The 121,896-nt window shown below is 40.8% G+C and overlaps 2 protein-coding genes across 2 annotated transcripts; both read right to left on the bottom strand.

Moving 5' to 3' along the window:
• Nucleotides 1-14,416: 14,416 nt before the first annotated feature.
• Nucleotides 14,417-70,685, bottom strand: PDCD1LG2 (programmed cell death 1 ligand 2). Its single transcript, XM_012737993.3, has 7 exons — nucleotides 70,336-70,685; nucleotides 59,594-59,662; nucleotides 50,422-50,727; nucleotides 36,608-36,880; nucleotides 29,270-29,404; nucleotides 23,696-23,745; nucleotides 14,417-14,480 (listed from the first exon to the last, which is right to left on the bottom strand). The coding sequence occupies exons 2-7, from the start codon at nucleotides 59,646-59,648 to the stop codon at nucleotides 14,475-14,477; spliced, it is 825 nt and encodes a 274-aa protein (XP_012593447.1). The 5' UTR covers nucleotides 59,649-59,662; nucleotides 70,336-70,685; the 3' UTR covers nucleotides 14,417-14,474.
• Nucleotides 70,686-95,734: 25,049 nt separating this feature from the next.
• Nucleotides 95,735-117,880, bottom strand: CD274 (CD274 molecule). Its single transcript, XM_012737934.3, has 7 exons — nucleotides 117,666-117,880; nucleotides 111,936-112,001; nucleotides 110,734-111,075; nucleotides 103,486-103,770; nucleotides 101,307-101,414; nucleotides 99,845-99,904; nucleotides 95,735-98,739 (listed from the first exon to the last, which is right to left on the bottom strand). Exons 2-7 carry the CDS (start codon nucleotides 111,985-111,987, stop codon nucleotides 98,717-98,719), a joined length of 870 nt encoding a protein of 289 aa, XP_012593388.1. The 5' UTR covers nucleotides 111,988-112,001; nucleotides 117,666-117,880; the 3' UTR covers nucleotides 95,735-98,716.
• Between the last annotated feature and the right edge of the window lie 4,016 nt (nucleotides 117,881-121,896).

Raw genomic sequence — 121,896 nt, 5'->3', positions numbered from 1 at the left:
AGGATTATAGGTGTGAGCCACCACGCCCGGATAAGATTTATTATTTTATATATGAGAACATACGATTTCAGCCCCTTCTTGCCTCCTTGGCCAGGGGCCCTTGTGTAGGGCATAACCTGAGCACTCAGAGAGAGTCACTTTTCTATGGTCATGTAGCTGGTTGGCAGTAGATTAGAATTCAACTCACTCCTGAAACCATTGTTCTCAAGCCAGATGAGAAAGGGTCATATTAGACTCAACCAAGAAGCTTTATGAAACTGCTCCCCTCTTCACACTTTCCCACAATATTCTAATATGTACCCCTAATGGCTGTGAATCTTTGCAGAATTCAGCCGTTGTTACTGATTAGGAGAGTGTGGAATTGCCCTCTAGTGTTTTGGGGTTGTAAGGAGTCTGAGAACCACCCCAGTGTATTACTACTTCTTCTATCTGCCTTTCTCTGTCCGAGACTCCAAAAGAAAGCTCTGAGAAATTCTAGCCTCATACCCTTACCAGTATTGCCCAGGGTGACTCCTACTTAATTCTGTAAATTACCTACAAAAAGCATAGAACCTTATAGCAAAAATGTATGGCACTTGGCTGAGGTGTTCTGTTTGACTTCCCTCCAGTCCTCATAGGATCACTTTTTCCTCCCTGGGTTTGGTGCCCCCATTGACCAAACCAGCAGGTGCTTGTGACTCTCCTCAGTGACTAAAAGAGTCAGCACCATCACCAGGATAAAGGCTCTGCAATAGGCTACCCCAGCCACACTCATACCCCAGCTGCTTTGACCATTTTAGTCATCCTGTGACATCTTTTTCTATAGGCTATCACCTATGTAAAAGGTTAAAGAGAGAGGGCTTCTGTGATCTGCATGCCCTTTGAGGACAGGGATGATGTTTTTCTATCTCTGTGCCCCTGGTGCCTAGTGCAGTGTTGAGCACTGACTGAATGGCAAAATAAATGAAAAAGAACAATAGGTTGGTTTTCCCATGATGGCACTTTTCCAGGATAGCCTTGAACCCTACCTCCATAGAAATGGCCCTTTCCCCCAAGTCCTGGTATGCTGTCCTGGTTGAGCTAATAAACAGCAACTAAAGAACTTTTTAAAGTCTAAAAAGCCTTTGAGGTCTAAAGAGATTATCTCCAAAAGTAAGTGTGGGAACAGAACGATGAAGACATGGAGGAAGTGCGTGTGTAGGGGAAGGACAGGGACTTACCAGCACACCTCCTAGCACACGCAGATGCAGTCACTTATTTGCCTACAGTGACTGCTCCTGTCTGGAGGCAATGTTTGAAGACAATAGTACACCTAGTTACTGCCCTAAAACCAAGCCCAGAATTTCACATGAGTCTTTCTCTAATCCTGACATTATCCACCAGGTAAAAGGCAGGTAAATGACCCAATTTGCTATGCTTTACAAATTTCTCATCTATGTCGTCAGCCTCATTCTGTCTTTAGACAAAGAGGGTTGACAACAGGATGTTTGGGTAAAAAAAAAAAAAAAAGAGTTAAAAAGAGAATAATATTCAGAGAGGAAATATGGCAAGTTAACATAGTTACCAACATACTTTTAACATAGTTACAAGTTACCAATCTTATACAAATAAGATTTGAAAACTTTGCTTATTTGATGATTCATTGACCAAAGATTTTAAGGACTTGTTTCAGTTCATAGAGAAAGTTCCCTTGAGGATCCAATATTAAAAGTCAAGTAGAAGATCAAAGATTCCTGCCTTTGGTATCTCTGTGAAGTTACCCTTTAGGACCAGGTACTTCATAGAAGGATAGAACTAGAAGAGAATTTATGAGCCATTTCATTTCAACCCTCTCAGAAATCTGAGGCTTAGAGAAATAAACTGACTAGATTGAAGAATTGTAAGATCTTAGGGTAAGAAGAGGACCTTATATGTTTACCACCTAAGGGAAGAACACCTTCTAGATAAATCTAGATTATCCTGAAAAATGGCAATTTCAGGCTCTATGGATATTTCTAGGAACCAGGAAATTAATTTTCTTTTCTTTTTTTTTTTTTCTTTTTTTCTTTTTTTGAGACAGAGTCTCACTCTGTTGCCTGGCTAGAGTGCCGTGGCATCAGCCTAGCTCACAGCAACCTCAAACTCCTGGGCTCAAGCAATCCTCCTGCCTCAGCCTCCCGAGTAGCTGGGACTACAGGCACGGGCCAACATGCCCGGCTAATTTTTTTCTATTTTTAGTTGTTTGGCTAATTTCCTTCTATTTATAGTAGAGACGGGTTCTCACTCTGCTCAGGCTGGTCTCAAACTCTTGAGCTCAAGCAATCCTCCTGCCTCGGCCTCTCAGAGTGCTAGGATTATAGGTGTGAACCACCACACCCAGCCCGGGACATTAATCTTTGATGAACAGCTCTAGGTGTTAGTGAGTTCTTTCCAGTTCTGGGCCAAATTCAGCTTCAGTGTAACTTGCACCCACTGGCCTTGTCTCATGTCTTCCCTTGATAATTCTTCTCCAAGAGAAATAACAACCACTTCTTCAGGTATTCCTAGTAGATCTAGGAACATTTCCAGCCCCATTGCCATTTTGAGTGCCTCTCTCCAGATCTACTCTCATTTATTAATGTCCTAATGAACAAGTGGGTCTCAGAATAGAACAAAACAGAAGTAGTTGCTAATCTAGACATAGAAGTTACTACAGGACTATTTGTTCCCAGTTCTGAACCAGTGTCCTACTATCAATGCTGCTGAAGTCCTGCTTAGTTTATTTGGCAATTGGATTTCTATTCAACCTGTATTTGTAGTTATGGCACATTTGTAGTTTATGACACTATATTATTTTATATTAAGTCTCTAGAGCTTTTTTATATTAACTGTTAACAAACCAAACTTCTTCCATCTGAAATGTGTGGATCAAAAGCAGGACTGACTTTACATTCTACCTGTTTGGTTTTGACCTAGAGATTTAAAACCTGGAATTTTAAATTAGAAATTCTTCTATCTAGCTTACTATACCTCCCTGCTTTATTAATTATCAGATGTTATAAGCTTATTTTCTATGTCCTCATCCTACTTGCTGATGAGAGGTAAACAAAGAGAAGACAATTTTTTAAATAGTTGTTTTGTCAGCCTATCCTCTTCTTTCAACCATATTAACTTATTCACAAACATACAAATGCAACACTTTCTTATAAGCTGTGATAAAAATCAAGATAGTCTGTATCTATGGCATCTAACTGAGCTACCAAACTGGTAACTACTTAAAAAGAAATGATAAGCGTCTGGATTCGGTTAGCTAAGATTTTGTTGAAAAATTTTGCATCTGTATTCATTAGGGATATTGGTCTGTAGTTTTCTTTTTTTGTTGCATCCTTTCATGATATGAACACTTAATAAAATAGGCATAGAAGGGACATACCTAAAAATGATACAAGCCATATATGACAGACCCATAGCCAACATCATACTGAATGGGGAAAAATTGAAAGCTTTCCCACTTAGAACTGGAACCAGACAAGGCTGCCCACTATCTCCACTTCTGTTCAACATAGTGCTGGAAATCCTGGCTACAGCAATCAGACATGAAAGTGGAATTAAAGGTATCCAAATAGGGGCAGAAGAGATCAAAATATCACTGTTTGCTGATGATATGATATTGTATCTAGAAAACCCCAAAGATTCAACCAAGAAACTCCTGGAACTGATAAATAAATTTAGTAAAGTCTCAGGATACAAAATCAATACACAGAAAGCAGAGGCATTCATATACACCAACAACAATCTAATTGAGAACCAAATCAAAGACTCAATTCCCTTCACAATAGCAACAAAGAAATTAAAGTACCTAGGAATATACTTAACCAAGGAGGTAAAAGACCTCTACAGGGAGAACTATGAAACACTGAGGAAGGAAATAGCAGAGGATGTAAACAGATGGAAATCCATACCATGCTCGTGGATCGGCAGACTCAACATCATTAAAATGTCTATACTACTCAAACTAATCTACAGATTCAATGCAATACCTACTAAAATCCCATCAGCATTCTTCACAGATATAGAAAAAATAATTTTACGCTTCGTATGGAACCAAAGAAGACCCCAAATATCAAAAGCAATTCTAGGGAACAAAAACAAAATGGGAGGTATTAATATGCCAGATATCAAATTATACTACAAAGCTGTAGTAATTAAATCAATATGGTATTGGCACAAAAATAGGAATATTGACCAGTGGAACAGATGTGAGAATCCTGATATAAAACCATCCTCATATAGCCATCTAATCTTTGACAAAGCAGACAAAAACATACGCTGGGGAAAAGAATCCCTTTTCAATAAATGGTGCTAGGAAAACTGGATAACCACTTGTAAAAGGCTAAAGCAGGACCCACACCTTTCACCTCTCACAAAAATCAACTCACGCTGGATAACAGACTTAAACCTAAGGTATGAAACTATTAGAACTCTAGAGGAAAATTCTAGAGGAAACACTCTCCTAGACATTGGCCTAGGCAAAGAGTTTATGAATAAGTCCCCAAAGGCAATCACAGCAGCAACAAAAATAAATAAATGGGACATGATCAAACTAAAAAGCTTCTGCACAGCCAAAGAAACAGTCATGAAAATAAACAGACAACCTACAGAATGGGAGAAAATTTTTGCATCCTACCCATCTGATAAGGGGCTGATAACTAGAATCTACTTAGAACTCACGAAAATCAGCAAGAAAAAATCAAATAACCCTATTAAAAAGTGGGCAAAGGACTTGAACAGAAACTTTTCTAAAGAAGACAGAAGAATGGCCAACAAACATATGAAAAAATGCTCAACATCTCTAATCATCAGGGAAATGCAAATCAAAACCACAATGAGATATCACTTAACTCCAGTGAGAATGGCCTTTATCAAAAAGTCTCCAAACAATAGATGCTGGCATGGATGCGAAGAGAGGGGAACACTCCTACACTGCTGGTGGGACTGCAAACTAGTTCAACCTCTGTGGAAAGCAATATGGAGATATCTTAAAGCGATACAAGTGAATCTACTCTTTGATCCAGCAATCCCATTGCTGAGCATCTACCCAAAAGATCCAATGACACTCTACAAAAAAGACACCAGCACTCGAATGTTTATAGCAGCACAATTCATAATTGCAAGGCTGTGGAAACAGCCCAAGTGCCCATCAATCCAAGAATGGATTAATAAAATGTGGTATATGTATACCATGGAGTACTATTCAGCTCTAAGAAACAATGGTGAATATAGCACATCTTATATTTTCCTGGTTAGAGCTGGAACCCATACTACTAAGTGAAGTATCCCAAGAATGGAAAAACAAGCACCACATATACTCATCAGCAAACTGGTATTAACTGAGCAGCACCTAAGTGGACACATAGGTGCTACAGTAATAGGGTATTGGGCAGGTGGGAGTGAGGAGGGGGGTGGGTATATACATACATAATGAGTGAGATGTGCACCATCTGGGGGATGGTCATGCTGGAGACTCAGACTTGTGGGGAGAGTGGGGGAAGGGCATTTATTGAAACTTTAAAATCTGTACCCCCATAATATGCCAAAATAAAAAAATGTAAAAAAATAAAATTATAAAAATTAACAAAAAGAAATAAGTTGAGCAAGTTACTTAAGTTCTCTACTAGTATAACAAGACATTTGAAAATGCTTTGCAAAATTTAACATATCACAGACATCTAAATTTTATTGTTGTGATTTCTTATTAATGTTGAATGAGATTACATTAGAGTTTACTTGCTTCCTTCTTACTCCTGTTTGTAATGCTTGAGAGCCCATCAGTTCCTGACTCAACCTTGTGACTGGGTTTCTGATCTGCCTTGACCTTCTTGTTGGACCTGCCTCCTCCAAAGCCTGACATGGAGTTACACCCAGATTATGATCCTGTTGTTTCCTCCTATTTCCATTTGCAGTTTCTAACCTGGCCACATATCAGGACTTGTAATGAGGCTCAATTCCCATGTGACAATTCTACCTCTCAACTTGAAGCCTTCAAAGGTGCCCAGCTGAGTGTCCAGCACTCAGGGTACCGAGTTTCTTAGAAGAATGACTGACTGAATGAAAGAAAGACAAAATCCACCTTCAGTCCCTCTTCTGTGCCTTTGCCTATGTTTTCTCTTGTAGGTAGACGAAAAGACAGACGGACAGAGAGACAGATAGATGGATAGTTAGGCAGGTCGATAGATAGATGGGTAGATCAAATGAAATACTATATGTAAAAACAAGTTTTAAATTTTTTTGCTATACCATTTACCCTCATTCAGGGCTGATTTTCAGCAGGTACTCATTGGCATGGCTGCATCATTATAGCAGTTAGAACTGGATGGACAATACTCATCGTCCCAAGCCCCCTTAATGCCCTACCACCACCCTGGCCATCCCCTGGGACCTGCCTCTTCTTCAGGACCCTCAGATGTCCCCACACTCTGACAACCAAAGGAGTAACCCCTGTCTCAACAAGGAGCTTCCAGGATACTTCTCTAGCATTTGGGCCAGTATCCATTCTGACTGGCCAGTGCTCCTGGGCAGGTTGGTAAATTTGTTTGAGTATCAGCCCTCCCCTCACTGCTTACCTAATCCCCACCCATCACAGGAGATCTTCCAGGCTCAGCGCATTTTTCATTCCTTCCCTGCTGTCTCGAGTTACTGCCTCCCAAAGGGAGTTCCCACTCACTGTGTGTGTGATGTATTTCTCCATCTCACTATGAAGTCCTCAACGTAGAGCACATCTAATACATATTCTGCATCCCTCACAGTGCACAGCACTGGCTGGGGGTTCAAGTCCCAAGACAAAATTTGCTAGACCCTGGGGACTAGATGAGCTGCCTTTCCTCGACATGGCCCTGAAAGGGAGGGGCTGCTGTCGGGGTAGCCTAGTGAATCACCCTGTCTCACTGATGAACAATCAGAAAATCGAGGCTCTGGCTAACCTGGGTTTGAACTTTTCATTTTACTTCTCAGGGGATACAGCTGGAGCCCGTCAGCCTGGCATTTTCCCTGATAGCTTTCAAATGTCACATGCCACCACTACACACTCACAGAAGCTGTTAGTTATTCCGTTCCCTTCATTTTGAGAACACTCCGAAAAGTTTCTGTGTTTTGGAAAGACCCCTCTTACTCACCACCCTTGAGTTTTCTACCTTCAAGTTAGAAGTTGTCAGAGACAACTCCCCAGAGCATTAGCCGGAAAAGACTCTCAGCAGCTCGCTCTGTCACATGTCCTTCACATGCTCTGCCGCAGCCCGGTCATGCGTTGCCTGCAGGCCCGCACGACGTTTTGTGAGGCAGACAGGATGCTGGCAACCAAAAACTTTCACTTAGTGCGCTTTTCTTTTAGTTTCTCTTTAGATTCTCGTAAAAACGCAGGTGAAAGTTTGTAACTGACATAAAGGAAAAAACACAAGTTGTGCGTATACAAAATTCTGCCAAAAACCCCATCATGTCTAGCATCGGTGTGACCATTTGATTTGCGATAGGCAGACACTAAAATTGTACAGTATATCAAAAAAAACCTGATGTTTGAATATTATTTTTCAAACTAAAAAATGTTAAATGTTTTTTTTAAACCTTTCAAATATAGGAAAGATATGAAGAAAATGAAAATTGCTCATAGCCTCATGACACTGACAAAGACGATCACTGTTATTACTATTCTAGTTTTACAGTTGGGAAAGCAAAGAAGAGGAAGGAAGGAAAAAAAAGGAAGGAAAATGAGCTTTTAGATTTTAGTCTCAAACTTTAAAAAAAAAAGTTCTGTGGAGGAATTTCCCCAAATTTTGGAAAGAAAGGACAGGTATTCAGATTCCTAATAACACACATTGCCAGAAGTGTCATTGCTGTTTCTGGACAGTGTTTCAAAGGTTAGTAAGTTACAGAGCTTTGGTCTCCACAGAGGAAAAATATTTAAAATAGTATTTTGCTAAAGTACTATAAAACATTACAAACAAATCTTATAAAATAGAGAAAAGAGGGACATCACATACAACACCACCACTTTAACAAAAATCTATTCATATTTTGGTACACTTCTTTCCAGCCTTTGTCCCATTCTCAGTTTTTTCTTATTTATTTGGTATCTTTCATTTATTTTGACTCAACATTGTAATTGAAAGGATATTAATGCAATTGTAACACCCACCTTATTGCTCCACTAATATTTTCTCTCTCTTTCTACACACACACACACACACACACACACACACCGTTTGTTTATTATCTTCTGGGGGATAGGGCTTTTATTGAATCTTGGATAAGGGGAAATGGCTTTTATATTAGTTAATTTGGATTTGAATCCTGACTCTACTACTGTGTGAATTTGGGAAAATTACTAAGCAACTTTGTCTCCATTTTCTCATCTGTACAATGAGGATAACATGCTCCTTGCCCATAGGGTTCTGTGAGGAGGAAAACACATAATGTATGTAAATTATGTTCCAAGCCCGTATGTAGAAACTATTTTTTCATTTAAAAATGATATCATAAAAGTTTTCTATCTCATCTTTATAACTGCCACTTTATGGCCATATAGTAGTCTAGAAAGCAAATACAAAGTACTATTACTGACTCACTTCCATTTTATTTGACAGGTTATTCTCAGTTTTGAACCAACCATACATCAAAAAAATTTTTTTATTTCAGCATATTATGGGAGCATAAATGTTTAGGTTACATATATTGCCTTTGCCACCCAAGTCAGAGCCTCAAGAGTGCCCATCCCCAAGATGGTGCACACCGCACCCATTAGGTGTGAATATACCCATCCCTCTTACCCCCTCCGACCTGCCCGACACCTGATGAATGTTGCTTCCCTATGTGCACATAAGTGTCGATCAGTTAATACCAATTTGATGGTGAGTACATGTGGTGTTTATTTTTCCATTCTTGGGATACTTCACTTAGTAGAATGGGCTCCATTTCCATCCAGGAATGGAATGTACAAGAGGTACATACTGCAAAATTTAACATGCCACAGAAATCTAAATTTTATTGTTATGATTTTTCTAGGTCATCTATAATAGTATTTTGTGAGATAAGTTTCAACATAAACTTGAAAGAAAATTGACACAATTTTTGTCACAAAATTGACATGATTTATTGATTGAACTCAACACATTTATTAAGGAGAAAGGAATTCATGTTTCTTGGGTGATTCTTATGTGCTCAGTGTTTATTTTCATTTACTTCTCCCAATAATCCTGTGAGAAAAGTATTATTATTATATACAGATGAAGACATTGAAGCTCTAAAAAGTTAAATAATCTGTTTAAAAGATTAAATTACTAAGTAAATAGATCACATAACTAGAGAGTAAGTGGGGAGGGAGGAGAAATTTAAACACAGACAAAATCCAAAGAATGGGCACAGGAAGCACTATGATTTAGAAGCAAAACTTGAGAGTAAGCTAAGCCATGAAAACTTAAATTACCATAAAGTACCATTTCTTTCTTTCTTTTTTTTTTTTTTCCCGAGACAGAGTCTCACTTTGTTGCCCAGGCTAGAGTGAGTGCCATGGCATCAGCCTAGCTCACAGCAACCTCAAACTCCTGGGCTCAAGCAATCCTCCTGCCTCAGCCTCCCAGGTAGCTGGGACTACAGTCATGCACCTCCATGCCCGGATAATTTTTTCTATATATATTAGTTGGCCAATTAACTTCTTTCTATTTCTAGTAGAGACACGGTCTTTCTCTTGCTCAGGCTGGTTTCGAACTCCTGACCTCGAGCAATCCGCCCACCTTGGCCTCCCAGACTGCTAGGATTACAGGCGTGAGCCACTGTGCCCGGCCTATAAAGTACCATTTCTAAAAAAAAATGTTGAATTAGTACAATTGCATTTAAAAAATATCCAATGCTGGAAGGATGTGCTGGTAGCAAATAGATCCTTTTCAAAAGCAAGTTGACAATGTGATTCAAGAGCCTGAAAAGTGTCCCTACTCTTTGATTCCATAATAACTCCCTTTTCAGGTATCCATCCTAGCAAAATTAGGCGTAAAAAGACATGCTTTATCTGAAGTAGTATGATATGTCACTTAGGGCATGGGACTAGATAATCTGAAGGGTATTAAAGGGACTCTTTGTGGGCTGAGTGCAGGGAATGCTAAGGAATAGTGCAGTACCCCAGGACTGACAGGAACAGGGTGTGTTTGTGTATGTGTACGTGTGTGTATGTGTGTGTGTAGGGGGGAGCACTTAGGCACCCAGGCCTGAAAAAAGGAGGGAAGGGAGCAATTACTGGACCCAGAGGCAGAGGGAGCCATGCTGCGGAAAGGGTCATTGGACAGTGACCCTGCAGAGGGAGAGCCTGGGAAATAAAGGCCTCAACATGACCCTTCTCCTATCCTCTGATCTCCTGCCAGTGTCCCCTTGGCTGATGCCCATCAGAAGCCAGAGGGCAAGGGAAAGCATTGAGACGGTCCACACGAGTCAGCCTGTGGGGCACAGAGCAGTCTGGAGAGCAGATCTGGAGGATACCCAGCACAAAAGTTTTAGCTAAAATGGCAAAAAATCAGTAGTACCTTCCATCAATGGGGGGAATGGTTAATTAAACTTTGTCCCAGCTGCCCAGTGAATATTATACAGCCATTAAAATGGTAACTAGGAAGACTAGTCAGCAACATACGAGTGAGCTAACTGTGGATGAAAAATTTTAATAGGATAGAAAAATTACATGTTACAACTATATCCAAATTTATTCACACAAATGGACCTATAGCAAAAACAAACAGCAAAAACGCAAGTATTTGTGCTCAGAGGATGAGATCATAGGTGATTTTTGTTTGTTTGGCCTTTTTCAATTCCTCAAGCTCTCCCAAATACTATTTTTGCTCCCTTTGTAAAAGGTACTTTTTTTTTTTTTTAAAGACTTAGAACTCATCTAGCTGTTTTATTTTAAGGATTGCCATTTTATACTTTTTTTTTTTTTTGAGACAGAGTCTCACTCTGTTGCCCAGGCTAGAGTGCCATGGCATCAGCCTAGCTCACAGCAACCTCAGACTCCTGGGCCCAAGCGATCCTCCTGCCTCAGCTCCCGAGTAGCTGGGTCTACAGACATGCGCCACCATGCCTGGCTAATTTTTTCTATATATTTTTAGTTGTCCAGCTAATTTCTTTCTATTTTTTTAGTAGAGACTAAGGTCTCACTCTTGGTCAGGCTGGTCTCGCACTCCTGAGCTCAAACAGTCCGCCCACCTCAGCGTCCCAGAGTGCTAGGATTACAGGTGTGTGCCACCGCGCCCGGCCTGCCATGATATACTTTTTAGCAAATGATATCAGGGTCATAAAAAGTAAGAGTGTTAATTGTAGCCATTCTCCTCAATATATGATGAGTCTCGGAGCCGACAGTTCATGAGGCACCTGTCACAGACGAGGAGGTGCTGTGGGAATGACAAAACGCCACTCTCTCCCTGCCCTCTAGGAGTACAAAGGGAAGATAAAAAAACATGTGCTCAAATCTTCGTGATTCCAAACTGAGAAAGATGACTGCTTTCAGAGAGGGACAAAGAAAGCATTGCTGTGCCCAAAGGAAAGAGAGCTCATACTCAGTTGGAGAAAATAAAAAAAACATTCACTGGCAGATCTGGTGTCTGAAGGATGGACAGGATTTTGCCAGGGAGAATTGGGGTCCCAGACAGGGAGGTATTCTGGGTGGAGGGGTCAGTATAAAACATATTTGAGGACTGGTGAGCATTTTGACTTTGCAGGAGCATGTGGCATGTATAGGAGAGCCATGGGCCATAAAACCCATCTGATATAATTAGGCTAGAAATTTCTCGGAGAGCACACTTCACGGCTCCCCTAGGAGAAATCTTTCTCCAGATAGATCGGCATGATAATGTCCTGGGCACTCCCTGTTTGGCAAGAGATAGTGGCTGGTACACAGGGGGATGAACAGTGACACTTGATATTTATCAGGCATTTACCATGTGCCACACATGCTAGGGGCTTGATAAAGGAAAGTGCTAAGTATTATTAATAATACCTTTCTTATATCATTCATTTTTTAGGTAAAGAAACTGCTGCTCAGAGAGGTCAACTGATATATCCAAAGTTGTGTAACCCACACATGGTTGAGCTGGGGTTTGAATCTCTGATGCCAGAACCCATGCTCCACATACCCTCCGAAAGCACTTTCTCTAGAAATAGTGAGAATAAAATTAATCCTTGAGCAGAAAGAGACCACAGGGTGTATGTAACCCATTGAATCTTACCTTAAAGTCCTATCTGGTAGGAAAGCAGGGCACATTATGGGGTGTGATGAATATGGGTTTGTTGCCCTAACTTTACCGCTTTCAAACTGAACAGGCAACCTTAACCAAATTACTTAACTTCTCTGTGCCTCAGTTTTCTTATCTGTACAATGGAGACATTAGTAGTGTCTTTTTCAGAGGATTCATTACAAATTTCAATAGCATGTATAAAAAGGTTAACAATACTGGGCATATAGTAAGTACTTGATAAATGTTAAGTGTTAAGAGTGCATGCTGTAGTATAGAACATTTCTCAAGCTACGATATAATGCCTTATTGTCTCCCCCCCCCACCCCCAACAAAACCCAGATTTCAGGATACTGGAGCTGAGTAGCCCTCTCCCTGTTTGGTAGTCTAGAATATAGCCTCAATCTAGGAACAAAGATGGAAATATTTTGATAGAGGCCATTATGCCACTGGGTTCCTAATAGAGTTAAGCACAACCGTCCAAGGATTCAGCCTGCCAGTCACCCATCTGGGCCCAGGCTGGGGGCAGCATTGGTGGGCTTGCTTCCCAGGGCAGGAGGCCTTGCCTGTCTGCCCGGCTCTCTGTGGCATTAGGAAGCGCTGCTCCTCCAGCGGGGAGCCTGGATCGAGACACGGGACCTGGTAAGCATCCCTGGGCTCCCCATCCCCCGGTTGAAAACGGCATCCAAGTTTGCCTCAAAGGCTCTCAAACCTTTGGGAGCCAAATGGAATGATAGAATATGAAACTTACTGACTTGAAAGAGCCCTCAGGAAACCACTTCGCCAAAAGTAGAACACCTGAAGAATTTTGAAGAATAAACAATTGAGTTTTAAATTTCAAAATAATTTTCTGATTTATATAGACAGAGAATTGAGAAACTGAGGTGTTGTGTGATTTATCCATTACTCAGTTTCACATTCCTCCATTCCCATTAACCCCAAATTCTACTCAGTCGGAATACTAAAGAGCTTGCTTTTGGCCCACCAACCTGAGTCTGTTTGTTATACTAGCTAATGTACTCAGTAGATCAAGGGTCGAGCTTTATTGCCCCAGTATAAACAGCAAATTTAATACAACCTGTTGCTGTAACCCAGTTACCCTTCTCCCTTGACACACCGGCAGTGGGATCTTGCAGGATTTCCATACTGCCAGTCAGCAAAAGCCTTGGCTAGTCAGCATCACCATATCACAAATGTGGAAACTGAGGCATGGAAAGGTTAAGTTTAAAGTTATTTAGAGAACCAGAAAATGAGCCTTAATTTGGGACTTTGACCCTTGTAGCTACTCATCCGAAATCTCTGCAGGCACAACATACTAGCATGCCAAATATTTTTGACTATATATCATTGATTAGATAAGGTTAAAAAATAAGAATATTTTTAAAGGAAAGATGTAGTTAAAAAAGAAAAATATCATTAAACATGGTGTTGATCCAGGCTAAAAGAAATGCTTTTTAGCCGGGCGCGGTGGCTCACGCCTGTAATCCTAGCTCTCTGGGAGGCTGAGGCGGGCGGATTGCTTGAGGTCGGGAGTTCGAAACCAGCCTGAGCAAGAGCAAGACCCCGTCTCTATCAAATAAAAAAAAAAAAAAAAAAAAAGAAATGCTTTTTGATGTATACCTCAACAACAACGACAAAATACGCAATGTCTTTACTCCACAATTTGTGCACTTAGTGTATAAACACTTTTTGTTCATTAGAACAATTTCAGATGCTATCAAGATTTCCAGCAAGCCATAAAACATGTCAGTTATGGCTTGAGTTTGTACAAAGCCTTGTCTGTGGGCTCATAGTCTCCGTAGGCTCTTCCAGTATACAGAGGAAATTCTAGATTAAAAATAACTATTGACGACTTGCTTGTTTCTGTAACTGGAAATTTCCACATATTTCTGCTTCTGGAAATCACTTTAGAAATTTAGGGGGAAAGAATTCCCTTTGGTTTTAGTCTGGCAGCAAGAAGGAGCCTCCAGACACTTGCTGGCATCCAGGATCCAGTGGGGTAATTTTCTAAAGTGCAATAGTGCTTGCTCAGGGCCACAAGCTGCAGGGGTGACAGCCGGCATCAATGAAGGGGCAGGCTGCTTGACTTCTTCTCAGCACACCATGGGCCAGGTGCTGCCCAGTCTTATTGTAGGCTCCAGATTAAAGTGCTGTCTCATCCAGAGGCACTTGGAAAGTGAAAATGGCAAGCTCTGCAGGCCAGCGGATCCTTGTTCAGAGTCCAGAAGCCTCTTGACGATGTCCCATCAGGTCACCCCAACTCCCAATACCACAGGTTCAGATCTGGGAAGAAAAGTCCACAAATAAGAAAAATCATTTTTTTCTGGTTAGAAAATATATAACCTCCCCAATATAGAATGGAATGAGAAACTACTTTTTTTAAAAAGTTCATCTATCTGGAGGCAGCATGGTTTAAAACCTTTCTTTCCCTGCTTTCTACCATTGTCCTAGTCCAAATCTTCAACCCTTCTCCTCCCCCCTTCTTTCTGTGGGCTGCAGCTAGCTCACTAATACTGGAGCACATTTAATGGGGCTTGTCCACTCAAACCCTTTCATAGTTCCTTATTGTGTTGGATATTTCTACCAGTTCATTCTCCACCCTGCTGCATCCTGTTCATGTCCCGGGAAGATTGTGGGTTGCATCACTGGGTTCTTCCCTGTGGCTTTGACTGAGCTCAGTCTAGGGGACAAAGAAGGCTGCAGGGAATAGAGAGTGAGGCTGGGGTATTGTTTCCTCGACAACCTCCCACACAGGTTGTAGGTTGACTTTGTCTGTTAAAGGCTGTGGCCCCCAAAAGTCTTTCCACCTTATCTCACACCTGGATTTCTTTCCAAACAGGATCACATGGCCTTCTCTGCAGATGCTCCACGCTTTCTTGCCTCTCTGCCTTTTCTTTGGGTATTCCCTCTAGAAGAATCTGTTATTTCCTCTTCTGTCTGGGCCAAATGTCACCTCTTCCATGAAATCTTTCCTCTCCCCTGATTATCCCCAGCCTAAAGTGATACTTTCCCCTATCTCTGAACTTTCGTGTATTATTTGTATCTCTTGAATAAGACATAGACAGCCATCAAAAATATGCAGAGTTCTCACACCATTACAAATTCATGAGCCCAGGTGAGTGATGCTATTAACGACCCCCCCCCCCCACGCAGCACCCTGCTCCCCCTCTGAGACAGCGCGCTCTGTGCAGAAAGAAAGCTCGAAGTCACCTGACATGGGGTGGGCATTTCTGGGGACTCTGAGGACAGATGGGTATGGTAGGCTTTGGAATAAAGGGATAATTTGAGAATTACATGCTTTTCTAAATATGTTTCAAGAAGTACAAGGTACCTTAGAGATCTTTGCAGGGAGCTATGGCAGGGTTTTTACATCCTCCCCTCTAATTCCACCACTGTTTTAGTCTGCTTTATATACAAGAGTTCTGTCTGATATTTCCTTTGTAAAAGGAAAAGAAAAGGTAAAAGAAAAACATTGGAAACCACTGGAATAGGAAAGGGGAAAGGAAACACACCCATGGTGGAACACTGAGGCTGTGGTCAGGGCTCAGGTGGAAGTTCTTAGGAGGAAGACTAACGAAAACAAATGAAACAAAACAGAGAGGACCCATTTCTAGAGGCTATATAGAAAGTTGGCCTTTTATTTTGATTTTAACCCAAATTATGCTAATGAGGACAGTTTCTTGAGTACCTTATCTCTAATACTTCATTGTTAAGACTCTTGGATGACTGTTATTTTGTTTAATTCATCCTCATAATTCCCACATGGCCTAACTGACACAGAGTCTTGCAAATAGCAGACACTTATTACACATTTGTGAGTGGATATATGAATAAATGAGTAGCACTGTACTAGGAATCACAAGACTTTTTGTGTGTGTCTTTTTGGGCCTGCCACGTTTCACTCATGAAAGACACTTAATATCTCTTAGCCCCAATATTACCATCCCTAAAATGAGGAAGCTAGGCTACATGCTCTGTGAGCCCTAACAAACCATGGCTTGACTAACTAGAATAACTTTTTTTTTAAAGGAAAGCTGATACATATTTATGGTATCAGAATCTACTCCTAAAGCTTTACTGGCTGACTGCTTGATTGTCTGCATAAAAGCAAAAAGGCACGGGGGCCCAAAGAGCAGCACAAGTTAGGTTAGACACAAGGACGATTTCCTCAAATAGAAAGGGCAGTGTGCCACAGACAAGGACTGTCAGTGGGCCTGAGTTCTAGCTCCAATTCTACCACTAAGTTATGAGATGACTTTATGTAAGTCACCTCATCTCTTCAATCCTTGGAGTGTAGTCATCTTTTATAGTTTGGCTGGACTAGGAATCTTTGAAGAACAACTAAGACTTTGGTATGTGATCTTTAAAGAAGGTATAGCATTGCCCTCCCTAAAGAGCAATGAAAAGTCCCGTATGATGCATTGGCTACTGGGATCTAGAGAGGGGAGTAGGGTGGTTAAAAGAGCTTCAGCAACCATCGCTCTTCATCTAACAGACAGCCCAGGGTACCTAAAAATAATACATTGGGGCACTTAAAGATGTAATAAAGTACACAAAAAATTCAGGAAACAAAAGCAGAAAACATAAGTTTCTATTACCCAAATACAGTGATTCTGAGCATTTTTATGTTTTTACTTCTATTTCTCTGAAGAAGGTGGGTGTGGTGGGTATATAAAAAACATTTTTTGTTGCTGTTGCTTTTTGTTTTTTTTTTGAGATAGAGTCTCACTCTGTTGCCTGGGCTAGAGTGCCTTGACGTCATCCTAGCTCACAGCAACCTCCAACTCCTAGACTCAAGGGATCCTCCTCTCTCAGCCTTTAGAGTATGAGGCCTCTCATACACAAGGGATCCTCCTGCCTCAGCCTCTCAAGGAGTGAGCCCCAATAAACCATGGCTTGATGACTAGAATAACTCTTTTTCTAAAGGAAGCCTGATACAGATTTATGGTATCAGAATCTGCTCCTAAAGTTTTACTGGCTGACTGCTTGATTGTCTGCATTTTGATTTTAACCCAAATTATGCTAATGAGAACAGTTTTTTAGATTAGAGAACCTTATCTCTAATACTTGATTGTTAAGACTCTTGGATGACTGTTATTTTGTTTAATAAAACAAGTAGCTGGGACTATAGGCATGCACCACCTTGCCCAGCTAATTTTTTGTACTTTAGTAGAGACGGAGTCTCACTCTTGCTCAGGCTGGTCTCGAACTCCTACCCTCAAGGGATCCTCCTGCCTCAGCCTCCCAGAGTGCTAGGATTACAGGTGTGAGCCACCACGCCCGGCCATAAAATACACATTTTTAATAGAAGATGAATGATATGGTCAGTATATTTTTATATCTTATCATTTTTTCCTATTTTTTATCATATAGAAAACATTTCCCTACATCATTATTCTTCAGAAATGGAATTTTCAGTGGCAACAAATAGTCTATTGAGTATAGGTTCTAATTTTTCCCCTGTTGTATCAGCCAGAGTAGACTAGGCTGCAATAACAAATCAATATAATAAGCAAAGGTTTACTTTTGGTCACATTCCATGTATGTTGAGGGTTAGCAGGGGGCTCTGTTAATTTTAGTTACTCGGAGACCAAGGCTGATGTAGAAATCACTACCTAGAATGTTGCTGGTCACCATGCCAGATGGAAAAAGAAGACATGGCAAAGCACATGCTAGCTCTTACAACTTCCACCCAGAACTAACACACATCACTTATTCTTGCATTTAATTGACCAAAGCAAATTATATGACAACACCTAACTACAAATAAATTGCAGAGAATTGCAATCCTAACGTGCACCAAGGCAAGAGATCCCAGAAATGGTGAAACAACACTAATGACCACCACATCCACCCTGCAGAAGGATGGGAATGAGCTATCTCTTTGGCCACATTTAGTTTTATCTGAGTGTTTTTATTTTGCAATATTAAAGTTAAGGCTTTGATGGCCCATCTGGGGAGATAGGAATATAGATTTACTAAGAATAAGAACTGTCTAGGGGGAGAGACATGGATTGGAAAACCCAGCTCGGAGCAGCTGTTGCTTAAGATGCTGAGCCCTTCCAGGTACTTTCACAATAATCAGATCTTGCTTCAGTTGTTGGTTAGTGAAGCAAAACTAGCAAACCCTCCCCTTCTTATGTGGGAAGGGAGAATATTCATCTGAATAAAAGTCTGTCAGAAGTACGTGCAATGGCATGCCCAGGCCAAGTCCCAAGACGCCATCTCTCAAGGTGATGCTGAGTCAGAATAGGAGGGTGCAGGATGGCTCCTGGGCAGCCCAGAACAGAACACTTTCCTTAGAATGGGTGGTTTCAGGGTGAGGTCGAGCTAGGATGGCAGAGAATGGGCATGGAAGAATGAGAGCCCTGAGCTGGCTAGGCCTGAGCAATATTAACCATGGGCCAGGCATGGTGGCTCTCATACCTGTAATCCCAGCACTTTGGGAGGCTGAGGTGGGAGATTGCTTGAGGCCAGGAGTTTGAGACCAACCTGAGTAACATAGTAAGACCCCTTTTCTACAAAAAATAAAAAAATTAGCCATGTGTGATGGTGCATGCCTATAGTCCTAGCTACTCAGGAGGCTAAGCCCAGGAGTTAGAGGTTGCAGTAAGCTGTGATCACACCACTGCACTCCAGCCTGGGTGACTAGAGACAGAATGAGGCTCTGTTTCTTACAAAAGAAAAATTAACAATGGTAATTACTTGGAAATGAATTATAAATTATTTTTCCTTTTTTATACTTTTTCTTTTTATACCCAGAAAAAAATAAGTAACTTAAAAAATGTTCTCAAAATTATTATAAGTTATTGCTTTTTGAGCTGGTAGACTTAACTAAAATAAACAAAATTTTATGTTGATATTTCTTTCTTAGTAGTGAGCCAAGTTTAGTCAAAATCAGTCATATTCTTTTAAATTTATCACAAAATAAACTACAAGAAGCCTAGACAAATGGACATGACGAACATCAAATACTGAATAGTTACATTAACTCTATTATCTCATTTTATTACATTGACTAGGTAGACCTAAAATATAGAGACAGAAGCATCCAGAAAATAATGCTATAATCATGTGCTTGAGAGTGATATATCTTTTATCCACTTGGGGCATAAACAAATAAAAAAAGTGGTATAGACAGTGTGTATAATGCAGAGGAAAAATGAAGAGGCATGAGTCATGGGAGGGATTCCTACAGGTTAAGCAAAGGACATATAGTGTATAGGTGTGGACTCTGGACTTGGATACCTGGATCAATTTACCGGCTCTTGTATTTATTAATATTAGCCATATGACCGTGGGCAAGTTTTTTAACCTTCTCATATTTAGTTTCTTCATCTATAAAATGGGGGCGACGTATATATCTCATTTGTGAATAGTTCGGCAATAAATGTGAGTGCAAGTATCTCTTTGATAGAGTGATTTCTTTTCCTTTGGATAAATATCCAGTACTGGGATTACTGCATGTGGTAGTTCTGTTTTTAGCTTTTTGAGAAATCTCCATACTATTTTCCATAGTAGCTGTACTAATTTACATTCCCACCAACAGTGTATGATACTTCTGTTTTCTCTGCATCCTCACCAGCATCTGTTACTTATTGTCTTGTTAATAATAGCCATTCTAACTGGGGTAAGATGATATCTCATTGTGGTTTTGATTTGCATTTCCCTGATGATTAGTGGGATGTTGAGCATTTTTTCTATATATACGTTAGCCATCTGTATGTCTTCTTTTGAGAAATGTCTATTCTTGTGTTTTGTCCATTTTACAATGAGATTATTATTGTTTTTCTATTGTTTAGTTTGAGTTCTGTGTATATTCTGGATGTTAGTCCTAGGTTGGATGAATAGTTTGCAAATATTTTTTCCCATTCAAGAGGTTGTCTCTTCAGTCTGTTGACAGTTTCCTTTGCTGTGAAGAGCTTTTTAGTTTAATATAGTCCCGTGTGTCTATTTTTGGTTTTGTTGCCTGTGCTTTTGAGGACTTAGCCATAAAGTCTTTGCCTTGACCAATGTCCTGAAGTGTTTTCCCTAAGTTTTCTTTTTGTAGTTTTGGATCTGACCTTTAAGTCTTTAATCCATTTTGAATTGATTTTTGTATATGGTGAGAGATAGGGGTCTAATCTTATTCTTTTGTACACGGATATCCAATTTTTCCATTACCATTTATTGAAGAGGGTGTCCTTTCCCCAATGTATATTCTTGGTGACTATGCCAAAAATCAGTTGGCTATAAATACATGAATTTATTTCTGGGTTCTCTATTCTGGTCCATTGGTCTATGTGTCTGTTTTTATGCAAATACTATGCTGTTTTGGTTTCTATAGTCTTGTAATATATTAATATTTTAAAGTTAGATAGTATGATGCCTTTAGGTTTGTTCTCTTTGCTCAGGATTGTGTTGAGTGTTCAGGCTCTTTTTTGGTTCCATACAAATTTCAGGATTGGTTTCTCTATTAATATATCTGTGAAAAATGACAATGGTATTTTGATAGGGATTGCATGGAATCTGCAGATTGCTTTGAGTGGTATGGTTATTTTAACAATATTCTCCCAATCTGTGAGTATGGGATGTCTTTCTATTTGTTTGTATTCTCTTCAATTTCTCTCATCAGTGGCTTGTGGTTTTCCTTGTACCTTGTAGAGATCTTTCACCTCCTTGGTTCAATTTATTCCTAGTATTTTTTTAGTAGCTATTATAAATGAGATTGAATCATTGATTATGTCTGTCTGTCTCTTTCTCTTCCTGCCCCTTCACCACCATTGGCTCTGTTTCTCTGGAGAAGCCTGACTGATACAGTACCTCTTACCCCCAGCAACAGAAACTAGTTTTCCTGGGTGTCCAAAGACTGGGGCCCAGACTGATCCTCTCTCCATTCTAAAAAATCAATATCTTCATGTCCTACTCCCCATCCTTCCTAGAAGATATTAACCAAAATGTTAAATTAGTTCTTGCTAAAGAATTAATAACTGCTGAGTAACTTAATAAGGAGGAACTTAAAATGCATCTAGTAAAATCTAATGCATTGGTATTTGTCTTGACAAAACCATAAAACATTATGCTGAATATATATGGGCCATTTTTTTCCATTACTCTTGATCATTAGTGAATTGCTACATTTCATGCAGCTCTAAACATGATTAAAAAGATTTAGATCAATCAGGAAAGAATTTTGATTGCAGCTGAAACATATAGGGCACAAAATAATATATCACCATTATAAGTATTAAAATATATATGTACATGACAAAGAAATAGAAATACTGATAAATAAAATAATTATTTTTTAAAAAGAGCACCTACTCCACATTTGATAAATATATGGACAGGCCTATGGATTATCCCATATCAAAGGCAACATCATTCATCAATCACCACACTCCTCCCCCAGAAATGGTCTCCCAAGACATCCTTATCTTTGCCCCAGACATCCCTGGGCATGAAATGAGACCTATTTGCTCTTCTGGATTTGGTCTAAACTTATCAATTTACAGATGACAAAACTGAAACCTAGAGAGGTGACAGATCTTACCTATGATTATGTAGCTATCTCACAAAAAAATCTTGAATCTAAATCTCCTGAATTTGAGTCATGACCTCTTTTTTATAAAAAATAAATTTTTCAAGAATAAAACAAAATATAGAGAATAATATAGTGGACATTTATATACCTACCACCCAATTTAAAAGGTTTAGTTTGGTATTTATGATTTCCATGCTGGTTTTGTACTTTTAGTTCATATGAATGTTTCCATAAACACTACTAAGGGATTGTTTGCACATTTTTAAACTCTCTATAGTTGGTATTATAACATCTGTATCTTTCTGCAAAGGACATTTAACAAGGCTTTGAGTGTTCCTCTATTTCTCAAATAGATGTTTCTTCCCTAATTACTCAGATCCTAAGCTTTTTCTGATAGTATTTTCTCTCTAGGACAGAGGCTGCAAACCTCTGAGTGTATTTAATTTGGCTTGTTCAGTATTTAAAATCTTTTCAGCCAGCATTTAAAAACTAGGAGATTTTATATAAACATCTGGATCTCCATCTTTTCTGGCAATGATAGGCCAGTGCTGAGCTGACAGGGCCATGTGCTGTCTGGTATGTTGCAGTCTCACCACTCCCTATCTGGTTATACCCTGGGTACCTGAGAACCTCTGTTCTCAGGCCTTTCAACATTTCTACTCTATACTGAGAAGTTGAAGGGGTCACAAAGACTCTAAGGTCATGAAACTTAGAAAAACACTGGTCCCTCTTCTGGAAACTCATCTCTAAGCCAAGTAGACCATTTTATGGGAATACAGGATTTTTGTTTCTCAAGAAATGAAAGTTTTAATCAGGCCTGCCAGTGTTGACATGAAATTTTTCTGAGTCAAGAAAATATCATTGCTGATTCAGAGAATCTCAGTGTGACTGGACTTAAGTATGGGCCCTGCCCTAAGCTGCATTTGTTCCCTGGTTCTGTGCCTAGGATGTGAGCATACCATGACAAGATGTATTTTCAAGAATAGCTTTCAGGCCAGGAGTGGGAGATGAAAAGGGTCCAGAGACTAATTTCATTCCTTTCAGTCATATTTTGTGCTTATGACTGCAATGTCTATGAGCGGGACACAGACCCTAGAATTTAAGGAAGGTTCTAGGGTTGTTCATAGGGTTGTTTTGTAGGGTTGTTTTCAAAATTGATTCCTCTGGAATTCTGGTGCTCTATTCAGCAGAATTCCAACATGAGTAGTTCTGAATATTCTGAGTGACTGATGCAACCTTATTTAGAAACTTCTATGATTTGCCATTGATCATTGTGGTACACTTACAAACTCACATGTCACGTCATATGATTTCTAGATTACAAAAGGAAAGGCAGCTTTTCTCAAGAAAGCTAGAAATACCCATTTTCTGGCATGACCCAGGCCTGTCTGATCCCCAAAACACTGTGCTTCCACAGGGTCTAAGCTTTCCATCTAACCAGCCTGACTGATTTCAGCAACCCTTTGCTTTTGACCTCCCCAGCACATCGTTCCTTTTCCACAAATTCCAGTTCCAAGCCTGTTCATCTCATGAGGAGTTTTCTGTTCGCCCATACTCCTTGCCTCACAGCCCCTAATAATATACTTCTCAATCATTGTTTGTTGCAAAAACATTTCAGCTGTTGATTGCATTACAGTTGAATACCTCCTCCTTGCTGTTAAATTTTAACCATCTTTCTAACCATGTGTGCCCAGAGGCAGTATTGCCTGTGCAGTATTGCCTAGGGGTGCTCAGGAACATAGACTGAGCAAAAGACAGCACGATTGCAGACACCATCTTTGCTCCCCAAGAAAGGTCTGGAAAAACACAGGATTGAAGAACAAGCCTTAGCTGGAATGCCACTGAATAGGAAGATTCTGTGTAAGGTGGAACTATTCGGTTGCCTTTTGTGAATTAATAGGGCAGTGGCTATTTCTTAATTCAAGGTAGGAGAATAAAGGAGGTGAAAAAGAAAAGTAAAATCCTGCTTACTCACAGCTCTATTTACTTCCCTCTTTATTGTGGTGACAGATCTTATTGTTGTGTCTGAAAAAGAAAAATCCCAGAATTAGAATAAAATTAATGAGAAAATTGTTCTGTTTACAGACTAAAATATGGAAGAACAAAAAGCAAATCCAGACAAATCCACATATAGGCTGGGTGTGGTGGCTCATGCCTGCAATGCCAGCACTTTGGGAAGCTGAGGCAGCAAGACTGCTTGAGCCCAGGAGTTCAAGGTTACAGGGAGCTATGATCATGCCATTGCACTCTAGCCTGGGCAATAGAAAGAATTTTTTTTTTCTCAAAAAAAAAAAAAAAAAAGAAAAATCCATCTATTGAAGTTTAAATGTTTACTGTGGCTTGAGACCTCAGGCTGGGTAATGTTGAATGTAAAATCCGGTCCCTAGGCAAAAATTATGAATAAAGAAGGCCCCTACTTTCCATTCCTTTGTCTGTCCATGGCCCCCAGTCACTCAAAGGCTGAGGGGTAGAATTTGGGTATTCAACCCAGGAGATGTCTCCAAAATGCTCTCTTTTCTGCTTTAACCTTAATGGCTACTTCCTGTCTTCCTGCCCTGGTACAGAGCAGAAGATCTGGTCAATTAATCTGCACTAAAGTGAAAATGACAATGACATTCCACAAGTCTCCGGGCAGAAGCAAAGTTCATATAATGGGATACTGCTCACCACTAAGTTTTCTTGGTTTCATTTCTTTCTGATTTCACATGTTCCCTCCCACTCTCATTTCACATGTTCCCTGATTTCGCATGTTCCCTGATTTCACATGTTCACCCCTGATTTCACATGTTCCCTCCCACTCTGATTCCCTTTCAGTACTTGATGTCCAGCCCCTGCCATTGCCTGGGTTCCTGAACTCAGTCTATCCTTAATTCTGCTTTTGCTCTATACACCAGGTTTTCAGTAATTCTCCTCATGACCAGCCTGACCTTGGCCTGGAATTTCACCAGTGTAGTCTCCTCCAAGAGGGTTTGCATTTGAAAGGAACCCAGTGGTTAACCCACAGGGATTGCTCCCAAATGTTGACATTTCAGTAGAGGCTACTATAATACTTGACCTCAGTCCTTCCATTCTCTGTGGGCCTTAGGCAATCGTAAACCAGTATATTTGACCTTTAGTTTAAATTTCTGTAAAGTTCTGGCTCAGTCTTCTAGAGCAGTGCCACTCAAAGTCTGGTCCATGGTCTGGTGCTGGTATATTTGTTACCAGTTTTTGATGAGATAAGTATAGAAATTGAGTGTAAATGTTTAGAAACTTTAGTAATTCTTTTACTATGTTATGATTTTTCTGACTATATTTATTGAAATGTAAAATAATATTCATTGAGTCTAATAAATATTGGGCCTATTGTTTTATGCCTTTGTACTTTCCATTACATTTTTTAGTGATTCATTATAGTGTATAAAATATATTGATCCCAACATATTGGAAATTTAAAAAACAAACAAATGAACAAACTGGCCCTTCACCAGAGAGTTTGAGAAATGCTATTCTCAAGATCTGGAGACCTGTCTAGAGATCTAGATACTATAGCTGGTGATTCCTACTAGACTCCAACTAGGCTTTGCCGTTGGCCCAGCAAGTCAATGAAACAAGTCACTCAAGTCTTCTGGATTGAGATTTGCTTTCTCCATCCATCGCTCAAAGATAATACTATTTAGATCAGGCCAATTTTTATTAAGCACTTTTCCAATAAAAAAGTTTTGGAGTCAGACAGACCTGTATTCAAATCCCAACTGTATGACTTTAGAGAGTTCATATAGATTTTCTGAGCCTCAGTTTTTCATCTGCAAAATAAAGATACTACTCCCTGCCTCAAACAATTTTGTGAAATTATATGAAAAGAAGTTTGTAAAGAGTCTAGCACAGTGATATTCAATAGACCTTTCTACAATCATGGAAATGTTGCATAATATATGTGCACTGTCCAACATGGTAGCTACTGGCTGCATGTGGCTTTGGAGCACTTACAGAGTGTGAGCCCCTAAAATGTGACTGATAATTGAATTTTTATTTAACTTAAATTTAAATAGCCACAGATAGCTATTATATTGAACAGAACAGGTCTAGCATACTCACTTACATATAGTAGGTTCAATGCTTAAAAGTTTATTGAACATCTATTATATGCCAGACACTGGGCATACATTGGTGAATGAGAGAAACACATTCCTTGTACTCATGAAACTTAAAGACTCACAGATAAAGCAGAATTTGACATTATTTTTATAACAAAAGTTGCAAACTTCTCTGGAAATCAGCAGGTCACCCCAGAGCCCTGAACTATAGAATGGTTCTTCTTAGGGGAAAATGGTAAACAGATGGTAAACAGGACCTTTTGTGGACCAACAATGGCTCCCCTCTCATTATATCTTAGTATGTAGAGCTAGTCACTGAGCATAGGTGGGCAAATCTGTTTAGGAGCCAAGGAGCCTTCTGGAATGAAAGGGACCTAGATTGCTACCTCTTTACTTGACTCTCCAATGGCCTAAGACGTTGAGGACAACAGAGACCCTAAGAGGAACTCTAGAGAAGGAAGTGAGGACTGTGTCCCAGGCTCAACATAAGGGCCTAGAGTAGGAGAGGCTGGCTGTGCGCAGCTGTGGCCAAGGAAGGAATCCTTCCTTGTCTCATCAGCCCATGGAGGCCCTGCTTAAGGACCAATGCAGCATGTTGGGGGGAGCCATAAAGATTGTAACATTATCTTGCAATATTATCTGTGGCCATTGGGGGGATGGATCTGGACTAGCAAGGGTACCTTTGCACAGTGGATGGAGACACCTGGAAGGAACAGAGATTTTTGCATGGCAGGAACAGAAACAGCAATATCAAAACCAGGGCCTCCTGTAAGCTCGCTCCCCAGTAGCCTCCTGACAGTCTGTGGGAGGTGAGGAAGTACAGGTTGTAAGAGGGAGATATTGGACTTCTTGCTAAGATGGGCAAGTAGGTGCTTGAGGAATTAGCTGGAAAATTAAAAGTGATGCAATTGCATTGTAGCCCAGACCATTAAAACAGGCCCTGGGCATTTAATTGTGTGCTGGGTGTATTGACAAGAGAAGTAGGTGCTATGGAAGAATATAACAAGGGGATTTTATGTAATGGGTGTGGTGAGGGGGGCCAGAGTCAGGGGACGCTTAATGAGGTGACAGCTTAGCTGAGATCTAAAGTTGACTCCAACTCATGTGGACAAGAAGAAGAAAGCATTTTAAGAAGAGAGAATACTATATGAGAAAACTCAGAATTGAGAGAGTCAGTTGCTTCTGAAGACTGGAAAACCCTGTATAGCTAGAGCTTGGACGATGAAGGTGATGGTGATGCAATGAGGGGTAGAGACATGAATCAAAACTCTTGGGGCTTGTTGGAACTTCATCTAACGAGCAATGGGAAACCATGACAGAGTTCTGGACAAAGGAGACATGGTAGATTCTTGATTTCAAAAGCCTGTTTAGCTAATATGGTGAGAATAGACCATATTGGAGGTGGCAGGAGTGGGTGTAGGGAGACCAATTAGGAGAATTCAGCTGCAGTACAGGTTGGACTGCAGTAGTGGCAGTGAAGTTGGATCCATAAGCTTGTAAAATATTAATTCTATTGCTGCTTCCCATTTTTCAGATAGAAAGACCATCTCAGAGCAGTTAAGTGATTCATACAAGGAATGGCAACACCAGGTCCTAATCTAGCCCTCTGACCCTGGTTTAAAGCTCTAGCCGCAGTACCAGTAGTTCTCAACCCTTTTCCACGGCACATAAATTTCTGTGCATGGCAGACACATTTCTACACATGCATCCATGTATCTCCTATGAGACAAAGTAGATCTGAATACGAGTGAATTAGAGAAGGGGGTTACTATATAGGCAATTGTATGATTTCCCTCTTGTTCATTAAAAACAAAAAAAAGGATCCTTTTTCAAATGTATTCACTTAATTCTTATTAGTAACAAAGCTCTCCCAACGACAGCTGGGGCCCGAGATTCATACCCCAGCTCTGAGCTACTGATATCCACTCGCTCTTGAGATTAGGATGGGGGAGGGGGGAGGTTTTTTTTTTTTTCTACTCTATCTATAAGTGTGACTCCATTTTGTTCTTCCAAAGAAACGCAGAACAGAAGACTCAGCTGCTCATTTCTGAAGTGAATAAGGAGTCCTCAGGCCCCAGGACTGGAACTTTGGTATAAAGCTGTTTCCAAGAGGTATATGTGTGGGAGGTAAAAGACGAATGACAGAAGCTACAACTCTAATGGGCCGCATCTACCGCAGCCCCCTGAGGTTATGGGTTTACAGGAGTGATTCTACTTGAAATTCAAAGTTCTGTTGGACAAACCCTGTAATTCATCCTCCTTTACTGTGAAGCTCCCTTCTCCTCCACTTTTATTTCCTTCCTTCCTTCCTACTTTCCTTCTTTCCCTCCTTCCTTGCTTCCTTTCTTTCCTCTTTCTCTCCCTCCTCTCTCTTTCCCCCCTCTTTTCTGCTCTCCATTCCTTCCTTTTTCCCCTCCCTTCTTCTCTCTTTTCTTCCACTCTTACCCCCACCTTTTTCTTTTGACAACAGTTCTTTCTTGCATATTCTACAGTTAGAGGTTTTGTGGTCAGGAACTAAGCTAATGCACACATAGGGCAATGGACAAATAAGGATATGGCAGTATTTTATGGCGATTGAAAATATAGAGGTTATGACTGTGTGTACAGGATACAACCACCTAAAATTCCTCCCAGTCCTCAAATAGTGTTTCCCCAGATTCCTACTGAATTAATCCCAGATGTCATTTCCTTTTGTACAGACAAGGCCACGTATAGACCTCGAGAGACATGTGTTGGGTGGTTTAGGAAAGCACCAGATAGGTCTGCATATGTCCTGGGGGTTTTGTGGGCAGCCTCCTCCCAGTAAACCAAGGACAGACGCATAAGCAATTGGATCCTCAGTCCAGGGTTCAGAGGCTGCAGGCGTCCTCTGTCCCAGCTGGCACAACAGAACAGGCGTGGGTTGGTGAGAACAGAACAGGCAAAGGTGAACCTCCAGGCGAGCTGCTGGAAGGCCTCAGGGCACCACCAACCAGGTGCTTCTCTCACCCCAAATGGCCTCACAAACCCTTCTTTCCTTACCCAACCTGGGGATTTGGATTCCTGGGAGACAGGGGTGGGTTTAACCCAGCTCGTACCCAAAATGGGGCAAAGGGATGAGAACTGAAGGAATCTTCAGAAAGGATCCTGGCAGCTTCTCTCCAGCAAAGTCTGGCCTGTCTTTATGGCCAAAATAACATCACTCTCACGAGGCTGATGAAAGTTCTTGGCTCAAAGAACAAGGGAAACTCTTTCAGACACGAGAACATCACATTCCCTCTTAAAAAAAAACAAAAAAAACTCAGTGTAAGGAGCACAGCTAACTGAAGACCACAGCCATTTTCTTCTGGGGGGAAAAATCCAAAAGGAGAAGCTCAAAGTGTTTTGTTCATAAGTGGATTTAGTGTGAAGCTGGGAAGGGGAGGCCTTCGGTGCAAAGGAGAGGTTCACGCTGCAGACAGCCCATTTGGTTACCATGAATAAAACTCACTTACCTTTTCTAGAATAGAGCTTTTGGCAGAGCCATTTTCTGAGGATTATCATTGTGGCTATGAAAATTAAAGCGATGGTGCAGGAAGGGATGAAAATGTGAAGCAGCGAAGTTGGCGTGACCTCGGGATCTATCCAACCTGGGTGAAGGAAAAGCACCAGAATCCCATTACATGGCAGCTCAGCGGTAGACCAACAAGTTGGCCATATGAGTGCTCGACACACCTGGCCATAACCACCATGGCCAGGTGCGTCGAGCATGTACTCCATGCCAGGCACTGTTCTAAGTGCTCGGCACCTATCAGCTCATCTACTCCTCACGACAACCCTGTGATGTAGGCTGTACTAGAGTCCTCATTTTATTTGTGAAGAAAGTGAGACAGAGAGGCTAGAAACTTTCCAAAAATTAGACAGTAAGTGACTTAGTGGAGATACAATTCAGGCTGTCTGGTTCCAGATGCTGTGATTTTTGCTACTCTGATATATTTATCATATTCTCTTTTATCTATCTATCTATCTATCTATCTATCTATCTATCTATCTATCTAGCTTCCTTTTTCCTTTTCTTGCTCCCCCTCCTCCCCTACATCATCCTCTCTCTCTTTCCAGTGGGAAGGTCTCTCAGCCCATAAATGTCTTTCCTCTACTGACAAGCACTCACAGTGCTTAGTATACCATTAGTTATTCAATTTCAGGCATTAACAAGGTCCTTTTGAAAAACTTGAATATCCTAGGTGGTGCTAATATACAAAATCCAGCTCCTCATGTCTTGGTATGAATTAGTACAACTGGTCCTTTGCTTTGTCTCAGCTAATCAAGGTCTTGTCACTGAGGAAAAGATGAGTTTAGTAGAGATGTGGATGAGAAGAATAATTTTGCAGGCTGGGGAAAACCTTGTCAAAGGAGAGCTCTGGGTATCTACAGGTTAGGACAAGGGCTCCAGCAAGGCTGCAGGCGTGTTCACAATAGGGAGATGAGAGGGTACCCAACTTAAGTTGTGCCCTTTTCAAAAGCTTGAGTTTTGCTGCATGAAATCACTCATAGGGAATAAACATAACAGGCTGGGCAGGAAAAAGTGGATGAAACTTCTCAGGAGGAAGGGCTCAGTCCTGCCAATTTCATGGGACTACACACACTGCCTCCCCAGAGTGCCATCTGAGAACTACAGATTGTTTTCTCTGAGAAAGGATTAGCTATGATTTAGTCTGAGCTCCTCATTTTAGAGTTGAGGAAGTAAGGCTCAGAGATGCTAAATAATCTATCCAAGATCATCACTGCTAAGTAAGTTGTAAAGCCAGGGTTGCAAACCCAGATCTCTCTAACCCAAAGCTTGGTCCCCACAGATATTTGTCTCTATATAAAAGAGTGTGGTGAACATTAAGGAAGGAAAGGATAAGGAGCCTGGCTCATCTACACCTTGGTTATCCCATATTGATTGCAATCTGCTTGTTTACTTCTAGCAAGTGCTTATTGAGCACTTGTTGCATGTAGCACTGTGAGTCAAGGAGCACTGGGCTCCTCACTGTCTCCCACAAAGGGAGGGGTCCCCACCTCAGTCCCTTATGCAAACTCTTGCCCTGTGCAGATTCTCCCTTAGTTCCTTCCACATGCAGAAGCTCTACTCCTCCCTGAACACTTTCCAAAGTTGAACATGCAACAGGACATCAATCCGCTTAGATGTATTTGGAGGCCAAAGGCTTTATTTATCTAAGTCACCTCTCAATTCTCTATGGAGAGAAGCACCAGTTACATGAAAGGTAAGATTTGTTGGGCTAAATTGACTGTCTGTCTAGTCCACCTAGCCTGATCTTCCTAGTCATTAGTTGCCTTGTGATAAACTGCTGGTTATTCCTTTAATCTATCATCTCTTTATTCCCTAATATTAGGGTGTCATCTGGACACAAGTCTTCTCGGAGACTGTATTTCCAGGCCTCCCCTGTAGTTAGCTGTGCCCAGCCATGCAAACTAAGTTCTGGCCAAGAGAATGGATCTTCTGGGTCTTGGCCTTAAAACCTTGACTATGTCTTCTACCACTCTTTTTCCTTTTTGAGGGCTGAAGCATGGATTTGGCCATGACCTAGCTTTGAAAATTCAACAGGGACAACATCTTGGAGATGTTTTCCTGGAAGCAGAGCAACAGGATGGGAAGAACTTGGATCACTGAATGAAAACAAAGTATGAAACACAACTACTTGGGTGCTCTGAACCACCTGAATATTACATAGAGAGAAATATATATCTTGTTCGAGTCACTTTATTTTGGGTTGCGGGTCTCTTTATTATGATAGCTTAGCCTTTATCTTTTTTTGTGGGAGAGTGGGGGGGGGGGGACAGAACCTCACTCTGTTGCCCAGGCTACAATGCTGTGGCATCAGCCTTGTTCACAGCAACCTCAAACTCCTGGGCTCAGGTGATCCTTCTGCTTCAGCCTCCCAAGTAGCTGGGACTACTGGTGCATGCAACCACACCCAGCTAATTTTTTCCATTTTTAGTAGAGATGGGGTCTTGCTCCTACTCAGGCTGGTCTCAAACTCCTTAGCTCAAGCAATCCTCCTGGCTCGGCCTCCCAGAGTGCCAGGATTACAGGCGTGAGCCACCACACCTGGCCAGCCTATATCTTAATAACATATTTTTCGATATTGTCTTATAATAACTGCAAACTCTTTAACATTGATATAATGATGCAGTGGGAAAAAATGTTTGCCTTGTCCTTACCAAATATATACTAACAAGGAAGCCCTACATCTTGCTAAAGGTGCCATATTTTTTTTCTGTTTCCACACTTTCTGAGTGCTAAACACTTTGCAAGCATATTTCATTTAATCCTCACAATAACCCAATGAGGTGTCTACCATTATTTACCCTCATTCTACACCGAGGATAGACTGAATGCTAAGGTGGTTCAGTAGTATGTTCAAGTCCTCAGAGCTAGTAGGTGGCAGAGAGGGAAGATTTGAAATTTAAGTCTGTCTGACTTCAGAGCCCAGAGCCCACGCTTTCGACAACTGCTGGGAGTCACCGCCAGGTCTCCTAGAAGAGCGTCTCTTTTCTGCCAGCCCCACAAGAGTCTTTTTACAGTTAGTTTTTGTGCTCCAGTCCCATTACATTTCCGAATGAAAATACAACAACTAGCTGAGCAGAAAAACCCCTATTTCAAAAGGAAAATGATCCTGCTGCTCCTGAACTTCTTCTTGAGAACCAGGATGCTCATTCTGGAGTCACTGGAGCACCCCCCACCCTGCATATTCTCATTTCTGTGTTTGTTTTGTTTATTCATCAACTTCTGGAGAAGCTTGTGGTGGTTCACAGCAGTCAGCAGGTCAATTTATGAGAATGAGTAGAAAGGGAACAGTCATAAGACAACTTAAAAGTGCCTTTGAGAAATAGAAGCAAGGAACCCATGAGAGGATGTGTGACTTTGGTTATTTTGTGCTGGCATTTGTGTCACAAACCAAGACACCATCTGGCCGCTCTGATCTGCCTGTCCACATGGTCCGGCAGCTGGGATGATGGGACTGAGATTAACCAAGACCAAGTCTTCAACCTACCAATCTGACATTTATTGAGCTCTTATTAGGGGCAAAACACTCTGCTTTTGCTTTAGTCTGAATATAAAGAAGCAGTAAGGGAGAAAAGACAGACATAATCACAATGCAAACAAACAAATGGTGCAGGTAATAGATCTTAAGAGACGAGATGAGAGAAAGACCCTTTTGTACCCTGGAGTTATCTGAGCTACCCTGGAGAGAGGGTGGGCTTGGAGCTGGGGAAAAAACTGACTGAACAAAAAAAACATTTGTGTGGGGAAAAAACTGACTGAACAAAAAAGGCATGGAGGTGGGAAAGGTGCAAAAGGTAGACTCTCATTGTCTCTAAATTCATCTTACACAGGACCTTATTTCCCTGCAGAGGTCTCACATAAGTGTCCTTCTAGAAAACCACATTTCATCCAAAGTACTGGCCTACACTTAAGCAGGCATGAAAGTCCACATTACAAAGGACTGTTGAGCAAACAATTCTAGGAGGAAAAATTCCTGTGGGTTTGTTCATTTAAGCCTCAAAAGAGTTAGTATGGATTAGTTATAGCACATTTTTTTTTTTACGGGATGACAAATCTGTTGGTCTTAACTGTGATAGAGAGAGGTAAATAATGTTAAAAAGATCAATTTGCCTAATTCATTTTTTCACCCAAAGTTGTTCCTAAAATTGATGTCTTTCTTATGTCTTTATTTCTGTCAAGTTTCTCAGCATGTCTCCTCTCTTTACTCACCTACCTCATCATGGTAATTTAGTCAGAAAGAAGCTGGGCTAACTTTAGTGTTGGAATTGGGTAGTGACGACGTGTAGTTAGATGGGGAAGTGGGAGACAGGGATGACAATGCATCTAGCTGCCTCTGCAAATTTTATCTGAGGGGAATTTTTTTTTCCAGAAGAAGATACTAGGAAAGTAATGACGAGATGGGTATTTATTTAATCACTTTAAAGTTCTCAAATTTTGGTCTGTGGATCATTGCTAAACCATGAAAAAGTTTCTTTTCATTTGGATAGAGTAGGTATCTCTGATGCCCCAACTCATATTGTCTGCCCATGCCCTGGTTTTAGCCTTGGCTGAATGTGCCTGGTGGTGATGGTGCTGTGTGGGGTCTATCTCTCTCCCCACTGACCATCTCACCTCTAGCACGTTCTGCTTCTGTGCCAAGGCTCCCCAGTGCTGAGGGTCGGCCCCTCTCACCATTACTTCCAATAGCCCACTTACATTTTTCCTTCTCATCCTCATGAATTTAGGCTCTACTGGATCAAAGGTCTGGCTTTCTATGGGGAATTCTCCTACTAGGGGATATTGTACTTGTTCTACTGTATATAAAGTTATAGCTACTGCCTGGTCACCTTAAACTCTTCACACTGGCAGACCAGTGGGCAAAGAAAAGAGTTACCATACTGGTGGAGTTATTAATCTTGATTACTGTGAACATCTTGAATGATGTTACATAGTGGAGGCAAAAAGAATATGTCTGGAACGCAGCAGGGATCCACTGATTCACTGGTGGTTTCTTACTTCCACATCCAGTGATGATGAAAAGATATTTGCAGCAACTTTAGTCTTAAGGGCAAGGTGACCCAGGGGTCAGGTCTCTTAGGGTTGAAAGTCTGGGTCACCCTACCAGGCAAAGAAATTATTCCATCTGAAGTGCTGGGTGAGGGAAATATAGAATGTGTGGTGGATGAGAGAAATGACAACTATCAACCGTGGCTTGGGATTGATGGCATCAGTGGGAATAGTAGCTTGTTCCACAAACTCTTCTTTTGTAGAGCTTACAGCTGCTTCCCAGCTGGAAGGCTCGGTGATGGCGTGGACTTAATGTAGGGCATGAGTGGAGGTGAGCAGTGTAGAGGGGGACTGTGCTTTCCTGCCTCACTTCCTCTCAGCCCCAGCTCTGATTTCAGCCAGCTATGGTAGAAGTCTGGGTGGGCTTCCACTCACTTCAAGGCTAGCAATTCGCCTCAGGTGGCTACCTTGCTTTCTGCCCTGGGACTTTTCTGATGGTACAGATGCCATGGGAGCTCACTCAGCCCACAAACGTGCCTAGCTCAGGGGCAGAAAAGAGTTTACACTCCTGGGGACAACTGTCAACCAGTGAGGGTGAAAGTAAATGGACAAGTCCTTCCACCTGAAGTTCTTTGAGTGAACATCTTAGGATGCATCTACATACTTCCCAGGTGGTCCTTGAATATCTGAATTCCTGTTGTCTACACCAACAACTTTGATAATACACCTTCATATTTGCTTGTCTTTCTTTCCTGTCTTAAAGTCCTAAATCTCTGATTTCTGCCTCCTGGGGTCACTACCTAAATACCTACATGTTACACGAGCCCTTATCATAGGTTCTGTCTTGCCTAACTAAGCAAAGGGCAAAATGTGAAATACAATGACAATACAGTGAATTTTCTGTAAAGTCAAATCTCATCAGTACGAGGGATTATCCTTTATTCTGTGGCTATGTCTTTTCTTGGTTGGATAAGCAAAACAATGGCTTCCCTCAAAAATGTTCATGTCCCAGGCCTAATTCCCATAACCTGTGAATGTTACCTTACATGGCAGAAGGGGTTTTTGCAGATGCATCACACTAAGAACCTTAAGATGGGAAGATCATCCTGAATTATCCAGGGGAGAAGGGTACTTCATGTCATCACAAAAGTCCTTAAGAGGTGGAAGAGAGGAGCAAAAACATTAGAGAAAGAGATGTGGTGACAGAAGCAGAGGGCTGAGAGACAGAGTTGCTGGCTTTGAAGGTAGAGGAAGGGTCCATGAGCCAAAGAATGCAGGCCTCTAGCAGCTGGCAAAGACAAGAAAGTGGAATCTCTCCTGGAGCCTCTGCAGTCCTGCCGACACCTCGAGTGAAACCCATGTTTGGTCTTCTGACCTCCATAACTATAAGATAATAAACTTGTGTTGTCTTAAACTGTGAAGTTTGTGGTAATTTGATATAGGAGCGATAGGAAACTTCCACACCTGGTGATAAAATTACCTGTCTCTTATGGAATGATTCCAGATGTTCGTTGTCCTTCCTTAGCAAAATAAATGTTCTTACTTGGCAAATAAAAAGTTGTTAGTGTCCCAAGATTGTTTGACATTTTGCTGGTGTATAAAATTCAAAAGTATGGGATCCCTTGTAAAAATATCCAGCATAGCCAGGTAAGGCTCTGAAGGATTTTGAAGGAGACTAACCTTCTTGGAAATACCCTATAACCAGCTGACTGGAAGTGAATCCAGCAAAGTAGTATTCATCCTGCTGACTCATGGTAGTGTGCATGAGTCACAGTGGTTAGCTGCTGGCCTGGATATCTTCTGTTTTCTCTACAGATCCATTCTCCACACTTCAACACTCTACTCTGAGCCCTGAGAGGTTAACTTTTATGGGAGACCTCAGCGATCCTCTTACTCTCTGCCTTCCAGCTGGGTTCAGCCAAAGGGAGGCTCCAGCAGGAGGTTAGAAGGGGAGAGGAGAATGAGTCTGAGTGTCCAGTCACATAACTTCTGCCCTGTGGAGTTGCTGCAGGTGACAGCCTCCCTCTTCTGGAGGCCACAGCTGCTGCACAGTAGGGCTTTTCCTACAGCTGCCTTCTCCTGGCCCCCACAACCTCTCCAGCAGTAGTCACTGCTCTCCCAACACTGAAGCCCCAGTGTCCTGCACTGTCCTTTGTAGTTCCTCTAAACGCTGATCACACCTTCATAAATACTCCTTTTATGATACTCTCCTCCAGGTACTCATTTTGAGCATGCCATCTGTTTCTTGCTTGAACCCTGATTGAAAGATGGAGGAAGTGGGGGGGGCAGCTCTTACTTTGAGGGTCACTGATGTTGGCTGCAGTAAGTTCCTTTACATTAACGTTCCAGAACACACAACTGAAGTTTCTTCCAGGGTGGGGCTTTAGGCGCAGAACACTGGTGACCTGGTAGAGGCCTTCAGGGGTCCTGATGTGGCTGGTGTTGGCGGGAACACTGATGTTTGGCCAGGACACTTCTGCCAGGGGATAACCTCTAGCCTGGCAGGTGAGCTTCACCTCGTCTGTCCCTGGGATGTTTAGGATGCGAGTGTTTATTTTTTTGTAGGAAGCTGGACAATAGAAGAATAAAGAGAAATAAGTCTTTCTTTTCTGATTCCTGTAGAGCTCTGTATTTAACGCCATGTCCCTGGTATCCTGCTGTCTTACATGCATTGAATTATTTAGTTCTTACAATACAACAAAGATGTCATTTATATTCTCAATTTTGTTGGGGTTAACTAAAGGTAGAGAGGTTGAGTATTTCGCTCAGGATCATAGAGCTTATAACTGGTACAGCCAATATTTGAACATTGCAAGCCTGATTATATATCTCAGCGGTGGTTTAAGCTACCACACTTGGTGGCTTCTTAGAGTGTTTTCAATTATCTCACAATTGAAGGTTGGAAAGAAGATGGATAAATAAAATCACTGGATAACCCCCATATCTCACTTTATTCAGTACTTTTTCAAACATCTTTAGTTACAATGTTACTTTCCACTTCCTTCTTTCCTCTGTTCTCTTTGAGACTAGGAGGAGAAAAAATAAAGACCTATATAATGTCTATAAACAGTCAAGAGTTGGGTGTATTTATTATGTACTTCTCCCCAATACACACACACACACACACACACACACACACACACACACACACACACACACACACAGTTTATGCACACACGTGCTTCTTTGCAGAACGTGCTGAGTACATTACCTATGGCTCCTTGCCCTCTAGAGATCTAAAATATACAAGAGTGTACAGCCAATTTGGAAAATAATACAGAGGTTCCTCAAAAAACTAAAAATAGTATTACCATATGATTCAGCACTCTTGCTTCTGGGCATATATCCAAAGGGTTTGAAAATAGTATGTAGAAGACATATCTGTCCTCTCATGTTCATTTCAGCATTATTTATGATAGCTAAGATATGGAAGCAACCTAAGTGTCCATCAGCAGATGAACATATAAAGAAAATGTGGCATATATACACCATGGAATAAACCTTAGCCTTAAGAAAGAAGGAAATTTTGTCATTCGTGACAACATGGGTGAAACTGGAGGATATTATGCTAAATGAAATAAGACAAACACTATTCTTCATGACCTCACCTATATGTGGGATCTAAAAAAGTTGATCTCATAGAAACAGAAGAGGAAGGTGGTTAGCACAGGCTGGAGGTGGAGAAGGATGGGGAAAGGGAAGATGTTGATCAAAGGGTACAAAGTCTCAGCTAGACAGGAGGAATAAGTTTTAGTGATCTATTGCACTGCATCATGACTCCATGGTTAATAATATTGTGTTGTATATTTCAAAATTGCTGTAAGTATAGATTTTTAACATTCTTACAACAAAAAAATAAGCTGGTGAGGTGATGTATGATTAACATTAATTACCTTGATTGAATCTTTTTACAATGTATACATAGATAAAAACATCACGGTGTACTGTATAAATCTATATAATTATTTGCCAATTAAAAATAAACAAATTAAAACACTAAAATAAAATGGAAAGATAAAAACCCTACCAAAAGTTTAAAAAGAAATAAAATAGACAAGGACGATATTGAGAGGGACAGGAAGACACAGGACAAACTGCCCAATGATCTTAGATAATAGCCAAAAATAAATAAATAAATAAATAAATATGAACACCATATGCAGTTACCAGGGAGTATGGAAAGTAACCTGTTCATTTTGGACAAGGGAAAAAGGGAATGAGCCCTGGCTTTCATTAGGTAGGGAATACTCCTTTAAGAAATAGAATTTCAATACAACCTTTGAAGTAAAGGTAATCTTGTAGTAAAGACACAGGTATGATTATATGATTTAAGAAAAATTGTTGGGAGTATAAATGGGTACAAACTTTGTGAAAAGCAATTTGATGTGAAAATATTATAACAACCACCATGTATAAAATATCTAATATGCACAATTTATTTATTGTTTCCTATGTGTTGAGATTTGTGCCATGTCCTTTTACATACTATGGAGGAGAAGATTGTTCGCGTCGCTGTCCACAATTTTTGTCCTTTTGTCCACCTCCTTTGTTGTGTGTCTCTATGTTACAGGAGTTGACGGTTTGATTAGTTATAGCCACTCACTGCATCAGGGTTTGCTAGAGAGCAGGGTAACTGCATATCGACCATCAGCTGCGGACACTTTGGCCCTCCCGGAAGTCTTTGCTCTGTGTGGTAAGCATACCCCTGCTGGGCCTGCTGGTGTGTCCCAGAAAGCTCTGACATCTTTCCAGCTCATGGTATTCCAGCTTCTGCTGTGACCGGGCGGGCCGGGCAGATTTTCTTATCCATGAGGTGGAATGGATGAGTGAGTTTAAGATCTAATCTGCAAACCCTGGCTCCCAGATTAAGATGACAGAACAAGAAACAAGAGGCCTCCTATTCTAAGTCACATTCTCCAGCTACACTATCAGAGAAGCACCAAAAGGAAAGGGAGAAGTCATGAGCTCATCCAGCTATTAATTTAAAACACATTTCCCATTTGGCTACTGATTCTTGTGCATATAGCTATTTAGTCAAGGAATCAGAAAGGTCTGAAACCTGTAAGTTTATAATGGCTCTAAAACCTGACCCCAGCCCCTTAATATACATACATAATGAATGTAATAAGTTATATTATGCAAACCACATAAAGACCCTATGAGGGAGTTAAAATTCATATTCCTAATTTGTAAATATGGAAGCAGCAGGGATCTGGGCTGGGTGGGGGTCTTGCACTCCTGCTCTTTGTGCTGCAGTATTCTGCACTCTGCACCGGAATCACCATGAGAAGATGATTCTCTGTGTAACTGCAGACGTCTGGGGATGGAGCACTGTAAACAGGAAGAAAAATATGTTCTCCTGGGGGGTTTAGGATCACCGGAACCAGCAGATGAGGAGAATCAGGTTCTGAAGCAGCCTACTGAAGACTTGACCTGGTTAGACTAACCAATCTCCTTGGGGCCAAATTTTGGGCTATCTCTAGCAATTAAACAGCCTCTGAGGTGTGCATTTTGAGTACTCACTTTATCTCTTATGTTATTTATTTATACTTATTTTCCCTTGGTTCAATGTCCTCTTATAATCATATTGTAGATTTTTTTCTGCACATTCTCAGGTCTTTGGGGGGAAAAAGTAGAATAAATGGATTCACAGGAATAGTGTGCTGTGGGTGAGGGTCCAGCCCACTCCTGCAGGGTGGCTCGGGACAAGAAGCTGACCTTGGTGTCCTGGTTGAGAGATGAGTTCAGAGGTACGAGGGCCAGGAATCAGGAGCTTGGCTGAGCCTTCGACTTGGGCTGCATAAATGAGGGAGCAGAGGGGAGGGAGAGATCTTCAGCTAAAAGAATCAGCAAAGTTTGGGGAAGGGACCAGGAGCCCACATCCTGCGTTTTTACAACATCAAAAATGCCTCCACAGCCTCTTCCTCATTTGGGAAGTGGCTGAAAAGGCATCGCTTCCCGTAATGGGGAAGCTGGGCTGAGGGTGATATTCTTAGGAAAAGATGAGACAATTTTAGAGTGTCAGTGGTGGAAGTAATCTAAGAATTTAAGTCATCTAACTGCTCAATGACAAATATTTTCTACAGCAATTCTTCTATATAACTATTTTGATGGATGTTCCACATGCACTTGAAAATAATGTGCATTCTGCAGTTGTTGGCTATAAGTTCTTTTTTGTTTGTTTTTTTGCCTATTCAAGTTTTTATTTTTACACATTTTTTTGTATTAAAAATAAAAGCATAATTACCACAAATTACAAAGGCCCAAAAGAGGACTAGAATAAGGAATGAGTCACTTCAGCCCGGAAAGTAGATATGCTCAATAATATTAATGTTATAATGCAAGCTCATTCAAGCATTTTACTTTGTGTGTGTGTGTGTGTGTGTGTGCCCTTTCAAATGTGATATCCTAGCACAAGGTAAAGATAACATACGACAAGCTTAAGGTGGAACCTTCTCCACAAAGCCAGATGACAAGTTTTCCTCTCCAGGGAAGAATGGGCTGTAAGTTCTTATCTTCTGTGCCATCAACTTGGCCGAAGAAGGAGAGGGTTGGGGCTGGGGAAAGTCCAGGGACCTTTCCACACAGGAGATATTTTGGGGTCCCATTCAGAAGGGTACCAGATGATCCAGATCACTCTACTCAGGTATTTGGCAAAAAACTCTCACCCTCCTAACTAGTTGTCTTCCTTACCTGTTTCCTCCCCACTTCCAGGGCCTTCTGAGCAGGTTACTTTCTTGTATAATAAAAATAAACTGTGATGAAAGGGGGAAAAAAGAGCTACGATGAAACAAAACAAAAATGTTTAACAATTTTGACATGGGGGGCTCATACCTCTACCTGGGCCCCAGGGGCCCAGGCTGGAGCAGGGCCAGATGTCCCTTCCCTACTGGTGTGCATTTGCTCCCAGGCACAGGAGAGGGCGAAAGAGAAACCTGCCTCTCAACAGGGCTGAGGGACACAGACCTTCTGACGTTTGATGCCCAAAGGCTGCGTAGGCATGGACCAGCCTTGGAAGGGTACAGCGCGAAGAGGGGTTTGGGCAGCTGTTGCTTTGTGTCTCAGGTCTTAGATCCCTATAGGAGGATGGTGGGTGTCAAGCGGGTATCCCTGATGGCCCCTGCCACTCCTGGCATGCTTGTCACAGATACATCAGTCCTAAATTCAAGTGTCTTCAGAAAGTGAAGATGTAAACTACTCTTTGCAACATTAATTCCTAACATATTACAAAAAAAAAGAAAAACGAAAAAACAAAAGAAATTCCCCCTCCACCCACCCACAAGCCTATGTTGAGATGAAGTCCTCACCTCCCTGTCCCAAAGGAGTGTCCTCTTTCAGGATTGTCTGTGGAGAGGATGGTGGCCCCTGGCCTGGGGGTAAACTTCAGATAAAAACAGCTTTTCCCCACAGCCCAAGGCTTCCCTGTGTCCCCAAACCCAGCAGAGTACAAACACTGAGGTTTCCTTCAGCTGAGTGACCTGAAGGAAAGAGAGTGGGAATGACGAGGGGAGGACAAGGGGGTCCAGGAGTCCAGGGTCTAGTACGACATGAGGCAGGTACCAGCCTGGGAAGGCAAAGGCCTCAGAACCCACCGTCATAGCCGAGACCAGACTCTCCTTATTGGTTCGAGACGAATGGGTCACAGGAACTTATGGGCTTGCCACATGCTAATTACTGGGAGGGCAAAGGTGTGGAAAGGGCACAGGCTGAAAGCAATGAGGTGCCCACGATGGAGGGTAAGCCCTCGTCAGCCTGCGATACTGTCTCCTACTTCCAACCTTTGGGGCCAACAGAGGAACCAGTTGAAAAGGATGCGAAAGAAATTTCAGTCATTGAGCAATGAGACCACAAACTTCTCCGTGTTGCCCAGTTCCCCCTGAGAGTGGGCACGTAGTCATGCCCATTCCCGACACACGCCCTGGGCTGTGCAGGTCACTCCTTCATGGCACCTCCTTAGCTTTTGATGACACCAGACTCCAGCCGTCCCATTGTCATTCACAGCCCAACCCATGCACTGAGTGGCTGAAGAAGAAAAGTCGAGTACACTCTATGTCCCCATATACCTCCCTGCCACAGGCATCACTGATGGGCAGGACCCCACAGCCCCCCAATTCCCCCTCATCCCTGGTTCCCAGGCGGGGTCAGCTAGGGAGCGGGCAGAGATAGACGGCTTGTAGAGGGGGATGCAAGATAGGAAGACCCCTCCAGACCCCAGGAGGAGAATGGTGTCTTTCTCCACCTTTTAAGAGAGACAAAGCCCCCTTGAGGCCTTAGAGGTCTTTCAGGACAACGTAAGAAACATTTCCAAGCCTCAGCTGCCAGATGTTCACCTTTCCCCTCTGGGGTGGGGGACGCGTTCAAGCTGAGGAAAAGTGTGTTCCAGATCCAGGCCGACTCTGTTCTCCAAACTTGGCCTTGGGGTTCCAAGGGAAGGATGAAGGGTGTCCCGGCAGGAGGGGGCCTGGCACGAGGCGACAGCAAGCAGAGCAAGGACATGGCAGTGGCAGCGTGCATAGACACAGGACGTCGGCTCCACATGGTACAACAGCAGGGATATTTTGGGCACGGCTCTGATATGAGCCACCCCCAACTCCCTTGCCCCCAGGCAGAAGGTACTGTAATTTGCAACTTAGTCCAGAGCAAGATTCTAGTGAGTCCAACCCAGGCACATCCGGAGGTAGGAGCTCTTTAGGTTGACTCCACCGGGGAAAACAGGCATTTGGGTATTTTAGATTCCTGCTCCACAATAAGGCAACTTAGACAAAAATTCCAAGGAGAGGGGAAAGACATCACTTTCTGTGGATTGAGGGTTTTCTGACTTTTTTTTGTTTGGTCTTTCATGGTCATTTTGTCATTTGTTTCCCCAAGGATGGAAAGGTCAGAGAAAAATAAAATAAATCATCTTTCAATAGTCTTTTCTGTATGAGCAGCATCTCTCCAGGCTGGGCAGTAAAGGGTGTGGGAGAAGGGAGTAGGGAGAGGCTGAAATCTTGCCCCAACTCCCACTTTAAGATCCTTTGGTTCCCTTCTCCCAGAAGGTGGCAGAAGGGCCTGGGGGGGGGGGGCAGAAGGGCCTGGGGGAACAGAAGGGCCGGGGGCAGCAGGGAGACAACACGGTGATGACAAACCCAGGTGACCAAGGGGCTGGTACTCTGCCTCCCATGGGGCAGTGCTGGGCAATGGGGCCCATGGGGCCTTCTTGTGGGCTGCATAGTTGGCTTGAGGGAGAACAGGAGGAGACTGTGGGTGGGGACCAGGGTTGTAGCCTACAAGCTGCCAGCAGGGCTGCAGAGTGATTTTGGTAATCCAGACAAACTATAAATAATTTAAAATTTGATATCTATATAGATATAGATATAAAAAAGTTTATCCCCTTTCACTCCCCCCTTAGAAGAAACTGGGACCTCTGATAGCCCAAATGGTATACACACATTGCTACTCAGCACAAACGCCCCTCCTAATAATTCCAGGCCTGTCACTTCTGTCTCCTCTCTTGGGACTGGGTGCCCCCATGGACTCTTGTCCACTCCACCCCTTTTCTCCCTCAAACCCCAGGGCTAAGGAGCTTTTCACTTTCCCAAGCGGGTATAAGATAGGTAATTGTGTTGTTCAAATCTTCTGTTTTATTTAATTGTTTGTCCTATAGTTGTAATAGAGATGAGTTGAAATCTCGGATATGACTGTGGATTTGTCTATTTCTCCTTCTAAGTCTGCCAATTTTTGTTTGATATTTTGGAGCTATGTCATTAGACACATACACATTTAGAATTGCTATGTCTTCCTGTAGAATTGACCCTTTTATCATTATGAAATGTCTGTTTTTATCTTTAGTAATATCTATCTTCTGATATTAATAACTTGCTAGATAACTAACTTTTGTTTAAGTACATCTAGAAATGGAAACTCCTACTTCCTTCAGAAGCAATCTTTGCCATGATTATTCGATAAGTAAGTCATACTTTCATTGGAAAGACTTTCCTCACAACAAGCCAAATTTTACCTTTTTGTAGCTTCAACCCATTAGTATTTCTCCAATCTGGTAAAACAACACGGGGTAAGCATAGTAGTTAAAAACAAAGGCTTTAAAATCTGAAAGGTCTAACTAGGCTTTAGCCAAGGGTTAGTTACATGACCTCTCAAACCCTCAGTCTTCTCATTTATAAAATGAAAAGTTACAGTAAGACTTATCCATAACAATATGTTAGAATGAATAAATGATGTAGGTACCTAGAACATAGTAGTGTTCGCAATTATTAGCTCTTTCCTATTACAGGAAACATTTCAGTGAGTGTCAAGGGACTCTAACCCCTGGGCTAATTAACCCCCTGCCTTCCCCTTTTCTGTCCAGCCTGGCTGTAGTAGCAGCTTCTGCTGCTTCTAATTGCTGAGTTGCTTCCCTGTTCCCTGGTTGGCTTCTCAGTCTCTCTCATTAAAACAATGACTATTTTCTGCTTTAGATTCCCACAGGTTTAAATGGTTTCTGTTTCCCTGGTTGACTCTGGCTGCCTGATAGATATATTATGGGCAATGCTATTATGTCATTTCTAAAATAAAGATAAGCTGTGTACACAGTATTATCTGCTTTACAATCATGATAGCAAATAAGGTGAACAAATATAGTTTTACATGCTTTGTTCTTAGAGAATCCATGCAGATTTCTAATAATCACTAGAAATCTTTTAGGGCTTCCAATTCATCTGTTAAACTGCTTGGAGGAGAATATCAGGTTAAAGAGTTTGTAATTCACAGCTTTTCTCTCTTTGAAATCAGGGGGTAGGGGTAAGACAAGAAAATCGGAGATTTAGTTCTATCAGTAAATTCTTTTAGCAAATGCTTCCCCTGGGCCTAGAGGCTTAAATGTACTGTCATCTTTTCACTCTTGCTTTGCTTCTCTTTGACTGTTTCCTCTCTGTGCGGTTGGTCTTCCTCTTCTTAGGGTGAAGACCCTTGTAATGGAAGTCGTGCTGCCACCTTCCTCCACTTGCTAAGTGGCATTTTTGTCCATCTTGGGCTTTTTTGCTGATTTGTAGTAATTCTGTCAGCTTCAGCCCATTCATGTGTTGGCTCCCTCCTTCCCTATCTCCTGCCCAGGCCTTCAGGATGGTTTGGCCGCTCTCCTGTTCTTCTTCTTAGGGTTTGCTCTGTGACCCTGTCTGGAATCCTTTGCACGGACCAGTTCTCAACCCCAGCTCCTCTGCAAGACCCTTCCAGGGGTGGGGAGCCTGCGGTCTTAAGGCCACATGTGGCCTTCTAGATCTGTAAGTGCGGCCTTTTAACTGAGTCCAAATTTTACAGAACAAATGCTTTTATTAAAAGGGGTGCATCAGAGAAAAATGAACCTTTTCTTGCCTCCTTTGGTGCTTAAAATAGAACAATCTTGAAATCAGAAGGCCCCAGGTTCCCCGCCCCTGTTGGGTGGGCCTGAGCTCTCCGGATCTCTGTTTTTCACGCTCCCTGCCCTTCCCCAGTCGAACCGCTTCCGTCCCGGAGCTGCAGCCTGGCTTTTTAGAAACCACGGCCCTTTATTACTGTCTCTTCCAGACTCTCTAGCCATTCCACCTAGTATTTTCTCTGCATTTTTGAAATCAACTTTCTTTTCACTCTATTTAATACAAATTGCTGCCCAGACATCAAAGAAGCTACTGTATTTTCAAGGTTTATGCCACAGATCAGACATTTTAAGATAAAAGCATGTCCTTCCTCTAATCCTACTCCATTTATGGGGACCTTCACTGGGGCCCCAAATCTATCCTGCTTTCTTTAGAGACTCCAGATCAGGGTAGGTTACTCTTAGATGGTGGTCTTCAACTTTTTTTCTTGTATCCCTTCTAACAGAATTATGAGGCAGTATGCGTCTTCTCACATACCAAGTTTTCTTTTTTTTTGAGACAAAGTTTCACTCTGTTGCCCAAGCAAGTGCCGTGGCATCATAATAGCACACAGCAGCCTCAAATTCCTGTGCTCAAGTGATCCTCCTGCCTCAGCCTCCTAAGTAGCTGGGACTATAGGCACACACAACCATGCCTGGCTAAGTTTTTCTATTTTCAGTAGAGACAGGGTCTTGCTCTTGCTCAGGCTGGTCTTGGACTCCTGAGCTGAGCTTCAAGCTATCTTCCCCCCTCAGTCTCCCAGAGTGTCACATATATTAACTTGATTCTTAGAATTCTTCATAAGTTTCTACATTGGAAAAATAGATAATGTTTAGCATCCTATAAGTATTTATATTTTTTAGTGAAACAATTATTTCATTCTTACATTATGTATCCATTGGCACCTAAATATCAAAGAAGGTATCTTTTATAAATCTTAAAGATAACTGAGTTTCAAAAAAGGTGTTTTTTTTATACACACCATTATCCATTAAAAATTACATGTGAAAATTCTGGTTTAATGGTCAGAGTTTTACATTGTTTTGTTTTTTATTCCTTGAACCTCACTTCCCTTTTCAATTTCCCTACAGAATTTTATCATAATGCAACATAATTTTTTTTGGCAGCTCCTTTCTTCATTGTCCTTCTGTGTCTTTACAACAATAAAATATTTATAACTATTGAAATTAATTTTTTTCTTGTGACTATGAGGTTTTAAGTATTCAAAGTTTTCTTCCACATTGAGATCTAATTTCCATTAACAGCAAATATTTGATCAAAATGTAAAATTTATGAACAGTGATAATTATTAAACATAAAAGATAAAAATTTACTGAACATGTGTCTCTTTTTTTTTTCTGAGACAGAGTCTCACTTTGTTGCCCAGGCTAGAGTGAGTGCCATGGCGTCAGCCTAGCTCACAGCAACCTCAAACTCCTGGGCTCAAGCGATCCTCCTGCCTCAGCCTCCTGAGTAGCTGGGACTACAGGCATGCGCCACCATGCCCGGCTAATTTTTTCTATATATATATTAGTTGGCCAATTAATTTCTTTCTATTTTATAGTAGAGACGGGCTCTCGCTCTTGCTCAGGCTGGTTTCGAACTCCTGACCTTGAGCAATCCGCCCGCCTCGGCCTCTCAGAGTGCTAGGATTACAGGTGTGAGCCACCGCGCCCGGCCTGAACATGTGTCTCTTAATGAGATGAATAGGGCTCTCTTTTACAAATTGTTCATGAATCTGAGGATGCATATGACATGGTTGGAATGATAGAATTCAGCATAATTCTATTTCTGTTTTTCATTTTTTTTTTGTTTGTTTTTTTTGTAAATAGAAGTGCTTGTTCATATGAGTAAGTCAGTGGGAGTGGAAGCAGTTTTGTTATAGCAATGTCATTTTATTCTTTGAATGGCGATTTATGTGGCAAAAATCACTCATTTTTGATTATCAGCTGTTAACTCTATTAGGGTTCTCCTTCAATTTTGTTGAAAGCAGAAAATTTAATCCTTCATATTTGCAAAAAGATTTGTTAGTCATGACAGTTCCATAAGGTATCAATGATTCTGATCACTCTTTTGTTTAGCACTGTGGAGGTTTTTGCACCCTGGGGCAACTGACTACATTCATGGTCAGTGAGAAGCAGGCTTTTTATGAAGCAGGAGAAAGCAGTGGTAAAAGAGGAAGTATATTAGGGGAACTCCAAGAGCCTGGCCCAGCAAGCACATTCTCAGGCTCACCAGTTCCCCAAGGGGTACTTGGGGAAGATGAGGATCTAGAAATTCATTTCCTAAAAGTGCCTGTACCCAGACATGCCTTAGACAGTGGTCCCCAACCTTTTTGGCACTAGGGACCATTTTCATGGAATTTTTCCATGGATGGGGGAGAGGGGGATGGTTTCAGGATGATTCAAGAGCATTACATTTGTTGTGCACTTTATTTCTATTATTATTAAACTATAATATATAATGAGATAATTTTACTCACCCTAGGTTGGGGACCCCTGCCTTAGAAAGTCTTTGTGGGCCAGGTGCGGTGGCTCATGTCTGTAATCCTAGCACTCTGGGAGGCTGAGGTGAGTGGATCGCTCAAGGTCAGGAGTTCAAAACCAGCCTGAACAAGTGCGAGACCCTGTCTCTACTAAAAATAGAAATAAATTAATTAGCCAACTAAAAATATATAGAAAAAATTAGCCAGGCATGGTGGCGCATGCCTGTAGTCCCAGCTACTCGGGAGGCTGAGGCAGGAGGATCGCTTGAGTTTGAGGTTGCTGTAAGCTAGGCTGATGCCACGGCACTCTAGCTGGGGCAACAGAGGGAGACTCTGTCTCAAAAAAAAAAAAAAAAAAAAAAAGTCTCTGTGATTTCCATATATCCCAGTTTGATGACCATTACTTTAAGGAGCAAATCCCTTCCAGCTGAGAAATCCCTGGTCTGGGTGAGGCAGTGGGCAGGGTGCCTTCCCAGGAATGAGAGGCAGTCCTCAGGCTGAGCGAAAGAGTGGGATGGCTAGCCCCCGGTACAGCATTCAGAGAGAGAGCTGGATAAATACAGGGGTGGTGATTTAGGGGCGCAGCTACATGAGTTCATTAGGGGATCCTGAGAACATACAGCCTTCTTTCCTTACGTGAATTGAACTCAGACTAACTTCATCGTTCTCGAGTTTCTCCCAGCTGATGCTTGGATGTAGGAAATGCAGTGGGGAGATAGAAAACAGTTGCATTGAGGCTAATGGCTTTCCTGGTGACTCATTGATGGTTGAGGTATGAGGAGGTCACTGTCCCTGTAGCAATTGAGGATCTTTTAGCCAGATCTCTGGACATTTACCATATGCCAGTCACCATCCTCAGTTCTTTATGTTCATTATCTCTCTTAACTTTTACAACAATCCTATGTGGTAAGTACTATTGATACTATTGCCCTCCTTTTACAAATAAAAAATGTGAGGTTATGAAAGGTGAAATAACCTGCCCAAGGACCCAGATGAAAACAACATTCACCCTTGTGTCTAATCCTTCTAGTTTGCCCTTCCTTGTAGCAGATCATAAAGTCACACCATTGCTGCCACGGTTAATGGTCTTTGCAGGCCAAAATCCACAGACCCTCCAGAACTGCTGTGCCCAACCCCCCAGGCCTGTTAGGCAGATCTCCGTCACCACTCCCGCCCCTGTGCCATCCATGGAAAAATTGTCTTCCATGAAACTGGTCCCTGTTGCCACAAAGGCTGGGGACCACTGCTGTCTAGAAGACAGTGCAGACCTTCTTAGGCCTTAGGAATGGAATAGGGAGGGGCCAGAGAAATATTGGCATAATTTTAACTCAGAACATTCAATGAAGCTTGGAAAGTATAAGCCAATGAACAAGCTAAATCGATTCTTTTGCAGTTATTATATGACCTTTCCCAGAAACAAATAAGAATGTGAAGATTCTCTCCAGATTTAGGTGCTTGGCTTGTGTTGGGGTGGAGAGAGGCCTGAATCCAGAGGAGTGGGACAGCTATCGACTTAAGTGGCTCTCTCGGGCCGCCTGCTTCACTCTCATGGACCTCTACTCCTTCATCTGCTAGAGATAGGGCTTGGTCTTGAGCAGTGCTTCCCAAACTTTTAACTTTTTATGAACCAGAGTAAGAAATCAAATTTTACACCATGACCCAAAGCACGGGCACACGCCCGCGCGCACACACACTCCCCTCTGGAACAAGAGTTTTACAAAACAACACTCAGCCCTACTGTGTAATATCCTCTGATCTATTCTTATTGTATTCATTTTTTTTTTGTTTGTTTGGAAAAAACATCCATCTGGCTGCCACTCATTAAACTGATATTTTAATCCATTAATGGGTGACAAACCATAATTTAGAAAACTCTGAACTAGAGAAATAAACTACTGATAAAGAGTAGCTTAATAATCAAGTCAGACATGCTCCCTGGGAGAACTGTGAACTAGGCAAAACTTATCTTTAGAAACTTCTGACCTTTCAGGGGCTCATGTTCCTGGCTTCCTCTAGCCCCATTTTATTCCTCTGACTCCTACCCCTATTGACCTTTACTTCAGCTGATTTATACTCAGATGCCAAAAAATCTTTCTGAGAAGGTACTTTTGTTTTCTCTGAAATAGGTTTGTCTCCTTAGAACCATCCTCCCGGCTTTTGCTTGAGCGACTTTTAGTGAGTTTCCGCTACTGCAGCCAATGCAGGTTCTCTGTTGGAGAGATGCCTCTGTGGATTCTAGGCCTGGAAACCACTCACCTCTGACTTTCAGAGTCAGGTACTTGTAGTCCCAGGAGACGCCACAGATGATCACGCAGCGGTACTGCCCTTCGTCCCTCACTTGGACTTGAGGAATGTGGAATAGGGCCTTCCCCAGGGGCAGCTGCTCCTCCAGCAAAGCGGCTCTTTCAGCAGGCAAGGCTGTATCATTTTCTACCTTTTGCAAGGTGGCTTTTATTGCTTCAGGTTTCACGTGACCTCCAGTGTCAAAATCACACTCCAGGGTCACATTGCTGCCGTGGTCTACTATGTACAACTCCTTAGGGACTGTCACTGTGAATAAAGCTGAAAAGAAAATAAGACATGTTGCCATGGTCTGCCTTTACTTTACATTCCAGTTCTTGCACATTGGGAGCTGAGACCTATCCCACCCCTGATTTCCAGGAGATGCCTCTTAGTATCTGGGCATTCCCTTGGGATCCTTCCTCTCCTTTACCCCATCTGCCTGGACAGGGGTGAATTCTTGACCTGCCACTCTGAGATCGTTCTCGCCTCTAAACAATCCCACCTGTGTGGCTGACTGCCCTCCTGCGCCTCCCTTTGCACCCAGCAAGAGCTTCCGGTCCACAGCACTACTTGCTCTCGGGAACCTCTCCCATCTCCTCCCCGACAGCCCTGCAGTCACTCCAGATCATCCCTCGGTGACGACAAAATGTCTCCTATGACTCCCCTGCCATCAAGATCTGAGCCCCCTTTCCTTCATTGCCTTCAGATCCTATTATGTGGGTTCATTTCCTCAGTCCATATGCACCAGTTTATATCTTTCCTGGCCAGATGTCACTTTCTCTCACCAGTGACAGCAATAATAACAACTATTATTTGTTGAGTTAGACACTGTGTTAGACACTGTGCTAATAGGTTATCTCCTTTAGTCTTCCCAGGAAGCCAGTGAGGTAGGCAATACTGCTATCCTCTTTTTTTAAAAAACGAAACTGAGGCACAGAGAGGTTAAGCAACGTACCCAAGATTGCACAGCCAGGAGCAGACCAGGTTTTTTAAAGTGTCAAATGCTGCTAACCATCACATCATACAAGCCCCTTGCACATGTCAAAGGGAAAGGAAAAATGGAACTGATCTTTAATGTATACCTACTATGTGCCATGCCAGGCACTGTGCTAGCCACTCATTCAATACTGAAAATATGACCATGAGATATGCATTGTCAGTATGGTTTTATAGTTGAGGGAACTGGCTCAAAGAAGTTCACTTCAGGACATACAATTAGTAAAATTCAGAGCCGGTCAGATGTTTGACTTCAAAATCTGTCATTTGCACTCAAGCAGTATTTCCCAAACTGTGAGGCACACACACCACTAGAAGTATGTAAGATGATTTTAAATGGGGAAGAATCAAGGCCTAAAGGAAGTTGGATTTATTCAGAGAAGAATTTATTCCCTTTTTAATTCTACTTTAATCCCTCAATTACATATAATTTGCAACTAGACTCCCACACCTCTAACACTGGCTATTTTTCCTTTTAATAAACAGGAAGCTTCTAGACATATAATAATACCTAATAATAATTTGATAATACTGCTTTATTTTCTTTGCATTTATTTTGGTTCCTATCCTCTATTTACCAGGATGAGTGATACCGATTTTCCATCTACCACAAGGCTATCCATATGCTTTGTTGAAAAAGATTAAAACCCGGGTGGATTTAAATCAATTTTATTATTCTATCAAAAATAATAGCATAAGGAATGGCCAAACATGGCAAAAGTAGCAAAGGTGGTGTTTGCATGAATAAAATATGAGAAACTGTACAAAATTATGTTATTTCCATCACTAATGAATAGGTATTCATTATAACAGAGGCATAGGAAGATCTTGAAGTGGTTTCCAAATCATCACAGAAGATTAGATTAAATTATGTTCAGCAGAGCTTGCTTCATTTGTTCATTAATTTATTCAATCAAATCATCCCTTCAACAAATAATTCAGGGGCTTCCTCTAAGCCAGGTTATTCAAGAGGTTGTTTCAGTATAAAACGTGGTATTGGCACATCTGATAAAGGGCTGATAACTAAAATCTACTTAGAACTCAGGAAAATCAGCAAGAAAAAATCAAACAACCCTATCAAAAAATGGGCAAAGGACATGAACAGAAACTTCTCAAAAGAAGACAGAATAATGGCCAACAAACATATGAAAAAATGCTCAACATCTCTAATCATCAGGGAAATGCAAACCAAAACTACAATGTGATATCCCTTAACGCTAGTGAGAATGGCCTTTATCAAAAAGCCCCCAAACAACAAATACTGGTGTGGATGCCGGGAGATAGGAACACTCCTACACTGCTGGTGGGATTGCAAACTAGTTCAACCTCTGTGGAAAGCAATATGGAGATACCTCAAAGCGATACGAGTAGATCTACCATTTGATCCAGCAATCCCATTACTGGGCACCTACCCTAAAGATCAAAAGTCACTTTATGAAAAAGACACATGCACTCAAATGTTTATAGCAGCACAATTCACAATTGCAAAGCTGTGGAAACAACCCAAGTGCCCATCAATTCATGAGTGGATTAATAAAATGTGGTATATGTATACCATGGAGTACTACTCAGTTTTAAGAAACAATGGTGACATAGCACCTCTTGTATATTCCTGGATAGAGCTGGAACCCATTCTACTAAGTGAAGTATCTCAAGAATGGAAAAACCAGCACCACATGTACTCACCAGCAAATTGGTATTAACGGATCAACACCTAAGTGGACATATAGGAGTAACATTTATCGGGTGTTGGGAGGGTGGGAGGGAGGAGGAAGGGATGGGTATACACAACCACAATGAGTAAGATGTGCAATGTTGGGGCATGGACATGCTTGAAGCTCTTACTCGAGGGGGGCATGGGAAATATATGTAACCTTAACACTTGTGCCCACATAATACGCTAAAATAAAAAACAACAACAACAAAAAAACGTGGTATTGGAAAAGCACAGGATTTAGTGACAGAGGAGCCTGGGTTCCAATCCTGACTGTATTAAGATTAGGAGTCCTTTGACTGTGTCATTTAACCTCTGTGAGTCTCAGCCTCTTTGTCTGTAAAACAAGGCTGGTAGCTATCTCTCAGCATTGCGGTGAAAACTGAATGAGGTGGTAGACGTGAAGCGCTGAGGTTTGCAGGTAGAGGGCACTCAGCAAATGTTAGTTCCTTTCTTTTGTACCGTGTTTTAATGCTTGGGAAAGTGGTAATTCATATGTGGAATGTGTGCCCATACTTTATTAGCCAGCAAGGACAGTCCATTCCCTGACCAGATTTCACAATGTGAGTAACTTTTTTCTGCTGCTTGAATGGTTCATGTTGCAATTCTCTTCTGATTCAAGTTTTTCTTCCCACTAACCTGCAAGTCTTTGAAGTCAATGACCAGCTTGAGTGTGCTTTGAGATCGCTGGTACCTAGCACATACTAAGTTCCAGTTAAGAGTTTGGCAAATAAATGACGGGAAGAGAGAGGGAGAAAGAAAGGGTGAGCCTGATCATACTGACTTCTGTTTTCCTTTCATCAAGCTGTGGCTTGCCTGAGATCACACAATTTGGCTTTCTTATCAATAATTTCCAAGTGACACAGTTGAGAGTGACACGCACACACTTGAGTTTTTATCAGAAATGACTGGCAGATTTATATCTGGTCTCCACCCCTCTTTTAACCACTGGTAGAACATTTATGTGCCCTTCTACCGAGATCTGTGGTACAGAGAGGAGTTCACATAAGCCCAGCATTCTTTTGTGCAGGAGAAGAGCGGGAGCAGGGATAGAACGAGTACTTCTGCATAGACAATGCTAGTCACACCTGCGCTTGCTGGGCCAGGTTAAGAAGACCCTGAGATAATACTTGTGAAACTGCATTTTCTTTTCTTTTCTTTTTTTTTTGAGACAGAGTCTCGCTTTGTTGCCCAGGCTAGAGTGAGTGCCGTGGTGTCAGCCTAGCTCACAGCAACCTCAAACTCCTGGGCTCAAGCAATCCTGCTGCCTCAGCCTCCCGAGTAGCTGGAACTACAGGCATGAGCCACAATGCCTGGCTAATTTTTTTTCTATATATATTAGTTGCCCAATTAATTTTTTTCTATTTATGGTAGAGATGGGAGTCTCACTCTTGCTCAGGCTGGTTTAGAACTCCTGACCTCGAGCAATCTGCCCGCCTCAGCCTCCCAGAGTGCTAGAATTACAAGCTTGAGCCACCTGGATTTTCTATATGATTCCCGGCCTGGATTTTCTATATGATTCCATCTTTCAGAACCTGCTGTACACTTATGATAACTCACAGCTCAGGGTCTCTATAACCAGACCTTCTTAAGGGTAGATCCCTTTATGATGAAAACCATCTCTAAATACTTGAGTTATTAAGTCTGTTATTGTCTAAGAAAGAGCCACCTTATACCAAATCCACCCTTCCCTGGAAGAAAATTTATTCATTCATTCATCAAAAATGCATTAACCATCTTCTCTGTGCTAAGTTCAAGAACTTACTACTTTCACACTGAGAAAACTTGTGGGGGAAAAAGAAATAATTTACTACTATTCATATTTTTCTCATAATACTTCTTTTATTACACACAATAAAACAGCAAACAGGGAAGGAAACGGGGTTTGCAAGGAAGGTTAGCTGCTGAGTCTGAGTGAAAACAATAATTGAATAGAAGACTTTGGGTAGAGACGCTATTGACTCTCTTTAGCAAATTTATTTACCACAACATGCTTTTTTCTCATGAAAGAGGGAAGGCCTGTAACTTCCTCTGGAACTCCCCTTAGCATACAGCAGAACTCCCCTCTTTGCTGCCTGGGCCTTTGATAAAAGTCCATTTTCTGCCTGTTTTTCCTCTTTGCCTTGTTCAGAGCAGGTTCTAGGGGTGGTAGGCATAAAGCATGCTACCTCTAGACAGGTGACATTTTCTGGCTAATATTTATAAGAGAAAAGAGCAGTTAGCAAACATGAGTCAGATATCTGAGTAGCTTGGAATAGCTAGAAGATTCATTGTTGTTTGGTCTAATTTTGCCCCAGTGAAAGTTTCTAAGACATGCAAAGCTTTGAGCTTGATTACCCCATATAAATCGAGGGGTTTAGGGAATGCAAAACACTTTTGAAATCCTAAAACATTCTTAGTTGTTATAAATTACAGAGGAAATCAAAACGCTCTTGCAGACAATTCTGTGTGAATTCACTAAACAGAGGGCCTCAATCTTGGTTGACATTGGAATCACCTGGGAAGCAAAAATACTAATGCCCAGCCCCCACTTTGGATCTGGTAAAATTAAATTATTTTGGGGGTGAGGTCAGCAACAATTAAAAAATAATTTTTCCTGGGAGCTTCTAATGTGCAGACCGTATTGAGAACCATTAATTAGACAAATAAACATCTGCACCTGCAAATATCTTTTACCATATTCCCAAAGTGTTGTCCTCAGCTTCACCTGGGGGGTAGGTAGAAATGCAGAGTCTCAGGCCTGTGCCAGACCTAGAGAATCAGATCTGCATTTTAACAAGGTCAGAGTGATTTGCATGCACATTGGTGTTTGAGAAGCAGATTTATAACGGCAGCCTGCATTTGGACTATTATTGGGAAGTAGAGTAATATGTAACATTTCTTGAACATTTGCAATAAGTCAGACACTGGGATAACCCTTATATTATCATCTCATTTAATGCTCCCAACAACTCTGCGAGGTAGGAGTTACTATCTACATTTTACAGATGGGGAAACTGAGGCTTAAAGAAGTAATGCAACTTGACCAAGGTCAAAGAGTAGCAGCTCATGGAATTAGAATTCAATTTCATCTCTCTGGGCCCAATGCACCTTCATCTTTGTGCTCCTAATAACTCTGCACATATGACTATTTATCAACTGGCATGTGTACACTACATCCATTAACGAGATACACTTCTTTTTGTAGCTTAATGCTAAGGAAAAGACATTTGTTTTCTATTTCATGTGCCACATGATTATTAACCTTCAACCTAGCTTTGAACACCTGAAGTTATCAGACAAAGGAGAAAATTGGAAAGTTTCCAAACTACAAAATTATGCAGACAAGACAGATTTTTTCCATTCATTTGGGGCCCTTAACTAAAACTAAAGGGCAAAGGACTTGACAAAAACATAAAAAACGTGTACATGCAGGACCTTTAGGCAGATTAAAGCAGCTAACTTGAATAATGCTGAACCTTTTAGAACATTCTCAGTGGAACTTTGCATTTTATTTGCGACCTGACATCAATGTGAATCTGCACCTGTGACATCTCCAGGAAACACAAAACAAATCATTTGCATTGCCTCCCAACATAGCTTCTTCTTAAAGCCCATTTCCTCCCATTTCACAACAGAAGCTTATGTTTGTTCAGACTCCTACACAATGTACTGGAGAGGTGAGCACAGGGTGGGGGCTGCTTTACACAGCCACAATCTTCAAAACATTCTGAAGTTCCTGGTTTAGGACAAAATCCTGCTCTGTGCACCTGACTCATGGTCTCTCAATGCAGGAGCACTGCATGGAGACATGTCTCAGCTTAGAAATCCTTTCCCCAACCTGATTCTTCTCCTTTGTATAACTTGGCACAAGTCATTTTGGAGTTGAGGATGGGTTGAGTACAGTGACTATGGCTGTTGGCTCTGCCCCAGAATGACCTCAAGCATCACCATGGTCATGTGTCCTCTGGTTTTCATCCACCTCTAGAGCAGGAGGAGAGTGAGAAACATGACTGAGAAAAGGGAAGGTTGGACTTGCTCTTTCCTCCCACACATGACAAGGTATAAAATATATTTCTGGGTTACAAGATGTCCTTAGGCTTGGAAATAAAAATATAAGAAAAAATAAACAATAAAGCTGTACTAATAAAGAAAGTATGATATTGGCAAAACGATATATACGTAGATTAATGGAACAGAGTAGACCCACATAAAGATGACTTCTTGAGTTTTGACAAAGATTCAATTCAAAGGCTATCCAATGGAGAAAGGACACTTTTATCAACAAATGGGGGTGGAGCAAGTGAACATCCATATGCAAAAATAAAATGAGCCTCAACCTATACCTCACACCTTATATAAAAATTAGTTCAAAATGGATCATAACTGAAATATAAAATGTACAACTATAAAATGTGTGGAATAAAACACAGAAGAAAATCTTTTAGATCTTGGGTTAGGCAAAGAGTTCTTAGATATGACACTATAAGCATGGCCCATAAAAGAAAAAATTGATAAAGTGGACTTCATCAAAATGAAAATATTTGCTCTGCGAAAGACATAGTTAAGAGAAGGAAAAGACAAGCCACAGACTCAGGGAAAATATTTGCAAATCACATATCTGATAAAGGACTTATATCTGGAATAAAGAACTCTCAAAACTTCACAGTGAGAAAATAAACACCCCAATCAAAAATGATGAAATGATTCGAATACACACTCCACCAAAGAAGATATACAGGTGACCAATAAGTACATAAAAATATACTTAATATCATTAGCCATTAGGAAAATGCAAATTAAAACCACAATGAGATAATCCTACATACCTATTAGAATGACTTAAAAACAGAAAAGAACATCAAGTGCTAGAGAAGATGAGGAACAATTGGAACTCTATACACTGCTGGTGGGAATGCAAAAATGGTACAGCCACTATGGAAAGATTTGACAGTTTCTTATAAAGTTAAACCATATACTTAACCATATGATCTAGCAATCCTACACCTAGGTATTTACCCATAAATGAAATTAAAATATATGTAAACACAAAAAAAACCCACATGCAAATGTTTATAGCAACTTTATTTGTAGTCAACAAAAATGGGAAAACTCCAGATGTCCTCTAACTGGGGAATGGATAAACAAAATGTAGTATATATACAATGGAATATACTCAACAACAAAAATAAATGAACTATTGATAACATATAACAATATGGATGAATCTCAAATGCATTATGCTTAATGAAAGAAGCCAGACCATAAAGAGTATCTAATGACTGATCTCATTTCTATACATTCTGGAAAAGTTAAAAGTAGAAGAACAGAAAATAGATCAGTAGGTGCTTAGGCTTAAGAGTTGGGAGATGGTTTTTGTTTGTTTGGCAAGCGATACAGGTGTTCTGGATCTTCATTGTGGTAGTGGTTCTATGACTATGCATTTACCAAAACTGATAGACATTTTTACAAAAAAGAATAAATTTTACTGTATATTTCTAGTGCTAGACCGGGCTGGGCAGCCCAAGGGAGGGAGAGGAATGTGACTGGGAAAAGATCAGTCTTGGACCAGCTAGAAGGGAGTAAAAAGTTTTTCAAAAGGTCATCAAGTGCCAAAGGAGCCATTATTTCTCAATCAAGGGCAGAATATTAGATGATTCCTTCAAAGTTTGGACTGCTATCATTAGGACCTAATCCCCTGTCCCTACCCCTGTCTTACTTTCTTACCTCCTGGTGTTCATGCAAAATAATGCACTCATGGTCCCGATTGCAGTCTCCAATGGTCTGAACTACCTTCCCCAGGAGAACAACCAACTCTGAAAGTGCTTTCCTTCCTGCTCACTCACAACCTCCAATAGAAGTCTTTCCTTTAAGTCCAGAGCCACAGTATTAAGGTTCATTGTTCATTTGGACTTTAGGAAGAGTTTTCCATTCAAGTAATCCACATTGAGGTATGAATGATCAATGACTGTTGCTTTTCAGAAGAGGAACTCACATGAACGTCTAACAACAGGCAGAATGTTTGCAAGACATTATCTTTAGAGTAACAGAGTCCCCTGCCAATGTTTCCTTACTCCTCCTGCTAGAAGGGAAGGGGAAAGCTGCTTAGCATATAACTTTTGAGGAAACTCAACCCCTGCTCTCTTGTATCAGTTCAGATGTACATGGTCCGAGTGGTCCTGTTTCCTGTCATTGCCCTCATTGGATAGTGGGGATAGACATATTGATATTCTCATGCCCTGTTTCTGTAAGACAGAGACATTGGCATGTACAAGCCAACCTGGGCGCCATTCTTTTTGTGGTGCTTGTAATAGCCAGAAATCACACTTCCTCTCAAAGAAAGCCTAGGGACCACATTCTCAAAGCCTCATCCTGAGGCCCACATTCTCATTATTGGCTTTGGCTAATGGCTACTACTTGCTCCACTTTCTCAGGCTCCTCTTTGTCCTTTCTTACCTGCTGTCCGATGAAGCTGCAATCCCAGGCTCAACATCAGCAGGAGGAAAAACATGTTCTGTACTTGATCTGAAATAGATAATTGAAAGTCTCAGGGACTTATGCAACTTGGCTAGGGTCTCATTACTTTGTTGTTTACTCACTCTGGAAAACAGAGAAATAACAAATCTTTTGCGTGGAGTGGAGCTGGGAAGGGAAGATATAGGCTGATAGCAGGGAGAAGAGGAAGTGAGGCACTCTATCAATTTTATCAATCCAAATGAAGAGCTCTTCTTCCTTTGCTAATGGCCTTTTTGGAAAATGAACCAGTCCTCGTGCTTCACACACACTGATGTTATCTGCACTCTTTGTCTCTCTTGTGAAACCTTCCATAGTTTTCTCAGCAGCAGGCCCTTGACCGCCCCCCCACCCCATTTTGTTTGTCAAATGAATAATGCACAAAATTTTCTTTACCTGGATTGGAAGTCTGGGAATCAGACACTCAAACACAGGGCTCAATAGAAGAGAAGTACATTATCAATAAATACTTACTAGTTGACTGAGCAGACAAAGTAGTCAAGCTTTCATTTAGGTCTTCTGTATTTTAAAAGATGACTTGAAGAGAATTGCTGACAGGTTGGATATAGAGTCTGAGAAAAACAGAGAAATCCAGGAAAATTCCTAGGTTTGGGGCTTGCATCAGTAGGGCAATGGAGGTGCTATGTTATTAAAATGGAGAAGACTACGGGAGAAGCAGATGAAGGAAGGGAAACCAAGAATTGTGTTTGGTGTAGGTTTGGTTTGAGATGCCTATTAGATATCTCAGTGGAGGTGTTTAGCAGGCAGTTGGGTAACAGATGGTTCAGAGTTCGGAGTAGAGATATAAATTTAGGTGTCATCATCAATGTACAAGTGTTATTTAAAGCCATGGGCTGCATGAGATTACCTACAGAGAGACAGGAGGAAGAGAAAGTGGCCAAGAACTTAGACTGCCTTTGGGGCATTCCAACATCTATAGATCTTTGTGAGGAGAGGACACCAGCAAAAAAGATTGAGAGGAAGGGTAAAATGGCAAATAAGAGTGTGTAGTAACCATGTATTTTATTTTCTGTATTCTGATGCTTTGACATTCTGGGACTTGCTGATGCTGAAGGGACTGCCACTCCCAGGAGTTAGCCAGCTCCAAGAGATGGTAAACAGCTTGCCCACTAGCACACCTTTCAAATGCAAGTAAACAGAGCCCACAGCCCCACCTACCTCCTTCACTGGGAGCTTTCACATTCCCAGCCACTATCCACTTGCCCTAATCACTGCAGGGCCAGGTACCAGAAAGCTGGGGACAGCCCCTATGCCCCAGAGTCTGCTGAAATTCTTCATATTAGCTAATCCTAAATCTGTTTACCCTGCCTCCCTCATTCCTTCCTGTGGAGACCACAATAAAGGCTCTTGCCCAGTCTCCCCTCCCCCCCTACCTGGCTGACTACAATGCTTGCTGGTGTGGCCCCCTGTGGCAGGGTGGGCCCTCTTCTTTGGGGATCTGTGAGTATAACATACTCTCTCTTCAATGGCAATCATCTCCTGATCTGTTGGCCTGACCATACCTAAATAATAACAAAATCTATATTTTAAAACTCAGTGCTACAAAGAAGGAGTAATCAGTAGAGCTAAAAGCTCCTAAGGGTTGGATTTAGCGGTAAGGAGGTCATGGATGATCCTGACAAACACAAGATCACTGAATGTGGTACCAATGAAAGCCTGAATGGGTTCAAGAGAGAATGGGAGGTAAAGATGTGGAGACTAGGCCGGGCGCGGTGGCTCACCTAGCACTCTGGGAGGCCGAGGTGTGCGGATTGCTCGAGGTCAGGAGTTTGAAACCAGCCTGAGCAAGAGCGAGACCCTATCTCTACTATAAACAGAAAGAAATTAATTGGCCAACTAATATATATACATAGAAAAAATTAGCCGGGCATGGTGGCGCATGCCTGTAGTCCCAGCTACTCAATGACGCAGAAGGATCGCTTGAGCCCAGGAGTGTGAGGTTGCTGTGAGCTAGGCTGCTGCCATGGCACTCACTCTAGTCTGAGCAACAAAGCGAGAGACTCCATCTCAAAAAAAAAAAAAAAAAAAGATGTGGAGACTATTATAGGCAACTCTTTAGAGAAAAGTGCTGTGAAAGGGAGAAGGGAAATAGGCAATAGCTAGAGGGAAACATGAGTTCATCCATGAGGTGTATTACTGTTTTTATTTGAGGGGCAGAGCTCTTACAGCAGGTGACAGCTGGGAACAGAATCAAGTGCTTCCCACAGGGAAATGTCATGGCACACCTTAGCTGGACCTGAAGATATTCTTCCTCATCAAAATGCAAATTTATCTAGAAAAGGTATCATCTTCTTAAGCTGCGCCAATAGACCTTGCCAGCATTCTTATTTTTAGAATGTGAGAGAATAGTGTCATTTTAAGCTGCCCCAACACTTGCCAGCTTTCTTATTTTTAGAACATGAAAGGATGGCATGAAAAGACAGAAAAGACTCCTGGATCACCCACAACTGGCTTTAACTTCCCCTTTTTCCTTACCCTTCCCAGGGGACTTTCCTAGCACACTGCCTCCTGAGCAAACTGAGGGACAGACGCTGTGATAAAGGTACTTTCCAACCACCAGCCTCCTTTCCTAATCATCTTTCTTCCAGGGAAAATATGGTCCATGCAATGGTTAAGAGCTCAGGCTCTGAAATCAGACACAGCTGGGTTCAAATCCTGGTTCTACAAATTATTAGCCTCCAACACCTTGGACAATTTATGAGAACTCTTTTTGCCTTATTTTCCTATGATGCTAATAACACCCACCTCAAGTCACAACTTTGAGGGTCATCTTACACCTACACATGTCTCATCTCATCAGTCTGTCCCCTAGTCTTGTTCATTCTGCCCCCTACTTTGTGGATGATACCTCTCCTTTCTTACACTCTGCTGCTTACCTCAGCTTCTTGTCATTTCTCCTTATACCACAGCAAAGCCTCCTCACTGCTATTTTTTTTTTTTTGAGACAGAGTCTCACTTTGTTGCCCAGGCTAGAGTGAGTGCCATGGCGTCAGCCTAGCTCACAGCAACCTCAAACTCCTGGGCTCAAGCGATCCTCCTGCCTCAGCCTCCTGAGTAGCTGGGACTACAGGCATGCACCACCATGCCTGGCTAATTTTTTTCTATATATATTAGTTGGCCAATTAATTTCTTTCTATTTATAGTAGAGACAGGGTCTCACTCTTGCTCAGAGTGGTTTCGAACCTCTGACCTGGAGCAATCCGCCCGCCTCGGCCTCCCAGAGTGCTAGGATTACAGGCGTGAGCCACCGCGCCTGGCTCTCTCACTGCTATTTTTTTACCTTCTCCTCTTGCTTCCCTCTGCTCCACCCTCCATTTGTCGAGCTGGAGGACAGGAGCTATGGAACCATCCTAACTCCTTTCTTCTCTCACCTAGCACCAGACTCATCAACAAATCCTACAGTCCCTTCCTTTAAACACATCCAGAATCTGACCATTTCCATCCACCTCCCCTGCTTCCATATCAGCCAGAGCCATTATCATCTCTCCTGTGATTCCTGCAAATAGCCAGATAAATGGACTCTGTGATTCTGATCTTGCCCTTCCTACAGTTGATTCTCAACACAGCAGCCAGGGCGATTCTTTAAAAACCTAAGTCAAATATGTCTTCTCAAAACCTTCCTATGGCTCAACACGTTACACCGGGTAAAATCCAGTCCTTCTGATAGTCCAGGCCAGAGGCGCCTCTGTCTTGGCCCCATGCTTTAGAGGACCCCGCCGTGGCTGTGCTCCTCCCAACAGGGTCAGGTGTTTTCAGGGCTGAGAGGTGTCTTCTAGAGCCTTTGACCTTCTTACCCCCACCCATCACAATCTGGGTCCTTGGGACACTGGAATTCCCTGCCTGAATGGCCCTAAACCTGCTTAGGTCTGTGTGGCTTCTTCCCCAGATCCAACTCTCCAGGGAGGACCTTGCTGCCAGTGTGCACATCCCTACGCCCAGATACTTTCATGGCTGTTTCTGCTGAGACGGCCTCATCTAAAATTGCAAGAGCAGCCCCACCCCACCCCCAGCATTCCCAACAATCCTTAACTTTATTTTATTATTCCCTATCATCTTCCATAAGAATATAAGTACTAAGAGGGTGAGGGTGTTGTTTACTGCTATGCCTTTAGCCCTGTAACAGTAAATACACATACAGTTAATATCTGTTGAATGAATTACCCCTTTACATAGCAGGCAGAATGACCTCCCAAATAACCAAATTTGGCCATGTCGCTCATTTAAAAGACTTCACTAGCTCCCATTATGTACAAAGTAAAGTTCTCCTTAATGTGGCCGGCAAAACGTTCCCTGATCTGGCCCCTCCTGCCTCGGCCACATTGAAATACATGTGCATTCTATAAAGAGGACCTTGCAGCTGCTTTGAGAATTCTAATCGCATTTTATTTCTTCTAATCTTATTTTTCCTCTGCCTCAATTCCTTCATGAGCTTCAAAAAGTTGTATTGCATCTCCTAAGTGGCCTTACAGTCTTCTACATTCAACACAAGCCTTGCCTAACTGCCTTAGGCTGTTGTCCCTTCTGCCTCAATTGTATCCACAACTTACCCTCTAGTGTGAGCACTTAACTCATTTCTGGTATGTTAAGTTGTTACACTTCTGTCTTCCCTGCTAGAACAAGAGCTCTTTGTGCTTCACTGGGTTCTCATAATGTTTGCTGAATGAACGAAGGAATGAGTAGGTGCATGCATGGCAATTTAGCATCACACTCAGGAATCTGAGGCTCCCAGTTGGCTCCTTCCTCCAACAGAAATCTTAATTTGTTTCTTTTGACGCAGCCTAAGAAAGATCTCCCCCTCAATTAGAGCCACTCACGGTGGAATGGAGTGCTAATGGGACGGGGAGGTCATTAGCCCTAGTATTGTCAAGGGGTCCATGTCGAAGCAAGGGTTTCCATAAGAGGTGGAAGGCGATCCCTTTTCAACGTAAGATTGTTTATTAGGTTGAATGTTTTCAGAAGAATGTTTTCACAGGTATCTCAGGCCCCTCACCAATTTCTCTCAAAACACTGGTCAATCTCTATAAGACCCCTGTCGTCTGGGTTCCTTAGGCGAACCATGTTTTCTGAAAGAGTAGGTTCTTAAAGGCTTTAAAGTTAGGGATGTATGCACTCCTTTATCCTTAGGCAGGCAAGGCTCAACCCAAAAGAGTTTCTTCAGAGAACTTAGGAAATGCATGGCCAAAATTAATTCATCCCTTCATCTACAGAACCTCCACGTAGAAGGAACTCCTTTACACTGATGAATGAGCATTGGATGACTTTTCTCCCCCCAAGACAAAATGAACATCTTTAAACAACCATGCCACCTCTTTAGTATCCCCTTTTAAAATTTAATTAATATCTTATTGTCTATTCCTAAGTGGCTGTCCATTTTCATTTAAATTATATTGGGAGGGGGTAGAAAACTAGAAATCATCAAGTTCTCCAACATTGAGTTCTCTCGACCCAACCACAAGTAGTGAACAGAAATGCTTGTGGGTCCTTGGACAAGGTATGTGAAAAAATACTTTGTCAATGGTAAAGCATTCTTCAGATTCATTGTCATTATCACTTACAAGGGTGAGTGGTGATCTTTGGTCTAAAAATCCCAAGAATTCCTATATGACCACTCCTTTCACTAACTCCACTAAGCTCTCACTTGGAAAAAGTCTACCCAGTCTTTAAAACTCACTCGGGGCTACCTTTTTCATAAGTCCTTCCCTGAGTCTCCCAAGCAAATGTTTGTGGAACAGTTGTACCTCTCAGGATAATTTTTTGTCTGCCTTGTATTTAACAGTTTATGTTGATACTCAACTTTTTCCCTTGTCCAATTTTAGCTCTTAGTCTTTTTCCCCACCCTCGCTATCTCCCCAGGACAGGGTCTTGCTTTTTGCCCAGGTTGTGTTGCAGCAGTGTGTACAGCTAGCGTTATAGCTCTTGTTACAGCTCTTATTCATTTGACCAGGGAAATAACCGAGCGGCACACGAAGAGTCAGAGAACAGCCTTTATTCTTCTACAGCAGGCTCAGCACACCTGGTGTTACAGCTCTCTTCTGTCTTCTAATATTCTGACCCTTCTGCCCCCCCCACTTCCTCGGTCTCCTCCTGCTTTTATATCCTTGGTAGGGCTCAAAAAGCGTCCAATCAACTACAAGCTTTAACATCCAATCAACATCAAGCTTTAACATCCAATCACCAACAAGCTTTAACATCCAATCAAAAACAAGGGATTCAATAATTACCCAATCAGGATCTTGCAAGCAGAGTGGCCGGAAACAGGCAGCCGCACGTGGGCCTGGGGGCATTCCGGCCCATAGGGCACCGGCTGGCTCTCTGCCATGGGGTCTGGCTCCAGCAGCGTGCCCTCCAACTGGCCACGTGCAGCGCTGGCCTGCAGAGAAGCGACGGGGAGGCAGCAAGCGGCATCCTGGCGCTGGACATTTTCCGCATCAGTTGGAGTGCAATGGCTATGCACAGGCACTATGGATCATAGCTCACTGCAGCCTCCAACTCCTGGCCTCAAGCAATACTCCTACCTCAGCCTTCCAAGTAGCTGGGACTACAGAAATGTGCCACCATGCCCCATGTATTCTGTATATTCTACATAATACATAAGAAGTACTCATATCATTTATGCAATAGCATTGGTTGTATCTTTCCAGAGAAATCAAGACAACTTCTGTAAATTCTGAGGACAGGTTTGTAAGCAAAAAATGAGGAAATCTTTTCTAAGTAAACCTTGCAAGAGGATCAAAAATCATAGTAAGTGCTAGTAGTTTCACTTCTTGGTTATTATAGGCCAATTTTTTTTGCCATTTCTGCTGTCTGTTGAAATCTATTTGCAAACTGATAGATGAAATGAAATTCATGGTGCTGAAGCTTTAGCTTGCTCTTTCTTTCTTTCTTTCTTTCTTTCTTTCTTTCTTTCTTTCTTTCTTTCTCTTTCTTTCCTTCCTTTTTCCTTCCCTCTTCCTTCCTTCCTTTTCTTTTATTCAAACCATTTACTTGGTATTTACTATGAGCCATGCTCTAGTATACAGAGGTAAATAAGATACAGCCAGTGCTTTCAAGGAATTCTCTGGTCTGTAGAATAACTAAGACATAGACATTCTATGGAAATATCTCAAGAATCCCAGCAAACAATTCCTTTGTGCAACAGTAGCCAGCATAAAGGATCATGTTTGTGTAACACTTGAGTCTTTGCTTAACATGGTCAGTCTCATTTCCTTTGGCTCCTCCCTCTCCTTAAGTATCTAGCAGAGCCCTGGGTATTCATGAAGACCTAGATAAATACACACCCAATTGTATTGAAATACCTGAATTAACCACTGTTTTTGAAGCCAAGAGTCTAAGATTGTAATTAGCAATGTTTTAAAATAACTTGAATTTGGATGCTTTTGTGCAAGTGATGCAGAGATGGCCCCGGGTCCTACCACTCCCCCATGAATTATACCTAGCTGGATTCACAGTTTTGTTACTTACCAGTCCCTACAGGCATATGGGTTTTTAGGGGATCTTAGAGCCAGTGCTCTGCTTTTGTAGGTGGATGAGTCATCATTTGATCTCTAAACCATCTGTGGCATAGATAGACTACCGTAGTCTTAAGATGATATTCTACTCATTTTTAATGGGGCTCTTAAGCTCAAGTTGAATCTCAATTTTTTAGTCAATAAATGCTGAGTTCCCATTTTTTGCAAGTCTTTCTATGAGTGTGTAGAATTCATAGAAGGGTTCATCTAAGAAAGGGGCCCTGCTCTTAAAAACATTATAAGATAGTTAGAAGGTTAAAACTCACACCCATGAAAAATGGTAAGGATTGGTGTAAAAGGAATGATAAAATTGCAAAAACCCTGGGAAGGGAGACTTCCCAGAGGGGTGGGATTTGAACTGGACCTTGGAAACACTGGTAAGATTTGGAGTTGAGGTCATTCTAGAGGGCACTGCAGATGACTCAGAGGCAAGGGCTCAGAGGAGCAGATGCACGGACTTACTGAGGGGACAATGAGCAGGGTAACTTGACTAGAAGTTTAAGTTGAGATAAGAAAGTTAAGGGCTTAGTGCCATGCAGAGCACACAGAGAGACAGTGACAGTGTCTCAAAAACGGAGTGACATCAAACTTTAAACGGGGCCAGAAAAAAAAAAAAATATAAAAACGGAGTGACAACACCAGGGGAGTGTCTGAAAATGATTAAATCTGATTTTTTTTTCAGTATAGAATTGGGGGTGGGTAGAACTGACAGCCAGCCATTCAATTAGAAGGTCATTATATTTATCTAGATATTTGGTAATAAGGCCCTGACTTAGGGTCAGAAAAAGGAAGCAAGGGAGAGGGAAAAGAAACTTACTACAAGACAATTGACAAACAATTGACAACTGATCAGCCATACAGGAGAAAAAAGAGAAGCAACATGGTTGACTGTGGTTTTAAGGCTAGACTATGAAGATGACACTGGAGCCATGGGGGGTGGGTGGGGGAAATAATAGGTCAGGAACTAATTTTAGAAGATAGACAATGAGTTCAGTATGAGTCATTGGGTAATGCAAAGCATTCAAGAAAACTGTAGGTCCAGAGTTTGGGATACAATTTAGGGCTAGAAATAAAGATAAAGAAGTTATTTCTAATATAGAAATATAAGTTGATACTGGGGACAAAATGAACTGTCTGAGGAGGATAATATAAAGAGGGAGATTAAAAAGAAAATGTCTGAACTGAGGAATGCCCCAAAATTTGGAGAGGGGGAGCAAAGGACCAGAGAAGACAGAGACGAGGTGGCCAGAAGAGTATGAGAAACCCCCAGAGCAGTGTATCCCAGCCACTGGGGGGAAATCCCCCAAAACAGGGGTGGTAATAATAGAGAGCTGTGAAGAATAACAACTGGGAATCTGTCCTAGGGTTGTTAGAGACAGCCAGAAGGCATCAGAGGTGATGGGGGCTAGATGACCTTTCAGATTCCTTATCTATCCTGGATTTCTGTGAGTTGATGGGAAGATAAGGGAGTCCAGCTGCAGTAGAGCGGGGTGCAACATGAGGAAATGAAACTGCAGTTGCCTCCCTACAGGGTAACCCAAGTATGCAACAAGTGGGCACACGGCAGGTTCAGACATTGGCATGTGGAATAAAAATGGCACATAACAATCTATGGGTCACTGTCCAGCGCATTGTAAATCAAATAAAATCTGAAGCATGATCTGTCTTTGAGGACATTTCCACCATCTCCCTTCAAACCAACCTCAACTGTATATTACACAAACATTTCATTTCTGGCAATTCTCCTGACATTTCATGAGATAAATGAATTCAACCATTCAACAAGTACCCAATTCACCAAGTACCCTATGTGTAATGCCAGGCACTGTGCTAGACACTTGGGGCTCAGAAAACCTTAAAAAGGTGTGGTCCTTGCCTACGAGGAGCTCCAGTTCAATGGAAAGGCTCACAGGAGGAATCTGAGAAGACATGTTGAAGCAGCAGACTAGGAAGAGACTGCTGATGGTTAGAGCTGGGGTAATGAAGACAAATAGACCAGGTTTCCAATGCAAGAGCAGCAAAGAGCAATATTGCTCCTCCATTCATGGAATCTTGGGCTGGGAGGACATCCATGTCAATCAGTATTGGACTCTTGCTACAACTGTATGATTACTACTCACATTGAATATTTTTACTTTGCATTTGTCAGTTTGTGTCTATCATTCCCTACAGAACCATAGAATTTCAGGGCTGGAAGAAGACCTGATTAGTAGGTGATCTTACTCAAGCTTTACCTGTCCGCACGAACCCATTGCCGTCTCTCTTCTTTTTGTGCCCAGGTGGTGAGCAATCGATAGCAATAGTTGCAGTTTTCTTTAACACATTGACTGCCACACTAGAAAAAAAATTTTTCCCTGGGGCCATGGTGTTTTATTAAAACAAAACAATCCTTTCTAATTTGTTATTTTTTATTGTTTTCTGTGTGTGAGTTGTAGGCAATCCAATCCATGTTTTGAGAATTAAATTGTCAATATTAATTGTAACAATAAGAACATCAACAAGATTTTCACGAACCAACTGTGGGGTTTTGCTTCACAAGGCCCCAGGGTCTAAACTAGCCTGAGTTCAATACAACTCACATGGCAGTCAATGTGTTAATTTTGCTACTTTTTCTATGATCATTTTATATGCAAAAATAAGCCTTTTGTAGGCCCCAAATCATGCTTTTGTTAAATAATGGTCCCTCGATGAATTAATAAAGTAATAATTTTGTTCCCTAACAGCTTACTCTTAGAGCATAACTTGTAAACACAGGCCAGCCTGGAATGATGACTGCCTGCCAAAGGCATAATCACAAACAGATGTAGGAAAGCAGAGTTTTAAGCTCTTCACTATTAACTCTCCAAAAACTCTAAGAGGCAATCTCAAGCATATTAACATTTTTCTATAGTGCACATTTTTGGTACAGAAAATATCTCACTTCCTAAAATTGCCGAATAAGAATAGTAAGCACAGGAACGAGTGAGAGAAATCCTACCATTTTGGACAGGAAGAAATTAGCTTGTTTATGCCCCTGAGTACAATTTTTGAGGCGGAATTTCTCCTGCTTCACATGAAGTGGAGAGAAGGCATGCATTTCCCCCACTGTGGCAGCCTCGTCACGATTTACTATAAACTCACAAAGTAGGAGACAATTTCAACCCACTCGATACTTACATGAGGACTTGGCACAGCTTCTCAGGCAAAGATGCAAAAAAAAAAATAAAAATAAAAATAAAAAAGCAAGAAACTGTTGCTGTTTGTGTCAGATTCCCCTCTGGATGCCAACAAAACAAACAGCCAAAACCAAAACCAAAATCATCAGCATGCAGTATCTCCAACCCAGGGGTCTTTCTAGCTGGGACATTTGAGGATGGACAACAAAAAAGCAGTTGGAATGGGGGTGAAGATATATTAAGGAAGAGAAGAAAAGATGTGGTCACGACCGTGCAACTCAAGCTTCGCTGTGGCACGAGAGTAATTCAAACCAGAACTGGGTCTGAAGAACTGACGGAAGTACAGTCTATTGGGAAGTTTTGGTTTTACTTTCAACATCATTTGTCCAGTAGCCCTTGAGCAGCGTCCCTGGGCATGCACGTTTAGGAGTAGGGGAAAGGGAGGGAAAGAGTATCAGCATGTCCTGGCGATGTGCCAGGAACTTTGCATAGGTATCTTTTTCAACATCCTAGGGCTCTCGTAACAAATTACCTCAAACTGGGTGGCTTAAAACACCAGACACTTATTCTCTCATAGTTTTGCAAGCTGAGAGTCTGAAATCAAGGTGTCGTAGAACCACACCCTCTCTGAAGGATCTAGGGTGAGAAGGCTTCCTTGCCTCTTCCTAGCTTCCTCTTCCAGCGGCTCCCGCAATCCCTGGCTTGTAGCTGTGTCTCGTCACTCCAGTCTCTGCTTCCATCTTCACATGGCATTCTTCTCTGTGTGTGTCTCTGTAGGTCCTCTTCTCATAAGGACACCAGCCTTTGAATTAGTGCCCACCCTAATCCAGTATGACCTCATCTAAACTCGTTACATCCGCAAAATCCCTATTTCCAAATAACGTTGCATTCCGAGGTCTGAGGTAGACGTGAATTTTGGGAGGAATGCTAGTCAACCCACTATTGTATCTCATTTAATTCTCAGAGCAACTTGGAGTCTAGATGCTGTTAGACTCATTGTACACATGAGAAAACAGAGTCAAGATCAAGCAATGTTTTCTTAGTTGGACAGCTGAATTTGAACTCAGGCCTTGGTGGCTCCCCTGCAAGCTTCATGGTGAAATTAAAACCAGGGGGCACGGAAAGGCCAAATTGAGTGCAGGTCTGGATGACCAATCCCCTTCCTACTCACTGCCTGTCATTTTCCTTGGGCTCATCTCAGTAGAGATGGGGTCTGAACACTCAGTGTGTTTTCTTGGTCACATTTCTCTAATGTTTTGTCCTCTCTCCTTGGCTCCCCTCTAAGCCTCCCCTGCCTCTTTGTTTTTCTTCTGCAAAAGCAGGGCTCTCCTTTCCTCCTTCTTGTTCTGTATCCTCTTTTTACTCCATCCTTTGAACAAGAAGGAAGCTTTCTATAACAGTGGCTACAAATGGGAGTGGCTGCCTGGACCACAAGAATGGGGACTGTGTCTCTGGGAGCTGTCCTTCCTCTGGGGACCTGCTCCTCCACCTACGGCTCTAGGCTTGTGGTTTCTTTAGAAGTTGCCTCGCCCCCACCTGACCCTGACTCCCTGTAGTGACTGGCTGAGGAATGGACCAATGTCCCCTGCATGGCTCTGAGAGTTCAGTATCTGTGGAATCCACACACCACCTGCCAGAGTGCCCGTCCCTCTTTAGGAATGAGGTACCCTCCCCATCCTCTATCTGGGGTAACCTTCCTCCCGCCTAGGCCCACCCTACCCTCTCCACTCTTTCCCATGGGCAGCTCAGCTCTGTTTCTCCCATCTAAAAGCAAGGGAAAGCCCAGGTGTTTTCACGACAGGGCTAATTAAAACTCAAACTAATATCTTAGCAAGTTAGCCTGACTCATAAATCTATGAGCCTATAAAAAAAGTACTGGAGGGGAACATACCAAAGTCTTAGGGAGGGCATTTCTGGGTGGAAGATTTGTAGATGATTTTTAGTTCCTTTCTTCTCCTCCTCCTCCTCCTCCTCCTCCTTCTTCTTCTTCTTCTTTTTTTTTGTTGCTTACATTTTCTTTCTAAATAGCCTACCATGAACACAAATTACTTTTGTAAAGATAGCGAGAAGTTTTTAAAAAGCAGTAGTGGAAAGTACAGTTAGATTGCTAAACAATAACAACAAGAAAACATTTTAAGAACTTAGCAAAGGGCTATGTGTATTTCTAATTTATTTAATTTAGCTTTGTTCCCTATATGATAGAAAATCCCCGAGAGGCATAGCTAAATCGTGTGTGTGTGTAGAATCAGACTCCCCACATTGCATTGATAGTTGGTAATGGAAAATTAGAATTTAGGTCATACAACATTGCACTGTAATAAGTATAATCACCTCACCAGTGTACACAACTAGTGTATGAGGCCCCTTCTATTTTGTAGCAGGGAAAGTTGAGACAACAAGAGGTTACAAAGCTTAACCACGGTCACCCTGTGAGTGCAGAGCAGATTGGGGAAGAAATCTTACAATCATTTCTGTCCTTTCTTCCAAAGATATTTTCTCCACATGCAATGTAATGTAAATGTAATGCAATGCAATACAATGTGATGCAAAGCAATGTATGTATGTGATACAATGTGATATGATATAAATGTTTATGTAAAGCACCTAGAACAGTGCTTGCCACAGAGCAGGTGCCAAATCGATGCTTTCTATTTCAGGTCCACAAAAATAAGGCCGGTCTTTCCTACTCTGCTTGGCCTTATAGGGGAAAAAAAAAAGAACACAGCCTGAGGATGAGAAAGAAATGCATCTTAATTTGGGGGAAATGAGCAAAGAGCAAGAGCTAAGAAAGGGGCAAGAACTGCGAGGAGCCAGCAGTTTATCTAGAGCCAGCCTTAGCAACATTTCCAAAGTCAGGAACCGGGGTTCTGATGCAAGTCTATCTGGAATGTGATAAGAGGGAGTGGAGGCTAGCCTCCTCTCTTGAGAATGGGGCCAGGGACTCATGGGTAGAGAGAAGGTCATAGGCAGCTGGGGACAGAGAGAGGACGAGGGAGGAGTCCACATGGGGCCAGCCTCCCTTGTGTCACCGTCAGCCCAGAGACTGGAGGCCAGTCACTGGTCATCATACTCCAGCTCACGTACTTGGCTCACCTGACCCCTTCCTGCTAGGGAAGGCCTGGTCTCAGGTGGAGGGAAGAAAAGGTGAGGATCGACGTTATGGCCAGAGCAACTGAGATGCTTGTTTGTTCTGAGAAGGACAGAGGTCTAGGCTTGGCTCATTCACTGAAAGAAGCTTTTTAAAAATAAAGGGAAATTTATTGTATGTGTAATGGATTAGGTAGTTTTCCTGCCTTGGCTTTCTGTCCCACCCCATCTCACTGAATAGTGAAGAAATAACTGGGGAGATGGCTCCTGTTGAGAAAAATTTATGAGGTCAAACGTAAGTAAGACCTGCCTCTATAGCACTGGAGGGTGACTATAACTAAAAATAATTTATTCAATATTTTCAAATAGAACAGTGGAGGTTGAATGTTTTCAACACAAAGAAATAATAAATGTTTGAGGTGATGGATATGCTAATTCCCCTCATTTGAACACTACACATTATATACATGTATTGAAGTATCACACTATAACCCATAAATACATACAATTATTATGTGTTAATTAAAAATAAGAATACAAAAGGAAAATAAAAGAGCTATGTACGACTAGGCAAAAAGGATCACACTGTTCTCCATAAATAGGTACAATATAATGTATCAATTAAAAAATAATAAACAGGTACCTATGGACAAAATCTTCCAAGAAGTAAAAAAAAAAAAATAAAAATCATTTAATATCAGTTAATATGGAAAGAAAAAAATTTAAGAGAGTCTCTCAGGTGCAGAGGTGGGGCAGGAAATGAGGGTAGAGAACAGAGGTGGGTGGGAGAGGTTGAACTAGTCCACTGGCCTGTAACGATGAAAAGTAAAAGAGGGGGACTCAAGAGGCAGGGAGAAGGTTCTGAGAGCCTGCAGGGGATATGTACTGTCCTCTTCCCCTCTCATTCTTGGGGAGGGGAAGAAGGTTCTGAACACACATCCCTAAAGTTTGAGAGTGCCTTACGTAGAGATTAACACCTGCTTCTTGCCTGAACTTTCTGAAGGTGGGAGGGTCACTGGATATCTTGTGCCCAGGGGGTGTGAAGGGCTGTAGGGTTGAAGAAAATTGGGGGCCCTACATTCCAGAACCCTGAACCCTCAGGGATCACCAAAGACCTGTTACTGTGGCTTCCGGTGGTGCAGAACAGAGGGAGGTTGGAGGCACAGGAGTGGGCCCTCATCAGAGGCCACTGCCATAAGACTGACCCAGGCTAAGACCAGGGACAGTTCTCTCTCTGACTCCAAGATGGCAGGGCCACAAGTTTAGCCTGTTCTGGAAGAAGGAGGCAGCTGGGGACAGAGAGAGGACGAGGGAGGAGTCCACATGGGGCCAGGAGAGAGATTTTAGAAGAAGGAGAGAGATTTTAAAAAGATAAGGGGTTGGAATTTTAATTGAGACCAACTCTGTCAGTTCCTCAAAATGTTAAACATAGAGTTACCGTATGACCCATATTCTACCCCTAGTTATATACTGAGAGAAAAGAAAATATCTGTGCATACAAAGATGTCATAACAGCGTTATTCAGAATAGCCCCAAAGTAGACACGACCCAAATGTCCAGAAACTGATGAAAGGGCCAGTAAAATGCAGCATGTCCATGCCATGGGATATAATTCAGCTTCAGAAAGGAATGCAGTATTGATACATGATACGATGTAGATGAACCTTGGGAACATTATGCTATGTAAAAGAAGCCAGTCACAAAAGACCATATATTGTATGATTCCATTTACATGAAATGGCTAGAATAGGCAAATTCATAGAGACAGAAAATAATTAATGGTGGCTTGAGACTGGGAGAAATTAGGGGGAGTCAGGGAATGATTACTAGAGGGTATGAGATTTTATTTCAGGACGATCAAATGTTTTAGAATTGATCATAGTGTTGGTTGCACATCTCTGTGCATATGCCAAAATCCATTGCAAGGTAGGCTATCAGTGGGTAAATTGCATGGAGATCGCGTGGACAGGACGAATCTGCACATCTCACCTGTCCAGCTCCACCTACTGATTTCCTCAGTCTTTCCTTCCACTCTGAATCTTTTTTCTCTTCCTCATGGCCTCTGCTTTTCAGAATTTCTGCTGCCTTAGCATAATACCTGGCCCATCGTGGATTCTAGCAACTTCCTGCCCTTCAGTGTCAGGCCTTCCCACCTTGGTTTTGAGAATCTGAATGGCTGACTCAGTGGCTTGAAGTTGATATCACGAAGTCTTCTCTTCTTCCTGCTTCTGGTGCTGGAGAGCTGGAGGAAGCAAGACTGTTGGACCCCCACACCTACACATGCTGTAAGATGAACCTGGTGTGGCCCCAGCATCTCTGCACTGAAGGACCGCCAGAGCCAGCCAGTCCCCACGGGGACTCTCTAACCAGGGCTGATGAGGGCTACAGTGTATTCCCAGGACTAAACTGAAGAGAGACTCTATCTCCTGAAGTCTGGGCCAATGTTCTCTGGCCCTAAGACCTAAGAGGAAGTTCTTGGACCAAGCTGAGTAGACATCTGAACTCAACATAGGTAAAGGAAATCAGGGGTTCTCACAATGACTCTTTGGTTTCAGCTCAGTTTAAAAAAAAAAGAAAGTGAAATGATGATTCATCTCTTTAAATACACTCAAGAGTGAGGGAGGAAACAGCTGACTCATGTTTTGGGGTCATTAGTGGTTCCCAAACCTGGGTGCACATCGGAATCCCCTGGGGAACTTGAAAAACGTAGGGGTGCCCAGGCACTACCCCAGACCTCGTGGTTCAAAATCTCCAGGGGTGGGTACAGGAATCTGCATTTTTCAAAACTAATCAGGTGGTTCTGAAGTAGCCAGTCCTGCAGTAATTGGATTAGCATTAGGGAATCCCTGGGTTTGATGACGTTGGTGACAGCAATCATTGAAGGGAAGTGAGCAAGAGGGAGAAAAGAAGGTGAGAACACAAAGACGAGTTGTAGCTGTGTCAAGATGTGGCTTACGTCTGTCCGTGCTTAGATTTTCTTTCACTAAGAAGAGCTGATATCATGAGCCTCGATTTACCAATGGTGGGAAGGGGGTGGTGGAAGCACTCAGGTATAAGTTGTTCTCTCCTAAGGTGACAGTTAATGGCCAGTCTGCCTTTAGAAACCATGGTAACTGGTCAGAGGGGTGGAGCTATGCGTAAAGTAGAAAGAGCAGTTGACACGTGGAAAGCAGAGACGCTGGATAGGTGTCACTTTCTACTAGTTGTGCGTGTGACCGCTTCGAGCCTTGGCTGTAAAATGCCAGACCTGAGAATCAGAGTTTTGTGAATTATATTTTATAATTTTTATAGAAAGCTTAGAATTTCTTGAATTAGGTAATTGATTTAAAATAGGACCTCCTGGACCCTTTTGCTTAAATGGCACATTAACCACTTCGGTACGGCACTCACCGGCCGAGAAACCTTGCCCACAGCCGGCACTCACAGTCCGCACGACAGTCTGTGCTGTGACGAATCCGTTTTGCTCTTGTGTGATGAGGAAAGCTTGAAAGCACTGAAGGCTTGTTTTACTTTACAGGCAGCTTTCCTTGTAATGTAAATCAGGTAAATAGGTAACATATACATATATGTTTTCATTACGTTATTTTTAAATGTTCACAATTTTATTTTGATAAATGAAAAATTAGAAAAGTCACATCACGGCTGTTGGCTAAAGTCGCTGTGCAACTGTGGCTATCCACTACAGTCGATGCTGGTACCGAAGTGGTTAAAAGTTAGTGACCTTTTTATTTAATGACCACACTCACTCTGAACTCCATGTCAGGTAAGGTAGAAAACAGAAACAACAAATAAAGAAATCAATATGCAAGCGTTGATTTCCCTACAGATTGCTCTGGAATGGTAGGGCCACATGGCTGTAATTTCCGGTTATTCATTCAACCGAGGATGCTTATTTATTGAGCAACGTTATGTTCAGGTACTGGGCTTGCAAAGATGCATGAGACATTGTCTCTGCCTCGAGGGGCTCGTGTGGAGTGTGGAGAATGACAAAGGAACAGGATTATTATACAGACAGATGGTTAAGTGCGGAGACAGAGAACGCCCAGCTCTCTACCACTTGCTCACCCCCGGGGGGGGGGGGGGACGGGACACTGGGGCCTGTGTCTCTCAGCCTGAAGTGGGACATCAGTGGTGGTGACATATTTGCGCCACAATAGAAGGGGCTACAATTATAGATCTGTATATGGCAGGAGAGGGGACTAAGCAATTCTAAGTTGACTGGCTTAAGAAGGCTCGCTGGTTTTACAGAAGAGGAAACAGAAGCTTACAGGGGTTAAGTAAACAAGTGGCCAGGGGGAGACTGAAGAGTCTTTGGGAACCGCAGGGGGAAGAGCTCAGAGTGCTGGTCCCTGTTTGCAGCAGCCTCCTCTGTCTTGTCACCACCACCACCCCCCCCACCCCCCACCCCCGAGACCTCAGCACCTTCCCCCCTTCCCTGCAGATGAGGAGCAGGGGAGCGTGTGGCCAGCAGTACAGAGGCCTTGGAAGCAGACTTCTGTCCAAACATCTGTTTCTCCTCTTACCAGCCCTGAGACCTTAAACAAATGACTTTCTCTCTTAGTGCCTATTTCGTTATCTGTAAAATGGGGATCATAAAAGAATTGCCTCATGAAGTTCGTTGCACAGTTAAACGAGTTGACACATGGAAAGTGTATTTAGAGCAGAGACTGCTGGCAGATAGTACCTGCTCAATAAATGTTAAATTATTTTTTCCTGTGCTGTTACCTGGTTGGTGTGGCCAACCCGAGATCTCATTCCCAAAACATGATTAGTTTAACTCATTTTTCCCTTCAGAATTAAAATTTTAAAAGTTTAATTTTTCTAGAGTACAAAATAACACACCGTATCATTGTAAGTTAAAATACCAAAAAACAAAATAAAATAAAGAAATAAAGAAGAAAGTAAAGATTACCCAAATATCCAACCCCAGAGAAAATTGCTATTAGTATTTTGGTGAACATAATGCTTTCTAGCTCTCTGGACACATCTATATGAATGTAATTTTAATAAGTGCCATCATATCAGAATGCAGTTCAATGAACTGCTTTTACCACTCATCAAAGATATCAGGGGTGTTTTCCCATGTCAATAATAACAGATCCTGTGATTATTTGTAAAGACTGATAAGTATGTCATTGTATGGGCATGGCGTAATTTGTTTACGCCATTCCCTCGTGATGGCCATTTAGATTGTTTCCAGTAAGTGTTGATATTACAAAACAATGCCGCCATGAATGACTCTGCACAGTCAGCTCTGGACCCCTTTCTGGTTATTTCCTTCAGACAACTTGCTGTAAGTGGATTAAAGCGTATACACCTGAGGACACGTGTTCCAGGAGAGTAACTCAGTGCAGGACAATCGATTAGCTTGGCAGCTGGTTTGCCAGGACCTAAGTGGCTGTGGCTTTTGCAGCAACTCAGGACCGAGCTGTGGGAGAGCAACCAGGCTGATAGCCAGTGTGTGGGATGGCAAATTTTGAATACCGTCCCTAGTCACAGGTTTCAGACATTTTTCAGGTCTCTATGGGACTGAGGGGGGACTCTATGGGAGAATTTACTGACCTCTTTGTTAGACCGCTAGTGCCCTACAATTTCTCTGAATTTCTGGCTTTTCTAAGAAGTTGGGTTAGGGAAGTTCAATTGGCTGAAAAATGTCATATAATTTTGAGGAACCTTCTGACGGCATAATGTCTAAGGGTATTTTGTTCCAAGCAGGCTTAGGGCAAATTTTTCCAGGCCCTAAACTTTCCTTGTCACCTGGCAGTAATCCTGAGCATTTTCCTTAGCAAATAAAGCTGGAATGTGAGTCAACAAACAAGAGTGGTGGCCAAAGGACCCACCAGCTTTTGCTAGCTGGATAGTAGTAAAAGATGAGTAGAGTGGGGGAAGGAAATGGCCACTGGCTGGACTGCACAAAGGCTTGGCCAGCTGGGCTGGCTCCTCTCGTGGGTGGAGGAAGGGAAGGAAACTCCTGGACCCCCAACCCAAACTAGAGGTCATCAAGTCTACACATTTCCCTCCGGTCTCCCCTCCTGACCACCTCAGATGTGGTTCTGGGTTGGAACATTCCATCACACAGGCGTGGGGTAGGTGAGGAGTGACCAGGAAGGGTCAATGGAATGTGCAGTCTGCTACTACTTTTAGTAATTCCTAACTGAAGGGAAAAGCGGTGATACAAGCTACGGTTCACAGATGTCTAAATATTGCCAGGGCAATTCCAAGTGCTTTATGTGTGTTAACCCATGTAACACTCACAACCAACCAAGGAGTTAGGTACTCTCAGTGTTCCCGTTTTATAAATAGGGAAACTGAGGCAAAGAGAGGATAGACCATTTGCTGAAGTTCGCACATCAAGTAAATGGGAGAACAGATTTAACCTCCACAATCTGGCTCCGGGTTCCTTTATTTGCTCTCGCTCCTCTTTATTGTTATGATAGTGCATGTAATAATGGACATCTGGGACTGTATCTTTAGACACTCCTAAGACAAACATAAAAAATATATATATCATCAAAAAAATAAAAATATATCATCAGGGATAACTGTGAAGAAACTAATGGGATCAATCTTGAGCTGGTTGAGCAAAGTGAAACAACTTAAGAGTGGCCAAACACTGATTAAACAAAGGAGGAGTGAATGGAGCCCACCAGGCCTGGGGTCAGGAAGGAGAAAGGCATCTTTCAGGGACAGAAAAATGGGATTCTATTCTGACACTGACAAACTTTGCATTAAAAGTAGGATGTATGGGGGCATTTTGTTTTTAGTTTAAGCATATTATGGGGATACAAATGTTTAGGTTACGTATGTTGCCTTGCCCCCCCTTCCCCCCAGTCAGAGCTTCAGGCATGCCCATCCCCCAGATGGTGGACATCGCACTCATTATGTGTGTATATATACCCGTCCCCTCCTCCCCACTCCCATCTGCCCGTAAGTACATGTGGTGCTTATTTTTCTATCCTTGGGATACTTCAGTTAGTAGAATGGGTTCCAGCTCTATCCAGGAAAATACAAGAGGTGCTATATCACTGTTGTTTCTTATAGCTGAATAGTACTCCATGGTATACGTATACCACATTTTATTAATCCACTCATGTATTGATGGGCATTTGGGTTGTTTCCACATCTTTGCAATTGTGAATTATGCTACTATAAACATTCAAATGCAGATGTCTTTTTTATTGAATGTCATTTGTTCTTTTGGGTAGATGCCCAGTAATGGGATTGCTGGATCAAATGGTAGATTTACTTGTATCTCTTTAAGGTATCTCCATATTGCTTTCCACAGAGGTTGCACTAGTTTGCAGTCCCACAAGCAGTGTATGAGTGTTCCTATCTCTCCACATCCATGCCAAAATTTATTGTTTTGGGACTTTTTGATAAAGGCCATTCTCACTGGAGATAAGTGATATCTCATTGTGGTTTTGATGTGCATTTCTATGGGGGCATTTTTGCTTTTACTCTTTGTCAACTCTAGTTCCTATAGCTTTCCCTCCCTGTTTCTTCTGTCCCTCCTCCATAGGCTGTGACTGCTTTGTACCCAACAGACATACACACTAGTAATCTCCCTTGCACGCATGCATTCTCTGTGTGTGTATATATGTGTGTGAATGTATCACACATATACAGTTTGTCTCCACAGACTATTAATTTTCTAAACATATTAAGTTATCCAATTTAGCAAACATTTTACTCCATACAATGTGTATCCAAGGTCATTATGAATATATATTGCTCAAAAAAAAACCCAGGAAAACAGTTGGGCCACATGAGGTATCTGAGACTTCAAGGGGTCCAGCCAAAAGGACTGAGTCACAATGTGATACTAAGAGTAAAGAGAAAGGGATGCTGTTGGGAGTGACCAAAGAGTGGAAAGAGTCAGCAAGCCCTTGTGCATTTGATAGGAAGGAGCCTGGTGTGGCCGGAAGGGCTGGTCTCGAGAGGGGTATGGTGCATTTCCATTATGGGTACAACAGCCAGGATATTCGCTGCTTGTCCACACGCACACTGGGCAGTCAACACCCCTTCTCCCCTAGCAAGAGACTTGAAGGATGATTATGGTGCTTTAACTTGACACAAGCTCACTCACAAAAGATGTTTGCTGCTATCTGGTTTTTAATAGATGTGCGTGTGTGGGGGTGCAGGCACACACGTGTATGTACTTACTCACTTCCAGGAACATCTTGAAATTCAAACCAGAGCATTCCCATAATGGTCCTGACCTTTGAGGAAGTAGCCTCTGGTCTTACTTCACTCCCTCCACATCCACCGCTCGGTTCCTCAGTGGCAGCACCTCCCTTCATAGCCACCAAACTCGAGGCTTTCCTGACTCTATCCGCAGAATTTCCCAGTGCCTCCCTTCCACATAATCCAGGAAAAATAGAGAAACTTATTTGAATTCCATGACCTACATTTATCAATATTTCTTAGTAGCGATTTGAGTTTTCTAGATCCACTTTCTCTAAAAGTCCCAGCTGTCTTCACAACTTTTAATCCTGTTAATCAACCTACCCAGAAACACCAAGCTTCTTGAGAAACAATGAGGATATTTCTTCTTTCCAAGTAATGTAATTAAGTCATTTTTGGAACAAAGAAAGATTCTATATTCAAGGATTCTAGCATATCCAGAAAGAATTTAATGCTGTTTACAAGGGTCTATAACATATAACAAGAAACAGATGAGAAGTGGGACTAGAAAGGGGAGGGAAATAAGAATGGAGCTGGAAGTACCCTTTCTTTCTCTGCCTGGGCACAAGCCAGGAAGGTGTGCTTGCTGTCAGGGTCCTTGGCCTTGACTGGCTTGCATTACCATCAGCATTTTCCAGGCTTAGGCACCCATCACCAGCTGTTCTCCCTGCTCCATGCCTGGTCAGTGCTCCCTCCACACTGCCCCCAAAAGTGATCTCCTAGCACAAGCTGGGTCAATTCTTCCCCTGCTCAAAGCCTGAAACCATTTCCCATTGCATTTTGAACAGAATCCAGACTCTTTATCACACTCATCCCGGGCCTGCATGCAGAGCTTCCAATCTCATTTTGTGCCCTCCCACTGTGCTCACCACTCTGGTTTCCCTGGCCTCCTTTCTGTATTCCTTGAACTCCCTGAACTCAATCCTACCCCAAAGTTTCTCTGTACATTGCACATCCTGCCAGGGCAACACCACATTTTGTAAAGCTAGGCTAGCTTAGTATAAATGTCATTTTTTCAAAGAAGCTCCTGTCCCATCTATCCTGATTTATTTTATATATATATATATATTATTTTTTCGAGACCAGGTCTCACTCTGTTTCCCAGGCTGGAGTGCAGTGGTGGCATCATAGCTCACTACAACCTCCCACTCCTGGGCTCAAGTGATCCTCCCACCTCAGCCTCCCGAGTAGCTAGGAGTACCAGTACACGCCACCACACCTGGCTAATTTTTAATTTTTTGTAGAGACGTTGTGATGCCCAGGCTGGTCTCAAGCTCCTGGTCTCAAGCAATCGTTCCTCCTTGGCCTCCCAAACTGCTGAAATCACAGGTGTGAGACCCTGTGCGCAGCTCACCCATCCTATTTAAAGTTGGTTCCTAACTCTGTAATCATTTAGCTTGGTCTCTCCTTGATTGGTATTATTGCACTCATATGGTCATTTGTTTGTTTATTATACAGTTCTGCACCCATTCTCTGACCCCCAACTAGAATGTGAGCTCCATGAGGGTAAGAACCATGTCTGTTTTGTTCCCTCCTAAATCCTCAATATCTAGCTTGAAGCTTGATATGTAGCAAATACTCAGTAAATTACTTGAGTTAAAGAATAGGATTGGCTCTAAGCTTTCTAAGCCAACCTTGGGTAGTTAAACAATAATAGTTCCAAGATAGATGGGGGTGGGGGACAAAGCAAAGCAACTTGTCACTTGGGAAAATGATTATTTTGGCATTAAGATCAAAGGGAAATCTTCCCTAGAGTTCTTTAGAAAGCACGCTATGTAATGAAACAAAGGGTTCCTCGTTAATATTCTTAGACTATACTTAACAACCAGCTTCAAAAGTTGTTTTATTAAAATAGTCTCAAGAAAGTCTAATGACATTATAGATATTGCAATTCGATGTACTCTTTTCTTGCTAGGATACCAATATAATACAGTGCTGTCTAGATGCTCAGTTATAACCATGTCTGTCTTCCTCCCAATCTATATACTCCCCTTCTTCTGGGCAGCTAGATTACGTTTCCCAGCCTCTCTTACAATTAGATATAGTCATGTGAATAAATTCTAATTAATGGAATGTGAGAGGATATTTATGTGCACCATTTCCAAACCTGGCTCCTAAAAATCTCTCAATGAGATTCTCTGTGCTTTCCTAGTCCATTAGCTGTGTGAACACCTCCAGGGAAAAACTTGAAACCCATGTATGTGTTGAAGATAGCAGAGCCTTTGTCTCTCTGAGTCCTTGAGTGAGTACAGGGAGCACATTGCCTGCCTACGTGGATTTTGATTCTGCCCTTTTGTTTGTATGGATTCTACTCCATGCCTAAGACAGAACATATGTATTCTTTTATCAACTTGTATATGATGTTAACAATGTGATAGGCCCTATTTTAAATTCCTTTTGCATGTTAACTCATATGTTTATCCTAGTCTCTGGGTCAGGATACTATCATTGGTTTCACTATATAGATAAGGAAATAGAGAAACAGAGAAGTTAAGTAACTTATCCACAGTCAGATAAACAGGAAGGAGCAGAGGCAGAATTCAAACCCAGACAAACTAACTCTAAAGTTCATATTCTCAGTCACTCTACTATTTCTCTAATAATAGTTTTGTTAAACTCTTTGTTGATGTAGGTACAAAACAACTAAATAAATAAACCAAATTTTAGACTTTTCCAACATGTTTGTTTCCTAGGACCATATGAAATCTTTTGACATTTGGTGTGGATTATCTTGGGTCATTAGACATTATTTCTCAACCAGTGCTGTGTAGGCCTATCGGTGTAATCTTGAGTATTACTATCGCTGGGTTTTGTTTCATCAGGTTTTTTTTAAAATAGGGAGATGGGGACAGTGATAAGATTATATGAGTGGGGTGTATATCTGGGACAAGGGTGAGAAAAGAAAGCTTGAATTGATGACTTGCCAAGATATTATCTTCATGGTGAAGAAATAAATCCATTTATTTGTCTTAGCCTAAGAAATCTGTGTACCACAGCCTAAAAAAGGTCAGGAAACACAGCCCTAAAGGATCTCTTGACCTTTGCAGTCAAATGCTCTACCACTGAGCTATACCCCCTTCTCTTGACCTTTGAACCAGTCAAATGATCTAACTCAACTAATAAATTTATAAAAAACAGTCTCACTGCCATAGTAACTTTTGATGATGTGTCAGATATGAAGCCTAGACTCTACCAGACATCCTGCATACCTGGGACTACCCCATACCATCACCTTGTCATATTTGTGGCTCCAACGGGATGTGGCTTATACTAGTTTAGGGCCCAGTGAAGCAAGGGGGTTCTTACAAAGGCAAGGGGTGTTGAAGTGTAGTCTGTGGGAAAAATCTGGTTTACTGCCTGTTTCTATAAGTAAAGTTTTATTGGAACACAGCCACACTAATTTATTTTGTGCTGTATTGAGTATGGTTGCTTTGCACTACAAGGGCAGAGTTTGAGTACAATATTCCCCTCTTATCCATGGGGGATACATTCCAAGGCCCCTAGTGGATGCCTAAAACTGAGTATATTACTGAACCCTATGCATACTATGTTTTTTCCTATACATAAATACCTATGATAAAGTTTAATTTATAAATTAGGCACAGTAAGAGATTAACAATAGTAACTCTAGTAATAAAATAGATAATTATAAAAATATACTGCAATAAAAGTTACATGAATATAGTCCCTCTCATGCTATCTCTCAAAATATCTTATTGTGCTGCACTCACCTATTTTCAAACTGTGGTTGGCTGCGGATAACTGAAACCATGGAAAGTAAACCACAGATGCTGGGGGGACTACTGTAATTGTGACAGAGACTATATGGCCTGCAAAGCCTGAAACATTTACTGCCTGGCCCTTTACGGAAGAGGTTTGCTCACCCCAGTCATAAGGGACTAGGCAGAAGGAAGGATAAGGGATAGGTTGGATTCTGACTGAGGGGACCTTGAATGGAGTGCTCAGGGTGTTTGGACTTTCTCCATCAGTCAGAGTGAAGCCACCTGAGCCCCCTGACCAAGAAAGTGCTATGATGACGGAAGAGTGTTTAAGGAGGATGGTACTGGCTTCATTATAAATGTTGAGAAAATGGGCTAAAAACAGGAGGCAGGGACCACATTTAGGAGGTGGCTGCAATTATTCTAAGTGAGGCGGCCAAGGACTGGGGAAAACACTATTGTCATCTACCATCATCAGACCCCATCTCCTATGGTGACAAGACTCTGATTTTGTTCAGGTATCCTTCCCTATGTGACCTAAAGATGATCTCGTCCCTGGCTCCAGGGTAAATCCGTGCCAACAACTGTTTAGGGGTGGGTATGTAACCTGATTCTGGCCAATGAGCCATGAGGTGTGGTCTGCTGGGTATAACCTGTAACCACCACCGCTATCTTGGGTACAGATCCACCAGAAAGGTGGGGCCAAGAGAATTGCAGAGCAGCAGGGACAGAGCCATTCTACCTGTGTATATTTTGTTTTATGCTATAATGATCTTTCTCGCTTCTTAAGCCAGTATGAACATCCTAATATAAAGCTTGAGAGACAGCAGTAACAATGACTTCACAAAAGAAGGAACTAGAACAATCTATTCTGTAAAAGGAGATTAAGGGAATATTAAAGCTGTACAATGTAGGAGAGAGAGGAGTCAAAAATGTTCTTGAGATTTTAACTCTGATGACTGGGAATTTGAAAAGCCATTAATAGAAATGGGGAAATGATGGGCATGGCCCCTAGTCTCTCTTGTAGGCAAGTCTTTGTCCAGTAAGTGAGCCAGTCTGAGGCCAAAAGACATCCCAACAGGGGTTCTACTTTGCATTTTGCTACATGGCTCTACTCCCAACATGTGACTATGAAAGACTATGAACTCCTACAACATTGTAGCTGTGGGCATACATTCTAGGAAGGCACAGTTATGTACAATATTGTTTTTTTTATTATAGATGTATAAATTACAGTAGAAAGGACATATTGTTTTATAGCAATTGTCAGATTGGAATAAAATCACCTCCTTCACCTCCTTCTAGACTTCAAATACCCACACAATTTTAGAGTAAGAGTGGAAAATCTTTTTGGAGAATCAAAAGCCATTGAATTTATAGTAGAAGAAAATTCATTGAAAGCTACATTAAGTGTAATTTAATTGCTATTTTATTTTTTTAAAAAATATGACAAATTCTTTATTCAGCTGCTTTTAAAATAATGTACAAGGAAGAGAAGATATACAATAAATAAAATACACGAAGAAAGTATTCTTTTGTACTTAAGGAAAGATAGATAGACATTCATAGAGAAAGACAGGACTAAATAAAGACTGGGGGTCGGAAGGGAAAACAGTGGGAGAAAGGGAGGGAGTCTCTTTTGCATGGCATAAATTCCACAAAAGGGATGCCTCAGTGGATGCCATGGTATAGCTAGGACTGCTGGTGAAAAATCACAACCTCGAGCATTGTCATAGCCCCAAGAGGCAATATTCGAACTTACTAATACTGCTTTAACCAAATTTTCTAGACACAGAAACAAACAAGCATATTAATGTAATATAACAGAGTTTATAAACAGATATAGATACCTAGATAAATAGGTAGGTAGGTAGGAAGGTAGGTAGACATAAATATAAATGTAGTTACCTGGTTTATGATAAAGGTGACATGTAGTATAGTAGGAGAAAGGGTGATCTTTTCAATAAATGGTGTAGGGACAATTAGATATCCATATTAAAAAATGTATTTTAACTCCTATCTCATACCATATGCAAAAAATTAATTCCAGGATAATAGATCTAAATGTGAAAGATAAAACAAGAGGGACTTAGAAGAAAACAGGGAAGAAATCTTCATGATTGGAAGAGGCAAAGTTTGCTTAAAACAGCACACACAAAAAGTATTAGTGTTGAGTAAAAATTTGGTTAATTGAACTATGTCAAATTAAGAACTTCTGTTCATCAAAAGACTTTAAGAGTGGGAAAAGGCAACTCAGAGAATGGGAGAAGATATTTTAAATTTATGTATCTGACAAATGACTTGTATCTAGAATCTGTTAGGAATTCCTACAAAATCAAAAAGACAGACAACCTAATTTGGAAAAATGAGCAAAACGCTTGAAAAAATACTTCATAACACTTTATTGCCAAATGGCCAATAAACATATAATAAGGAGCTCAACTTCATTAGTTATCAGGATAATGCAAATTAAAACCATAATGTGGTATTGCTACATACGTTTCAGAACACCTAAAATGAAAGAAACAGAAACAGTTGGTAAGAGTGTGGAGCAACTGGAACTCTTATACACTGCTGGTGGGAATGCAAATTGGTACATTTTTCAGCAATTTTATACTATGATCCAGAAATTCTACTCTTTTGAATTAATATATACCAACGATTTAGCAATTGTACTACCAGGTGTATACTGAATAGAAAATGAGTTCAAAGATTAGTTGAGAGACACATACTAGAATATCTATAGCAGCACTAGTCAGATTAGCCCTCATTGCCTAGAAAAGCAAAAATATACAAGCAAACAAACATCAGACTGCTTCTGGAGTTGTGCAACCCAGGGAGGTATATCCGTATACTATACTGTTCCAATAGTATCAAACTTTGAAATCCCTTCATTAACATAACTCATAAAATTATTTAGATGTGGCATAGTGTGTGGTTTAAGAGCATTGGCTCTATAGTCAAGCTGTGTTCACATCTCCAAGCTACCTGATCTTACTATGCCTCCCTTTCTTCATCTGTCAACAGGAGAGGATAATAACAGTACTTTCCTCATAGGGTTATTGGGAACATTAGTGAATTAATACACATAAAGCGCTCAGAACATTGTCTGGCATGCAGTAAATACTAAAAAATATAATTGTTAATACTAGTTATTAAATCTCTTACATGTGTTCTAGTGCTGTTATATAGCACTAGAACAGATGGAGCTACAAAAATACCATACTTGGATTAGAATCAATGAGGCACCAAAATATTAATACTTGAACTAACTTAACAAAGGTTTGATAAACTATAACTCAAGTGGCTGGAGAGTGTAAAGATTGAGTTCAAACTGCCTTAATTATTTTCTGGTGCTTTGATGGTTTGTGTCTGTATTTCTGACAAACACAGTAGTTTATTTGTGTTTTCTGTCTTTTTTTTTTTTCCTTTGGAGGAGGAGCTATGCCATAAATTATGGTAGTATGTTTCAATATTCATGTTTTTAAGGGCAGGGTCGATATCTGAGTCATCTCTGTATCCTCCCTAATGCCTAGTGGATACAGTAGACACTCACTGAATGTTTAATGAAGAGGGTAAGCTATCACATAGTGTTCAGTTAGAAACCAAGGAAGGTCATTGTTATGTTTTGTTTTCAGTGTGACTAAAGAATAGACAGAAATATTTAACTTGAGTTCTAACAGGAGGAATTGCTTTCCACTAGAAAGGTGTTTGCTCAGAAATTAGTGAAGAATGAGGCATCTTTTTAAAAAATAAAAAAGATAAAATATGGTTTCTATAAAATATTTATAAATTGCCTCTAAATAAGTTATGTTATTCTATGTAAGTAACTTTAGCTTTACAGTAGCTCAATATTTATTGACATGAGGGACCTAGATGACTCAAAAAGGAATAGATGCCAGCGTTTTAAATGTGGAAATTGAAAAAGAAAAGAAATTCTAGTTAACTTGGATATTATGAAAAATTCCAAAATTATTAAGTCTGTCAATTTAGGTCCTCAAACCGGCACAACTTTAATTCACAGTTATTTTGTATTTTAAGATAGAAAAATTATACACTTTAATTTTTAAAATATTTTTAATTTTTAACAATAAATGGATAAATAAAATTTAAATAATAAATATAATTTTTAATTAAAAAATTTAAAGTTATATATAATGATAATAGTCTGGTTGGATTCATAGCTAAAAATAATTTAATAAACCAGTTTTGGACATTGATAATATCAATACACAAATTTACTGCATCCTTCCTAAGGACCAGGCATTGTGCTAAGCACTTTAGATATGCTGCCTTATTTAGTCCTCACTCCACCTTACCTGCAAGGAAGCAGGCTCAGTGAAGTGAAAGTACATATCTAAGGTCATACAGCTAAAAAGACTGGAATTTGGGTGTGACTGATTCTAGGCTTTTAATGCAGTTTCCTATTCTTCCCCAATACACATACATTTCTCAATCCTATACAGCTAGACATTTTTTTCTTTCATAGTAACCTGGAGTGAAGTGACTTTTCGAGCAGTGAATTTTCTGGTATATTCAAATAGATCTTTTCTGGGATTTTTTTTTTGTGTGTGTGTGTGTGTGTGTGTGTGTGTTTATGCAGTTTTCTCCTAGATGCCTGAATGATTTCAGTCAAGTTTTTAAGTCTCCAATACCCTGAGTAGCTGACGATTTTATTTGATTTCATATATATTAGCATTCACAACTTCCCCTAAGCTTGCTAAATTGTCTGTGTCCAGAAAGAAGAGATGTTTGACAGATGAAGCCTGCTCTCAGCCATTTATTTGCTGTTGCTGATATCAGTTTTTCATTATTTAAGCTTGACGTGGCATTTTCTTCTATTTTCACAAAAAACAAAAAAGTTCTTCTAATCAGTTTCAGTTATGTAAATTATGTTGTCAATTGAGTAACTTCTCTACGAACTTTCTTTCTCTGTTCATTTTTCTCCACTGCAGAGCACTGAGACAAAAACAGCTTTTTGTGTCTTGTACAAGGCTAGATGCTTAATCTTAAGGCAAGCAGCCAAAGTATCCCGTGAAAAAGCCAAGATGCTAAGAAGGAAAACCTAGGTTAGAGGGAATTTTGATAGTCACCAATAGCCCCCAAAATGCTGACCAAAAGCCCCACCTCTGTTATATAAAAACTTCTCTTGCAAGGGTATATTGAACTCAGTTCTCAGACTGAATAAATATAAGTCGGGATGTTTCTTGCAAGCTTTCCCAAGGTCCAAATGTCTTGGTTATTTCGTGTTTATGGAAGCACAAACAATGAGTGTTGATTTGGTCTATTCATTCTTTTATAATAGTATCATTTATCATCATGCATATCCAAATCCACAGCTGCTTAATTAGAGGCCATAAATAAACTGATCACACTCCCACATATTAGAGCCTGTGATAGAAGAGAGACTAGTCAAAAATAGGGAAAAATTAAATAAAAGAAAATAATTTGATTCAGTCAGGTTCAGGCCCAGATGGAAATCCAGGAGTGGTTGAATTTAGTTGTTTAAACTCCCTCACCTTTGACTTTTGTATTTGGATTCCTACATTAATGAGAATTACCACTTCCTTAAAAGTGCATGAAGGTACCTAGAAGGCAAATCATTAAGCTCAAGCTTTTAAAAATTATAATTTATTTATTTGGAATGGGTAATATGTTTACATGGTTCAAAAATCAAAAGGTGCAAAATTTTATGGAGTAAAATTCCCTCACTAGGAGCCCAATTTTCCATCCCAGAGGCAAGAAGTGTTATCAGTTTCTCATGCATCCTTCTAAATATATATTTTTTACATATACAAGCAAATATGCACCTATAGTTTTTCCCTTTCAAAAAATAGCAAAATTTATATCTGAGAAAGGATACATAATATGCAAATCAAGTGTATGTAGTATTCATACTATGTACCCAGTATGCAAAATAAGTGTTCATGGTATGAATGTTCTGTATATAATCAACAGAATGTATAAAGTGTAGCATACTGTACTCCTTGTTCTGTATCTTCCTTTTTTACTTAACATTAGTACGGAAGAATTCCTTATTTGTTTCAGTGGCTGTCTACCATGGTATTGTATTGTTTGGGTGCACCACAACTTTTTTTTAACCAGTTCCCTATTGAGGGACATTTGGGTTTTTTCCAGTGTTTTCTATATGAATAAAGATGCAACAAATAGTCTTTTATATATATATATATATATACATATATACATATATGTATATATATGTATAATTTTGCACGTAAGAGAATATTGCTCTAGGGTCAATTTTCTAGAAGTGGAATTGCTGGGTCATTTATGATTTTGATAAATATTGCAAGTTATTCTCCTCAACTCCCCAAAGGTTGCACCAATTTACATTCCCACCGGCAATGTAAGGGATCACAGATTTTTTTTTTGATTGTTAAATTTATCCTTTCTGAAAAGGAAAGAAGCTACTCTGCACACCATCAGAGGTGGGCATCATCTCCATTGAACAGAGTCCACGTGGAGTCTGGCCTACTTTGTGATGGCTTCTAGTTTTGGGGATTATCTGCTTTCTACACTTCACAGTACTTGTGCTTGTACTTCACAGTACGAGACTTCCACTGTCTCGAGACATTTTCCTAAACTCTCCTGTTCTCTAACACTTGAATTATTCCTTATTTTTTCATGAACTTGTATATTATCTTCTCAGTTAAACTGTAAACTCCATGAGGGCATGAACCACACTGAATATTTCTTTGAGTCCCTCACAATGCCCAGTAAATCCCTGTAGAAGATACCCAATGAGTAATTGTGACTCATTGAGATGTTTGTGGTGGGAAGTGTAAATGTACTTCAGGTATTAAAGTTGTACTTTTTATATCAGCTTTGGCATGGACTAGGAAATTGACCCTCAGGCTACAAAGAGGGAGAGCAGAGAGGTAGAAGGAAACACATAGAGAAAAATCAGAGTGATATGTTGAGATATGCTGCAATCTTGCCACAAAATTTTCTTCTGGTAAACCCATTTACTATCTTGAGGATTTTCCTCACCCAAAATGTTGACACTGGAACACTGTCCTAATTCCATTTCACCAGTGTCATAGTCATCCCCAGAGTCTCAATGCATTGAATGTGAGAGTGTGTGATCCTTTGGCCTGGTCCCCAGCCTAGAGATTATGCAAGTTTAGAGATTGGGTGGATCTTCACCTCCCCTTCCCCACTCCTTCAACCAGAATGCTGCTCCCTACTTTCTCAGGCCTATCCCTGAGTGTGGGAGGAGGGGCCAGGGTCAGAACATTTCTGGCCTCCCCACCCCCTCTGGGTCATCCCCTGGTTTGTCTCCTGGCCTGAAAGGCTGTAACTGTGGGATTGAGTCCTGGGGCTATAGGTGAGATTTCACACCATGCCATTGCCTGCTGACTAACTCCCCAATGTGACCCTGTCCTTGGCGAGATAGTGTTCGTTGCTCTCAGCTTGTGCAGGAAGAGATCTCCTACAGAGGTCAGGAATCTATGTTTACTGGTGGTGCACCCTCCCTCCCAAATGGAAATCCATTCAACTGCAATTTTCTATTTTAGGCTCTGCAATTAGATCCTAAATCAGTGGAAACTGGAGCCAAAAGATGATCGCTTCACAATAGTTAATAAACTGAGATATGTATATATTTTAGCCAATTTTTGACCACTTGTTCTCCATTCAAAATTAATGTTCTATTCTTGTATGTATAACCTGTAAATGGCCATTTCATGTTTTTCTGTTGAGGGAAAGATATAAGTAAATTATCAGCAAGAATTACAATTTTGTTTTTTACAGCTTTCCAGTAATATAATTTTTTTTGTTTGCTTGTTTTTGCCATTTTAATGCTCTGATATTTCTGATTTGGCAGCTTTCCAGGTGAATATGATCCCTTTAAGTGGTACATCTTATTGCCAGCCCATTGCATTAAATAAGATAATATATGTAATCCCAGTGTCTTACATGGAATATATACTCAATAAATTGTCATTATTATAAATTAATGATAAAACAACACTACTAACAGTTGCTTCATTTGGTTAAACTTTAACTTCTTTTATTTAATATGTAAACAATTCTGGAAATGTTTAAATTCTAATAGGAGTGAGTTGGTTTAGTATATCAATTTTCTTGAAACTTAGGAAGCCTTGGATAGGGAAAAAATTCTATTAAATGAAAATAGGATGTAGTTGTCTTCACAAATTTGGCCAGGGATATTAATAATGCAAAAGTTAATTTTGAATTTTCAGCTTTAAAATAGTAACAATCTATATGTTTTCTAAAATATTTAAGGGTTTTTTGAGTAAGAACTCAAAAGCACAGGCAACAAAAGCGAAACTAGGCAAATGAGATTGCATCAAACTAAAAAGTTTCTGCACAACAACAATAACAAAAAATTAACCGAGTGAATCTCCCATTTCTACCAAATGGGAGAAAATATTTGCAAACTCTGCATCTAACAAGGAGTTAATATCCAGAATATATAAAGAACTAAAACAATTGAATAGCAAAACAATAATTAAATTTTAAAATAAGCAAAAGACCCAAAGACCTGAAGAGACATTTCCTAAAAGAAGACATACAAATGGCCAACAGGGTTGTGAAAAAATGCTCAGCAGTGCTAATCATCAGGGAAATGTAAATCAAAACTACAATGAGATAGCACCTCACCCTAAGGTAGAATGGTTATTATTGAAAAGACAAAAAGTAGCAAATGCTAGTGTGGATGTAGGGAGATGAGGGCCCTTATACACTGTTGGTAGGAATGTAAATTAGTGTAGCCATTATGGAAAACAGTACAGAGGCTCCTCAAAATATTAAAAATATACCTACCATATGATCCAGCATGCCACTACTGGGTTTTTATCCAAAGGAAATGAAATCAGATATGTCGAGAGATATCTGCACTCCCATGTTTATTGCAGCCCTATTCACAATAGCTAAGCTAAGGAACCAACCTAAGTGTCCATCAACAGGTGAATAAATAAAGAAAATGTGGTATACATGTACAATGAAATACTATTCAACCATAAAAAATGAAATCTTGCTATTTGCAGCAACATGGATAAACCTGGGGGATATATATTAAGTGAAATAAGCTAGGCACAGAAAGACAAATACCACATGATCTACTCATCTGTGGAATCTAAAAATCTCTCAGATGCAGAAAGTAGAACAGTGTTTACCAGAGGTTGGGGAGGGGAGAAGGGAGACAGGGGTGGGAAGGGATTTGTCAATGTTTACAAAATTGTAGTTAGATAGAAGGAATAAGTTCTGGTGTTCTATTGTAGAGTAGGGCAATTACAGTTAACAATATTATATTGTATATTGCAAAATAACTAGAAGAGAGGATATGGAATGTTCTCACAACAAAGAAATGATAAATGTTTGAGGTGATGGATATGCTAAATACCTTGATTTGATCATTATACAATGTACACATGTATGAAACATTACACTGTACCCCATAAATTTATGTGTCAGTTATTATGTGTTAATTAAAAATAAAATAAAACTATACATGTGTATATATGTGTGTGTGTGTGTGTATTGGGCCCATTTGTGGCAGACAGTGACATGTTTGTACAAGGGACTAGAATAAAAGTTTGATGATAGAATTCCAGCTGGAACCATGACTGCCAAAGCCAGCTAGGTAGACTGGTTCTCTATGTCCTTCCCTGATCAGGAAGTTGAGACATATTGATGCCCAGTATCTATTTTTATTGCTTTGATGACCCAGCGGCTGGCAAAAATAGTACATCATCACTACTACAAAGATATTGATATTCTTCCTTTAAAAACATCTAGAGTCTGACATATATTCTTAGAAATAGCTACTATCATCCTTTGAGCATGTCTAATTCAGAGGAATGATCAATAGTCTCTTTAAACTGAATTTTATGACTAAGATGTCAAACTGGAGATCTACACTTCCTTGAATGACAAGTGTTGTCATGTTTGTTTTAAAACCACCCATCTTCCTATGGTCCCACCCAGTTCTAGGCCTTAACCCTCAACATGGATTAGTTCCAGGTTTCTCACTTCCTTTCTAGAACATAAAGACTGAAATGTATCCAGCATCACATGCACTGGCTTGCACATCTATGTTTACAGATCTGAGAAGAGTACCCTCTTAGAGGGAAGTCCCTTCATTTCCCTACAGTTCTCCCAAGTTCCACTCCTTCTCTCCCACCCTCGTTCCCTCAGGTCTTCAATTTAGAAGAAAGAATTTTGACTCTTTCTTGGTATTGTCATAAAAGAAGCTGCCAATCCTTCATCATGCAGGATTCAAGAGCATGCTGTATAAACACAGAAGCTATGAAAAACAGACTCAGGAGGAAGGCTGCGGGTATTCCAAGTAATTTTCTCCTCTGGGATGTTAAGCCAGAGTGGTTTTATAAAATACAAAAGAAACAACAAAATGGACATGCTGGTGTACTCAGGAACAAAATAAATATTTTATTAAATTAATGCAAATATAAAAAAGTGACAATTAAATGTGGAGTTAGGTATCATCTCTGTCTATGTCATTTACAATGAAACACAAGACAAAGGGATAAAGTGCTTTAATATACCACCACAAGAAGGTTTAGGAATGGAGTGAGTAGCCTTGCTCAGCCAGAATCCTCGCTTGTACCCCACACAAAGGATGGTGTCATACAAATTATTGTGCAAATGAACATGGACAGACAGATGACAGAAGGAGTTCTGTTGCAGATTCTGTTTCTTCAGCCTTGACCATGGCAAAACAAAGGCTTTCCTTTCCATTGATCCCAGTAAATGGCCAAGAGGGAGGGGAAACTCCTGGACCTCCTGAGAGGCATCTGATCCTCACAGCCTGTGAAAAGCAACACCTAGAGAGGTAGTGATGAGAGTCATGGAATTCAAAAGTTCAAGCACAGCTAATGAGCCTTTTCTGGCACAGATGAGGGCCTGGGGCAGCCAATAGTCAAGGTACACTGCTGGAATTTCCAGAATATCATGTAATTTTGCAAATCAGCATCAAAATGAAGTTTATACCCAAGAGAAAATGACACAAAAAGTTCCAGACATGACTCTGTCATAGAGAGTTAATAATAAAGTTGCCCTTTAGGTTCACTAGGTTGACTCAGTATACCCTAGAGAACCCATGGGTCTCCTTTGACCAAACATAAAACAAACCAAATCTGAATTCAGTCACAGAGCAAGTACTCAACAAATGCTGGTTGTCTAAACACAAATGTAGTACATATTTAGCAGGTCCCAAATAATACAAAAGATACTGAAAGATGACCTAGAAACAAAACAGACACAGTTCCTGACCACTTAGAACTTCAAAGTTGTTCAAGCTGCTACATAAGAAATAATATATTGAATAAAAATAGCAAACTGCACAGCAGATGCACAATGTTACCTTTCAGGAAAAAAATTTTAAAAATATGTACTTTTAACATACATTTCTCTATATAGACTGTCTTTAGAAGAATACATGTACAAAAGTCAACAGTGATGGCTTCTAGAAAGGGAACCTAGAAGGCTAGGAGGATGGAATGAAGATTTTTTTTTTTTTTTTTTTTTGAGACAGAGTCTCGCTTTGTTGCCCAGGCTAGAGTGAGTGCCGTGGCGCCAGCCTAGCTCACAGCAACCTCAAACTCCTGGGCTCGAGCGATCCTGCTGCCTCAGCCTCCCAAGTAGCTGGGACTACAGGCATGCGCCACCATGCCCGGCTAATTTTTTTATATATATATCAGTTGGCCAATTAATTTCTTTCTATTTATAGTAGAGACGGGGTCTCGCTCTTGCTCAGGCTGGTTTTGAACTCCTGACCTTGAGCAATCCGCCCGCCTCGGCCTCCCAAGAGCTAGGATTACAGGCGTGAGCCACTGCGCCCGGCCAAGATTTTTTTTTTTTTAACTGTCTCCTATTGAGATTGTTTGAATTTTGAATCATGGAAGGGTATGGATTCAAAATTCAATAGCACTTAAATAGAGGAAAAAGAACTGTTAAACAATACCAGATACTATACACACAAGCATCAGATTGCATGGTGAAGGCAAATAAATCAGGGATCAATATAATGCTAGAGCAGGAATTCAAGAGTTATTTCCCACAATTCTTTAAATTATTGTCTTCTTCTTGTAAACTAAAATTGTTTTGATTATTAAAATGTTTAAGTGTATCTAACTGTCCCAGAACACATTGACCGGCCTACTCCTCCTCATGGCAATATTGCTAGACTTTCTCTTTCACACCATCATTCTCCTCCAAGAGGAGGAGATGCTTATGCTATGACAGGACACTAAATTGTGATACTAAATTTTTTTTACCAAGCTCCTTGTTAAACTCCGAGCTCCTTGAGGGCAGGTACTTTGTCTTGCTTACACCTGCAAACTCAACACCTGGCACAGTGATTGATATTGCAAGGGCACTTAATAAATGGCTTTTGAATAAATTAATTGCTTAAAGTAAAATTGCTGTAAATTATAGTCTAAAAGGACAATGGGTGACAGTTTGGAAATCTGAGGTCTGCTCTTTACTGGTTTAGGGAAGTTTTTTAATCTCTCTGCTTCCTGGGCTGTAAAACGAGTATAAAAATAGTGGTTATCACAACAGGGTTGTTACAGGGATGAAATGAGGTTATGGGTTTAGGTTTCCACATAATTGTAAAGCTGATATTTAAAAGAAATAGATGCTGCAACAGACACTTGTGGTCTGAGAATTAGACTATTCAAGTCAAGTACCAAGGGGTTAAATAAAGTAAGATCCTATACAAACCAATGGTTTGTTCTCTGTGCTTCCTATTTGTACTCATGGTTACAGAGGGTACAAAGCACCTTCTAAATACTTTATAATTTACTGGACACAAGCAAGTCATTAAGCAACAAGCTTAGTTTGGTAACAAAATGTTAACAGCCACTACAATATATCTTCAAAGGAAATCATTCACCAACACCCTCACAACACAGGAAGATTCCATAGACTCAAAATAAATAGAAACAATAAATACTGTCGCAACACTGGGACTCTCAGTCATACAAAAGACACATCGAGGAATTGAGCTCAGCAAAGGGCATTTCTGCAGGAACTGACTGCCACATCAGGGATTCTCAGCTTGTTTTCCCAGGGTGAGCCACGGACGATTTGCTTGGAGGCTCCTCACTCAGAAGTGCCTGTTCTCCCTTGCCCATGCGGCGCCGATGGGTCTCTCAGTCATTTTGAGGTACCGAGGTCTCTTTCCAGGCTCCCCTTTCTACTCCACCTTTCTTTGTTCTTCTCTTCTTTCCCCAGGTTCCCGTTTCCAGTGTTTGAGCCTTTTCAGTCCTACATCGTCTACCTTCCCACGGGCCCATTCCTTCCCCTGGTTGTGTGCAGCCCCGAGGAACTCCCAAACCACAGGCTGAGAATCCCTGCTTGAAGATCAGAAGTTTCGATGGTGGCTTACGTCTCCTCATATTGTGTATCTGGAGAATGATAACAGTGCATTAATTTTATGACGAGGCGTCTGAGAAAAAAATAACAACAAAGTCCAAGGAGAAACATAACTCATATTTGCTAGATGATATAATAAATTTGAAATAAGAGAAAGAGCCAGATTGTACTTATGCTCAATAACCTTCACATGATAAAGGATGACTAGTTTGCCAGGGACTGTCCTAGTTTTAAAAGTGAAAGTCTGGCGTCCTGAGAAACCCCTCTGTCTCGAGCGAGCTGGCATGGTTGGTGCACTAATGACCCAAACAACACTTGCTAATTAGCTTTACCACACAAATGAATGCTATGAACCACACAGTGAAACTTGGCTGAGCTTGTGCAAGTTAATTAAGACTACTTTAAACTTGGGCTCATTGCACAGTTTGTTTTCTAACTACATTACTAAGAATTAAAAACCCTAATATAACTTTCATCTTAGTTCAGTAAGCTGGGTGAGGTTTTTCTGCTCTTTTATAAATGTAGACATTTGTAGTAAAATGGATTGAAGCTGATGGGTTAAGAGTAAATGTCCATGGTTAGGCTAGTGAGCTTCCATGCTTGATTGTGGTCATTAGTTGTGTGTTCTTGGGCACTTTACACTATCTTCTTGACCCTCTGTTTCTCTACTGTAAAATGAGAATAAATCTAGTATTTATCTCTTTGATTTTTTTTTTTTTTTTTTTTTGGCTACAGGGTTGGTGGGTGGGGGGATTAAATGGGATACTGTGCATGAAGCAGTTAACACAGTGCCTGACATGTGGGATTTTTGAATGAATGAATGAATGATCCATCTACCTAAGTCAACCTGGTCCCCTGTTGCAGGGAGATGCTGGAATGCAGGGCAAGAGAAGCTGCTTCCTCCCCCTTCCTCTCTCCTCTCCCCACAGAACTGCTCCCTACTCCCTACTTTTGAGGGCTGTCCCTACCTCTCCTCAGCTGTGGGAAGAGTTCTAACATTAGAGTTGTGAGGCAAATAGCAGCCCCAGTCCCTACCACCAGCATTCTTTAAAAGGTGGGGAGGAGTTTTCCTTTTTATTGCTTTGGCTTTTGTTTCCTTCTTTTTTTCAACTTCCCAATCCCTTCTGATATTCTTACCATTTTGCTGCTTTGAGTTTGCATCTCGGATGCCACATCTTTCCACATCCATTATTCTCACTTGAGAAAAAGAAATCATTTTTATTTTCATATAGCATAACCGTACATCCCATACAGTGACTCAAGCTTACATCACGTGTTCTTATAAAACATTTTTAATGCCTTAGGAAGTCTGGTAGACTTCCTTATTGCACAGGTTCCAACCCATGAGGATAATTATTAATAATTCAACAGTTTAGGGCACCTTTTTTGGTTTTTTGTTCCTAGATCTTCTTGAGGAGTATATACTTTTATTTTCCAACTTTGTTTCAGAGGTGGACCATATTCTGAGGTCCTTTATTATCTGTTGGCTTTCAAGGTATTCCTAATGCCAACTAATTTTTTTTTCCAGGGAAATATTCAGAATGCAAGTTGACAACATTCATTTCCTCGGGCAACTCAATTCCATCTCAGGATCTTACTGTCATTGAAACCTGATCCTTATATTAATATTTTGCCGAACTAAGTTCTTTTAAGGACAACTCTATAGGCAGGCCATCCGTGGTATACTTCTGAAACTACTGGGGGAAATGTTCACCTTGAATCATCTTAAATGGGAGGAAATTATTTGAATATATTCATTTTCCTGGATTTTAATTGTTCCCATGGGTAAATTGAGAAATAAACACATGCAAATTATTTCAAAATCTGCATAACATCCTCCACAGGAAATCCGACAGAATACTGTATGATAAAAATACCACAGTTCTACAGAAGGAACTGTTCCTATTACTTGAGGCACTCACAAACCAGCTCAGTAGAATAGAGCAACTAAAGCAAGACTAAAATGCAACTGAAACTGACAGGCATTTTAGCTTTCTCTTCTGTAAGTGTGATTATTTGCATGATGGAAGGAAATCGTATGATGAGTCTTCTTCAACCTCCATCTCCACTCAGTCTCCCACCCCTCACTTCTGTGCACCTGATTTTCACCCAGCAATTCCACTCAACTTTCCTATAATTGCTATGGAACAGTGGGACGCCTTTGTGCCAACTTGCAAAGGTAAGTCAGGTTTCCTTGAATCCATGATCCAACTCTCACCCCCCAGTAAATACTACTACAAGTGTTCATTGCTGCCCTCCAATGTAGGTGATGCTGAAAAACAGTAAAATTAGCAGGACCAAAGGAACAGGTGGCCCACGATGAACACTGTTGGCACGGCTAAAACCCACTTTGCATAATTGAAACTTGGCCTTGGGAGGAAAGGCTAACAGGAGAGTAGCATATTATAAATCAGTGTTTCCCAGCAGGGGTACCGAGAGCAGTTTGGGTAGGACAGTCCCCTGGCACTTGGGACTGTCCTGCAGATTGCAGAATATTTAGCATCCCTAGCCCTGCCTACTAAGTGCCACTGTGACAACAACAACGCCACCTTACACTTCCCTTCGTCCCCAGTGGAGACCATTGCAATAAAGGAAATACCTTGTTTTCTTAAACAGAAGAGGACTGTCAGTGGTACACCAAGGAAGAACACAACAGCTACCAGAATCATCAAGTGAGTCCTCTCATCTATAGGTACTGCAGGTGGTTCTGAAAAACAAAAAGAAAGTGACTAAAGATAAAATTTTGATGGGAAGAGGTCAGGGGAATAATCATCCTTAAAATTTAATTTAGTTTAGCTTTAGGTTAATTTTCTTAAATACCAAAGTTCCTGGCCAGTGAGTGGCTAGAATAGTGAGATACCTCTGATAAGAAAATGGGGGCAGCATGGAGAAATGGAAGAAGCCCAGGCTTTGGACAGATGGGCCTGGGATTAAATTCTGCTGCCTGCCATTGACCAGTTTTGAGATCTTGGGCAAGTCCTTTGACCAGCCTACAAAATGGAAATGCTAATAAATTTCTTGTGAGGCTAATTTTTGTAAAGTGCTTATTAGTGTGGGACCACAGGGAATGGCTGCTCAATATGAAATGAGGGCTTTCCTCTTGCATTCTTTAATACAGAAGCTAGCAGCTCACTGCAGGTAGCAAAGGTGGCCCAGAGTGGAATATGGAAGGCCAACTGGCACTGCCAAGGAGCTCCTACCTCCCCAAATCTGAGGTTATGATTGGGAACCAGTGCTTCTTCTCTTATCTTTCCCTGAAGTTTGAACACCTCTGGACATCTAGTTATTGGTGCCTCTCACTAGTCTCGTTGTCTATGGTCTGACACAGGAGGAAAAGGGGTCCTGTGGCACATGGATGCTCAGACTGTTGAATCTCACCTCTCACCATTAGTCAGTTCCCGCTTGGCTCAACTGGCAACTGAGACCCACGATCCCTAACTACCTAGTTCAAGCTTTAAAGCCACAATGACAGCCAGCATTTGATTCGTATTAACAGCTCACAGTTCCCAAAGCCTGTTCATATATATCATATATGAGTCTCAACACGATTTTATGAGTTAGGCATACCAGGTACTAAAAAAAAAACAACCCAAGTTACAGATGAGGACACAGACTCAGAGCAGTCAAGTGAGTTACTCTAAGATGCCCCACAAATTAGTTGTCATAACACAGCTTTTAAATGGCAGGAATCCACTAAAACAGCTCTTAGTGAAGGATCGTTCAGGACCTGACATCTCATACCCCAGTCAAGGCATCTCCTTAATTGTCTAATTTTTGTTTTTTCTCTTTTTGTTTGCAAGACCATCCTGGCTTGTCTTTTCCTATTGGTTGACTTTTCTAGCCAGTTATTTCAGTTATTTTCTCTGCAGTATCTGGAGTTTTCCCGTCAACATCTATTGGGGGAGGGAACAGTGAGAAGTGCTTCTCAGGAAGGACATCTCTGGGTTTGTGTTAAATGCGATGTTCACGCACCTCGCTTTCTCTAAAGGTCTCTCATCAGACTCTGTTTCCCACCCCACCTACTTCTGTGCAGTAGTGAGATTAAAATAAATAAATAAATGACTCTGTGCATGCAAGAGTTTCAAACCATTTTCATATACTATTGCTGATTTTATCCCTACAATAACTTTGTAGGTTATAAAACCCTACAGGGAGAGCGAAGCACAAAGAGGTCTAATGATTTGCCCAGAGAAACACAGCCTCATGTCCTAGGCACCAAGCAGACTGTCCTGAGTTAAAATATCATAGACCACCTTGGGAGAAGTACACAGGGAGAAAAAGGATCTATCCTGTTTGGAATAAGATAGCAAAGTACATTCCGTTTGTTTCCTGCCGCAGAAACTCTAGAAAGAGGGAGAAGCTCTGATGTGCTAGGATTTGGATTCCTGAAACGTGGCCTAAATTGAGTATACTTCTCAGGTATTCCCCCAGGTTCCCCAGCTACAAGAGCATTTCCTACGTAGAATGGGGTTGTCTCTTTTCTTATCTCTTTGCTGGAGAATGTGAACTGTATCTCATTCTTCCACGTGCACACAATGCCTAATATAATGCCTGGCGCACAGGGCATATTCAATAACTATTTGGTGAATGTTTATTAAGTAACAGCGTAACCTGGATGAATGGAGGTGAGGAAGCAGAATGCATTTTGTAAATATAGTGTTATTCATTCATTCATTCATTCATTCAACAAATACTGAACGACTAGAATGAGCTGGCATCATGCCAGGTGCTAAGGGACAGCATTAAGCACATTTTGATTGACACATTCAGAATATTACCTGGGATGACCAACTCAGCTGTATTGTTTTCCTCGAGATTTAATCTCCGAAAAGTGCAGAAGAAAATCTCGTTAGCTGTTGTGTTGACTCTCAATGTGCTGGTCACATTGAAAAGCTGCTCCTCCCTCTTGGAATTGGTGATTGTGGTCCTGCCACTCAGGACTCGATGGTCACTGCTTGTCCAGGTGACTTCAGCCTTGGGGTAACCCTCAGCCTGACATGTTAGTTCGTGTTCAGAGGTGGCTGGGTCCATGGAAATTCTTTGGTTGATTTTGTGATACGGGGCTAGATCATAAGCAAAGAGAAGTCAGGGCTTTTGCTTAGCACAGAACTAGACATGTGGGTTAGTGTGGTCCACATTAGAATAAGGGTCAATGCAGGCTGGTTCTCAGAGAAATAAGCTTAATGTTCAGCTGCCTCAGCAGTTGGGAACCTCTGCTAGTTCTGCTGCAACTCAGTTCAAAGTCGGGTCAAGTTTGGGCTTAAAGGAATGACTATCTTGCTGTAAGAATCATGCCGGTATATTTATTGGGCTTAAAGTACATATAAACATTAATTTAAAGAAAATTGTTATCTTTAAACCAGTAGTCTTTTATATAAAATATGTCTCTCCACTTATTTGAGCCTTCATATGTTTCTCAGCAAGTGCCATAGTTTTTACATGGGGCCCATTTCTTCTTAAATTTATTCCTGGATATTTTCTTTTTGTTATAGTAAAGCTGTCTTCATAAACATAAACCCCTTTGGTTGGCTGGCAAGTACTGTTTTCTTAGACTTTGTTTCATAAATAGAAAATCTGATTTTGATTTGTCATTTACTTTTCTGACTTTAAGTCAATGATCAGAAATTAGATATGAAATTTTATTTGTAAAAATTGACCCATGTTCCTGGTGATACTTTTTAAAGTTTAAATGTATTTTTTCTTTTAGAATAGTTCTAGATACAGAAAAGTTGCAAAGATAGTACAGAGTTACTGTATACTCCATATCTAGTTTCCCCTATTGTGTTAACATCTTATATTACCATGGTACAGTTGTCATAACTAAGGAACCAATATTAGTACATAGTTATTAACTAAACTCCATAATTTATTCCATACATCACCAGTTTATCCCTAATGTTCTTTTTTATTTTCTGGATTCCATCTAGGATACTACATTATGATACTTATTTAAAAAAAATTTTTTTTTTTGAGACAGAGTCTCACTCTGTTGCTCCGGCTAGAGTGCCGTGGCATCAGCCTAGCTCACAGCAACCTCAAACTCCTGGGCTTGAGTGATCCTTCTGCCTCAGCCTCCCGAGTAGCTGGGACTACAGGCATGCGCCACCATGCCTGGCTAATTTTTTCTATATATTTTTAGTTGGCCAATTAATTTCTTTCTATTTTTAGTAGAAACAGGGTCTTGCTCATGCTCAGGCTGGTTTCAAACTCCTGACCTTGAGCAATCCTCCCAGAGTGCTAGGATTACAGGCGTGAGCCACCATGCCCGGCCCTTTAAAATTTTTTAATGCTGGCTATTTTAACAAATCATTTAAGTAATTATTATACTCAAGAAAGAAAGTTTGATTAAATTTTAGATAATTGGACCCTTTTATAGGATTAAGATACCCAGTTTGCCGACTATTCTACTATATTATTTACTGCATTATATAGCATAAGGTCTTTATGTTTATTCATTACAAGTATGTTAACATGTTATTTTGTTGGTATAATCTTTATTTTACTCCTAATACTTTAGAGTAACCACTAATGGTTCAGAGCCTTAACTCTCCATTCCTTTACCAAATATATAACAATAGATTAGTAATATGATTTATTCACAGAAATTTAACACAAAACAGCCAGGATCAAACAAAACTGAAATAAATAATGATATGATATTTTGGTACTCTTAAATTAATGAAACCACCATCAATGGAAACATTGGATATCAACATAATTATGATTTCAAAACACAGAAATAATATTATGAATACTAGAGCCCTCAATCTTGCATCTGTTATGTTTAAGAATTATTTTTAAATGAATCTACTGATTCTACTTCATGGAATAAACATTTCATTAAGTAATATTATCATAATGGGGTGTAGTTCACTTGGCACATAGCTTGATTTCTGGGCGATTAAAATTTCAAGCCTAAAATCACTGTTAATGGTAAAATATTAAGGGTAAAATATTTGCTTATTTACCCGCATATTATCATTTCTAATGGAAGAAGAGTAAAGGAGAATGCTGTAACATATTGAGAAATACGTATAAATGTGGAATAGCTCTGGGTCCAATGAATGAATGGATTCATTCCAGAAGAATTGATTAAGTATCTACTACATTAATCTCTAAAGTGGAGCACATATATGGAGTATAGGAAAAAATATTAAAACTTTCACATATGTGTTTTTATCGTAAAAATTAAGAAATAATTTGGGCCTAATAAGCTTTAGTGATTCACACTACGTCATACTTTGTGTGCCACATAAGAGTCTTACAGAAAGAAGAAGAGTTTTACAACATTGAAGGGAGGACAGTGACTCACTTTGGGGTTATGATGGATTTTTAAATTCTCTCATTTAATTTTGACTAAACTTACCCTCTTATAACATGAACAACTAATTAGAACATTTCCCTCAAAGAAACTGAGGATTGAAGATAACACTAATAATTCAAGCACAAACCAAAAAGAAATGACAGAATTTGCATTTTTTATCAGCCTCTTACGAGGTTAAAAACAACAAGTACTTAATCGGACCTGACAAAGTGTTGGTTAAAAAAACCTCACAACTGGCTGGGCATGTTGGCGTAGGCCTATAATCCTAGAACTCTGGGAGGCTGAGGAGGGAGGATTGCTTGAGGTCAGGAGTTTGAGACCAGCCTGAGCAAGAGTGAAACCCTGTGTCTACTAAAAAAAAGAAAAATTAGCCAGGCGTCATGGCATGCACCTGTAGTCAGCCTCAGCTACTCGGAAGGCTGAGGCAGGAGGATGGCTTGAGCCCAAGAGTTTGAGGTTGCAATGGGCTATGATGATGCACTGCATTCTACCTGGGGTGACAGAGTGAGACTCTGTCTCAAAAATAAATAAGAAAAATAAACCCCAAGATTATCGAGACCACCTACCTTTGTTAATAAGGAATTCCACCCTAAGGTATATTATGCCTTGACATATTAGATAATGATAGTGGACCATGACAATTAGTAAGACATTGAAAATATTGTTTATTAAATTTTTATTTCATCCTCTTAAAATGTCTATTTTTGTACATTTTTAAAATGTACAATATATTAGGTTGAACAAGATGAAATTGGTGATATTCAACCTCTCCTGACTTTCAAAATGATGATTCTTTATGATATAATCTATATATCAGGAGAAAATAAATTCTTCATACTTATACACGCACATGTGCATGAACACACACACTAGTTTAAAATGCTTTACAGATAGGGTGGGTAATGAAAAATTTTTGCAGATCCTGGTTTACTAAATCTAGAACACTATGCTAATGTTGGTCAATCAAGACCAAGAAAAGCTCATGATAGTTGTTTTTCTTTTTTTTTTTTGTAGAGATAGGGTCTTGTTCTGTTGCTTGGAGTGCATTAGTATGATCATAGCTCACTGCAGCCTATATATTGTCTTGAAGTCAATATACAACTTGATACACATTCCAGAGGTACAAATACAGGCAGTAAAACATGGTTATTAAGGACACGGACTTCAGAGCTAGACTGCTTGGATTTAGAACCTGGCTTCACCACTCACTAGCTGGGTGAACTTGGGCAAGTAACTTAATTTCTTTGGACATCAGTTTCCTCACCCTTAAAATGGTTAGAATAACACCACATATTATTGAATCAAAGATTCCATCTATTGAAAGACACACTCAGATGTCAGAGACAGTAAGATGTGAAAAACATTTGCCTTAGACAGGATGAAGCACCTACCCCATAGAGTCATTCTGAGGATTACAAGAACTAATATAGGCAGAGTGCTTCCTACAGGGCCTAACACAGGATGGTGCTACATAAGTGTAGTGGTACTAGAGCTGCTCCTTCTCCTCCTCTTTTGACTACTACTGCTTAAGTGTAATCTTGTGGCATTCTTTAGAAAGTACTGACAGTTTCTGATGAACAGTCTTGGAAATAAATTTTCACATATCCAAACCTGTTTATGTTTCCAAAATCTGAGGCTAATCCTATTTGAGGGAATCATTCATTCACTCATCCATTCAAGAAATATTTTTTGTGTGCTCTTGTCACACTACTACTGTAATGTATGTCAAGCCCTAGGGATGCAACAATGAATAAAACAGACCCAAATCCCTGCCCTTATAGAATTTATATTCTAGAAGGAAATAGACAATAAACAAAATAGATAGGTACAGCTATATAATATGCTATGCAGACTTCTGATTTCAAGATTCTTCTTTCTTAAGCACCAAAGCAGGCAAGAGAAGCTTCATCTTTCTCTGCTGCACCTCTTTTACTAAAAGGATCTGTTCTGCAAAATTAGGATTCAGTCCAAAGGCCACACTTAAGGACCTAGAAGGCCACATTTCTTCTTAAGGCCACGGTTCCCCACCCCTTTCAGCTATACAATATCTTAGGGGAAAATGCTATAGAGAATACTTAAATAGGGCTGGGGAGTTTGAGGGGAGAGATGGGATTGGGATGGAACGATAGCAGTTAATCTTTGGTCCATAGGCTCAAAAGAGCTTTATCAGGATAACTATGCAACCTTTTGTTCTTTCAGCTGCCTAACTCCATTTAAGATCCTGAAAGTATAAATGGCCATATCATTTTCCCTACTATTATATTAGGTTCACTGATCAGGTAAAAACATTTTTCTTTGAAAATCGGATGCCTGCCAGTCTGGTATTTAAACTAATAAACATGAAAGGTGCAATAACACCCAAAGTAATAATGATAATTGAGTTAATCCAAAACAAAACTCAAATTTCAGTTTCAAAATGCTTCACCCTTAAAGTCCCATGGTGGGTAAACTCCCTGGGGAGAAGCTGGGTTACCACACATTTTGCAGTGATGGGAAGAAAAACTCTTACTGTGAAATCATTTGCATATGGAGGTGACTCAGGAGTTCTACTTCCTTAAGTTGTAAAGCTCCAATAAGCCAGGCACCATGTCTCCATTGGTGACAATGCCTCAGTGCAACTGAAGCATTGGTGGCTGTCTTGTTCTTAGTGCAGAAGATCTAGCCTCTTGGGATAGCTCAACTCAACTCCCAAGACCACACTATGCAAATGCCAACAAGACAGACTGGGACTAGGATGACAATCAGATCCTTAAACCTGGTTGGTCATCTGCTTTGCTTCATCAAAGATTCCCTCATTGGAAAAACCTCATCAGTGCCAGAAGTTTTCCTATTGTGTTGAATGACAGCAAAGGAAACTGCAGATCCCTAAGGGATATTATAGAGCCAAGATGACCTGAAAGAAACACTTCCCTGGTATAGGGACAGCTGTCCCCACCCTGCATACTCCCTACAGGCTGATGAGTGACCTTCTCTAGAAGCAGAAACTTGCATTCCATGCTTCTTTCTTCCTGATTGCCAGGAATATATTCTTCCCCTCCATTCCAGACCTAAAAAATGCTAGCTGTTGATGAGGCTAGGGCTTGATAATTTCTTGAATGCCTTCAAACACAGTAGATGCCTGATATTTGCTGATGGACTAAAGAAAAGTTGAAAATGTAAATCACTACACTCCTAACTTTCTTTCATGAGTGTCATGAATAGAGAAGCATATGGTAAACAATACAGTGAAAATTAAATCTACTTCACAAGTGACATTTTCTTGACAACAGTAGCATTAATTGAGCCAGAATCAAAGACTAATAATGTATGCAATCTTTGTGAAAAAGATAAGAAAGGAACAACCTAATTGTTGAATTTCAAAAACTAAGCATTGTTATAATATTTGTCATACTTGTATACCATTTTTGACAATAACACAGTATGATAATAACAACTGTAATAAAATGTTACTTCAACTTCAAAAAAAATAAAAAAGACTAATAATATACCATAAAATGGATGCATGTCTTCTAATCCCTATATGATTTTGGTTTTGAGTTTATAATTGTAAGTGATCCTGTATGATAAATGTAAACTTTTTCTATTTTTATTATTGACCTTCAGATTGATGGTTGTTAGCGCAGAAATGGAAAGACCAAGGAGAGATGATTTACTTCTACTCAAATATTAAAAGGTCACTATGAAAACCAGAGAAGCAGGCAAATAATCTCAAAACTATGACTAGAGAGATCAGATTTCAGCTTAATATCAGGGAGTAATTTCAACAGGCTATGGAAGGGGCGTCCAAATGACAGGGATGCCACTGTTGTAAGGATACGAGCAGAAGAGCCTTTGGGGGATTTTTGCTCTTTGTGGGAGTTTGGATTAGCTGCTCATGCCTGGCGTCCTTTCAGCTCTCAATCCTATGAAATTCAATAGTGAAAGTAGAGGTGGCCAGTTAAGGTGTTTTCCTTTACTTAGCTAGGGCCAACCCCAAACTTTGAAATCAAGTAACCTAGTGACATATTTGTGGGTCAGTACCCAGGAATTAACACTCACAGTTCCTCTTCAATTATCCAAGATAACACTGGTATACATTTTCAAGATGAATGTATGCCTATTGAGCATAGCATACCGTCTCTGAGGAAGGATGACTCCTTTATACTTACTAAGATTATTTTTCTTTCCATAGATTGACTTAAAGGCTTTTTGAATGTGAACCTTACAATGGGGTTTGTTCTTAATATACTTATAGGCTCAAAGGAAGGAAAACAGACCCAATAAAATAAAAAAAAAATAGCGGTTCAATATAGAAATTCTGGAGGGACACACAAATAATGGTTACTATCTTTTCATTGCTATGGAAGATGGTGGTAAAGGGAGGAGGGGCACTTTTGCAATTCATTTTATTCCCTTCCATAGTATCTGAATTATTTGCAAGTACATGTGTTACTTTTATAATAATAAAAAGGTAAAGACTAGGATTTTTTTTGAAAACTGAACATACTATAGAACATGGCTCTGTGTTGTTTGGTTCCAGATCTCCAGTGACTGTCAGGATAGGAGGTGCTCCAGAGGTGCTCAGTGTGTGAATGAGTGAATCAATGGATTGTGCTGTTCTGTTTGAAAGTAAATCTGGACTTTCAAGAATGAAAAGTTCTCAATACTCGGGATATATTTTTTTACTAAAGGTCGGGCATTTTTATCTATAATATATTCTTACCATTGACTTTCAAAGTAATCCGCTTGTAGTCCGCACCCCCGTAGCTGATCATGCAGCGGTAAACCCCTGCGTCCCGCAGTTTCACGTCTGTGATCTCAAGCGCCGCACTTCCCAGGAAGAACTGGTCCTTCAGTAGCCGGGCCCTGCCACGGTAGCTACTGTCCTGAACCTTCAGGTCTTCCTCGCCACGAACAAATTGAATAATATTCTTATTGTCCATTTCCCAGTAGACAACTAATGACATCAGGTCTAATTGTTTTTCCACTGGGAATCTGCATTCGATGGTCACATTGCTGCCATACTCCACCACATACAGGTCCTTGGGAACTGTGACCGTAAATGCTGAAAAGAAAGATGACCAATCTTTAGAAGAGGGAAAATTCCTCAAAACATTTACAAAATCAGTACAGGGTTTACGATAACTTTATCTGGTTAGTTACGTGACAATTGTATTTAATGACTTATTTCCTTAAAATACATCTTTTATCCAGTGGGTTTGAAACATGTTTTCAGATGCTATATCTCGTTCCTGAGTTGGAATAATAAAAATTAGCTAAACAAGTTGCCCCACAATTCATAAGCATATATTACTGTGGAAATACTATACTGTGATGGAGTACTTATAACCAAGGAGACTTGGTTTCAAGAAGACAACTCCAGAATGCCCTTGGACTAGACACCTATTTGCCTTCTACATAGAGTGAACAGTAGATTTGAGTAGTCATCTCTTCTTATTTCTCAACACTTTTGATCAATTCTCTTGCCAGAGGTCCATTGGTATGGAGTTCAGGCCTGAGGATGATCCTAATACTGTGATACCCTGACACTTTCTATGTATACTAAAATTCTTCCTTAGAATAACCTCAACAGAAAAAGCAGGTCACAGAACAACCTAGATTGAATAATCCAGGCCTTATTTAAAACAAACAAATAAAAGTATACATATAAGCCATTTCCTCAGATATATTCAATAGTTATCCCTGGGAAATGGGTAATGAGTTAATTTTGTTTCTTTTGGTTTTTCTATATTCTCTTTGTCTTTATACAACAACACGGGTGACTTGTTTATGAAATACAGAAGGAAAAATAGCATGTTCTCTCTATAAGAAAATCATCTCCATTTAAAATTATTATTTTAGTTTGTAACTTTATGGTTAAAATATTTAAAATATAGAACTTAATGAAAGGATTTGGTGTCTTACCGTTCAGTAAATGCCAGTAGGTTGTGAATGTAAAGACGTGAAATATCCTCATCTTTCTGGAATGATCTAATTATAAAAAACACACACAAAAAAGACTGCTTTACTCAGTGATTAAACGCACAATATGACAGTATGGAACTTGGAAGTTCTAAGTGAAATAGTCTTCTAATAACCAGCTATGACTGACTTGTAAATGTGAAAATGCAGTGAGGAATTTGGAAAATCAATACCTTTATTTAATAGCCCAGAGTCATATAAAGCCAAGTGAAAAAAAGTTACTAAGATGTGAAAAATTTAAATTTAGTGACAGGCCCTGCAAAAACTTGTAATGTACACTCAAAAGAAGCCAAGAAGAAAATATTGCACCAAAATCCTCTCACCTATTTCATGTTTTCTCTGCATTGTAACATATCTAGAAATCCAAACCCACCCTTGTCAAAATTTCAAAGCAAGGAGAATCTGACCTCCACTTCTCCAACCTTTCAATGCATCTTTCTCCCTACAGATAAATATTTTCATCCTACTCTTTAACTATTCAAGTCTCTACTTCACAATCCCAACCATGCCAGCTCTCCTCCAGGTGCCATTCTTCAAAATCTCCTCTTCTTGGATTTGGCCAATGCATACAAAGCTATGAGTGACTCACTGCCATTCTTCCAGGGGTATTTGCCTACATTCTATTCTTCGTTTTGTCATCCTGCTTGAAATTTGACTAATTCTTTCATTCAGCAAACATTGATTGAGCATCTCTCCCATGCCAGGCACTATTGTAGGCCTGGGAATACAGAAGTGAGCAGGAAAGAAAAGTCACTCTTCTCTTGGTGCTTATATTCAAGTAGGTGAGTAAAAGATTTGTACTTATTTCAGCCAATCTAGTTATTAACATATTTTCTCTCTCTTGTGTTATACATATATTTACACACTTTGATGGAGAAGTCAGTTTTCTCTCTTAGTGTCTCTCCAACCTCTATCTACACACACAAACTCACAAATGATCAATTAATCAATGCTACACATATATAAGACAGACAATGCTCCTAATATATAATGGGCTTCTAAAAGTCAATAAGAAAACTACACATCACCGAAAAGGAAAATAAGCAAAAGGTTCTAACATACAACTGACATGCAAACACAGGAAAGGATGCTCAATATCACCAATAAAAATGTATGTATTTAAGATATGAGATACCATTTTCTACTTATTAGCTTGACCAAAATTATAAAAATTCTTAATATTTAGTGTTTTCAAGGATGAGGGCAAATAGGCCTTCTTGCTAAGGGTAGGAATGTGAAGTTGTATAACTTCTTTGGAGAGCTATTTGATAATCTCTATCAAAATTTTAAATGTATATGTCATAGGACCTTTCACTCTCTCTCCTAGAAATCTATGCTGAAAAACAAAAACAAAACCACATACATATAACTATATGTATAAAGGGATGGAATTGCTAATAATAGCCCCAAACTGAGAATACCCTAAATGGTCTAAATGGTTAAATAAATTTTGGTATATTCATACAATATAATACTATTAAGGACAGAATTTAGTACATATATATGTATTGATTTTGTAAAGATGTAGAAAGTAAGTTTCAAAACAGTATATGTAGCAGAAATCCATTTTTATTAAAAATAGAAGAAAAATGTGTGTGTGTGGATGTGTGTGTCTTTAAACTCAGAAAATGTCCAAGATGCTGACAATGATTATATTTACTTTTAGGAGTTAAATTAGAAGGAAGATAGGCAGGTTTTTACCCCTTTATAGTTTTAAAAGGCAGAAAAGATAGAAAAAAAACCAGAAGAGATTATGAATTGGTTTTTTTGGTGTTTTAACGTGTTTAAATTTTCAAATGAATGAATGTTTTACTTTTATTATTAGAAAAAAATGAAAAGAAGATTTAATGAATCATTTTACCTTGCCAAGCTGCAGAGTGTTTGGCAGACCAAGTGGTATTATGTAAAGAAACCCTAGAATGGAGTCGAAACATCTGAATTGAGATGGAATAATGACATTCAGTTGTTTTTATTTTTTTCTTTATTATAAAAATAATATAGCCACATTATAGAAAACAAGACAAAAAAGAAAAAAAGGAAAAATCACCTATTATTTCATCACTCTCAACCAGGGAACATTTGGTGATACCTGGAAACATTTTTGGTTGATGGGGGAGGGTGCTCCTGACTCCAGGGGTAGAGACCAGAGATGCTGCCAAACATCCCACAATGCACAGGGCAGCCCCCCACAGCAAAGACATATCTAGCTTAAAATGCCAATAATACCAAGGTTGAGAAACTCTGTCACCACCGTGAGCATTTCTGTATAGACTTTTCTTTCAGTCTTTTTCCCTGTGAATCTTTTAAAAAGCATTTATCGGGAGTCCGGTGGGTGGGAGGGGGGAGGAGGGGATGGGTATATACAAACATAATGAGTGAGATGTGCAACATTTGGGGGATGGTCACGCTTGAAGCTCTGACTCTAAGGGGGAGGGGGGACATGGGCAATATACGTATCCTTAACATTTGTACCCCCATAATATGCTGAAATAAAAAAAAAATTTTTAAAAAGTAATTATTACCTTATCTAACATTTAATGCCCATTTATTTCATTTAAAATTATATATTCCCCATTTTACTGTATGATATTCATAAGCATCTTACTTGGTGATCCCATAATATTTAATTCCTCTATTATCATGTATCAAATCATTGCCACTTTTTAAAATATCATAAGAATTTGTGTATTCAGCAAATATTTTTTGAGTGCTTTCTGTATGCCAGGCCCTAGGCTAGGCTCTAAGGATAGATTTTCCCCAAAAGAACTGCTGATCAAGTGGAAAGAAGATTTTCCTGGTTCTTGACACATGCTGATAATTATACCATCACACTGTATTTCCACCCAGCACTCAGTGTTATTTTTTTGAGACAGGATCTTGCTATGTTGCTAGGGCTAGAATGCCATGGTATCAGCCTAGCTCACAGCAACCTCAAACTCCTGGGCTCATGTGCTCCTCCTGCCTCAGCCTCCCAAGTAGCTGGGACTACAGGTGCATGCCACCATCTCTATTTTTAGTAGAAATGGGTCTTGCTCTTGCCCAGGCTGGTCTCGAACTGCTGACCTCAAGCAATCCTGCCTCGGTCTCCCAGAGTGCTAGGATTATAGGCGTGAGCTACCATGCCCAGCCCAGTACTGAGTATTGTTTAAAAAAAATTTTTTTTTTGCTAATTTGATTATTGAAAAGTACAATTTGAATTTTTCATGGGTTTGTTTATTGTTTAGTTCTTTTGTAAATTATCTAATTTTTTGGTCTGTTTATGCTACTGGTTATTTATTTATCTGTATGAAACTTTCATGTTAAAAAGACATATACAAAAAGGATAAAATAAAATGAGTCATGATCATCTTGCTAGGGTTAGGTGCATAATTCTTATTTCTCTCTTTTCCATCAACCCTGTACACGGGGAAGAGAGATGGCCTCCAGGCCTGTGAGGACACAAAGGTGGTTAAAATGGTACTATAGCAGCTATCTAACTGTCCTTTCCTTGGGCCAGAGTTGATTATACCACGATTACAAAATACTAATGTGATACTATAAACACAAATACACTTATTGGGCAGAAAGAAACTTGAGATACTTTAAACTCCAATCAAACATTCTTTAATAAAACAGAGAGACATTAAGTCCACTCCTGCATTACAGCAAATTTTGCCAATGTTTATAGCATACACTGGTTGAGTTCTTATCCTTTAATGAATTTAGCTGAAAATTTTAGGGGTAATAAAGGCTTATCAGAAGGTGATGGATTAGATCCAATATTTTTCTAATTTCTCACCCTACCCTCTCCTCCGAAGCTCTATTCCCTTGGAGTGCAGCTATCATAAGTGGGGGAAGAAAAGGAGGAATACAGAGACCATGTCGGCTGATGTCGAAAGCCATCAGGGCAGTTGGTCTAAGAGAAGAATGCTGACATCTTCTTCAGGTAAGAAATTATGGCCCTATGTGAATTCCCAGACAAAATGAAGACATTCAAAGACCAGTGACATGTGAACTGGGGAAGAAGTGATGGCTCATTCAGGATGGGGAAGTGGGTTTGTCCCCGGGGGAAGACCAGTATAACACTATGGAACTGATACTACTTCTCTATCTTCCAAGGGTAGGACGGGTAAGAGGAAGAGACCCCGGGAAAATATTCAAGCTTCCTTTCTCAAAAGTAGGAGCAAGGACTTAGAGAGGTCAGCTATTAAACGTCTGCTAAATGATCAAACTCTATTCAACTCTACTCAACCCTGTACCCAAACTCCTTCCCCTCAGTCAGTCTGAGACACCCTCCCACATTTTCCACATGAGGTTTCAATTCCCCACAGTATTTCTGTGTCTTTCTTGAAGATCACACTCTAACTGCTGTCACAGAGCCTCTGCCTCTTCTCTTCTATTGAGAAAGGCTAATCTTTTCTTCAGCGTAATCATAGTTCTCCTTAAATACCATCGGTGACTGGCATTGTCAGCTGGTACATTGTTTCTGGAAGGCAATTTAGGTTTTCATCAAAAGGGCTTTAAAATATTCAGACACTTTGACTAAGTAGTAACACTTCTAAGAGTATATCTGGGCCGGGTGCGATGGCTCACGCCTGTAATCCTAGCACTCTGGGAGGCCAAGGCAGGTGGATCGCTTAAGGTCAGGAGTTCGAAACCAGCCTGAGCCAGACCCCGTCTCTACTAAAAATCGAAAGAAACTAATTGACCAAACTAAAAATATATATACAAACAATTAGCCAGGCATGGTGACACATGCCTGTAGTCCCAGCTACTCAGGAGGCTGAGGCAGTAGGATCCCTTGAGCCCAGGAGACTGAGGGTTGCTGTGAGCTAGGCTGACGCTACGGCACTCACTCTAGCCTGAGCAACAAAGTGAGACTCTGTCTCCAAAAAAAAAAAAAAAAAAAGAGTATATCTGAAGAAAATAATCAGCAATGTCCCAGAGATTTCTATGCAATGATGACCAGCAAATGGCAAAGACAGTGATGATTGTAAATAACCTTTATGTCCAGCAATGGAAGATTTATTTTGTTTGGTTTCCCAACTTGATGGAACGCAGCAATAAAAACATATTTTTAGAAGGCTATTTAATTTGTAGAAAAGCATCCACAATATATTTTTTCAGATTGAAAAAGACAAGATAGAACAATGGTACTTTTACTCCCTGTGTTATAAGACAAACACACACTAAACTTTGACATAAGCCAAGGTCAACGTGTCTAAGAAACATTTTAACATTCTTAGGTTCCTCCCTGCTTTTTCAGGAATCCCTTAGGTCTTCGGAGCAGATAGGGCAAAGAATTTAGGTTCAGGAGTCCTGCATCTTAGGGCAGCAAGGGAGGTTAGGAGATGCTGCAGGTGGGATGACTTATGCAGAGTATTGCTGTTGACCGTGGACTAGAACCCACGTGTCCCGACCTCCAGCCTAGGAATTTCTCTCTAGACCCAGCTACCCACCTCAGGGCCACATTCGTGAACACACAGTCGCATCGCACCTGCCAGATGCCAGATACATCCGCTGATCTTATTAACCCTAACAGGTAATTGGCTCTACTGCCCCCAAACTATCCCGTTTTCCTTTCCCTCCTGCTCCCTTTATCGCAAAGGAAGAGTCTAGAGACCCTCCGTTTTAAAGTCCTGAGTGCGCCGAGACCGGGCGGTGCGCGCCCCGCGGGCGAAGAACGCTCCCTACCTGCAGGCGGGGACACTCGCTGCCGGCGACGCGCGGTGCTGCGCCAGGGACTGGAAGGCCAGCGGGTGGCGCGTCGCCTCGCTAATCACCTTGCCGAGCCTAGGGGAGGGGCCCCGCCCACCTCTGACCCGCAGACCCGCAGACCCGCAGCTCCAGGAAATTCAGCTGGGTAGAGGCTGGACTTTCTTGCCCTTTGGGCTCAAGCTTTCAATTTAGCAGGTTGCTCGTCCTAGTCATGCATTTATATTTCACTGAATCGAAAGTGAAACCAAACCAGCCAGTAAAGTAGGTTTCCCATAAGTCACGTTTTCATCAAGAAGAGCTCCAAGGACAAAAATAAATCCAGATCTGGTTTAAACCAGGCCAACAGCTGAGAGCACGAAGATTTCAGACCTTGACTTTGCTTTTAAAACAGACACCTGCCATCAGGTTGACCCCTTTCTGATAAAAGCCTTTAAGATGGCCGAACATCTCGACATACCTCGACATAAATTCTACAACATAGAGAAGGTAAAACAACAGACCTACATGGCTCTGGCTTTTAGTCTAGAAAGTAGATATGTGTGTGTATAATAGGAAATATATTTTTAAATCATGGATTTTGTGACTTCCTCAAAGTTCCTCGACATAATGAAACTTCAACTGCTTTGTCATTAAAAGAACTTCCCATCCTGAGCTACCTCTTTAAGAATGCTCTGGATTCCTCCCATCCTACCATCCTTGGGATCTAGGGTGGGGAAGCATACTCTAAGTGAGGGCTAAGAAAGCCCTTCTGGAAACTTCAGCTCAATGGATGGGTGAAACTGAAAGGTATTATGACTCACACAGAGAGTGGGGGCGTAATTTACATAAGCTTTCCCCATTGTTGGACTTCTAGGTGCTCCTCTTCTTTCTTTCTCTCTCTCTCTCTCTCTCTCTCTCTCTCTCTCCTTCCTTCCTTCCTTCCTTCCTTCCTTCCTTCCTTCCTTCCTTCCTTCCTTCCTTCCTTCCTTCCTTCCTTCCTTCCTTCCTTCCTTCCTTCCTTCCTTCCTTTCCTCTGTCTCTCTCTTTCTTTCCCTCTCTCTCTCTTTCTTTCTTTCTTTCTTCTCAGTTTATGGGTGCTGTGTATGTATAGTATGTATACACACATGTATATGAACAAGTTTAATGAAAAAATACTTAGACCTATGTGCAATGCCATCTGACCTTTTCCACTTAATGTTTCGTTTTGCTAAAAATAATGGTCAAGATCTAGGATATAGACTTTATCATCTGATAGTGTGGTCTGAAAAAACTGGCTCTAGAGCCATCTACCACAAACTAGCTGAGTTAACTTGGACAAATAATTTATTGAGTAACCAGTATTAAGTCATATCTTCTTATATGGCCTCTATGGTCTATGAATAACTTTTAAAACTTGAGAGGGGTGTTTTGGGTTTTTTGTTTGTTTGTTTGTTTTATGAAAGCTATGTTCAGGGTCTACCTAAATGATTAAGAGGGAAGGCAGGAGGTGAATGGAATTTGCCTTTCTCTGAAGCTGTTGGTGAGAATTGGAAGTATTTACTCAGTTCGCTGCTCAATCTTTCCATATTAGTAATCTGAGGATTTGTGGGTTTTATCTCTTCTGCTTGTTTCCACCTTTCAACCATTCATTTCCCCATACAATCGATCAAGCTCCTTAATGAAATTTTTGGTAGCCTCCAGAGATAGAAAAACAGAATATGTTTAGAAAAAGAGAAATCTTATTTTATCATCTCAAAAACTATATGTAAATCAAAACAGCTGGGGAAGAGGATTAAGTCCTGAAAACTTGCATGAGTTTTGTGATTTGGGCAAAGTGGATGGAGAAGTGCTGAGATAAGAGAAGAGCAATAGACAGCCAGGGATGAAAAGCTAGACACACTGGTCATCTCCAATGTCACCATTTCCCATTCATATCCCACCTATTCATTTTTACAGGTGAAAACTCATCATTGCCAATGTTCAGTTTCTCCGAGTGTCTCTTAGGGTCACTTGCATCACACTTGACTTGGGGGTATGTTTTTAAAATACAGATTCCAGGCTCTGCCACAGATCTGCTGAATCCAAACCTCTGGGAGGTGGTCATGGGAGTCAACATTTTAACATTGTCAAATTTTAAAAAGTCCTGTTCACACTGAAGTTTTGAAAACAGTTTTAAGGTAAAAATTCAACCAAGAGTTCTTTGCAAGCACAGCTATAACTCCCTTTCCTCCATCTAATTTGGCTCATTTGCCAATACCACCCTTCACTCTTCCTCTGCCTACCCCACTTGCCATTTTTCCTTCTAAAACAGGAAAGGTGATCCTCATTTGTACTGATTTCAGGATGATAGATTTCAAGGTCTTCCACCGGGGCCTGCAGTGACATGAGCAATTTCCTGGTGAAGAAGCAATTTCCGGTAAACTCGAATGTTTAATAATGCATTTTATAGGCTCATGACAAAGGACTGAGACATTGTTTTTTCTTTTCCCCACCCTTTCCTCAAAGGACAGAAAGAACTTTCTCTTCTGAGTGAGATACAGTCCAAAAATAAACTAGTAAATAAAAATGTTAGGCACTGAAAAGTTCTATAAGAGAAAAAAGAAAACCAGGCAGGGCAGTGTGGTAGAGTGCTCATGTGTGGGGTTCCTTTAGTTATGGTGCTCAGGAAATGGATACAAGGTGATATTGGAGAAATGAATTATGAAGATAACCATGGTAAGATCTGCAGGAAGAGCATATTTGGCAGAAGAAACAAAAGGTGCAAAAACTATAAGGGGGAAACAAGCGTGGCAAGTTCCCAAAATGGAAAGATCATTGTAACTGGAGTATGGAGTACAAGGAGGGCTGGTGGATCAGATCATACCATGAAGGGACTTGAGGACTAAATGAAAAGGTTGGATTCTAATTGCAATGAAAAACTACTAGATGACTTAAAGTGGGGGAGTTACCTGATGGAAGTTTTATTAATAAAAGTATCACTCTAGCTGTGGTCTGAGGAATGGCATGTAGAGGGAGCCTTATATTCATGGAAGCTGGGAAACCGTTAGGAGCTGTTGCTGTAGACCACATTTAAAATATAATTTAAAAGTAGAATCAGTGGAAATTGTAGATGAATATTAGTAAGAATGGAAACAAGAGAATCAAGGAAGATATATATGTGTATGTATATAGACACACACACACATATACATACATACATACATATGTATATTTTAATATGCTATTCCAAAATAGGATACTATAGATGAGTTTGGGCTTTTACAATATAATATAGATTCTCTAAGGAAGTCTAAAAATAAACAAAAAACTCTCTTGGTAAATTGTTAGAAGCTGGGACCCTCAACACCCCTATGACTTGTCCTACGCACGGGCTTCGCCCTGGAAAATTCCTAGGACAAAAACAGCACCCCACCCTCCAGCTATAGCTCGGAAAAGAATGCGTTCCATGACGTGCTGACCGAGAAATGCTCCAGGGTGTGCTAACTGCAATTGTTCCCGACCACCTGCCAGGTTAGAGTTGGGTAATCAGTCACAAACAGCTTCGATACCGATAAGACGCTGATTGGGGCTGATTAGCCCAAACCCAAGCCTCATCGTTACCCCACTCTATTTTTCTGTTTCTACTTCCTTGTTTCTGTATGCTTATAAAACCTACAAAGAATCTAAGTAAAGTAGACCTTGACAACCATTTGCTTGGTCTCGTTCCTTTCTCTCGCCCATCTCTTTCAGGCACGGTCTCCCTTGACCCCCACGAGTAACAGAAGGTCCCGCAGGCTGGGACAGTAAATAACAACTGAAAACTGGTTTTACCCAATCAAGAATCTCATAAAGAAGAAGAAATCACAATCCTTCCTGGAAATGGAGAGGACGTTGGTGGTGGTATGATGGGGGTGATCCAAGGTCTTGGCCCTGCTCCTAGGATTTGCTATTAATCAGGCTCTAAAATGACTGGTCCAGAAAATGAGAAATTCACAGGAAGCGCTGTGCCAGGAATAAGAGCAAAGGGCTGTGAGTTATGGTTAGAGCTTTCCTTTGACAAAGCCTCAAAGGCTTAGAAATGCCATCAACTGAGGCATCGGCATTAAGGTATGTGTGTATGAACTCTGTTTGGGGATGCACTGTTTTACTGCCTTACACAATGTGGCAGGGTGGAGAGTAATTGGAAAAGTGTAGGTTTAAGTCATACCTGTGCATGAACAAGCAAAATAGAAATGTGTGAATTACAGATTGGAGTTATAGTCATTTCACA

Source organism: Microcebus murinus, chromosome 12, assembly GCF_040939455.1.
Source record: "Microcebus murinus isolate Inina chromosome 12, M.murinus_Inina_mat1.0, whole genome shotgun sequence".
NCBI lineage: Eukaryota > Metazoa > Chordata > Mammalia > Primates > Cheirogaleidae > Microcebus > Microcebus murinus.
The sequence above is the reverse complement of the archived record's forward strand: the minus strand, read 5'-3'. Positions and strand labels throughout refer to the sequence as shown.

Coding starts and splice junctions, on each gene's coding strand:
- PDCD1LG2 (XM_012737993.3), bottom strand. CDS start 59,648: ATGTTTTTCCTCCTGCTGATGTTGAGCCTGGGATTGCAGCTTCATCGG. Junction 50,728..59,593: donor GCAGCTTCATCGGACAGCAG/GTAAGAAAGGAC, acceptor TTTTCTTTTCAG/CTTTATTCACAGTGACAGTC. Junction 29,405..36,607: donor CAACATCAGTGACCCTCAAA/GTAAGAGCTGCC, acceptor TCCTTCACCCAG/GTTGGATAGATCCCGAGGTC.
- CD274 (XM_012737934.3), bottom strand. CDS start 111,987: ATGAGGATATTTCACGTCTTTACATTCACAACCTACTGGCATTTACTG. Junction 101,415..103,485: donor AGCTGAGTTGGTCATCCCAG/GTAATATTCTGA, acceptor TTTGTTTTTCAG/AACCACCTGCAGTACCTATA. Junction 98,740..99,844: donor AAACTCAAAGCAGCAAAATG/GTAAGAATATCA, acceptor ATCATTCTCCAG/ATACACAATATGAGGAGACG.